The sequence below is a fragment of the Prosopis cineraria genome, unplaced genomic scaffold, assembly GCF_029017545.1.
Source record: "Prosopis cineraria cultivar Desert tree isolate PC_DT_omini unplaced genomic scaffold, ASM2901754v1 PC3, whole genome shotgun sequence".
NCBI lineage: Eukaryota > Viridiplantae > Streptophyta > Magnoliopsida > Fabales > Fabaceae > Prosopis > Prosopis cineraria.
Window position 1 is genome coordinate 25,475,879 of NW_026555334.1, and position 144,179 is coordinate 25,620,057.

The 144,179-nt window shown below is 32.1% G+C and overlaps 9 protein-coding genes and 1 pseudogene across 17 annotated transcripts; 6 read left to right on the top strand and 4 right to left on the bottom strand.

Annotated features, from left to right (window-relative positions):
• Positions 1 to 749: 749 nt before the first annotated feature.
• LOC129307407 (dynamin-related protein 4C-like) lies at positions 750 to 3,188 on the top strand. The gene is given in 2 exon segments (XM_054948350.1): positions 750 to 1,387; positions 1,390 to 3,188. Coding segments are annotated over 2 exon segments (2,004 nt in total). The 5' UTR covers positions 750 to 879; the 3' UTR covers positions 2,886 to 3,188.
• Positions 3,189 to 20,762: 17,574 nt separating this feature from the next.
• LOC129306641 (MACPF domain-containing protein CAD1) lies at positions 20,763 to 27,985 on the top strand. Its single transcript, XM_054947328.1, has 6 exons — positions 20,763 to 21,267; positions 23,514 to 23,752; positions 25,507 to 25,699; positions 25,917 to 26,100; positions 26,470 to 26,624; positions 27,076 to 27,985. The coding sequence occupies exons 1-6, from the start codon at positions 20,977 to 20,979 to the stop codon at positions 27,718 to 27,720; spliced, it is 1,707 nt and encodes a 568-aa protein (XP_054803303.1). The 5' UTR covers positions 20,763 to 20,976; the 3' UTR covers positions 27,721 to 27,985.
• Positions 27,986 to 33,326: 5,341 nt separating this feature from the next.
• LOC129307241 (protein NRT1/ PTR FAMILY 4.5-like) lies at positions 33,327 to 37,765 on the top strand. Of its 3 annotated transcripts, none has more exons than XM_054948142.1 (7): positions 33,327 to 33,445; positions 33,563 to 33,698; positions 33,836 to 34,053; positions 35,381 to 35,824; positions 36,346 to 36,473; positions 36,688 to 37,412; positions 37,510 to 37,765. In XM_054948142.1, exons 1-7 carry the CDS (start codon positions 33,365 to 33,367, stop codon positions 37,539 to 37,541), a joined length of 1,764 nt encoding a protein of 587 aa, XP_054804117.1. In that variant the 5' UTR covers positions 33,327 to 33,364; the 3' UTR covers positions 37,542 to 37,765. The 3 variants fall into 3 exon arrangements, with proteins under 3 accessions (XP_054804117.1, XP_054804116.1, XP_054804115.1); XM_054948141.1 differs by having other exon boundaries at positions 36,688 to 37,162; positions 37,259 to 37,765; XM_054948140.1 differs by having other exon boundaries at positions 36,688 to 37,765.
• Positions 37,766 to 38,200: 435 nt separating this feature from the next.
• Positions 38,201 to 64,337, top strand: LOC129305467 (protein NRT1/ PTR FAMILY 4.3-like). Its single transcript, XM_054945491.1, has 6 exons — positions 38,201 to 38,296; positions 38,727 to 38,865; positions 39,750 to 39,954; positions 62,834 to 62,939; positions 63,000 to 63,410; positions 64,134 to 64,337. The coding sequence occupies exons 1-6, from the start codon at positions 38,201 to 38,203 to the stop codon at positions 64,335 to 64,337; spliced, it is 1,161 nt and encodes a 386-aa protein (XP_054801466.1).
• Positions 64,338 to 69,317: 4,980 nt separating this feature from the next.
• On the top strand, positions 69,318 to 77,449 carry LOC129305994 (integrin-linked protein kinase 1). Its single transcript, XM_054946267.1, has 12 exons — positions 69,318 to 69,930; positions 71,147 to 71,221; positions 71,343 to 71,438; positions 71,753 to 71,838; positions 71,920 to 72,040; positions 72,148 to 72,227; positions 73,849 to 73,911; positions 74,060 to 74,166; positions 74,347 to 74,432; positions 75,690 to 75,811; positions 76,238 to 76,349; positions 77,057 to 77,449. Exons 1-12 carry the CDS (start codon positions 69,607 to 69,609, stop codon positions 77,162 to 77,164), a joined length of 1,380 nt encoding a protein of 459 aa, XP_054802242.1. The 5' UTR covers positions 69,318 to 69,606; the 3' UTR covers positions 77,165 to 77,449.
• A 15,609-nt stretch (positions 77,450 to 93,058) lies between these two features.
• Positions 93,059 to 118,148, top strand: LOC129304881 (floral homeotic protein AGAMOUS-like). Of its 4 annotated transcripts, none has more exons than XM_054944712.1 (9): positions 93,059 to 93,289; positions 93,988 to 94,241; positions 112,901 to 112,979; positions 113,107 to 113,168; positions 113,334 to 113,433; positions 113,574 to 113,615; positions 115,661 to 115,702; positions 115,836 to 116,011; positions 117,766 to 118,142. In XM_054944712.1, the coding sequence occupies exons 2-9, from the start codon at positions 94,012 to 94,014 to the stop codon at positions 117,767 to 117,769; spliced, it is 735 nt and encodes a 244-aa protein (XP_054800687.1). In that variant the 5' UTR covers positions 93,059 to 93,289; positions 93,988 to 94,011; the 3' UTR covers positions 117,770 to 118,142. The 4 variants fall into 4 exon arrangements, with proteins under 4 accessions (XP_054800687.1, XP_054800689.1, XP_054800686.1 ...); XM_054944714.1 differs by lacking the exon at positions 93,059 to 93,289 and adding an exon at positions 93,361 to 93,438; XM_054944711.1 differs by lacking the exon at positions 93,059 to 93,289 and adding an exon at positions 93,511 to 93,632 and having other exon boundaries at positions 117,766 to 118,141.
• Positions 118,149 to 118,151: 3 nt separating this feature from the next.
• Positions 118,152 to 119,833, bottom strand: LOC129304879 (GDSL esterase/lipase At1g29670-like). Of its 3 annotated transcripts, none has more exons than XM_054944710.1 (5): positions 119,568 to 119,833; positions 119,326 to 119,450; positions 118,925 to 119,170; positions 118,569 to 118,827; positions 118,152 to 118,476 (listed from the first exon to the last, which is right to left on the bottom strand). In XM_054944710.1, the coding sequence occupies exons 1-5, from the start codon at positions 119,827 to 119,829 to the stop codon at positions 118,259 to 118,261; spliced, it is 1,110 nt and encodes a 369-aa protein (XP_054800685.1). In that variant the 5' UTR covers positions 119,830 to 119,833; the 3' UTR covers positions 118,152 to 118,258. The 3 variants fall into 3 exon arrangements, with proteins under 3 accessions (XP_054800685.1, XP_054800684.1, XP_054800683.1); XM_054944709.1 differs by having other exon boundaries at positions 118,581 to 118,827; positions 119,544 to 119,833; XM_054944708.1 differs by having other exon boundaries at positions 119,544 to 119,833.
• Positions 119,834 to 121,172: 1,339 nt separating this feature from the next.
• On the bottom strand, positions 121,173 to 122,776 carry LOC129305468 (GDSL esterase/lipase At1g29670-like). The gene is made up of 6 exons (XM_054945492.1): positions 122,521 to 122,776; positions 122,214 to 122,335; positions 121,823 to 122,068; positions 121,665 to 121,722; positions 121,479 to 121,604; positions 121,173 to 121,396 (listed from the first exon to the last, which is right to left on the bottom strand). The coding sequence occupies exons 1-6, from the start codon at positions 122,774 to 122,776 to the stop codon at positions 121,173 to 121,175; spliced, it is 1,032 nt and encodes a 343-aa protein (XP_054801467.1).
• Positions 122,777 to 131,447: 8,671 nt separating this feature from the next.
• LOC129304520 (GDSL esterase/lipase At4g18970-like) lies at positions 131,448 to 134,093 on the bottom strand. 2 transcript variants are annotated; one of them, XM_054944207.1, is made up of 6 exons: positions 133,974 to 134,093; positions 133,136 to 133,393; positions 132,739 to 132,860; positions 132,342 to 132,587; positions 131,979 to 132,222; positions 131,448 to 131,886 (listed from the first exon to the last, which is right to left on the bottom strand). In XM_054944207.1, the coding sequence occupies exons 2-6, from the start codon at positions 133,389 to 133,391 to the stop codon at positions 131,663 to 131,665; spliced, it is 1,092 nt and encodes a 363-aa protein (XP_054800182.1). In that variant the 5' UTR covers positions 133,392 to 133,393; positions 133,974 to 134,093; the 3' UTR covers positions 131,448 to 131,662. The 2 variants fall into 2 exon arrangements, with proteins under 2 accessions (XP_054800182.1, XP_054800181.1); XM_054944206.1 differs by lacking the exon at positions 133,974 to 134,093 and having other exon boundaries at positions 133,136 to 133,441.
• Positions 134,094 to 140,231: 6,138 nt separating this feature from the next.
• LOC129305470 (uncharacterized) lies at positions 140,232 to 143,159 on the bottom strand (annotated as a pseudogene).
• Positions 143,160 to 144,179: the final 1,020 nt, after the last annotated feature.

Consider the following 144,179-nt stretch of genomic DNA (forward strand, 5'->3'; position numbering starts at 1 on the left):
ATATTATTATTTTTTATAATTTTTATTTTAATGAATATAATATAAAAATAATTTAAAATTAAAAGTAGCTATGGTTTGAGAAAAAAAATAAGGAATCCAAATCACCTATAAGACAATGAGCACGTGGTGCTAAATGCGGTTCCCATGGATTTGAATTCTAACTTTGGATTAAAATTACGGCTTAGTGTGTAAAAAACTAAAAATATCATAACTTAAAATTTTTAAATTAAATAATAGGACAAAATATTTATTAACTTTATAAAGAAAATTAATTAAATTTTTTCACTCTGTTAAAATAGTTTGATAATTCACAATTTTTTTATAAAGTTAATGAATATTTATACATTATAATTTATTAAAAGTTATTGAAAAAAAAAGTTTTTGAATATTTTTATATCTTAAACAATTAAATCAAAAAGTCCAAAGATTAATAGTCGTTCGTACCAGCACCTCTTCCATGCTAGGGAGTGGCGTCGCTCACAACTTTCTGATTCTGCCTTTTCATTTGGTTTTGACGCGCATCAAATTCGCATTGGGCGCCGCGTGGCAGACAGTGATGCCGCTCACTGCGTCTGCTCCTATCAGTCACCTCCTTCTCTCCCACTACTTCCATTTTCCCGCCACTCGCCCACTCACTCCTCCACCTCCTTTTGTTTTTAAATTTTTTTCGTGAAGCATTGGTGAATGGTGATATCCCCAGACTAAACCCCAGCAACTACGTCTCAAAGTGACGTCTTTTTAGACGGAACTCTTGTGTCTAACGTCAACCAATTCCTTTTACAAAGCCTTTCTTCGTTTCTACTCTTGCTTTGTGCCTCCTATTCTTTACTTGCATGCTTTGCATTCTTCCACTTCCTCATTTTCTTTCCAGAACCAGAAATGGTGACGCTAGGCCTCGCCTCTCCCACTGCTTCCTCCACCACCAACTCTCTCATTCTCCATCCCCAACCTCAAGCACTTCATGTCGCTCCCATCGCAACCTCTTACAACGAGTGGATTCGCCCTGTTCTTGATGCCATTGAGAGCCTCAGGCGCCTCAACATCTCCCAAGAAGGCGTCCACCTTCCCTCCATTGTTGTTGTTGGTGACCAGTCCTCTGGTAAGTCCAGTGTTCTTGAATCACTTGCCGGAATCAGCTTGCCTCGTGGCCAGGATATCGTCACCAGGGTCCCTCTAATCATGAGGCTCCAAAACCATCCTCTTCCGAAACCTCAACTGGTCTTGGAATATAATGGCAAATCTGTGCCTACAGATGAGGCCCATGTCTCCGACGCCATTAATGCTGCCACGAATGAGCTTGCAGGCAAGGGAAAAGGCATATCCAATGCGAGGTTAAGTTTGTTGGTGAAGAAGAATGGGGTTCCTGATCTCACAATGGTGGATCTTCCGGTATTACTCGGGTGCCTGTTCGTGACCAGCCTGAGGATATCTATGACCAGATCAAGGGAATTATCATGGAGTATATAAAGCCAGAAGAGAGCATTATTCTCAACGTTCTGGCAGCCACTGTTGACTTTCCTACCTGTGAATCCATCAGGATGTCACAGAGTGTGGACAAGTCAGGAGAGAGGACTCTGGCTGTGGTCACAAAGCCTGACTTGGCTCCACAAGGCCTGCTGGAGAAGATCACTGCTAATGATGTCAATATTGGTCTTGGGTATGTGTGTGTGAGAAATCGCATTGGGGATGAGTCCTACGATGAAGCTCGTGTGGAAGAAGCTAGACTCTTTGAGACCCACCCACTTCTCTCCAAAATAGACTCATCAATTGTGGGTGTTCCAGTTTTGGCACAGAAGCTGGTTAAACTTCAAGCACTTAGCATATCCAAAACACTTCCAGAGGTAGTCAAAAAGATTAATGACAAGTTCACGTTATATCTGTCCGAACTGGAGCGTCTACCCAAGAATCTCGCTTCAGTAGCGGAAGCTATGAGTCTTGTGATGCATAAAATCGGCTTAGCTGTAGAATCACTGAAGAAAATTCTGATCAGAGCAGAATTTGATGAGTACACAGATGAAAAGAGCATGCACTGCACGGCTCGCCTTGTTGATATGCTGAACCAGTACTCGAATGATCTCCACAAATGTCCTGCAAGTGATCCCGCCAAGAACTTCTTGATGGAGGAAATAAAGGTTCTTGAGGAAGCCAAATGCATTGGACTACCGAACTTCATGCCTCGCACTGCTTTCTTGACTGTCCTACAACATAAAGTGAGAGGGATTTCAAGCATCCCAGCTGGTTTTATCGATAAGGTATGGGACTATCTTGAAAGCGTGGTGCTTAATGTTCTGATGCGTCACACAGAACACTACGAGCTTCTCCAGAAGTGTACACGACGGGCGGGGCGGAATCTCATTGCTAAGATGAAGGAGCAATCTATCAACTACGTGATGAGCGTGGTGGAAATGGAAAAGCTGACTGATTTTACTTGCAATCCTGAGTACAGTTCTGAATACAACAAACTAATGGCTCAGAAAGATGTTTTCATGAAAGGTAAAAATCAAAAGCTAACTCAGATAAGCCTTCAAGATATTGGAGACGTTGAAATCGCTCATCTGGAACAGTACCAAGCACTTGACACTAACCAAGCATTTGACCTGAAGATGAGAATCACTGCATATTGGAAGGTAGTGGTGAGGAGGCTCATTGACAGTACTGCTCTTCATCTTCAGTTCAGCATCAACACCCTTGTGAGCAAGGATTTGGAGCAAGCGATTATTAATGATTTGATGGGTCCATGTGGGGGTGGTATTGAAAGCTTGCTGGTGGAACCTCCTTCAGTTTCTGGGAAGAGAGAGAGGATTAACAGGGGCCTTAAAGTTCTCAGAGAATGCAAGGAAGTTGTGGCCAATATCATGGATGAAATCTCAAGTTATAGGGTTTAGGATTTGGTGTCTGTTTGTTTATTTTGAAGTGCGTGTTATGGTTCTCATCTTAATCTTGCAACTAGCAAGGAATATTAACTAGAAGAAAGGAGTAACAAAGGATTTGGCTCCTGTTTGTTTATTTTGAAGTGTGTGTTATGGTTCTCATCTTAATCTTGCAACTAGCAAGGAATATTAACTAGAAGAAAGGAGTAACAAAGGGTCAGTTTCTGTTTATCGTGTTCTGATATTTTGAAAGCACTGTGATTGCAGCTTGATCTGTTTTACATCCCCTCATCATTTGTCTGCTTTATTTTCGTTAATCCTTGTATTCTGATTATCTCCCTAAGGTAAAATTTGTATTCAGATTTTTTAGCAACACAGTTGAAAGCACTTTTTTTTAATCTAAAAATGTTTAGGTGAGCTAATTTCAGGCTTAAAGAATACTTCAAGAGGCATTTATAATTGTCTATCAAATCCTTATTAGCAGGATTTGAACATAAAAAGTTGAGGATTATGGCTTATGGTCAAATCTTTAGTTGAAAGTGTATGTAACTGTTGTTTTGAATACCCTTAGATATAGTTGAATTTATTTTATTTTTAAATATTTTGATATTTTTATTGTTCTTAATCAATAAAATAAAATCATTGTTCTTTATTTTTTTCGTTACAAATGTTAAGGAAAAAATATAAATACTTTATTTGAAAAAGATAAAAATAAATAAATCAAATTTTCATTTATTTGACTCGAGAATTAGTTGAAAAGTGAAAATACCCTTTGACTCTGATGAAAATTATATGTTAAATGAAAAGATAGTAAATAAAAGAGAAAATTAGTCAAAAAAATCATGTTAAAATGGAAATTGGTCTCAAGGGCCAAAATTATTATTTTATACATTTAATTACTTCCTTATCTTACCAAAATTCCCTTGTGCCCTATCCACTTTTCATTGTTTTTGTGACATGTAGTATAGAAACCACCTTATTACAACCCATAATCCTTTATGTTGTGGCTAACCCAAAAATAATACATCCATTGTGGCTAAACGTACATTTGCCATGGCAAAAGCCTTGTATCAGAATAGATATATGTAGCATTAATTTTCCTAATCTCTATTGCACCTAATTAATAGTTCAGAGTCTTGATTAGTGTAGTTCAAGTGCCCACACGTAGCTAATTTACCAAATTATATATTGAATGGCTCATGTCTCACCTCAAATCGGTAATAAATGAAGATCCTAAAATAGTTAGTGCCACACAAGCTTTTGTTCCAAAGGTACCCCACTAAGCATCTCCATTCCATAAAGCCATTCACCAATGATATAAAATGCAAATATATATCAATCATATACAATCATGCATAACTCAATCTACTTAGATTTAAACATTTCTCCTCAGCATGCACACATTTGCATGGTTGCTTTCTCCTAAAAACTAAAGGCCAACAACAAAAAAATACCTAAGTTAAACAATAAGGCTACATTGAAATGATTGTAATCTAATTAATTAAAACTTTGTGTTGCAAATATATGCTTCATTATAACAAAAAGGCAACTAGAGCTATTATAATACAACCCTCTAATGCTTGGCCTCAAAGGTTTCTCCTTTTTTAATTATTCACCTTATCATCTCCTTGAAAACATTAATAAATGGGAGTGAGATTAAATAATTTTAGTAACCAAGCATTTTAACTAAAACATATTAAAGTATGGCATTTACATCAGGTGGACAGATAATATCACACAAGGCAAACTATACATTAATCACAATGCTACATATAATCATGATTTGCATGATCAATGCAATCATCTTATACCACTTCTTCTGTTTTTTGATCGAATCCATAAGCTAATGACTCATATAGTTCTAACTCATAGGCTAGGTTAGTCACGCTCTCCAATCATAAGGAGTTATTTAGCCAAAGGTTCTTATAATGTCTGTCTTGATATTATCAAACCATTTCCCACATAACACATAAATTATGTACAACGAAAGCATTTAGGAATACATAAATATCATACAGTAGAAAATAGGAGCAAAATAGTCATTTTATCTCACAATAGACCATATGTCGTGGTATGTGGTACAGAGAACAAAATCACACCTCTATGTCATATGCCATGGTGTACATGATAGATTTTGCTATCATAATAGTTTAACTGACATGAACTTTTAGCATGCGCTATTTCCACATATGATGTCTGATTTGAGTGATTTAAGCACCCATATAAAGCTTATTTTATAATATAACTAATCACACAAGTTTCACCTAAATTCGATATTTCTTTTAAAAATTAAACACCTGAATGCAAAATAATCATTTTATGTTATTTTCTCACACCCTAACCTTCCAAATTAATTCCTTGTGTCATTAATCATTACTAGGGCTTTGACCACATTCATTGGATAGTTTTCACTTAATTGAATAGTTATAACATAAAAAATGCAATTACATTTAATTTTGTCTACTCAAATTTCATACTTCACAATAAGGCTATTTATAGAATCACACACACACACACACACTCTCTCTCTCTCTCTCTCTCTTTCTCTCTCTCTCGGGCCAAATTTCACACACTTATAGGCCAAATTTCGCACATACAAAGTCACAAAACACATAATCTTGTATTTATACTAATATTTTAGCCCTCACTATCACAGTTCATACATTTTTACATTGTAGAGTTAAGATACTCATACATACTCATACAAGTGTAACAAAATTACATGTATGCATTCCTACGGCAACTTATAAACATTTATATTTACAACCAAACAAATTCATTACACAAGCTTGAGAAGGCTATGTAGCAAATCCACTACTCTTGACCTAAGTCTTTCCTTTTGCTCCTACTAGTGTCAGAACGTGTAAAATAGTACCATATGGTGAGACAAATGTCCTAGTAACCATAATAATCCAAAACTATCTGTTAATAATTAAAATTATAAACAAGTAAATAAAGCATAATTATTCCCAATCTCACACACACACCCCCATATTCATATACATGATCATCCTATCCAATCGAACCTTCATATACACCTCAACTAAATTCATAAGCTCCACTAGATCAATTTTATGTAAATAGATTTGAGCTCACCTTTTAAGGTAGAATCAGCTAGTCAAAAGTGTTTTGTCCCACTTTTGAACTATAGGTTCCCTCTATCACACACGCAATCGGTTGTCATTATTCTAGCATAGCATCGCACAAATGCTAAGAAGTAAAATCTCCAACACCACATCCACTTAAGTACTAAGGAGAGAAAATTCTCCAACACCATACTCCTTTCGAGCACTAAAGAGAATATATTACAATGTCATATGGACTTTCGCACTACTTCATCTAAGGTAACACTGGGAATTCAAGCTATGGGCTGGCCATTTTGCTGGTTAGTTTGGGTTAGCCCTCTAAAAAATAGGCTGAAAAATCTAACCTAATCGGTACATGTGCGGGTTAGTGGGTTGGGGGCCCAGCCCATAAAAAATTCTATTTAATTGTTTTTTAAATCACAATAATTCTTGCAAGTTCATCTAAAGTATAATCATTTTGGCCTTGCATCTGGTAATAAATTACAACACTTGCCTAAAAGACGAACAATACTTAAATTTTTTTTATAGGCATAGGTAAATCATACCACAATGTAAAAGAAGGGGAAGAATTCAAAATAATAACAATAGCAAATATCGGCACCTCCATGAAATTTTTGGGAATAGATAAGTAAAGAAAGGGATAAGAAGGTTGAGGATCTTACTTCACTTAGTGAGTACGAGGAGCCGAGGATGAGGAGAATGACAAATTAAATTGATCTATCAGTGATCATAAGAGTAGCTTAAGGATGAGAAAGTTGGTGGCAGCGAGCAAAAATCATTGACGAGAAGAGGAGGAAACTTGTAAATCTAGGCAAGTTGAGCCTGACAAAGAAAGAGGCCATGGTTGACGAGGTGCACTAGATTTGAGCATGAAGAAGAATTAAAGAAGAAGCTACAACAGTGATAGAGGTTGATGGTCGAGCTATAATAACAAGAATGGATGGACAATACAAGGGGTGACAACAGCATAATGAATAATGAAATCAATGAACTGCGGAAGCTAGATGAGAATGAAATTGCATTTTTAAGGTGAGTATTGGCTTAAGTGCTAAACTAAAATGAATAGGAGGGAGAAGTCAAACAAAAAATTCCAAGGGAAAGAGTGAATGGAAATAAAAGTGATACTGACAAGGGAGAAAGTTATACTCATATCACATGTACAGACCTCTCTAGCTTTTAGGACACATGACACATCAAGCAAGTCTAGGAAAATGGGATGGGAGTTATATGGGGGGATAAAAGGGTTTAACTTCAGACATAATTTTTTTTTTAAAAAAATGGGCCAACTTGTGGGTTAAGCAAGTTGGCCCGCCTAACCCGCGAGCTAAAGTGGGTTAGCCCATATAACTCGTTTTAAAAAATAGGTTCATTTTTGTGACCCAAACCATAAAAATTTACTAGGTAACAGGTTGGCCCAGTGAGCTCAACCCATATTCTTAGCTCTAATCTAGGGTGAACTCCCATCCTCTATTATAATCATATCTTTTCACTTAATGTACAATCATCTATCCACATATATACAAGATATTTTTCATACCATTCTATCTTTTAAAATAAATTCCTTTAACATGCATAGATTATTTTAAAACTTGTTTGGATTTACAAAATCATGCAAGTGTACTATTGTATATATGTTATGTTATAAACTTTACTTGTAAATAATCTAACTAGCCAATAAACAGTATGAATTATCTTATTATCTCAACCCTTCTGTTTCTGGAAAGGTTACCTATGGTACTTTTGCTTTCTTATCTAATACTTGCTCAAACTATACATGTGAGCCATGGTAATCTACACAACTAAGCATTATATGTCAATTATGAATTGACCATAAGTACTTATTAAAACAATTAAACAAAATTAAGTTTACTTAAACACCTAATCACTTTCATTTAGCAACCTTACATCCTAACCACCTTCCATAACCCTTCCACAATACTTGTTAGCTTCCATACAATCTATAGAATATTTTCCACTCTTTTAAACTTCTTAATTTTAGGTTAAATTGAGCCTATAATCTTAAAGATCAACTACTAACCACCAAACCAGTCACAAATTCTTAGTTTAACTCCCAAGAACTTTTTCATGCTAAAGGGTAAAAAAGCAATCCCTTACAACTCCCCAATTTAATTTATCTACATCCTAAATTAAGAGAAATTAAGGTAGAATTCGAGAGTAGGGAGACACAAAACCTACTAGACAAGTAATAGGTTGGAACTAACTCCTAGGTGGCTAAAATTGCTTGCCCTAACAGAGACAAACTCTTCCTCCTTCCCTTCTCACATCTTTCACCCCTTTCCTCTCTAATTCTCACGTCTAACCACACAATATTAATTAAATTTCTATACCGTGTGCCGCAGCATATCTTACATATGCCATAACACATAACACAATGAGAGAATTCTCACTATAGCTTATATGCTGCTTCTGATCACCATTCTCCCATTTGATCCTGATTATACAATCATCTAATAACCTAAAATGTCAATTATCATCCAAACCACTACTAACTTAATTAATCCACTTATTTATTAATTTACCCTTAATTGAAAATTATTTTATGAATTAAAAGTTTAAGATTTTATAGTTCCTATACTCACTCTTGGATCATGGATTCTCCCTACTCAAATTTTGGGATGTTATAATTGCTTAACCCATACTGACTCTGTAGAAATTGATTGTGCTAAGTATTGTGCCTGACCCATGCCATACTCAAAGGACTAATTGTAATATTCTCCTACTCTAACTTTAATTAACTCCAAATTTCAATTAATTAAGAGATTGGATTAAGATAAATAACATAATATCAAGTTTACAAATAGGTAGAAAACTTGGGATCCCAAGTTTTCAAAACTAAAACCATTCCCAATGATCTTTAAAGGAAACAAATTAGAGTTCACAAATTATGTGGAAGTATGGGACCATTTCAAGAATTAGTATATTAGCTAAGGAAGCAAAAAACAAAATAATTCTGCAGAAATTGGGGCATGCACTATGGCTCGTTAAACACGGCATATTCGCCTCACTGTGCACAATCCATGACAACAAACTTTGCTGTCAATTTGATAGCTTTTGAAGCAACTTTCAACGTGCCTCATTCCTCCGTCTGACATCTGATTGACTCGAATAAGGTGTTTACGAAAAGCTCTTTTCAAGCTCTAACTAATGACTTTAGTCTCATAACAAATTATCACACAATATAACCAAATCTTATTTGCATTAGTATTTTGGCCCTATTACAGATATCACATTCTTAAACTTACTCCTTATGGCCCAAAATACACTTACAACTCACAAAACACATAATGCAAGTAAGAGCCAAAAATGTACTATTTCTAGTTGGCAATTTCAATTGTCACATACACATAATGACTCAAAAATAAAGAGGCCTACTAAATAGGATCATAGTCTTTAGTTGCTTTCCACCATCCGACCCTCTTAAGCTATTTTTTGTAATATTAAAGATAATGGGATGAGTACAATCACTTAGTAACTAAGGTCCAAGTAAATTATACTAATGTATGTCAATTAATTTTAAGTACAAGTAGCAAGTACAATCAATTTTCCAAACTATGTAAAACGTTCAAGAGCATAAATTCACGTTTTTAGATATAATAGCACATACTGAGAAATAATGCCTTTTAACAACTTTCATATAGAAGAGAGTTTGTCACACAATCAAATGACATATACTTAAAAGGCATTAAGACTCAATTCATGATTTTCATTATTAGGGTCACAGTACAGACAACCATGTGCCCTTTCTCACTATATGGATGATCACACCTCTCTTATATTCTTCTTATTCCTCTATAAAATGAAACTAAGGGCTATAGCATAATAGGATAATCTATAATTCAGGACTTCCCTAACCTAAACACTTGTAAAGGATTACCCGGCCAAGGTTACCCAACTCACTTGTGAAATATGATTTCCCTCATTTTCTCACACTATAGGGTGACATTCTCCCTAACTAGCTTCCTCGTTAAACCAATAGATAGTTAGCTAGATTTGGGTATCTCATTGAACTAGTGGGACAATTCCTTATTGAACAAGTGGGACAATATATATATAAACAATCCGGGCAAGCCATCAACTCAGATGGAAGCCTTACCACATGGATTTAATTCTCTATTCCTCTTCTTAGGCGAACTCTTGCCTCTCATAATCATGCAATGTATAGATATGCACTATTACAAACAAGTATTTACTTATCATCGTACCTAATCATAAATAAGACAATCATATAATACACACCCAATCAATTCATTAAACTCCACTTATTTATTTCATTGAACTTTTTACTCATAAATTTATTGAACTCCTTAACCTCACATTTTCATTGAACTTCACAAATTTTGATTTCATTGTACCCTATATATCTCAAGTCATTGATCTCATATTTCTCAAATTCATTGAACTTCATATGTTTATAATCATTGTACCTCACCCATTAACAATCATTGAACTTTAAAGTTTTAAAATCATTGAACTACATTAAATCACCACTTCATAGTGGGCTCTTCAAACAAAATAAGCCACATTTGCATTTTAATCAATTTCATACAATTCAATTATCAAATATCAATCAAGAAATTAATTAACACACAAAAGTACAAGATAGAATTGCTCTAATTACCTCAAACTTTTAAAAGGTCAAAAGTTTTACCCCTCAAATACTCACTCCCAAAGCTTCCATAAAGCTTGAATGGTGCCAAAGATAGTCACTTTACAAGCATTTATAATTTAAATCATTAATATCTACATTTGAGCTAATTTTCACTAATAATTTAACACTTCTTAATGCTCAAGATTCATTCTTGACTCATATAAAAGTATCCATAAGATTTTTTAGCTTCTTTTAATCCTCATTAACATCATTGAGCTCTTTAATAGTCATTAATGAAACCACATTGTCCCAACTAGCATATTTATGGGAAATTTTTGGACATTCAATGCCCTTCAACCACCAATCATCACAACTCTATAAATGTCAGATTTCATTAGCTTAATCTACTCCTATTAACTCTATTTAAGTTAATGGGTTTAGACCCATAGTATAATTAGACTAAAAATCATCATTATCAACCAAACCCTAACTTCTACCATTAAGAAAATGGAAGAAGAGAGGAGAATTTAAGTGTAGGAAGCTTAATTTTGATTTTTATGAGCTCCAAAATACTCCTAATAGTCGAACTCTTCAAGCCCTATCATTTCTCTTTCTGTTTTTCTTCGCCCCTTCTTTATTTCTCTTCTCTATTGTATCAGTTTTGTGATCTTATTATAGTAGAAATATGACTATGTACTACGACAGATGCATAATGTGCCGTGGCACATGGCATAGAGAGCATCTCCTTAGTGTGTTACCATACATGTGCCACTGTGGCCTATCCACAAGCTATGGTGCGTGGCATAGAAACTCTCCTTTTAAAATTTCTTCCTCTTTCCATTTCCAGGTAGCTCGATTGTCCCTCGGACACACTTCTAAGGCTGGAAATCACATTTAAACATGCTCGTTAGGCCTCTCTGGCCATACACCTCACTAATGCTCTTAATTAACCTAATTCAAGTTTAATTAATTCGGTTTAAAATCAAGGATGTTACACTAATGGCAATACTAAGCACTTACATAATAAAATTTGCCAATGATTTTGTGCAAATTTAGTGGAGGCCACCACCATATAGCCCTTTACTAATCTAGGGTGAACTCCTACCTATCATGATCATGCAAGTTCATTCAATAAAAGCAAAATAGTTCTCATATGCATATCTCAGTAATTCAACATTTTCATAACTTCAAGAACTTGCATACTAATCACAACTCATCTGAATTATCTCATAATTTCATAATCATAAAAGCATCACACAACCAATCAAGGCTCTACAATTCACAATTCACCATATGATAATTATGCTTATCTAATCACCAAGCAAGACTTGTCACATAAAGACATGCTTCACAATACCAGTGTCAACTTCAAAGCAACATCATCATTATCATGCTCTCATTACTCATTCCAAGCCATCAATAAAAATATTATTATCACAATTTTGCAAACTTAATAATATAATACAATTAAATTCTTGATTACCTCCACTTTTGGAATACTACTCTAAGAGTCAAATTTGAATTTTTAGAGGGACCTTCCTCAAGCACAAGCTCCAAGCACAATTAGTTTGCAACAATAGTCCAAAGATAGCATTAATGACTAATAATCATTAATTAATTCTTAATCATGATTAAGGCCTAATCCTTTCATTAAACATGATTAAGCATAACTAGCCCCAAAACTTACTTCCATTAATTTATTTTACTTCCATTAAGGCTAATAGACATTGGTAGTTAGTCCCATTAACTAAAAATTAATTATTTAATATTAGGGTTAACTCTAAATCCCTAATTAATGGCAAAGTTGCTAATTGTAATGTTCACCTTGATATTACCAAAACAAACCATACATAATCACCCTCATGATAGGATTTAACTAACCTTAATCATAAAAGAGGTTTGAATTTAATCAAACTTAAATTGTTGAGCTTAACGCTTTAAAATTAAAGGATTGAGACACAGGCAAACATGCTAGGTAACTTATTTTTCCTAGCATGTTTGCCATGGTCAACTAAATTACATTGAATGCACCCTTAGCCACGACTAAGTGCCACAGTCCTATTCATTGCAACAAGCAACACCATCTACCGAGGCTAGTAAAGCTTTTCATGACAGCATGGCAATATTCAGAGGTGAACTTCTATTGCTCCGTTAGATGTCCCATTAGAATGATTTAAGCACCTACACAAAACTTATTTAATTATCTACCTAATAGTACGAGTTTTATCCCAAAATAACATTTCATTTAAAAACTAGACACCTGCATGCAAAATGGTCACTTTTCTAAAACAAAGTGCAATTCAAATGTTCCAAAATTCCAACCCTTTTCCATTAGCCATAAATAAAGCTTGAACCATGTCTAATGGACCAACAAACACCTAATTAAATAATTATACATACAATGGTACAATTTTAAACAAGTTTTAGCCATTTTAAACCCCTAATCATTGAAAATGGGGTCAAATGCTTGAGCCATTATACTGTACATATTGGCCATTTCATATCCAAACAAATCAATATGTACTTGCACCAACATTTTAACCTACCTATATAACCATATCTCAAAATACAAATCTAGACCGAAATGCAATCTCATCAACCATATCATGCAAGTATAATTAAAACTATATAAAATTCCTAGTTGGCAACGTACACACATATACATATACATATCATTTACACATTACACAATATCAAGGCAATGTAAGAAAAGTAGTATGAAACTACTCCTTACTTAGCTCTTCCCCTTGGCTCCTAACAATACTATCATCTATAAAATAGTAACCATAGGGTGAGACATGTAACATCCTAGAGATTTAAACTCAAGTAACTAAGCTTAATGAGGGTAATTAAGTAAAGTAATGTAGTGTGTGGCCAGATGGGTTCTAAATGGCATAAATGATGGTGATTCATCCCTAAATGCAGGTCTAAAGTGAATTCGGGCCATCCAAGCACAAAAGATGAGAAAGAATTAAAGAAGGGTTCTTTGTGTCACATGTCGCGGCACGAAGAATGTCTGCCACGACATACAGGGACAACCAATAAATGATGGGCCTCTTTGTGCCATATGCCCGGCATGGGTTGCGTGCATCGTGGCTCAAGGCCAAAAATATGGTTAAACTAGTTCGTGTTTTGTTTGAAAATCTAAAGAGAGGAGAAAAGAGAAAAAGAGAGAACACCTATTGTTTTGCTATGGCATAAATTTATAGACCATTTAAGACATTTTGGAGATTCCTAACTCATAAGGTATGTACATTATATCTTCCTCTTCCCTTTCCTTCCATCTTCATAAAGGTTCAAGTTAGGGTTTGAGTTAGGAGAGTTATTTTCAGTCTATATGAATTATGGGTTCAAACCTATTAACTAAAATGGATGTAATGGGGGTTATTTAGAGTATTTAAACCCTACATTGATAATTTTGAGAGTTGTTGATTGTTGAAGGCCATTAATGGTCAAAAATTTGTTTTTATTAGGGAGTTGGGAGTGTTTAGTGACCATTAATGGTGGTTTAATGGTTCATTAATGACAATATGAGTTGTTGCGATCTAGTAAACCCATTGGGTATGATTAGGAGTAAGTTTATGGCTTTGATGAAAGGGAGAATATAGAGTTTTAATGTTGGAAATTGCCCAAAAATGGGGTAATAATGTTATTCTTGTGATATGATTGTAGATTAACCCAATTGACACCATTTAAGCTTGAGAAAAAGCTTTGGAAGTTGGTATTTTGAGGGATAAATCTTTGATCTCTCAAAGGTTTGAGATAACTAGTGGAAATCTAGTTTGTGTAGTTATTTATTAATTAATTATTTGTTGAATTTAATTGTTTAAAGCTTGTATGATGTTTTGAAAACCCATTGATGAAAAATTTGGCACTGTTTGAAGTTGTGTTAAATTGTTGAAAGAAAAATATATATTTGTACATGTGTGATAAATGATGATGATTGAGAGTATGATATCGGTATATGGAGTATAGTGGAGAAAGAGAATTATAGAAAAATGTTATGATGGACTAATGTGTATTAAATGACGTACAACTTGTTATTTATTTGCATAGCATGATTATTGACAGGAGTTCCCCTAGGAAGAGGAGTAGGTTGGTAAATCCACATGGTACTGGTTGCTTACCGTTAGAATCAAAAGTTTTCCTTGGAAACGACCATTGAAATTGAGAGATAGCTTTTCTTTCATAGTTGATTCAGGATATCTTACTTATTCTTTGAGGGACTTGAACTTAATTAGTCTTCATCGGTTCGTGAGGAGGCTAGATTAGGGATATGACATTCCATTGTTGTTAGTATTAGGGAAAATCGCAATACAAAAATGAGTAAGTTAACCCTGACTCAGTAGCTCCTCACAAGTAAAAAGCTAGGTTAGTTTGAGTTACAAACATAGCCATTGATAGCCACTGGTTTTATATCGGAGGTAACAAGAGGATATAACGCTGGCATCGATCATGCATTTAGTTCTGACTACATGGTTATTATTATTATGGTTCGGCGTGTTTTAGGGGCATATGGTTGTTATTTTTACAACTCAAAGATGTATATATTTGTGACAAATCAAAAAATATGTGTTGTATGCTCGATCATATATTTGTTATTGTTGTAGCTGAAGCTAAAATTGCTATATGTATGTGATGTTTGAGTTTATTGTTATTTACATCTATAATTAATTGATATGCAATTGTATTGGCTATGTTGACTTTGGTAACTTAGTAGTTATACTCACCCCTTATTCTTCCATATTTTTAAGGCCTAGCTTATCGGATCAGGATTGGGAAAAATGATAGAAGACCTAGGATCATGCATAAATCCTAACAGTAAGCCTCTAGTTTTACTTTGATGTGTATTATGATAGCTAATTTGCCAATTAGGATTCTTCCATTATTTTAAGCTACTTGCATTATAAATGAAAATATTGTTTATTTCGTGCCTTGAGCTGTGGTCATGTGGTTGTAAGACTTACATAAGGCTGAAATATTAATGCAAGTAAGGAAAAGTATACTTTGGTTGTTTAGGATGAATATTGATGATTTTATGCAAAATTACTTTCCCCTTGTGTTTTTGTGAATTGAGGGTTGAATTTATAATTTATGCTTGTTGATTGGGTTGTGGTGTGTTGTATGAGTTTTAAATGGTCCATTGAGTGTGGTCTAAGAGTTAATATAGACTTTTGGCATATAGGTGAGACTTTGGACACCCTAGTTGTGAGTTTTTATGAAAAGGAGTGAAAATTGAAAAAGATGTCCAACTTTTGCTAGAAAAATTATTTAATTGTGAAACTTGTGCCATTAGCTAGAACTAGAAAAAAGCTCTCTATATGCATCTAGATCACCTCAATTTGACTTGGACGAAGAAATAGGACACGTTGAAAGTTCATCCCTAGTGCTGTAATTTGACACAGAATTTGCTATCAAAATCGTGCAATGGACTGCAATGCATGGCACAGAGGTAACACACCATGGCATAGAAGTGTTAAGCCACGGCACATGTGTTATTTTTTGCACAGTTTACTGTTTTAAATTATATTCAAATGTTTTGATTCTTTCTTTACTTTCTAGGCTTCCACGCATATTTTAAACTTTGGTTTGGATACATTGAAGTATATGGGAGTATTTTAAATATTGAAAAACTTGAGATCTTATTTGTAATTTGTTAAAATTTGTTTATCACATTGATGTTTTGGAGATTGGGGAGGATTAATAAGGGTAACCTTACTTGTGTAACCTAGAGTTTACAAAACAAACCTATAACGAAATAATCTAAATTATTTATCTACAAATCAAATTGTAAACAAGCATGGAAAGTGGGATCATTATATGTATTTGTAGTAAAGAAATAACAATTCAGTGCACATGCATGATTATATATCTAACCACCCTCCTCAACTACCTCTAACTGAATCCGTAACTAAATAATATACTAGACTAAGTTTATATGACTAAATTAGTCTGATCTCACATAATATGGAAGGCAACATGGCTAAAGGCACCATTACCATTTTCAGACTACAGATTTTCCTTTTTTGAATACTCAGGTTGTCGTAGTACTCCAACCCACATTCTTATAGGTGCTAATGGAGCTATCAATAATAACTGAACATCGAGGCCACCCATGATATCAATTATATCATATGGATTTCTAACTATACCCTTAGGGTGAACTCTCATCCTCTCATTAATCATATAGAATCATACAATAATGCATTCATATATAATCATCTATTCAATTCAAAGTTAACACTTTATGAGATTTCATAAATTAGATATGTGTGTGTGTGTGTGATACTATTTTTAAAATCTTGTTATCACTTCAAGTTTTCAAAACTATATTTATGTATACTTAAATCAACAATTTCACAAACTTATAAACAATTTAGTATGCAAATAAATATATTAAATTATCTGGTTACCTCAACCCTTTTGTCACCAAAAAGGTTACCCATGAAAATTATTGCTCTTCACATTTCCAATTTCTTAAAATGTGCTTGAGCCATGTCTACAAGATTAAGCATTATATGTCAATTTTCCAATTTAACATAAGAACTTAATAGCACAATTAAACTAACTTAAACTCTTAACTTTCATTACTGAACAATTCTAAGCCCTAATTAACCTCTCAAGCTTCATACAATTTCCACTAAACCAATTAGCACCAATATAGAGTTCTTACAGCTCCGAACCTTTCATTTTAGGTTAGTATTTGTTGAAAACCCCAAAGCTTAATTCATAAACACTAATCTTAAGTGCAAGGACTCAATTGAATTTCCAACAACTCTATACAAATCAATAGGCCAAATAAAAATCCTCCATTGACTTAGACTACATTTCCTCACATCCCAACCCAAGAGAAAAATTGGATCAATAGGGAGAGGAAGGAGAAACAAAGCTTACTTGGAAGATGATAGGTCACCTAACTCCCAAGCTTGAGATTTGAAGCCTTAGCAGAGCAATTCCTTCTCCTCCATGTTTTGTCCCTTTTCCCTTCTTTTTATCTCTGTCTCTCATGTCTAATATGTCTTATTTAACAAAATTTGGTACCGTTCGTCATGGCCAACAGATGCATTCGCCATGACAAATGGTACAAAATTATACTTCTTGATTCTCGCTTTCATTTAAGCCCGGTTGGCCCAATTACCATTATATCTCCATTCTAAAGTTATCTAAACACCCTAATAAGTCCGTTGGCAAATTTTGAAAGCATAATTACATTAAAATTATAGTTCACTAATTGTCTTTTATTAGTTCATAATTTTTTGGATTAAAAATTTGGAATGTTACACCAACCACCAAGACCTAAAGTATCATTAAATAACTCTAATAGACTTCCTTAAACTCATTAAAGTAGCTAGAAGTAGATCTTAGGTTCAAACCCTATCTTCACAACCCTAATGAGATGAAGAAAACGCATAAGAGTAATAAAAAAAGAATAAAAGAGGCTTACTCAATGATTTAGAGTTTCAAATTACTCAAAAATGCCTTCTATGCAAAACCTTAGTAGAGCACTACTCAAAACTCTAGGATTCTCACTTAGAAACTCTTCTCTTCTACCAACCCGAGCTACATTATTGGGATTTAAATTTTTCTCTCGTCAGTTGTGGCATACTACACCATATGCTGTGGTGAATGGCCCAAAATGGACAGCTTTACTTAAGCCTTATGGCTTAAGACGGCAAAATAACCATCTAAACCTCATTTTAAACCTCTTATAAAGTTCAATAGACTTGAATGACTATCCAAACTTTATAATTAACTTCTAATTATCTTAATTAATTAATTAATTAAATCACTCAATTAATTAATTTAGCCCTTGAATTAAATTTTAGGATGTTACAAAATTTACTTAACTACATGAACCAAAATAAAGCAACTGAAGACCATATAAGCGTAAATAATAGACCAAATATATAACAAAAAAATGATTGGAAAACCAGACAAAAGCTTGATGTTTTAGGTTTTAGGTCTTCTTCCTATTTTCTCTATTCAGAGCTAGCTTCCTTTGTACCCTCTTCTTATGTGCTTGAGTTGATAGAGTTGATGCTTGTGATGATGAAGCATAGTCCACTACATGTTGGCTAACCCCCTTGTGACTATACAAATCTTTTATTTAGTTTTTGAGATTGAGATCTATTTTACTTTTGCTCCTAGTCCACCTTTCACCTCATGGAGGTTGGTTGTTGCTAATCTTGCCCTAAATCCCATCATATAGGCCCTACTAAAATATCATTTGTTTATTTTTTAAAACTCACTATTGTCATTACTGATAGCAACCACATAGGTACTCCTCTTTTGAAATTAACAACATTCATGTAAAGGCTTAAAAATTAAATTTATAATATAGATTATTTTGCATTATACAACTAAAGAATATTGCAATATAAATACTTTGGTAAACTAAGGGCTCATTTGGATACATGACTTTTGGCTTTTGAGATGTACTTTTGCACTTTTGGGATGTAGGATGTTGTTTGAATATTTCTTGATTAAGCAAACTGACTTTTTGAATGCACATTGAGAAAGTTATTGAAAGTGAATCTAAAAACTTAATTTTTTTGGAGCTTTTCAAACTGACTTTTTAGTATTTAGTTTTTGAATTTACTATACTGCCTTTATTCTCTTATAGCACTTATTGCGTGTTCTGTTTTATTAGAATTTGAATTTAATGCAATAGCCACAAAGCTAAATAGATTATATGGGGAGGCAATTTGGAAAACCTTTTGTATATGAAAAAAAAAGAATTTTTTTAATCCTATCTATAAGGTATGCCATTCAATATTAATAATTGTTGAATTATTTATTACATTTTTTTTCAATATTAAACTTTACATTTTTTATTCTTATTATTTAACATATTAAATTTTATATTATTTTGAATTTTTTTTCACATTTTTAATATATTATATTTGTATAGCAAAAATTATAAATTATCATAAATCAATATCCTTTTTGGTCATTATATATTCAAAAGTGCATTTCAAAAGTATAAATAATCATTAATTTAAACAACTTTCAGTTTACTAAATTGACTTTTGAAAAAAATGTATCCAAATATAAATTTCATTAGAACAACTGACTTTTACTAAATTAACTTTTGCCAAATGAATTTTTACCAAATGAACTTTTGCCAAAGTGTGTTGTTTAGTTTTTAGTTTGTTAAAAGTTCATTTAGTGAAAGTTTATTTGATAAAAGTCATTAAAATAAAAGTCAGTTGTTGTGATAAAATTTGTGTTTGGATATATTTTTTCAAAGGTCAGTTTACACTGAAAGTTGTTTGGTTTATGATAGTGAGTGCTTTTGAATATACAATTATAAAAAAGAACATTGATTTATGATGATTTGTAATTTTTATTATACAAATGTAATATATTTAAAATTTAAAATATTTAAAAAATGTTATTGATATTTTAAATAACATAAAATTTGATCTATAATGTTACAAAATTTGATCTCTAGTTATTTGTACTCTTTTAATTTGTAATTTTAAAAATATGATAAAGATTTGTAATTTTTTATTATACATTAATGTTAAAAGTTAACATGATTAATTATTCAATTTATAATGCTAAAACTTGATACCTAATTATTATTATTAAAATAATAATTATATTTTTAATGAATTAACTATTTTTTAAATAAAAGAATAAGAGATTAAATTTGGAATAGTTTGGTCAAATAACATCATATTTTTCAAAAATTTTAAATAATTACATTTCAAAAATTCACTTTCAGCTACTATTTAAATTTATTTTCAGGATGTGCTTTCTTGTAAAATATTTTATCTAAATAATTTTTAATATTTTAAAAATAAAATTTTACTTTTTGAATATAAAATGCAAGAAAATTAAATAGGTGTTAAAGAGGTATGGATTCAAACTTCCTTTAGCTATCTTAAAAGAGTTGACTGAAGCTTTAATCACCTTAAAACAGTTGACTAAATTTGACCTTATAGTTAAGAGAGAAAAAAATAATGAACAACATTTTAACAATTAAACATTAAACTTTAATTTCGCTCAGGACCTAGGGCTGAAATGACATGTCGAAATTCTTTGAACCCTTTGGGATAATTAGCTGTTCATGTGGGATTGTCCTACATAGGAAAGGATTAAAAGAGTGTACCGTGTACGTGGTCCCTACAATACGAAAAAAACGCGTTTTTCAGACATAATGGTTATTCCAGTCAAACGCCTGCCTTTCAGAACAGAACAACAAGCAAAGCAAGGAAGAACAACAACGAAGCTCACCAACTACGGAGTCCCAACCCCTTCATATTCTCTTCCCTGAAAATAAAAACATTAAAAAAAAAATCTTATGCTGTGCAATACATAATATGCAATTCCGAACCAACCAGGGATTTTCCTGTTCATCTTCCTCTTCTTTCCTTCACTGAATCCAGAGGTTTCATACCAATTCATGGATAACCCAGCAACAGCCACTGCAGTAAGAGGCTGCAGCTCTGATTCTCTCGTTGCTACTCTTCGCGACTCAATCCAAGCTCTAGGTCGAGGCTTCGATGTTACCTCGGATATTCGTCTTCTCTACTGCAAAGGGGCTTCTGGGTCGAGGCTTGTTCGCCTCGACGAGGACCATATTAGGGATCTTGTTGTCTCCGATGGTGTCGTTATTCCTAGCGTCTCTGTTGACATTGATGTCTCGTCAGGGAAGAGTGGTATAAAGAAGACCCCGGTGTATAGTTTCCATGAGGTGATTATTTTGATCCATTTTGCTTATCGATTTTGATTTCTTGCCTTCCTCGTGGCAGTATTCCACGGATAGAAGACCGGAAAGAAATTAGAAAACTGGAAGCGCAGGAATTCTGATTTTTTTTTTTTGAGTGGATGATTTTTGTTTTGTTGTAATTGCGTTTCTTTGGTGGCGATTGGCTTGTAGACTCCGCTGTCAATTCGTACGTTTCCAATGCAGTGCCTGGCTCTATACATGGACCTTTCTTTTCCTTTCTTCATTTGGCCTCTGCAATGTATAGAAGTTGTGTTGATTTTAGAATAATTACACATGAAAGTTTGTTTTCCTTTTCTCCTATTGTTATCTGAGCGTGGTTAAAATTCTGACACATGCCTAATCACCTGACCTATCTCGATGGTTCAATTTGGTCCTTTGGCAGTTTAATTCATGTTGTTCCTAACCAATGTGATTTCTGTATGCTGTTCCTTTTTCAGATTTCACTTGTGTACTATATATTGCACTTGCCAATTTTGAAAGATTTAGTTTTACTTTGCAGAAGACAATCAACTTCTACTTTTGAGAAAGTACATTTCAGTGCTTGTAAAGTTTTCCTTGAGTCTCTTGTTTTGGAGGATAGGAACTATATAATCAAGTTGATATGTTCTTGTCCATTCTTCCCAAGGCTTTTGTGTTAGGCTAATGATGAGCAAGTAGTCAGATAATGTGCGTGCTCCAGATCTTATGAATGTATCGGCAAACATCTCATTTTAATAAATCAAAGGAAGATTCTGTGGTGCACATTAACTTATAAGTGCATTGGTGCAATGAACGATAAACTTTCATTGTGTTGGTCACAACATTCAAATGTGCTGGAAAATTTTTCTAATATGTTACTAACTGACACTTTTACTTGTGGCAACAAGAACATTGAGTGACCAGTAACCAGGACGATGAAAAGGCATTAGTAATTTAATTCCAAGGTGCTGATAACATGTTACCGTTAGTAGATGTTAGTTACCTGTAAATGAGCTAGATTTTACCAACACATTTGAAAATCTTTATTAGCATGATGAGAGGCCATTATTAATTTTGCACCAGTGCACCAAAGAGTGCACCTGAATTATCTGGGAGTTGATTAACATTGTATTTTTAAATTGATTAAACTATATTTTTAAATTGATTAAACTCTACTTTGATATTCCTTAAGAAGTTGGAACCATATAGCTGAAGTTCTGAACGCTTTTGAAGTATAATTATTTGCTTTTCTATATTCAATACGGTATTATGCTATGTTCTCTTTCAGGCTTTATAAGATTAAGCACTAATACCTTGATTATATTGAACAAATTAATCTTACTGCAGAAGTTCTTCCGGAGATTATTTAAGTGTAATATTATTATTTTTCTTCATAAGGCTTGAAATATAGTTTCTAAGCAGCTTATATGATAAAAAATCACATAGCAAATTCTTCCAAAAGATCCAGCATTGAAGCTGTGTTGGGTGGGCATGATTGTTCACAACCTTTCAATTTTTTAGAAATTATGAAGTAGTTGAGAAATGAAGAATAAAGCCAATAAATCATGGATATGCACTATATCTTTTAGAATCTACTTCTAGACAATTTCTTTAATAACCTTTGTAAGTTGGCTTTTTCCTATATTCTGAAACTCTTATCCAATAATATAACATGTGATTTGTGACTTCCCAGTTCTTCTGAGCACCTAGTCCATTGTTAGTCTTGACTTCCGGTGGAATTGATGATTGACCCTACATATTTTATATAGTTGTGAGTGCTGCCCTGATATCAAAGTATATTCTAGTGGATTGTGGAATTGCAATTTTTTGCGGTGGGAGAATCACCATGTGAGTCAGCACGGTTATGCTTCATTTATGTAAGGAATCCTTTCAAATGAATGGAACATTAGGAATTCATGATTCTTGACAACCTATCCCTTCACCAATCTGTCAATGATAGGTTTTCATTTCAGATAAAATAGATGAGTAGTCATCCTGATCGATTAGGATGTATATATGTAGACTCCGTTCATGGTTTTATTTTTGTGCATGCTGCAAGCTTTGAGATTTCTTCATGCAGAGCCACTATATTGTGAATGATATCTTGTCTTTGTTCTGTACATGAATATATTGATTGTTTTCCTTATGTTGCTTTTCTTACACATAATATTAATGGCTATCTCTCTGATGAGTGAGCAACATTTTCCATTCATTGAACAATGTTAGTGACCTTGTATTGTTTAATTTTCCAGATGGTAAAGCATTTTAATGAGATGTCAGGCATAACAGAACAAATTCCACTTGGAAGCTTCAACACAATGTTCAATTTTACTGGCTCCTGGATGGTTGATGCAGCAGCCACAAAGTCCCTTGCCATGGTTGGATATTTTTTCCCATTGTTCAGAGTCAAATTAAATAAACTAAATCTAGTCTTGCATGAAGATATCAAGCGAGCTGTTCCTTATTCTTGGGATCCAACAGCCTTGGCAAGGTAAACTATTTTTTATTAATAGCTGTGAATAATATTCAGGCAGTTCTTAAGTTCTTGTTAAAACGCACAGATTTTGGTTTAACATGTTGTAGCTGAGAACTTTGCAACTTCTTCATCTATTTGGAAAAAATTTTTGTTCCACGGGCTCCACTTCTAAATCTGAACTTCTCCTAGACTTAAAATTGAAAGGTCAAGAAGTTTTAGTTATCAGTATCACACTTTCAATTATAGTTGGTCTTATTTATGAGAGTATGATATACTTATTTATAAGCTTTTTATTGGAACGTGTCATTTTTCATTTTGATCGAAAATTGTCAAGTGATCTAGGCAAATATTTTTCCCAAAGCTTGTAGTGTTGTCAGAGCCAGACCAAACTGGCTGATTCAGTGAGGAACTGGCCTATGGTCCAATTTGGTCAACCCCAGAACTGGGGGAAAAGGTTGGTCATGAACTGGTCAAAATGGTGGAAAACTGGTCAGAACTGGTTTTCATTTTTTTCCCAAAAAAGAATCAATAGTCCAAAAATGTTATTTTGTGTTTTTATGTCCCGTGGTTGGGTTTTCTTTAGTTTTATATATATATATATATTTGATGATTAATCATAGGTGATTTTAGTTAATAATAGAAGCTTGTGTTTGTTTGGTTAGAAAATTAATGTTATATGATTATTTTTTTTCATTTGTAATGGACAATAAATGGTTTTATCATAATTTAGGTGCAATTGACTATAAATTTAACATCTATGATAAGGATATGGTTAAGTATTGTCTAAAATATTTTCATTTTTCATACATATTCTTTAAATTTTATTATTTTAATTGAGATTGGTTGAACTACAGTTTGATCATGGTTTAGTTAACTAGTTCCCTGACCTGTTCAATGCCTGGTCTGGTTCTGACAACATTGCAATTTGTATACTTTTAAACTCCTCATTTGACCCTTTTTTGGTACATAGCTGAAGTGAATCATTGCCACTTATTCTGAATCATTTTTTGCAAATTTTATTTATTTTCAAAAATGATATTCTCCTGGTTTTCTAGATTATTGTAGTCACTAACTTGTCATTTATAAAATAATTTGTTTAGAGATAAGAGAAGGACAAAGAAAGAGGATAACCCTCTAAAGAAACCATGAGTTGAAACCCTTGCCTATTGTAGATTCTTAGTCCTCAACTGAATTTGGACTGATATTCAATTTACCAAAGTAACTGTAAGATGTGGAACTAGATCTGAGGATATTACCAATGTACAGATAAAATAAGTGATTTGTTTTGTATTCTGTTTGTTTTGTTGTCCTATTTTGTATCTTCTTTTGTACATTTTGAGCATATACAAAAGTAGTGATATAAGAAAATAATACATCCTTATTATTTGTATTAGATATCATTTTCAATAACTAGCTTTAATTCCGATGCTAGATGTGGTTGCAGTGGTATAGTAGGGGGGAAAAAATCTGACAAAAGCATTCACCTTGTGATATTGAGTTTGATGGCTGTGATTGTTCAATGCTATCTTTATATATCAAATGTGATCGTAAATTAGAAGATGACAATTTTGAATTTTCTCAGCTGCAGAACTATGGTGGTAATGATTGCATGTAATCTATATTTATAACCTTTCTAAGTTCGATTCTTCAGAAGACTAATCCCCCTTCACCACAATAACCTCAAAATAAGAAATTGTTTGTTATAGTAATTAGATGGTATGGATGGTATTAAATTCTAATCAGAAACTTTCGCCCTTTCTTCTTCTCAGTTTTATTGAGAATTATGGTACCCACATTGTTACATCTGCAACAGTTGGTGGAAGAGATGTAGTTTATATCAGGCAGCACCAATCATCTAGTTTGTCAGCTTCAGACATTCAGAACTATGTAGAGGACATTGGAAATGATAGGTTTGGTGTTAAAAACCTGTCAAGTCCTGGTCCTTTAAGGTACAAGGAGAAGGTTAGCATCAAGAACTCCCCTTTCCCCCAACATTCAGTAAGCTGATAACTTGTTTGTCAATGTATATATTCATGCAACTTACTTTAGTCTGCAAATTCTTGCTCGATTTTTATTGCATAAGAAGATCCCATTCTTGCTATTGCATTCTATTTTCCACTCATCTAAGGCATAAATTATGGAAATATCAATCAAGTGACCTTTTGGTTTGTTGCTGCAGGACGTTACTGTCATTTTCAGAAGAAGAGGAGGGGATGATCTTGAGCAAAATCATATAAAATGGGTGGAGACTGTAAAATTGGCACCAGACGTTATTAACATGACATTTACACCCATTGTTTCTCTTCTTGAAGGACTGCCGGGTGTAAGACATTTGACTCGTGCAATTGACCTGTATTTGGAGTGTAAGTTCCTTACTAATACTTAGTGTGAAATATAAATTGATTACAACAATTATTCGAGGGAAAGTATACAATTTGCATATCAGGTGGTATAAATGCTTCCTTCAACTATAAACTTGTTTAACCTTAATTAATCCAATTTCATTCCATGTTCACCATACTAGTTCCTCAAACTTGAACTCGCTACTTGTGTGTGGTTAATGTCAACAGAACTTGGATAATTGAATAAAAATAATATTAAAATGAGCTGTAGTACTAAGATCACTTGAATTCTGATTTTAGGGCAAATTTGATCCGAAACTACTGTTAGATAGCTTTTAAGTTATCATGATTTTATTAATTCTATATAATTTGCCTGTGTTATGTTACCAGACAAACCGCCTATTGAAGACCTACAATATTTCTTGGATTTCCAAATAACTCGAGTTTGGGCGCCAGAGCAAAACAATCTACAAAGAAAGGAGCCTGTCTGTCCTTCCCTTCAGTTCAGCTTGATGGGACCAAAGCTTTACGTCAGTCCAGATCAGGTATGGTTTACTAAATCCTACTTGACTGATTATGGTGTTAAAAGCCAAGTCAAAACGGGCTTTTAATATAAAACAATGTTAACTTTAGTGTTAAAGCTGTTATTAGATTCAAAGCTAAGTACAGCTTTAGCATTAAATTTACTTTATTTTTTATTACGGTCTAGGGACTGGAGGATAGAGCTAAGCGGTAAAAGTGAAAATTTAAAAGGTTCACTCAATTGTAATTAGGTGGCGAAAGTTGGACTATTAGACAGGGCAGATGTTCTGGTTTTGCCAACTGGTATAACCGTGTATCATTTAGTAGAATTAAACAATTTATGAAGCATGAAATTTTTTAAAGACAGAGCCATATCTGTGTCCTACACTTGTTAAACATGATGGAGGCATGCCTTTGAGCATGCTTTTGTTGTTTCTTTTTTTATGCAAGTAACAAAATGACCTGGTGTTTCAGGTTACAGTGGGTCGCAAGCCTGTGACTGGGCTTAGACTTAGCCTAGAGGGAAGCAAACAGAATCGACTTGCAGTACATTTGCAGCATTTAGTTTCTCTTCCAAAGAACCTTCAACCTCACTGGGATGTGCACATGGCCATAGGAGCTCCCAAGTGGCAAGGTCCTGAGGAGCAAGATAGCCGCTGGTTTGAGCCAATCAAATGGAAAAACTTCTCCCATGTCAGCACTGCACCAATTGAGTACACAGAAACTAGCATTGGGGACCTTTCTGGCGTTCATATTGTTACAGGAGCTCAGCTTGGTGTTTGGGATTTTGGTGCCAAAAACGTGTTACACCTCAAGCTTCTGTTCTCCAAGGTACCCGGGTGCACAATAAGACGGTCAGTCTGGGATCACAACCCCTCCACTCCATCCGCTGCACCAAGATCAGATGGTGCATCTTCATCTTCAACAAAGAAAACCTCCGACGACAAAAGGGATGAAAGTTCAATCCACGCTGGAAAATTGGCAAAGATTGTGGACATTACGGAAATGTCTAAAGGGCCCCAAGATATTCCAGGTCATTGGTTAGTCACAGGGGCTAAGCTTGGAGTGGAAAAGGGAAAAATTGTACTGAGGATAAAGTATTCTCTGCTTAACTATTGATCGATCATCCCCTTTTACCTCTTTTTGGCAATATTTTGCTATGATTTCCCTTCTCATTAGAAACTTTAGTCGAGCATTCTTTGCACAGGTAGCCCTGGGTTCTTTTACAATGTAGATTTGTTCTAGTCATTTAAATGATAGTCATGCAATCATTGATTATACAAGTTCTTACAGTGCTGCAGATTCAATTTTGTTTGCTTAAAGGACACGATGGCATTGTTGAAAGATATCGACCTTTCCTCCTTTATAATGTCTTTACTCTTTAGTGCCTCTCTCTCTCTCTCTCTCTCACTATGTGTGTGTGTGCGTGTTTTTTTTTTTTTTTCCTTTTTTTGGGGGGGGGGGTGGTGTGTGTGTGGGTGGGGTGGTGGGGGCTTGGGGGTTATGAACGAGACCTCTCTGTCTTTGGCCTAATGATAAGCAAGTGGGTATTATTTTTATTTACTGATTAGCTTAGATATAAACCAAGCAACTGTTATGTTTATTTAATGGATCCTTTGAATGGTCATAGTTAGCTGGAAATATTATTCATGCGGTGGGCTCCCAGGATGAAGATGGGTAAGAGAACAGTGATTGGAATCGGAGTAATAAGCATTTACTTATTGTAACACTAAGAAATAAGAGTGACATCTGACTCATGAATGATAGATAACGCATGGTGATGGATGCAAATTTTAGTTTGTAATGGGCTCGGTACTTCAGACCCTGAGGACAACACGTATTCGCAGCACATCAAACATAATAAAAGTAGACAATTGCAAGGGCACCTATGCGCATCAGCTATAAAATAGGTTCGGCCCTGCTTATACAAGATGTTACTTTTTCAAGTATATATGAACTTTCATGTTGAAATAAATGTGTCTATGTTGTGTCAGTTTCTGAGAAAAATCAACCAATAAGGTGAACTTCTTCGGCCGCAATGGAATCATTCGGCCGGCTATTTGAGATGCTAAATATTGAAGACAATACACAGTGAATGTAGACTTTAAGAAAGCAACTAGTGGGGTTGTGCTACCTCACCTGACCAAATCATCAATACAGCGTCTTCCTGCAGTTTCTCTGTTTCCTGAATTTAGTATATTGTACATTCATTGACAGGTTCTAATAATTTAATTTACAATATAACAAACTCTTTTCTCTGTGACACTTTTGGTAGAAAACAATGGAATGTTGAGATTACTTGTTGCTTACCCCCAAAAAGATATTGTTTTCAGCAAAATTACATTTCTTAATCATTTATGCTGAGATCACGAGGGATGTAAGCCTACTTTTAGCCTAAAGCGACTGCTAATAATGACTGAAAGATCGTTTACAGTTGTGTCCAAGTGAGTCAAGTTATGTGTAAAATAGACCTTTTCAAGTTTCTGGGAGCTCGTGGATCATCCCAAAAGCTTTTTTCTCTTTGGACCGATGCATAGTTTCATGCACTAGAGTAAATGACCAGTTCAAATGACCAAAACACTTTCTATTTCTAGAGCATGATCTTTTCAATTCACTTAGCCCATGTAAAATATGACAGTTTCCCTGTAATTCACAAGTTACAAACACCAACATCACAGTTCAAGAAACTATTCTCTTAAAAGCATATATACATGTTTCATATGATGATCCCAATTAGTAACTGTGGGTCATAAGACCAACTACTAACTTGAAATCATGTACAGGCTGTTTATAAATTAAACTCTGCTTTTGTATTACATATATTCTTAACATCAGACTCAAGTTATATTCTATAATTGGTAATATATATTATAGTTGGCTAAAAGTCAATAAAAACTTCTCAGATAATTGACAGACTGTTAGATTAGGTACTTTTTAATCGACCTTTTTGGTCTTCCCCAACGTTACTCTCAAGATTTATACTTGATTTAATCTACTTAACCCACGGCCTCGATTATGACGGTGTTAGTGGGCATGCCAAACGGCTTAGTGAAGATTTCCTAGGAAAACATTGACAGCATCCAATTAATGTCTCATAACAAGCCTGTATCCGAATTTATATTACCTAGAAAATCTTGGGGGTGACAGTCATAATTAAGTTTTACAGTAGCGGAGTATAATTACAAGGGAAAATTTTAGTTAGTCCCTTTACCCACCTTAATTTCAGTCACCCTAAAAATTTAAAATTTCACTGCACAGAGAGATTGAAATGAAATTGAAAAGTTAACTTAAATGACCATATTATCCTTAGTAAAATGAACAAATGATATATAAAAAATGAACAAGCAACGTATATAAAATGAACTGATGGTGGTAAAATTTGCTACTCTCATTAATAACATAACATCATTATGGATATAAACAAGTAAAGTTACGCTTATAAATAATTCATGTAAAAAAAATGAACAACTAATTATGGTAAATGAACAATTGAAGTAGGTGAAATGAGAGTTGTAAATTTATAATGATGTTATGATGTTAATAAAGTTTGCAAATTTCACTTACGTCTATTGTTTATTTTTCATACATCAGTTATTTATTTTTCCTATATGAGTTGTTCACATACCTAATTTCACCAGGGATAATAACATCATTTGAGTCATGTCTTTAATTTCATTTTAGCCCTTCATATGTGCACAGTGAAATTTCATGGGGGTTATTGAAATTGAGTTGGGTTAAGGGGGCTAATTGAAATATTCCATAATTACAAATATGTACACACATACATATTGTAAATTTAATTTTATTATATTCTTTATAAGTAATTTCTTAAAAATAATTTATAACTTAAAAATATCATTAAATGATAATTATATATAGTTTTATTTCAAAATACAAAATTTCACCATATATCTAATATATTATTTTCAAGAAAAAATTTATACAGAATATATGTGTGCGCGAGTGAGTGTTTATATTTTCAATTAATTTTCATATGTTATTATAAATTAATGATTTAAAAAAATATAAGTGATCTTCAAATTTTATAAAATTATAAACCAATATACAAACATTAAAAGTAGGGTTAATGTATATTTTTATCCCTGAACTTTTTTTGAAGAATGTTAGGTACTCTATACTGATAAATTTGACAATTTTACCTCTAAAAAACCCTTTCTGTTAGCCAATCATTAATTTTTTTATTTTTTGCTAACGTGATATGTGCGTGGGGCTCTTGCAAAATGATATATAAAATTTTGACCATATTCTTTAGTGTTAATTTATCCTTAAAATCTTTTTCTAATAACACTGAACATCCAAAAGTCTTTTTTTAAAAGTGCTTAACATCTTAAAATCTTGTTGAAATAAAATTTAATAACTATTATTAAAATATTAAATATTTTAATATTTAATAATTTAAATATTATTATTTATAAATATTCATTCAAACTTTATAAATTATTTTTTAAATATTAACATTTTAAAGTAATTCTTTATAAATTTATGGATGACTTGTAATATTTTTATATATTGATCATATTTTTAATATTAATTGAGTTCTTTAAATTGTTTAGATCATTTTCTATAATTTTTTTGATCAACTAATCATTTTATTCCAAAACATTACACCATCCAATTTAATATTTATTATTTTTAATATTTTATAATTTTATATTAAAAATAAAGGGAATGAACCTCCAAATTAATGAAGGAACAACGTGCAAAAAGTATTAAATTTGAGTAGTATAATATTTTGGAGAAAGATTATTAGTTGACTAAAAAATTATAAAAAATGACCTAAAAATTTAAGGAGCTTAATCAATATTAAAAATATAAGTAAGTTTTGACATGCAAAAGGCATAATGATTTGAGCACTATTTCAAAGAGAAGATCAAAGATTGATATATAAAAAATTAAAAAGTCATCTATAAATTTATAAAATGATAATTTGAGTTGTTAATATTTGATAACTAATTTGTAAATTTTGAATGAATATTTATAAATAATAATTTTTAATTTATTAAATATGAAAATATTTTATGTTTTGGCAATATACATTCAATTTTATTTTAACAAGACTTCAAAATATTCAATGATCCTCAAAAAAAACTTTAGGGTGTCCAATATTTAAAAAAAAAAACTTTAGAAGCAAATTAGCATCAAATAACATGGTTAAAATTTTATCTATCATTGTGCGTGGACCTCATGTACATGCAACGTCAGTAGAAAATGACAAAGTTAATGATTAACTAACAGAAAGGGTTTTTTGCTCCTAAAAAAAATAGTTCAAAGAGAAAATTATCCCACTTATTAATATAAAGTGTGCATCACTCCTACAAAAAATAGTTGCTTAATCCTTAAAATTATATGTTAAACATAGCTAAACTACTTAAAAAATTCTTGCATAAATACAATGCACCACGTCATTATTCATATTTTATTCAATAAAATTGAATCAATTCAATCACGTAAAATCCTATGTTATTATTTTTGATAATTTCATTTTTGAAATAAAGTTTATATTTAATTTCTTATTTTTTATTTCTTTTTCATTGTCAATGTCAAAATCAATTTATATTTACATCTTATTAATATTAATTTTTAATTCAATAAAGAAATAGAATAAAAATTTAATGATATGATTTATAAATAAAAAAATAATTTTTTGTCTTATAAATAAAATAAGAGATAATATTACAAAAGAGTTTATGCTTTTGATGAGGCTAAATATTCTAAGACCAGTATACGAGAAGACGAAGGAAGTTGGGGGGTGCCCTCCTCACAATACACCTAGTACCGCCACTGATTACAATAAGAAATAGGAAATGGGAAATTTCCTTTTCAAAATTACGTATCATATGAGTCTGCTGCTATAGCCAGCAAAGTCCTTGTAGAGAAATATATGGACTTTAACATAGCTTGGAATATTCCTCTTCCGAAGTCGGCAGAATCACTACTGTAACGGCATTTTGCATATTTGAACAAGCTAAGACGCGTTCTTTTTGGAAAATAAAATAGGGAAAATTTCAATGGGGGACCCTTAACTAGAGAAAATAAATAAGAGGACCCCTGAATTTATGAAATTTTTCTGAAAGACCCGTATGGATTTTTGTTTGACTTTGTGACCAACATGATAAAATTACCCTCATTTAAATGAACAATATAAATGACTTTTTTGTTCTCATATTGTATGTTGTTTGTTTATTTACAAAATATTTTTTTTTCCTAACTTCACTTATTTATAACCTTAGTTTTACTTGATTTCATTCCAAGTGTTGGTTTCATGATAAGATAATTTGTTCATTCTCATACTGTTTATTGTTTATTTATTTATGGAATATTGTTTGTTTCCCTACTTCACTTTGTTTATAGCCCTTGAATGAAATTAAGTGAAAGCTAGACTATAAATAAGTAAAGTAAGAAAACGAATAACATTCCGTAAGTAAACAAACAACATATAGTATAGGAACGAATAAATCGTTTATGTAGTTCACTTAAATGAAGACAATTTTATCATTTTTATCACAAATTCAAACACAAATCTGTGCGGATTCTTCAGTAAAATTTTAAAAATTGAGGGGTTTTCTTTCTTATTATCTCTGACCAAGGGTCCCTTACTCAAATTTTCCCAATAAAACAACCAGCTATTGAATTTCTGCCAATAAAGAAAAGGTCACCAACCATCTCCATTGTCACCGTTGGAGTCATCTGATGCACGCACAAATATTTCTTTAATGCATTATGCTAAATCGAGTGTATATATATGGGGAAGAATTCGGTCTTGCTCGCTGCAACAGACTCATCTGCTAACCACAGTACTGAAGACCTCATCTGCAGAGCCATGGTACGTATAGTTCTCTGATCACTGTGCATGCAAGGCGTAGATCGAGTTAATAATTGATCCTTTCAGGCTTCCTATTAATTACGTACTGAATTATGACATTGATGTATTTGCATGCAGGAAAACCCCGAGAAAGTCAACAAGGGTCATCAGGAGGAGAAAGCAGCGCTGGTTGTGGCAGATAAAGTGGACTGGAAAGGAAGGAAAGCTCTCAAACATGAACATGGAGGGATGAAATCGTCCTTGCTCATATTAAGTATGTGAAATCTCTTGTCAGTATTATTCAGAGTCTTGAAAAAATTAGCAGCTATGAAATAAAAAACGAACAAGATTCTTAAAGACAAAGTTGGGATGCTTGATTATATATGTTATCTATCCGTTATGCATATGCAGCGACGTTTGGATTCGAGAACTTGGCAACGTTCTCGCTGGCAGTGAATTCGGTGGGATACTTCAATGGAATAATGCATTTCGATATTATCGATGCTGCTAATATGCTCACCAACTACATGGGCACTAGTTACTTGCTCGCCATCCTCGTCGCTGTCGTCGCCGACACTTGGTTTGGCAGATTCAAAGCTGTCATAGTCTCTGGTTGCTTTGAGTTTTTCGTATGTCCCTTCAAATAATATATTCATCATCATATATCCTCCTATATATATATATATATATATATCTTTAATCACTAAGACCATTATTCTCTAATTCTCTTGGATTGTCAGTGTCAGATCTTTTCATAAAACTTTCCCATAGACCATACATCTTTGTGAAAATTCCATGAGAAACTGGAAAGAAAGCCCAAGAGATAAATTTTACATATGAAATAGTGGGAAGGTGGCCCTAAAAATTATACACATATTTATATCCCACATTTTTTCCCTAAAAAGACTTTTAAATTCTGAAGCTAATTCATTATTCTTGTTTAAAATTACTCTCCCAGTCGAGACGTTGGTACTTTACCTTTTATTTTTTATTTTTTTGGGAAGCATTTTCATTCCTTTTAGTGGTAAGAATTAAGACTTGAGAGGCTGTCACAGCGTTCATTCTTCATAGATGATGTGTGTGTGGGTGCAAGCTTTTGTAAAATAAAATAACTGCACGGAAATGAGAAATCAGAAGTAACATATAAAGTTTGTTTACAGTACGTAATAGTGATTTATATATATATATATATATACTCACACACACATATACATATTGATGGTTAACATCCCAGTACGTGTATATATAAGTATTTACCGTTGAAAATTCGTTTCTGAAAGTAACGAGAATAGAGGCCTGAGTTTCAGTACCATGGTCCCCTCATTGATTTTTTTTTTTGGGTTTTAAATTTAATAGTTTATCACAGTGACACACGACCATTAAAAAAAAAAAATAGAGAAAATGATGCAACATAATTTTATTAATATTAAGTTGGTTTAAAATTGAGGAATATATAGAATAATGTAGGGGTAACGTAATGTTTTGAATTTTAAATAAACATAAAAATAATTGTACTATATAAATTTTAGAACATGTCCTCTGCTAATATTTGTTGCTAATTTTTGCTATTAAATACATATAATTGATCCATCAGATATGTGTTCTTATATTTTTTTAGTCCAATAATTCATTTTTGGATTTGTCGCGAAGAATAGCACACTAGCTCTCCATTGTTTGAGACAGACGGTCTTAAAAAGCATTATAAATGATCGCTTTTGTCTTAGTACTAACTTACGAGTTATATTGACTGTATTACTCTATTTTTATTGAGATTTGATAAAATATTAGAACTAATATGTAATCAATGATCTCTATGGAAAATCCTTTTGTTGCATATTCAATAGGAACTATACATATAAACAAACTAGTAAAGCTAGAATTTCAATGACTGCTACATGCAGCGTGAACGCCAATCAGTTAATCGTCTCAATTCTTCACTGATCCATGATGTTGCAGGGACTAGTGCTGCTAACAGTTCAAGCACACTACCCCCACCTGAAGCCACCACCTTGCGTCATGTTGGATCCACAATCTCACTGTGAGACACTCAGTGGCGGCCACAAGGCTCTGCTCTTCCTCGGTCTTTATCTCCTGGCTTTCGGCAGCTCTGGAATCAAAGCTGCGCTTCCCTCACATGGCGCCGATCAGTTTGACGACAAAGATCCCAAAGAAGCCTCCCAAATGTCAACCTTCTTCAACTATCTCTTGGTCGCCGTTTGCCTCGGGGGCGCCGTCAGCTTGACGCTCGTTGTCTACGTGCAGGACAACAAAGGATGGGACTGGGGTTTTGGGATCTCCGCCATCGCTATACTGTTGGCCCTCATAATCTTTGCCTCGGGATTGCCTCTCTATAGGCTTCAGATTGTTCAAGGAACTAGTGCTATCATTGAGATCATACAGGTACGTCATACATATGCTCGTTGCCAATTTTGTGAGTGGCTGAAATTTTGACCCTTAGATACTGCTTGATTATTAGAGAGAAATGAAATTAAATATATTAAAAAATTAAATCAAAACAAAAATAATTAAATTACCCTTCCTTCTATATTAAGTATGATAAAATTCATTAATATATATTATAAATATAAAAATTATTACATCTTTTAAAAATTTTATAAATTATGATTTACAATCTTATGAATTAAAATATCCTTCTCTCCTTTATGAATGGACCCACATATCTCTTTTAATCATTTTATTTTTATTTTTATAATTTTAATTCATTCCTTTCCATATTGTTTAGTAAGCAAACAGGACTTTAAGGTTTGCTTGTTCTTACCATTACCGATTAATCATAATATCTTGACTCTGTCTAGCTCTAGGTAGCCAGCACATTCAAATGAGGGCAACAACACCGATGACGCATGATACGTGCATTTGTATTTTCTGTTTATATTAATTTCTTGCCGTGTAATTTCCAGGTCTTTGTTGCCGCATTTCGGAATATAAATCTCCGCCTTCCTGCAGATCCTGCAGAACTCTACGAGATTGAACGTGACAAAGAACCTGCCTCCGAAATAGAATTTTTACCTCACAGAGACATTTACAGGTACAATGCATCCCTCATGTCTCTCGCACACCTTTGTATATTCCCATAAATTTCTTGTGTACCTCACATCTATGTACCCGTACATACAAGCACAGTCTGACATTTAGGCCTTGCCAATACACACACACACACACACACAAAAACACATGCTGATTAAATCTTTAACTAGCTACGTGTGTGCGCTCTGAAAAAATGTTCCTGTTCCCATTATCAGGTTTTTGGACAAAGCAGCCATCAAAACCAAACGCACAACGGAAGTTGAGAATTGTGAGACTCCAAATCCATGGAAACTGTGCAGGGTCACGCAAGTGGAGAATGCCAAGATCATCTTAGGCATGGTCCCAATATTCTGCTGCACGATCATTATGACCCTGTGCCTAGCTCAGCTCCAAACCTTCTCCATCCAGCAAGGCCGAACAATGGACAGCCATATTTCAAAATCTTTCAAAATTCCTCCAGCATCTCTCCCAATCATCCCAATCCTGTTCTTGATCATCATCGTCCCTGTCTATGACCTCATTTTTGTGCCTCTTCTTCGCAAAATCACGGGCATCCCCACTGGAATCACCAACTTGCAGCGTATAGGAGTTGGCCTCATTCTCTCTTGCATCTCCATGGCTCTGTCTGCAGTGATTGAAGTAAAAAGAAAACAAGTGGCAAGAGATCACAACATGCTCGATGCTATACCAGTACGTAATCCATTGCCCATGAGCACATTCTGGCTTTCCTTTCAGTACTTTGTGTTTGGCATTGCTGACCTGTTTACTTATGTGGGGCTGCTTGAGTTCTTCTACTCTGAGGCACCAAAATCGCTGAAATCTACATCAACCTGCTTCCTCTGGACCTCAATGGCTGTCGGATATTTTCTGAGTACCATAGTGGTGAAGAGTGTGAATAGTGCCACCAAGAATATCACCAGAAGTGGAGGATGGTTGGCTGGTAACAATATTAACAGAAACCATCTGAATCTATTTTACTTGTTCCTTTCCGTGGTGAGCTTTATCAACTTCTGTATCTATCTGATCGTTTCAAGCAGGTACAAGTATAGGACTCAAGTTCGGGAAGTAAAACAGGGGGGTTCCAACGATTGAATGTAGAGAACCAAAAAAGTAGAGTATGATGAAATGTATAATTAGTGAAAGTTAGAGTAGTTTGTACCGTTTATTTCATTTTCTCTTCGAGAAAATGATTGCGATTGGGTAAAAGTAAGATAGAGGTGTGATTATTTGTTTACTTCAGAAGTTGGAAGTTGTTAAGTTTAAACATATATGGAAGCTTTTTTTGTACTTGAACTTGATGTGAAAACGTGTATGATTTCATCCGAAAGAATTGCAAGAGGAGCTCATCCGCAGGAAGAAAACGAACAGTAATAATTATAATTATAAATTTTTCATCATTTACATTGTGGAATAGATAAATAGTGTTATTCTAATGATTATATCTTGCAAAAAGGATAAACCATATGGAAGTTAAATAATGAAGAGCTCTTGTGCCTTGTGTATATGATTATTCAAGTGATAAGAGCCAATATGGTTAATTAGATTGGCTTTCAAAGGACCTTCAAGTTCCCCTAAATGCATTCTGCATGCTGCTTGATTGATCCATGTAAAATAATATATAATACATTTCAAATGCAAAAACGTTGGATTTACTTTAGCAAAATTAATATATTCCAAAACGGATTCACCAAACACAACCAATCACAGCAGTCAAGTTTTCTGGGTGCTATGACTCTGAGCAGTCCCATGATGATTGTGATAGAATATCTTCCCAAGGTTTTCCGTCCTCAACATCAGTCTGCTGCTATACCCAGTAAAATCCTTGTAAAGAAATAGACTATAACGGTTTGGACTATTCCTCTTCTGATGTCGGCAGAATCAATGTAATGGCATCTTTATAACAAGAACCATATGCTTTCTTTAATTTAAAATCTAAATGACGAACAACTGCGTTTTTGAAATAAAGAAATGGTCACCAACTATTCATCGTCACCATTCGATTCGAGTCATCTGATGCACGCAGAGATATTTCTTTCATGCGTCTGCTGATATATATAGGGAAGAATTTGGTCTTGGGGTCACTACTTCCATCTCAGACCAGTTTTGCCCTTTTCATTTGAATTAACCACAGTGAAGGCCCCATCCATATGTAGAGCCATGGTACTTACAACTTTCTCTCTGCATGGAAGACGTAGGACCAGTTAATCCTTTTGAGCTTCTTGATAATTACATATGTTGATTTCTTCGCACGCAGGAAAATCCTGAGCAAGTTGATAATGGTCATAAGGAGAAAGAAGCACTGATTGTGGTAGACAAAGTGGACTGGAAAGGAAGGGGAAAAGCTCTCAAACATGAACATGGGGGAATGAATAAAACATCCTTCCTCATATTAAGTATGCAAAATCTCTTGTCAGTAACTCAGTGCAGGCTTTAAATAAAGTTAATAACTAGCATGTGTGAATGTGATTGAGTGAACAAACGAAAAACACACACTCTATACCTAAGACAGGTGCGATTCTGGGCATGAAAAAAATTGAAGGCTTATATGTATGTATGTATGTATTTACATATATGCAGCGATGTTTGGATTCGAGAACTTCGCAACGTTATCACTGGCAGTGAACTCGGTGATACACTCAACAGTTATTATGTGTGTCAAAAGAAGAAGTTACACATTACCTACATAAGAAGAGCTCCTGGAATATATATCTTAAGAAATGAAAATAAGATAGTTAATTGGTTTAAAGATGAAGTGGGCTTACAAGTCAAAGAGACAATAGGTATTTTTATCAAATTTGTTTTGCACAGGTTGTTAAATTAATTTTGTAAATGCCTTTAACCAGAACTGTGGTTTGCACGTTTCAAGTCTAAATTGATTATCCTTGGATTTGTTAATGTGCTTTAACTAGACATTATGTCCAATTAAAGCTTGAAATTGATTTTGCAGTTGTCTTCAAGTGGCAAATGTAAAAAATGCCAGAATCAATTGTCTTCATTACAACATTGTGTCATTACGTTTATGAAACTCTCAATTAAATCATGCCTTAAGGCTTCATCTAGACCGTGCCTATATATAGCAGAGGGAACATAGTGCATTCAAGGCTTAGCTTTGGAGTTCTTGAGCTCCTTCTCTGTGTTGTGTCGATTGAGTATTACTTTGCTAATCTTTGTTGTTCTGTGCCCTTGTTAATTTTGTAGAATGAGTCTGTTTAATTTTGAAAAGCTATCGCTCGATCAACTGATATGACAAAATAGCTCTTAAAGATAATGTCCTCAGACACGACTCAGACTACAATTTTACCTGCTGGTGCCAACACACACTTCAATGGAATAATGCATTTTGATGTGGTTGAGTTGGCTAAAATGCTCACCAACAACAAGGCATTGGCACTGGTTACTTGCTTATCACCCTCGCCATCGTCGACTATACTAGGTTTGGCAGATTCAAAACTATCATCATCTCTGGTTGCTTTGAATTTTTGGTATGTCCCATATGAAATCCCTTCAAAATTCAAATATTCATCATCATCTCCTACTGCTATAAATTCTAATTTTCACCTTATTATTTTGGCCAAAGGGCAAAAATATCTAAGAAATTATCAGTTAAGAGCATCAATAGCCTAAAGTGAAAAAAAAAAAAATGTACAACTGCTCATGAAGTTATTTTTCAATGCTTTCTATAACCAAACTGTTAAATTTTAAATTCAAAAGATAACAGTCAACATTTTTTTACTTTTAATGATATGGTCATAAATATATCAAAAAAAAAAATTTATGGGCATTTGTATATTTTCTTATTTTAGGCTAAAAAGAAAAATTTAAAGTAACAGTAGTATAATTATATATATATATATATATATATTGATGGTTCTTAAAATGTCTATAATTATATATATATATATATATATTGATCGTTCTTAAAATGTCAATAACTTGTGTATATTACAAAACATTTCTGAAAGTAACAAGAGGCCTGGTCCCCTCACTGATATATATATATATATATATATATAAATTTAAATATTGTTTAGCCCAATAACAATAATTGACAACTACAAGGAAACAAAGTACAGAAAATGATGTTAGGAGAAGAGGCTACAGGCCGACACTAGCTGCCTGTTCGGCTGCAACAAGAAGGATGACTCGATGCACTTATTACGGGACTGTATCAATGCAAAAGAACAGGTGGCTCTCAGTTCTTAAAGAGGGAACTCTAGAAGCCTTTTTTCTCACAACAGGGAGCGGATTGGGTTAAATGGAACTTAAAGCACAAAGCTAGGGTGGACTTCACAAGAAGAGTTCCTTGGGCAACTTTATTTGATTACATTTGTTGAGAAATTTGGGTTACTAGGTGTAATTTTGTTTTCGGTTCTGCTGTCGAGGACCCTAATCCTATGGGGATCTCTGGCTTGTTCATGGCCTCCCTAGATAGAGAGCTGATTAACAACTATTCAATTTTCAAGCCCCATGGTTATGAGATACCCTAAAAGCAGTCTACAAGTAGTGAGGTCACTAAACTACTCAACGTTGATGAGTTTGTGTGCGATGATGCTCGGAGGGGCTGTGGTGGCATCTTATGTGATCAATGCAAAAATTGGATATGTGGATTCAGCGCAAAACTCAGTTTGGTTCCTCTTGTAGTGGCTGAGCTGATAGGTATCATTCAAGATCTAAATATATGTTTGCAACTTGGGCTTTATCATGTTGATGTCCTTTTTGATTGTATAGAAGCCATTAATTTAATTGTTAGAGGCTGTGATAAACACTACCCATTTTTAGAAATTATTGAGGAGGTGAGAGCCTTTTTCCTTAGGGAAAAGGTAACGTTACTTTTAACCATGTATATCATGATTTGAGCAAACAGGCTGACTCCCTAGCTAGACATGCACATACTATGAACACTTGTTTTTCTTTGACTATCATCCACTTTCGATCATAGGAATGGAAGATGTTGAAAGAGAATAGGTTTTTTTTGTGCTTTTTCCATGTCTTTTGTACCTTTTCATCTGAATTAATGGATATTTAATTAGTTTTACTAAAAAAAAATGATGATACATAATTTCAGTAATATTAAGTTATTTGGAAATTTAGGATATATAGAATAATGTCGGGGATAGCGTAAGGTTTTAAATTTTGAATATACACAACAATAATTTGTACTGCATGCAATTTGAAATATGCTATACTAGTACTTTTCTTGTTAGTTTATGCTATTTAATGCATATAATTGATCAATCGGGTATGCATTTAAGATTGCTTTTGTTTTCAATAATCCATTTTGGATTTGTCACGAAGTACACCGGGAAGGCGGGCACCAGATCATGCAGGTAGATGTTTAACTTTACACAAGATTTTAATATTTGATTTTTTTAGTTTTACCAAAAAAAATTTTCAATCCTTTAATTTAATTCTTACATAGTTTATTAATAAAAATTCTTCCATCAAACTTTTCAATATTAATAAAACATTATCAAGATTGATATATTAATTTAATTTTTTAAATAATATTTATTTATACAAAACGTAATTATTTTTAACTGATGGCATTGGGTTTAGATGATTAAAAAGATTATTTATAAAATTAAGAGACCAAACCAATGTTTGAAATCAGGACTGGATGTTGAACTAGAAAGAACAACAGGTCGTGATTCTCCTGGTTCAACTAATTAGATAGGCAATTAAAACAATGACAAAAAAATTAAATAAAAAAATATTTGCGCGTGCACACACACAACATTAATTATTTGTCGATTGTGCTTGAAATTTTGATGCCAAAAGCTAGATGGTAGAGCTGGAAATAAAGGCATGTCGGCATGAGCTCACGACATCAAAATAAAATACTAGAGTTAGAGGCATGCCGTCTTGTCACAACTCATGAGTTTTGAATTTTGACATCAAAAGTTGGATCGTTAAAGTTGAAAGCAGAGGTTAGAGAAAACATTATAGATTAACCATGGGTTGTGGAGAAGATATCAAAGATTATAGAAGAGAAGACAAAAGAAAATTAGAAATTAGATAAGAGAAATCGTGAATCTAAGCAATTGAGAGTAAGTTTTTGTTTTATTTTTTAGGTTTTGTGGGGTTGACTCGCTTTGATTTCTAGGTCAAATCATGTTTGCTTAAAATCACCTTGTCCAAATGCCTAAGTGATCCAAATGGTTAAACTAAATTGTTTTGTTAAGCAATCAACTGTTGGACAGTGCAGTTCAATCCAAGTTTCAAATCACCAAACCAAATAAAAACCTTATATATAATTAGAAGATAAAAAGTACTATTACCAAAAAAAGAGCAGAAAAAGTATTATTACCAAAAGAAAAAAGAAAAAAAATACACTTGAACCATAAATAATTGTGTGCGTGTATTTGATTTTTATGATTGATTTCCTTTAATAATTTATTCTAAAATTTATAAACACTAGCATTCACGTACACACTTAGGTACTACTTTTCCGACTAGGAAGAGGAAGTATGAATTCTCTCATCTTCCTTTCCATCCTCTTCCATTCTTTTCTTTATCTCCTATAAAATTATTATTAAAATATTAAATTATAAAAAAATAAATAATAAAATGCAAATGACTAAAATTTAATACGAACTATTTAAAAATATAGTAAAAATAAAATGAAATGAAATTTTTAAAGGAGATCGAACGTGGATTATTCAAAACTTTGATCTAATAGTTAGAAATTAAATAGAGGATAGGAAGATGATGGAAAGGAGGATGAGAGAATCCTCTCTGAGTGAAACACGGATCTAGCTTCTCTCCTTTGAGACTTTCGTACACTACCCCTCCTTTGCACCACCATGGTAAATTTTGAACTGTTCAGATTAAATATGAACAGCTCAAATTTAAGATTTTTTATTTTTATTTTATATTTATTTGTAACATCTTAAATTTCAAGGTGTGACCAGCATATGATATGTATAAAATTCATATTCCTAAAACCTTAATAAATAGGAAATATTTGATTTTAACCATAACCCATTTATCATACAAAATAGAATTCTTTCAACACACGTATATTTTAAACAAAATCATAAAACTTTCTTAAAAATTTAAACAGAACCTCTTATGAAAATAGGACTTCCTAACAGAACAATATAACAATTGAGAGCTCTAAACCAATATAAGTAATCAAATGAGGATACTAACTATAGTATGTGAAACATCTAAAATAGAATTTACAAAATACAAAGTATAACATATAAATTCAAGTTTTGCAATGATTAGAAATTTGATCGAAATAATGCTTCAACTTTAATTTAGAAGTATACCCCTCATTAATCATCTAAAAGTCCAAAGCCTTCTACACTATTTAAGATCAAAAATATTTTGTAGTGAATAATGTCTCAACATTTATGAAATTTAAAAGGATGAAATGAATAAATACAATAATTATAAAATATTTCATAAACTTTGAAATTTAAAAATTCTATATAGCCTTAAATAAAATCTTAACTATTAAATTTATAATGTCAAATATCCTTATCACTTGATGTCAAAAAGACAAATAAATAGAATAAATAAACATAGTAACATTCACTAATTAAACCAATTGAGTATGTAATCACCAAATAATTTAAAAATTATGTTTCGATGGACTTATCAGAATAATTAACAAATATAGATACGCAGTCCATGAGAGTAAATAACCAAACGCAACTTATGTCATGAAGACAAATATGGACATACAGTCCACGATGGTAAGTAATCAAATATAGCTTGAATTACGAAATAAATATGGACACACAACCATAAAAGTAATACCAATCAAACACAACTTGAAACTACGAAATCAAATGTAGGTGTTAGACCTACAAATAACAGACATGAGAACAAAGCTCAGAAAAATTAAAATGGCCAATCATTAATCATGGGCTAATCGAGACTACTGTTACTCGTTAACAACCAATGTTTTATATAAAGTCCCTTTTAAATTTATTTTAAACATGTAAGAAAATTATCACTTTCAAAATACATTTTTCATTTTCAAATTCAAACTCGTATGAATAGTATTGTGTATTAAAAACTTGCTAAAATAAAATTTCATAACTAATACCCATATTTGGCATTTATTAAGTAACTCAAAAATTATTAGAGTTGATAAAAATAATCTTATCAATTTTCAAAGTATCCTTTATAAGGAAAAGCACATACACTCGCTACAATTCAAATATTCTTCAACATATCTTTATAATTTTCCAAAACAAAAATAATTTAATTAACAAAGCATTAAATACTTAATATAATTGTTACTAGTTGTGATAGGGACGCGGAAGCAGAATCGTGCTAGTTTAGGGACAGAACCCTGAAACAACAAAAACACAAGAACAAAAAAGAAAGGGACGAAATTTATGACGGAAATAAAGAAAGGTATGAAGTAAACAATAGGATAATGATCAAGGAGAAGATCCTCTAGAGCACCTGCCTCTAGGAACCTCAACCTTCGAAGACACCACAAGAGTTGATCACGCTCTTGATCACGTCGGTTTCTCACACGGGATACCACCACAAAGCACTAAGGCTCACAAGAGTTATAAACTCTAAAATGAATAATTTCATTCAACTTCTGTGTGTTTACAATAGGGAGCATGCCTAATTTATATAGGCTTATAGAAAAAATATTTCCTAAAATTAAAACCCTAATTTCCTAATACTAAAAGGAGAAATAATGATAAAATATTTAGCCACATAATTTAGGAGATGTGATCCTAAAATTATGGGATTACAAAATTTAGAAATTAATATTATAATTAATTCTAACCTTTGACTAGACTCAAAATGAAAAATCAAATCAAAGGACCATTAAAATAGGAAATAATTTAGGAGACAATCAAGGGATCATAAAGGATTTGAAATCACGCCACTCTTGACTTCTTTACTAGGGTTTCATGTCTCCTTGCATGCAAGAGGCTCAACTTGTAGTCTTCCTTGCATTGGGCTAAGGTCTGCATCTCTTGGGCTTGACTCTTCATGAGTTTGGATCTTAAATACATTATACACATATAGATGCTCTCCTTTGGACTTGAGGGGAGTGCCCCAATGCTCTCCAAGCTCTTGAACTTCTTGCACAAGACTGAACAAGGCTTGCTTCATAGCTTTGGTTCGGGCTCTTGTCATTGGACCTCCAATATGTTGCAATGGGTCTTTAGGTACGTTGGATTGGAAGTATTGGGCTCCTTCTATGTCACCATGCTCATGATTACCATCCTCAGGCTTCGTTGCCATTAATATTATGTCACCTGTGCCATGGGGCCCATCATTCCCTCCCAGTTGGAAAGGATTCGTCCTCGAATCTGCAGAATCATATAAAGATAAATCAGAAACATTAAATGTGGCACTAACATTGCCATAAGAGCTAGGCAAATCAATCTTGTAAGCATTATCATTAATTCTTTCCAAAACTTGAAAAGGTCCATCTCCTCGAGCTTGAAGTTTGGACTTCCTTTGATTAGGAAATCTCTCTTTCCTTAAATGTAACCAAACCCAATCTCCAGGCTCAAAGATCACACATCTCCTGCCTTTATTAGCTTGCTTGGCATATTGCTCATTCTTTCGCTCTATATTTGCTTTAACCTTAGCATGTAAGTCCTGCACAAACTTAGCTTTTTCCTTGCCATCAGTGTTAGCATGCTCAAAGAAAGGCAAAGGTAAAATATCAATAGGAGATAATGGATTGAAACCATAAACAATTTCAAATGGAGAATAAGAAGTAGAAGAATGAACAGCCCTGTTGTAAGCAAATTCAATATGAGGTAAACAATTCACCCAATTCTTCAAATTCTTCTGAATTATTGCTCTTAATAATGTAGTCATAGTTCTGTTAACTACCTCAGTTTGACCATCAGTTTGTGGATGGGCAGTAGTGGAAAAAAGTAACTTAGTCCCTAATTTATGCCATAGGGTACGCCAGAAATGACTAAGAAACTTCACATCTCTGTCACTCACAATAGTCTTAGGTAAACCATGCAAACGAACAATCTCTTTAAAGAATAAGTCAGCAATGTTAACAGCATCATTAGTCTTAGCACAAGCAATAAAGTGTGCCATCTTAGAGAACCTATCAACAACAACAAATATGGAATCTTTGCCTGCAGAAGATTTAGGCAATCCAATTACAAAATCCATAGAGATATGTTCCCAAGGGTGAGAGGGGACGGGTAAAGGAGAGTAAAGTCCATGAGGTTGGATCTTAGATTTTGCCTGTCTACATTTAATGCATTTATCACAAACAGATATGACATCTTTCCGCATGTGAGGCCAAAAGAAATGATCAGACAAAATAGCCAAAGTTTTATCTACACCAAAGTGTCCCATCAAACCACCACTATGTGCTTCCTTAGTAAGCAACTCACGCATAGAACAAATAGGAATGCATAATTTATTTTTCTTAAAAAGAAATCCATCAAATTTAAAGAAATCACCAGATCCATGATTTTCACAAGATTTCCAAATATTTTCAAAATCAGGATCAGTTTTATAAAGATCTTTTAGAATCTCAAAACCAAGCAATTGAGCATGCACATAGGAAAGTAATGTATACCTTCGAGATAAGGCATCAGCAACGATATTTTCTTTACCTTGCTTATGCTTAATCACATAAGGAAAGGTTTCAATAAATTCCATCCAGCGAGCATGTCTCTTGTTTAACTTACCTTGAGACTTGAGAAATTTTAAACTTTCATGATCAGAATGAATGATGAATTCCTTGGGCCATAAATAATGTTGCCATGTTTCTAAGGCCCTCTTTAGAGCATAAAGCTCTTGTCATAGGTGGAATAATTCAAAGCTGCGCCGTGAAGCTTTTCACTGAAGTAAGCTATGGGCTTAGAATCCTGCATTAAAACAGCACCTATACCAATACCAGAAGCATCACATTGAATTTCAAATGCTTTAGAGAAATTAGGCAAAACAAGTAAAGGGGCATTAGTCAATTTATCCTTTAGGGTTTGGAAGGCCCTTTCTTGTGTTTTATCCCATTTAAAGGTCGCATTCTTCTTAACAAGTTCATTAAGAGGGGCAGCAATGCTAGAGAAATCCCTAACAAATCTCCTATAGAAGCTTGCTAAGCCATGGAAGCTTCTCACTTCACTTGCATTCTTAGGGGTTGGCCATTCACGAATAGCCTTAACTTTCTCCTCATCTACACGAATTCCCTGTGATCCAACAACAAATCCCAAAAAGATAACAGAGTCCATACAAAAGAAACACTTTTGAAAATTAGCATATAATTTATATTCCCTCAAGATGTCAAACACATTTTTAAGATGATTCATATGATCAGTCAAAGATTTACTATAAATCAAAATATCATCAAAGTAAACCACAACAAACTTGCCTATAAACTTTCTAAAAACATGATTCATTAATGCCATAAAAGTGCTAGGAGCATTAGTCAAACCAAAAGGCATAACTAACCATTCGTATAATCCAAATTTAGTTTTAAAGGCAGTTTTCCATTCATCACCCTCTTTCATACGAATTTGATGATAACCACTTCTAAGATCAATTTTAGAAAAGATAGAAGCACCATGTAATTCATCAAGCATATCATCAAGTCTAGGGATAGGGTAACGATACTTTACAGTGATTTTGTTGATTGCTCTACAATCAACACACATCCTCCAAGATCCGTCTTTTTTTGGCACCAAGATGACAGGGACAGCACAAGGGCTAAGGCTCTCACGCACAAAGCCTTTCATCATCAATTCCTCTACTTGGCGCTGGATCTCCTTAGTCTCTTAAGGTTAGCCCTATAAGCAGGCTTGTTTGGAATAGCAGCTCCAGGCAAGAAATCTATCCTATGCTCAATTCCTCTTAAGGGAGGAAGTCCATCAGGAATTTCATCAGGGAATAGATCTCTATAATCCTGCAACAAAGAGACAACACTAGAAGGCAAAGTGGGGTCAAAAGTATTAGTAGAAAAATAAATATTCTTGGGAATTACAATAAGAGCTTGCTCACTCATCAAAGCCTCTTGAATCTTACTTTTCCCACACAATAATATTTTTTTTTCACTATTTTCCTTCACTCCCACCATTCTATTTTTTTCTTTTCTCACCTTCTCACCACTCTTTTTCCTCTCTTTTGATTGATTTTCAAGTAAAGTAATACTCTCTTTCTTTTCTCTCTCACTCATGCCACAATCAAGGAGATCTCTCCTTTGCTTGTAATCTTGAGTAATCTTTAGTTGATCTTCATAGGCTTGGATGGGTCTAAGAGGATTTAATACAACAGTCTTGCCTTTAAAAGGCACCTTGTAACAATTTCTAAAACCATCATGAGTAGCCTTACTATCAAACTGCCAAGGCCTACCTAATAACAAGTGTCCAGCAAGCATAGGGGCTACATCACATAATACATCACAAGTATAAACTCCAACAGAGAAAGTAATCAACACTTGCTTAGAAACCCTAATTTCAGCAAAATCATTCAACCATTGCAATTTGTAGGGCTTAGGGTGTGGAATTAAAGGTAAAGATAATTTATCTACAAGTAAAGTGCTAGCGACGTTAGTGCAACTACCACCATCAATTACCATGCTACACACTTTCTCTTTGATGAAGCATCTAGTGTGAAAAATATGCTCGCGTTGCTCATGTTCATCATCCTCCTTTGGTTGAATATTGAGAGCTCTTCTTGCCACCAAGATAGAGTCAACTACACCATTGCATTCAAGCTCATCATTTGATTCATGGGAGGTAGAATCATCATCAACATTATCAGCATCATCTTTATCACTTTCATGCACACTATCATAGCCACCATCATCTCTCAAGATCATAACCCTTTTATTGCTACAATCTCTCGCCATGTGGCCCACACCATGACATTTGAAACACTTAATAGGAGAAGTGTTAGATGAATAAGAAGAAGGTTTAGGGTTAGAAGTTTTACCCTCATACTTGGTCTTTATTTCTTCCTTGGCCTGGGATGTATCTTTGGCTTTGGAATCCTTCCATTTAGGAGTTGTCTTGGAGTCTTTCCAAGAGGACTTGGAACGTTTGTTCTTATTTCTCTGCTCCAACTTTATAGCCTTGTGTATGAGCTCTTCCTTGTCCACAAAAGTGTACAAGTCAAGCTTATCTCTCAACTCTGGCCTCAAGCCATCCATAATTCTTGACATTGCTTCACGTTCATTTTCTTGAATGTTTGCACGAAACTTCAAGATATTCAACTCATGCACATACTCCTCCACTGTCATAGATCCTTGAGAAAACATTCTCAATTTTCTATTCAGCTCTGTATAGTAGTAGCTGGGGACATAAGCCTTTCTCAAGTACCTTTTAAGCTTCTCCCACGTTTTAATAGGCTTTTTCCCAAGTTGGCTTCTTTTGTACTGTAAATCTTGCCACCAATAAACAGCATAGTCAGTGAAATTCAAAGAAGCAGTTTTTACCTTCCTTGACTCAGACAAATCAAGAGTCATGAAGATTTGGTCCATCTTCATTTCCCAATCAAGGTATTTTTCTGGATTGTTACTACCCTTGAATGAAGGATACTTTACTTTTTGGTCCGGTAAGTCAACACCACGCTTTGAGGATTTCTTTCCCTTAGGAGAAGGGGGTTCTTCATACTCCTCATCATCGCTGGGGATCTTATGCTTCTTTCCTTTAGAAGAGGAAGTCTCCGGCTCATCTTTATCCTCTTTATGGAACCTATGATCAAGTTCCAAGCGAAACTGCTGCAACTGTGTTTTGATAAGTTCTAAAACAGAGTTCATATCAATACTAGGGGATTCATCCTTGTTACTCATGTTCACAGAAGCACTAGAAACCATATAAGATAAAAATAGGTCCTCACACACACAAACTCACGTGTTTACTCTCAAGATAAAGTCACTCGTGATTCACAAAAAAAAAAGTAATGGCTTTCTTTTTTTTTTTTTTAATAATGAAAAACACACTTGCCTTTTACCACTCACTAAGCTTGTGGATAGAATCCAATGGTGAAACCCACAAATCAAGAAACTAAGGAACAATCAAGTGAATATCTTCTAAATTAAGGAAACTAGAAAACAAGCACAAGGTGAAAAGAGGATTTTTTTTTTTTGCAATTTTGAAACAAATAGGAAAGCAAAATTTTCAAATAAAATTAAGCTTGTTAAAGGAAAAACCACACGTGACAACAAAAAATAAGAAAGAAAGAAATAAAAGTCAAAGAGTCAAATACTCAAAGACAAAAATAAAAAAAAAACTAAATAAAATAAGAGAGTAGCACAAATAGCAAATAAGAGAGTAGAGAATTTGAAAAGTGCTACCAAAAATAAAAATAAGAAAGTGATCAACGTAAAAGACTTTCTTATCACCCAAGTTGACTTTTCTCTTTAAGTAACCTCTTGGTGACTTGGAGTTCAAGAATAGCCTTTTTCTACAGTCATAACTCACAGCAATATATTTTTTTGTAATTTTTTTTTTGAATTTTCGGATTTTTTTTTCTCTTTTTTTTTCTCAACACACTAACACTTTTTTTTGCCTTTTTTTTGCACGAATTTCTAGGTATTTTTTTTTTAGAGGCTAATAAAATGAAAACTCACATAAGATAAAAAGTCACAAAGATGAAGAAGAGAAAAACCAAAAGATAGAAGTAGATGGGGTAGATAAGAGATGATCACAAAAAGAAATAACTCAAGATGAAAAAGAAGAAGGAAGGACAAGAATTTAAACCAAAACTAGCAACCAAAGCTCTGATGCCAATCTGATAGGGACGCGGAAGCAGAATCGTGCTAGTTTAGGGACAGAACCCTGAAACAACAAAAACACAAGAACAAAAAAAGAAAGGGACGAAATTTATGACGGAAATAAAGAAAGGTATGAAGTAAACAATAGGATAATGATCAAGGAGAAGATCCTCTAGAGCACCTGCCTCTAGGAACCTCAACCTTCGAAGACACCACAAGAGTTGATCACGCTCTTGATCACGTCGGTTTCTCACACGGGATACCACCACAAAGCACTAAGGCTCACAAGAGTTATAAACTCTAAAATGAATAATTTCATTCAACTTCTGTGTGTTTACAATAGGGAGCATGCCTAATTTATATAGGCTTATAGAAAAAATATTTCCTAAAATTAAAACCCTAATTTCCTAATACTAAAAGGAGAAATAATGATAAAATATTTAGCCACATAATTTAGGAGATGTGATCCTAAAATTATGGGATTACAAAATTTAGAAATTAATATTATAATTAATTCTAACCTTTGACTAGACTCAAAATGAAAAATCAAATCAAAGGACCATTAAAATAGGAAATAATTTAGGAGACAATCAAGGGATCATAAAGGATTTGAAATCACGCCACTCTTGACTTCTTTACTAGGGTTTCATGTCTCCTTGCATGCAAGAGGCTCAACTTGTAGTCTTCCTTGCATTGGGCTAAGGTCTGCATCTCTTGGGCTTGACTCTTCATGAGTTTGGATCTTAAATACATTATACACATATAGATGCTCTCCTTTGGACTTGAGGGGAGTGCCCCAATGCTCTCCAAGCTCTTGAACTTCTTGCACAAGACTGAACAAGGCTTGCTTCATAGCTTTGGTTCGGGCTCTTGTCATTGGACCTCCAATATGTTGCAATGGGTCTTTAGGTACGTTGGATTGGAAGTATTGGGCTCCTTCTATGTCACCATGCTCATGATTACCATCCTCAGGCTTCGTTGCCATTAATATTATGTCACCTGTGCCATGGGGCCCATCAAGTTGATCTATGTGAAAAAATATTTTGGTAAAAGAATTTCATTAATAAATTAGGTAGAATGCTGTTCATTTATCTGTAATGTTTCCAACTACAAAATTCACTCTTTAACACTACAATCAGTTCTTCCTTCCTCTAAACATCCTATGCAATATAATTTAATGACATTTGTTCAAATGTATTAAACTGTTTTGCAATATTAATAATTCCATAATCAACTAAGTTCTTAAATCAATATAATTTATATCTCAGTTCCTACAATACCTACTATGCTTTATATGAATACTTTCTTGACCAACACTATAATCATACATAAAATTATGTTCTTGACTCTTTTCACTATTAGAAAAATGAAATTTAGTGAGGGATATGCCATTTTCCCTAGTTAAATTGCATTTTAGCAATAAATTTGTCCCTCACTAAATTCATAACTAAAAAAAGACTTGCTAATTAATGAAGGATTAAATCCCTCACTAATATTATTCAAAATTTAATAATTTTAAGGCCAATCTCTCACTAAATATGCTTATATTTAGAAATAATATATTTATTACCTTATGAGAAATTAAATATATATTATTTAACTACATAAATATATAAAATAATATATTATAAAACTACGACATATATGCATATTAAATTTTATTTAAATTATTTTTTATATTATATTTTTAATAAAATATTATTTTATTAATGAAAATTAACTTAAAATAAATAAAATATTAAATAATTTTATTATAAATATTTTAGTTAATTTTTAAATTAAATTTTTATTTTTAAATAAAAATAATTAAATATATAATTTAAAGTCATTGTCAAAAGTTAAATTTTTTTACAGTAATTAGCTAGAAATAAAATCCTTCACTAAATATTTTACTAATTATTTTATTTTAAAGAGAGATTAACAATCTCTTATTATTATTTTTGCTAATTGTCTTATTTTAAAGAGAAATTGACAATCTCTCATTATTTTTCTCACTAATTTTAAGTCAAACTATGCAATCAACTCTCTTCACTAATTTTCTCACTAATTTGATATTTAAAGAGGAATAGATGATCCCTCACTAATTTACATTTTTCTAATAGTATTTCTAACATATACAATCAGATCTTTTTCACAATTTAACTCTTGACCATAGTTCTTTAGGGCTATAAAGAAATAACTTCACTTCCTAATTAAAATATAAATCTAATAAATTTATACTAAAACTTTTCTAACAAACTTTTATCGAACACTTTATATACATTCAAAATATAACCCATAAAGCAACAACTTAGTTGATAAACTACTAATCATGCACCTCCATTCATCTATACAGTCATTCAAAGTTTTTGCAATGAATTTTCTTAACATTTTTTCTAGAGTAATAGCAAACTAGAATTTTGTATCTTATCACAAGGAGATAACTATAAAGAAATAACTCAATCAAAATAAATATCCCAATCTAATATTTTTCAAGCAAATAACATGCTAATTCCTCACTCTCATTATATCGCCCAAGCACGAAATTGTTTCTTTATCCTATCTACTTATCTAAAATTATTATTGTTGTTGTTGTCAATCACTTTATTTATATTAACAGCTCCCGGGAAAGAATTGCAAGTTAGGGAGCAGGTTATGGGTATACATGCATCTTCTTATATTAAATGTGACTATGAGTTTGCAGTGCATTATTAAGAAAGTAGCAGCGGCCATATATAGAAATGTTCTCTTAAACTTCAATCATTAGTTTGCTCAAAACTTCTTCTCAACACATTCATTCATGACAGCTAAAAAGCGAAGAAAAATCAAAATCTTTAACCTCCTAAACTCTCACAGACGTTAACTGATGCAGAGAGGAAGAGAGGTGAGGTTCAACTCACCAATGAAGCAAATAAGGAATGAAGGAAGAAGATTGGTGCTTCCCACAGACACACAAGCATGGCATCGACACAAATCAAGGGAATGAAGCAAGTCGACAGTGACGCAAGGGAAGAGAAAGAAGAACATCGATGGAATCGTCACGGCAGCGGCGGATCTCGACCTACACTCACTGACGATGAACATGACAGCGAAGGAAGGAGGAGAAGGCGATGATGAAAGAAAAACCCTCTCTCTCTCTCTCTCACTTGGGTTCCGGAATGATCGAGAATGAGGATGAAATAGGAATGAAAATTGAAAACAGAGCTTTAGGCTATTGAGCTTCTGACTCTGGGCCTGTTTAGCAACATATTTAAAAAAAAAATTATTTTTTAAAATAAAAAATAAAAAAAATTATTTAATAGTGTGTTTTTAAAAAATAAAAAAATAAAGTATTTTTTAAAAAATAAAAAATAAAAACATCTTTTTAAATGTTATAGAATTATTGTTTTAAAAAATAAGGAAGAATAAAAAAATTATTTTTTTAATTCTTAAAATATGTTATACAACACACCAATTCTTAAAATAAAAAAAACAATTTCAAATAGGATCTCTCTATTATATATTTTTTGAAGCACCTAAAATAAACTGTTTGAATAATTTTTATTGGACCAACATTCCTTCTTGATATATTTAATCAAAAAAATAATAGAGTATTTTTAAAATATCTTATCATAAATTATAATTTTTTTAAATTTTTTGGGTTATTACATTATTAAAATAAAAAATTACATTATAGTAATTATAAAATTTTTTATAATTTTGTTCATCATTGATATGGGCTGATTATCTAAATATATTTTAAATAGTATAAATTTAATATTAAATTTAGATCATCCTCATTATATCTGAATTATCAGATTAATAATCTAGTAAATTTATTAAAATTTATTATAAATTTTATAAATTTTTATTTTAACAAATATACAATAAAAAAATTAAATTTAGACCATTTAAATTAAATTTAAACGGTCTAAATCTTGACATGCTACAAATAGTAGATAGTGGAAGGAAGGCTCAAAAGAGAGAAGCCGCCTCTGTGAAACACACACGCCCAATATTTCATTATATAAAATATAGAAATCACAACTTTTTTAAAAGCATTTAGGGTGTCATTAAAAAAAGAATCAAGAAGTGTTTATATTAGAAAAAAGATATAACCTAAGTTAATAATAATATAACTAATTAACTAATTAATATATCATAATTCCATAATAAAAGTAGAATTCAATTTATCACCAAACACTTGATTTAATTTGTACTCCCTCTTTTTTTATTTATAGGAAAAAATATTATTTTTTACTTGTTTTTTTACATAAGTAAAATAACATATTTCAATAAGCATTTATTACACACTTTCTAAATTACTCCTCATAATTTATATTAACGAGAAATAATTAATGCGTACTTACATTGATTAACATAAGGCATTTTAGCCTAATTTTTTATTTTCAAACATAATTACAATTGTGAACACTGTATTTTGTCCGGGCTTTCAATTGTAAGTTGAAAATTAATAAAAATAAAATGAATAAAATAAATAAAAATAAAGGAATAAAAAGGGTTTTTCTGATTTAAAAAAAATAATATTTCTTTTTTAACCTAAGTTAATAATGATATAACTATTTAATATATCATAATTCCATAATAAAAGTAGAATTCAATTTATCACCAAACACTTGGTTTAATTTGCACTCCCTCTTTTTTTATTTATAGGAAAAAATATTATTTTTTACTTGTTTTTTTACATAAGTAAAATAACATATTTTAATGAGCATTTATTACACGCTTTCTAAATTACTCCTCATAATTTATATTAACGAGAAATAATTAATGCGTACTTATATTGATTAACATAAGGCATTTTAGCCTAATTTTTTATTTTCAAACATAATTACAATTGTGAACACTGTATTTTGTTCGGGCTTCCAATTGTAAGTTGAAAATTAATAAAAATAAAATGAATAAAATAAATAAAAATAAAGGAATAAAAAAGGCTTTTCTGATTTAAAAAACAATAATATTTCTTTTTTGATTAACCCAAAATCCCCTCAATTATGTTCCCATTAAATTTGACTTAGTTAAAGAAAAATCAAAAAATTTGGCAAGTAAAATCTTTTGCTGTGAGTTTGTCCTAAAATGGCATGGCACCTAAACTCTTATAATCATTAATTTATATATGAGAAGATGTTGTAAGCTAACTTGATGTTGATTCTTCCTTTTTCTTTTTTCTTTTTACTTTTTTTTTGTTTATTAAGAGTTGTGAGAATAATGTTATTACAATTTATTACATAGTTTTCTTGATAAAATATTCTTCTAATCTTCTTTTTTCCCTTAAAAAATGGGATGATCATGAGTGATATCAAATCATTGTGGGTATTTGATACATTGATGAAGTGGGTAATACTAAATCACCCCGAATATCAAGTGTCAAAAATTTTAAAAAATATTAAATTTTTATTGGCATGTTTTTTTAGGATTCACGAGTGACACTAAATTACCATGGATCAATAAAAATATCAAATAAGATATCGTAAATGATACTAAATCATTGCAGGTTTTAATTTTTAGACTAAAAGTTTATAATTAAATTATTTTATAAAGAACTCATTTTGAAAATTCCTTTAAAGTTTTCCATGAGTGATAGTAAATCACCGTGTGTACTTAGAGTGTTAATTGGTAGACTGTGAATAATACTAAATCATCACAAAATCTAGTAACGGTTGGCAACCCTTTCAAAGCCTTGCAAGAGCAGGCACCCCAAAGCCTAATAACAGCTGGCACCCCTTTTAAAGGCCTGCAATGGTAGGCACTAGAAGCCCAGTAACGGTTGGCACCCCTTTCAAAGCCCTGCAACGATAGGCACCCCGAAAGCCATTAATAATTGGCACCTCTTTCAAAGCCTTGTAACAACAGGTAACCCGAAGTCCAGTAACAACTGGCACCCCTTTCAAAGCCCTATAATAGCAGGCACCCTGAAGTCCAGTAATGGCTAGCACCCCTTTCAAAGAAAGCCCTATAATAGCAAGCACCTCAAAGCTCATTAACAACTGGTACTCTTTTCAAAGCTCTATAACGGTAGGCACCTCAAAGGTCGATAATAACTAGTACCCCTTTGAGAGCCCAGTACTAGCTGGCGCCATTCTTTTCAAAGTCTAACAACGATTGGCACCATTCTTCTTAAAGTCTAGCAACTACTGGAAGCATTCTTTTCAAAGTCCAACAACCATTGGCACCATTCTTCTTAAAGCTTAGTAATAGTTGGCATCATTTTTTCCTAATAATCACTAGCACTATTCTTTTAAATGCTCTATATCGTCAAATGCATTATCTCCATCAAAGCCCTATAAAAATGGCACATCACTTCCACATGTTGTTGCCAATGGCACTCAAGTCCTAAATAATAGTAGGCATATTTTTTTTTCAATCTTCTTTCATTCTCCTATCTTCGACTTTCTCCCCTAAGAACCAAGTAAAGAGGGGCATGGACACTACATTTTGTCTAGACCTCTTTTAATTCCTATGATAGCATTAGGGGCTCATGTTTTTATTTATGGTAGTTGGATGTTTGACTGAACAAAATATGTGTTCTTATATTTACTTGCTTCTTAGGCAAGAATATTAGAGAAAAACATTCATTACTCTCACCTATGAAACAAGTAAAGAGGGGCAGTTATTAACATCATATTTTGTCTATACTTCCAATTGTAAATCAAAAATTAATAAAAATAAAATAAATAAAAATGAAGGAATAAAAAGGGCTTTCATGATTTAAAAAAAATAATAATATTTCTTTTTTTATTAACCCTGAATTCCCTGAATTATGTTCCCATTGAATTTGACTTAGTTAAAAAAAATTAAAAAAATTTGGCAAGTCAAATTAAGTAAATTCTAATTTGAGGTAATTATGTCTTGATTGGAATTTGTTTTAATTAAGGAAAAAAATTGAAATATGAAATGATGAAGAAAAGCCAAAAAAAATTGCCTTATTTTGCTTGAATCTGTCGTTAAGTAAGAAAACCTTAGTTAGTGCCTATATAAGAGATAGAAAAAGAAAGAAAGGGACACAAATTGAGGAGAAGAAATTGAGAGAGGAAGTCTGGGAGAAGATGGCAAAAAACATTGGCAAAGTATTGAAGGTGAGTATTTCTTTTTTGTTATTCCTTTAGCTTTGCGTGTTGAATGGGGAAAAAAATTAAACCTTCTTGAGTCAACATCTAAGCCCTATTGAAACCTTTCTAATGATTTGTGTATGTCTTATTCTCAATTTGCTTTTTACCAAGTATTAACATCTAGTATTGTGAAGCCTAAGTTCCCTATACACGTTCTTGGTTTTGTTTCAAAATGACTCTTCATTGTTTATTTATTTTTCTTTTCTTTTCTTTTATTTGTTTCTTAATTTAAATTACTGTGGATCTTTTGCTGTGAGTTTGTCCTAAAATGGCATGGCATCTAGACTCTTATAATCATCAATTTATATATGAGAAGATGTTGTAAACTTATTTGACATTGATTCTTCCTTTTTCTTTTTTCTTTTTTTACTTTTTTTTTGTTTGTTAAGAGTTGTGAGAATAATGTTATTACAATTTATTATATAGTCTTTTTGATAAAATATTCTTCTAATCTTCTTTTTTTCCTCCCTTAAAAAATGGGGTGACCACAAGTGATACTAAATCATTGTAGGTATTTGATACATTGATGAAATGAGTGATACTAAATCACTGCAAATATCAAGTGTCAAAAATTTTAAAAAATATTAAAATTTTATTGGCATGTTTTTTTAGGATCCACGAGTGATATTAAATCATCATGAATCAATAGAAATATCAAATAAGATATCGTGTGTGACACTAAATCATTGTAGGTTTTAATTTTTAGACTAAAAGTTCATAATTAAATTATTTTATAGAGAACTCAGTTTGAAAATTCCTTTAAAGTTTGCTATGAGTAATACTAAATCATTGTATACACTTAGAGTGTCAATTGGTGGACTGTGAGTGATATTAAATCACCATAGGTTCCAATACTAGTTAATTTTCCCTTCTCTTGTGCATTAATAAAAAAATAATAAAAATAATAAAGCTCTTAGTATGTTTTAGATTATGTCATGAGTGATATTAAATCACCTTCGATCGTTAAAAATATCAAAAGAAGATATTGTGAATGATACTAAATCATCGCAAGTATCAAATTTTGTTCTAAAATTTAATAATTAAACTATTTCATAGAAATTTTACTTAGAAATTTCCTAAGGGTTTGCCATGCATAAGTGATACTAAATCACCATGTGTATTTAAAGTATCAACCAACGGACTATGAGTGATATTAAATCATTGTAGGTTTTAATACTAGTTATTTTCCTTTAACACAAAGATATTCCTTATGACACTTTTTTATTTAAAAATAAATATAATTATATAACACAAAATAACATTTTCTTCATAAAATAAATTAATGAAAAATTAAAAGAAAACCTAAATAATAATTTTTTGAACTATGTGAACTTTGATCCCCGTCAGGGTACTTTTGATCCTAGATCAAGTCCTCTTATGTAAATAAATAATTTATTTTTTTTCTATATTTTTCATGAGGAATAAAGGATAATTAGAATATTATTAAAAAGCTAATATTGATTTTACACAATTAACTTAATGTAACTGTTCTTATGAATAGGTGTCGTAGGGTGACTAATACCTTCCTCATGCACTGACTCTTGAGTCTTATTTTGATTATTGTAGACTATTTTATTTTTTTAAAAAGGTTTTTAAAATTATCCTTTCAAATTTTCGTGGCGATTCTCATTTTTCTTACTTTTATTGACCTTCCTTCTTTGGGAAAGACATGATCTGGGTGCGACAATTATGGTTAACCAATTTTTTTAAATTATGTGATATAACTTTTTTTTCTGTTATATATAAAAACGGAGGGAGTAGAGGATTAATGGTACTATTTTACAAGAGGTTTATTGAGTTGGGAGCTCTTTTATTTTGTTTTGTTTTTTTCAAAATACATGCAATCTAATTTAAATTTGGATGCTCACCGTACATGTTATAAATTTTTACACACATATGGAGAATTATATATAGATCTTAGATTAAAAAAATTAATTACTTACAAGTCTTGTATATTTGCAAGTACTAAAATTTCACTAGAAGTTTGACTTATAAATTGACTGAAAAAATAATTAATTTTATTATTTGGTAATTTATTGTAATTCTCTTTTATATATATATAAGTAATATTATTACTTATGTATTATGATAATGATACTTTTGCATGCTTGCTAAATATCGTTTGCCCATTGCATGGAGATATAATGCTAATAGCCAGTCGAAGTCAGATCGTTGGCGGGCGAGCTCGCAGGGGCTGGCGCTGATAACAGTGCAAACACACTACCCACACCATACCTGAAGCCACCACCGCGCGTCACGTTGGATCGCCGACTCAGTGCCACACTCTCACTGGCAGGGACGAATGCAAAAATTCTTGTATGGGGCCATAACTGAAATTTTATTTAAAAGTGGGCCGTTAAAAGTGATTTTAGCCTTTGTCATCACAACTATCGCTGCTATTGAGATCATACACGTAAATTTATTCCAGCTTTTTTTTATGGGCTTTGCTGTCATTTCTTACCATTGCTCACAAATTTTAATTCCTAGCCAGTCTATCCACCTCTAGCTAGCTAGTACATTCAAATGATCTAATCGTGATGTTACCAATGAAGTTAGAATTATCAGTTAACATCAATCCGATTTTAAAAAGTTAATCCTTAAAGGATCAGGATTTAAACAGGTTGGTTTTAATAAGTTTGATTATATTTTAAAATTTTTTTTTACAAGGTCAAGTTTTAGCCCTCAGGGTTGAAGGACCAACCCTCAAGACCTTGGCCCTTTTTTATTTTTTACTTTTTTCAATTTAAAATTTTAAAAAATATATTTAAAATCAAAAAAAATTATTATACATAAAATTAAGTTTAAAAAAATAAATTTAAATTAATTTATACCATAATAAATAAAAAAATTAAACATTGAGGTCTAATATCAAATAACAATATCAAAATTAATACCAATAAAAATTAAACTTAACTAACATTATTAACTAAATCTTAATGAATGAATGAAGGAGGGATGAATGAGTCTAATATGTTCATTTTTTTAGTTATATATTTAATCTTCTATTTTTTTATATTATAATTTTTTAAAAAACTAAAAAGTTTAAAAGGATCAGCCCTTTTCATTTTTTCTTTTAAAGTAGAGGCCTAATCTTAATTATTTTTAAATTTAAAAGGACTGGTTTGATAGAATCGACCTTAATTAATAGTTTTAAATGAAGCGTGATATGTGCATGCAATTTCCAGGTCTTTGTTGCCGCATTTCGGAACATAAATCTTCAACTTCCTGAAGACCCTGCAGAACTCTACGAGCTCGCACGTGACTAGGAAGCTGCCTCAGAAACAGAATTTTTACCTCACGGATATTTCACGGAAATCTCGAGTAAATCACATCTGCATGTACATACGACAAGAAGTCCGTGGGAGTCTGAGGCAATTAAGAGTTAAGACAATTGCCTGAGGTCTTGAAAAAAATCATTAATATATATTCCTAATATGAACGGAAATGTATTTGTATAATTTTATAATAAATGTTAAATAAAAAAATAAAGCCCAGTTCTTCTCCCCATTGAAGAATGAAAACATTTCTACATTCTCAAAATAATATTTAATTATTAGGTTAGTCTTAATTTAGTCATTAATCATTATTTATTCTCTTTTTATAGATTACAATTCTCTATATTTTGTAAGATTCTTCAGTTCATAGACATGCATATAGATGTTGCTATAAATTATTTGAAAGGCTTTATTACTTATTTAAAGAATAATACAGAAAATGGTTTTGCATCTACTTTGAAATTTACAAAAAAAGATATAGCTACTGGAATGAACATGAATCATAATTATTGTGAAAAATGTAAAATCATAGGAAAAAAACATTTTAATAAAAATATTAGTGATGAGATCACACATTCAGCTAAAGATTCTTTTCATATTGAATATTTTTTATACATGTTAGATCAATCAGTTTCTTCTATTCAATTTGAATAATTTTTAGAATATGAAATCACTTTTGGTTTTTTATTGGAATCCAAAAAATATTTAAAACTTTGGATGATGATGAATTGAAAAAATTTTGTATTGATATTGTTCTTAAGTTTTAATGACAATTATTATATTGATGGTTTTGATTTATTTTCATAATGAAAATTTTTGAGAGAAATATTAACTGAAGAAATTAACACACCAGTTGAAATATTAAACTATGTCAAAAGATTAAATACTTCTTTAAATGTATGTATTGCTTATAGAATATTATTAATAATACATGTAACAGTTATTACTATCTAAAGAAGTTTTTTAAAATTAAAGTTGCTCAAATCTTATTTAAAATCAAATATGTTACAAGATTAATTGAAGTGGACCAGCCTTATTATATATTAAGAGTAAAATGTTAGAATTACTTGATTATAAAACTTTATTATATGATTTTGCAACTCAAAAAACTAAAAAAAATAATATAAGGATCAATAATTTATTATATGCCAGGCCTCTATTTATTTTGCTTTAGGTCTTAAAATCCCTTGACTCGGCCTTGGACAACAACATGACCCTTATTTCGTCTACGCAATCTGACATTTATGCTGGTTAAATCTTTAACTTTATAGCTACCTAGCAAGAATTGGTTCGAATATGAAGTTTCTGTTTTCATCAGGTTCCTTGACAAAGCTGATATCAAAACCAGACCCACAACAGAAGTTGACAATTCTGCTCCAAACCCATGGAAACTTTGCAGGGTCACCCAGGCAAAGAATGCCAAGGTCATCTTAGGAATAATGGTCCCAATATTTGCCGCACAATTATTATGACTCTCTGCTTAGCTCAGCTCCAAACCTTCTGCATACAACACAATAGACAGTCAAATCTCAAGATCTTTCAAAATCCCTCAAGCATCTCTCCCAATCATCCCAGTCGCGTTCTTGATCATCGTCGTCCCCGTCTATGGCCACATCATTGTGCCTGTTCTTCACAAAATCACCGGCAACCCTACCGGAATCACCCACTTGCAGCGTATAAGAGTCGGCCTCATTCTCTCATGCATCTTCATGGCCATCTCTGCTGTAATTGAAGTGAAAAGAAAGCAAATCGCTAGAGATCACAGCATGCTCGATGCTGAACCGACACGAAACCCATTGCCCATGACCATATTCTTACTTTTCTTTCAGTACTTTGTGTTTGGCATTGCTGACCTGTTTACCTATGCGGGGCTGCTTGAAATCTTCTACTCAGAGGTACCCAAATCGCTTAAATCTACATCAACATGTTTCCTCCGGACCTCAATGGTTCTTGGATATTTTCTAAGTACGATAGTGGGAGATCAAATTATACCTCAAGTGGAAAAATTTAAATATTTGAGAGCCATTATTCAAAATGATGGCGAAATCAGTAAAGATATTTCACATAGAATTCAAGCTGGATGATTTAATTGGAGAAAAATTAAAGGAGTTGTTTGCGACCGTAAGGTGCCTAATAAACTTAAAGGAAAGTTTTATCGCACTGCTATCAGACCGACAATGTTATATAGTAGTGAATGCTAGGCTCTAACGGGACAGCAAGAGCATAAATTTGAAGTAGCAGAGATGAGAATGTTATGATGGATGTGCGGACATACACGTAAAGATAAAATTCGAAATGAGCACGTACGCGAAAAAGTGAGGGTGGCACCTATTGAGAAAAAAATGGTAGAAAATCGGTTGAGATGGTTTGGGCATGTACAAAGAAGACCAAGGGAGGCACCAGTAAGAAGAGTGGAACATACAACTTTGAGTCCGATTAAGAGAGGTAGAGGAAGGCTTAAGAGAACACTCTTGGAAGTTATTGAACGCGATCTCTTAATTAATAATATTCCTAAAAGCTTGATAAATGATAGAGCACAATGACGTCTTGCAATCCATGTAGCCAACCTCACCTAGTGGGATAAAGGCTTGTTGTTGTTGTTGTTGATAGTGGTGCAGAGTGTGAATAGTGCCACCAAGAATATCAAGAACAGCGGACGATGGTTGGCTGGGAACAATATCAACAGGAACCATCTGAATCTCTTTTACTTGTTCCTTGCTGTGATGAGCTTGATCAACTTCTATATCTATCAGATCACTTCAAGCAGGTACAAGAATAGGCCTCAAGTTTCGGAAGTAGAGCAAGGGGATTCCAAGTATTGAATGCAGAGAAGAGGTCATAAGTCGAACGATAAATGAAAGTTGAAGTTTAATTTGTTCCTCATTGTATTGCTTTTTTTTTGTTATTTGAAAAAAATGATTGTGATGGGATTGAATTGAGGCTTGGACATTTGATTTCTTCACAATTTGGAAGGGGGGAATCACGTTTAGGTTCCAAAATACTAAATTAATATTAATTAAGTTTGTGACAATGTTTTTTTTAAAATAACACTACAAAAAAAACAGCGGATTAGTGACGGAATAAATTTCCATCACTAATTAAGTTGCTAAATTAGCGATAGAATTTGTCGATGGAATGTTTTGTCACTGAAATTTTATCATTATTTTGTCACCAATCTGTTAAAAATAATTTATTGATAAAAAATTTTGTTACTAATGATTAGGATATCTTATTTGAATTTAATAACAGAATTTGTGAAGGAAAATTCTATCACAAAGATTTTTGTCATAACTCCATCACTAATTCCATCATAAATTATTTTTAATTTAATTTAATTATTTAAAATATACATTTATAAATAATTTATTATTATGATATAAATAAATAATTTAAAAATCATAATTTAAAATAATTTAATATTTTAAATTATTTGTATATTAATAATAATAATTTAAATTGTATACTTAATTACTCTTATTTAATAATAAAATAAAATAATTGTAAAATAAAAATTTTAAATATTATATATTATATAGATGCAAATTATAATATAATATATAATAATTATAAAATATTTTTCAATTTAATATTAAATTTATTAACAAAAATAATTTTTTAAATAAAATATAATAGGAATAATTATTATATATAAATTAATTTTTTTACATTAATAAATAAATATAATGTTAAAAAAAGTAAATTTAAATACTATATTTAATAATAATTTGAATAATATATTTATTAATATATGTATGTGTGGTTAAGTATTATATATTTAATTTAACAATTAAAACTGAAAATTCCCTTCAATTCAACTAGCAACAAAATGGACATAAAGGCACATAGAAATATGAGGTTACAAGTTCGAACCTAGTCAAGGCACAATTAAAGGTAATAATATTTAATATGGCAATGACAAATAACATGACAGTGATGTAGCAGTGAAGTAGCACTAGTCCACTGGGTGACTAGGACGTAACGATGATATGGCAGTGAGGTGGCACTAATCTACTATGTGACTAGGTGGTGGCCGATGAGGTGGCAGTGGTCCATTAGGTGACGTGTCGCTATTCTGTTGAAAATTAACGACGGAATTATATTTCATCGCTAATGAATAAGTGACAGTGTGTTTGTTTACCGACGAAAATATTCCATCACTACTCCATTTAGCGATGGAATTTTCACTAATTAGCGACGAAATTTTTCGTCGCTAATTAGCTTTTTTTTGTAGTGTAAGTTAAAAATATTAATCAAGATTATTATAATTCCATGAGTTTTAGTTATTACTAACCATTTAAATATTAAATATAATTTTTGGATTATAATAAAAAATTTTATTTGTAACTATTTGAATTCATATTTATAATTCATTTTATAAAAATTTTTGTCGAGAACCTAACTATCGTTAGAATCTATTTGATTTTGTTACTTTTAATATTTAGAAAGTACTTTTCTACTTTTCAAAAGTTAAATGTTGTTTGATTTTCAGTATTTTTAAAAAAATTCATTTAAAAAGTTCTTTTTGGATATTGTTGAATGTGTTTTTAACCTACTTAAAATATCGAAATTTTTAAAAAGTGAATTTGAGAAGTAAGATGTTATATAACCATATTATTCTAAATTTAATCTCTTATTCTTTTATTTAAAAAATAATTAATTCATTAAAAATAAAATAATCATTTCAATAATAATAACAATTAGGTATCAAGTTTTTAGTATTATAAATTGAATAATTAATCATGTTAATTTTTTAACATTAATGTATAATACAAATTACAAATCTTTATCTCATTTTTAAAAATTACAAATTAAAAAAGTATAAATGACTAGAGATTAAATTTTTAGCATTATAGATTAAATATTATGTTATTTAAAATCTTTATCACAATTTTTAAATATTATAAATATATTACATTTATATAATAAAAATTACAAACTATTATAAATTAATATCTTTTTTAATACTTGTACATTCAAAAGTATATTTTACTATCATAATCCAAACAACTTTTAGTATATAAAACTAAATTTTAAAAAATATATCCGAATATAAATTTTACAATAACAACTGATTTTTATTAAATGAATTTTTATTAAATAAATTTTTAATAAATTAAAAATCAACTACACGTTCATTCCTCTAAAACCAAACTGTCATTCTTCCATTTGGAAATTGTCAAGTTCATCATTGGCCGAAGTTTTTAACTTTGTTTGGCCTTGGAAAAAAAGAAAAAACCCCATGATTTATTTTTAATTTTATTTTCAGCCGTCCAATAATGAAGTGGGCATGACTGGGCGTGAGATATTTTAATGTCAACCATATTGCTTCATTAATTCCGACCCAAATAGAAATACAGAATATTCCAGCATCTATAGCAATTGAGGATAAGTTTTAAGGAACTAGTGGTGTTTTGCTTGGATGGTTCTCCGTCGCTTTTTTTTTTTTTTCCGGCCTGAATTCTCCTTCTTTTGAATGAAGTTAAGTAGTATATATATATTATTTATAAATCACCTTTAATATGAAAATAAAACGTTAAACTTTTATTAATTTTATTTTAAAATTTAATAAGTTTTTACTTTTATTTTTAATAAATATTATTAAATTTTATTACTGATATTTTTATTTAAAACATTTAATAAAAAATATTAAAAAGTGACAAGTACTAAAGGATTAATTTTTTTTCTATAGTTCCAGAGAAAGATTACTCTATTTGATTAATGTCACTCCTTTTTCATTACAAAATCAAGAATGAGAATGTTGCTTATTAAAAAAGAAATAAAAAAAGAAGTAAAGAATCACAGAGAGAGAGAGAGAGAGAGAGAGAGATTAAGAAAACGAGAGCGCCGAAGCTTCCTTTGCGGCTCTGCCCTCAAAATATCTGGCTCAGTCAATATAATATCCCGTGTTTGCTTGGGGTACAATCCGAATTGTCGTATGATATCTATATCTGATATTTTAAATGATTATTTTAAAGTCAAAATATCCTCTCAGATAATTCTATTCTCAAAAGTATATTTAAACTATTCTATTTTAAATTTATTTTTGTCATATTTAATAAGTAATTGGATTTTTCAAGAAGTTGAATTATCTTTATCCCCCTCCTATTTGACGATTTCGTTTCTGAATTATCCTCTTCTTTTTTCCTTGCCTAGATTAGATCTCTTCTGTATGATAAATAAACACGGAACATGTAAATTGGAAGATCATATGTAAATTGAATGAAAAATATATAAGTAAATGCCCCCACATGGTTACACTCCACATATTTATTTATGTAAAAAATCGATACAGTTAATGGTATATACTTAAGTTAAATTGATCAATAACAAATTTTTATTGTTAATATTATTAATATATTAGAATTTTTGTTGATTTAATTAAATAAAATTATATTACGTCCTGCTTTTTATTTATTTAATTTTTTTGGTTTTCCTCACAAATTTATTTTTGAATTTAACAGGTACGTTTGTTAATGAAAAGTTAAAAGTAAAAATAGAGAAATTCAACTCAACAGTTTTTTTTTTGGTCATTACTTTCATTCTATTTATTTTAGAACGTGTACAATATTATTTATAATAATAAGTTAATAACACGAGTCAGTACTAGAAATGATTAGGTTCTTTTTATTGATAAGTATCTTTAGAATTCATTGATTATTAAAAAAATAAAGCAAAAATCGAGAAATGAAATCAACTCTGTCTAGGTATTTATCCATCTTTTTTTCTTTTTTTGTGCCTTCACTGCACAGTCTTTTTATTGATGAGCCTAAATTTTTAGGTCTCATTTAATTATTATAAAAAATAAAATAGAATGAATTAAAAAATTAAAATAAAAATAAATTAAATCATCATTTTTTTATAATAAGTATGACAAAATTTATTAATATATATTATGAATATGAGAATCATTACATCTTTTAAAAATATTATGAATTATGATTTCTAATTTTATGAACTAAATTACTTCTTTCTTTATAAATGTGTTTATATATCTTTTTTATCATCTTATTTTCACTTTTTTTTTTCAATTCATTTTATTCTAGTAGACAAACATAATTAAAAAAATAAGAGATAATAACATAGAGGTTCCAAAAATATCACTTAATTTAAGTTAGATTTCAAAAAGTTGCAATTCAATCTCTCAATTTTATAATTTTGTTGTGATGAATTTGTAACTTGTATTTTAAATTTTAACGGAAAAAATAATTTTTTTATTCTTTGATCATGTTAAAATTTTAAAAATAAGTTGTAAATTTATCACAATGCAATTGTAAAATTAGGAGATTGAATTATAAATTTTTGAAGTTTGATACTTGAGACCTAACTTAAGTTAATTAATTCTTTTAAGACTTTTTTATTATTTAAAAAAAATAAAAAAGAAAGCAAAGATCAAGAAATGAAATCAACTCTATCTAGGTATTTATCCATCCATCCATCTATTTATTCATTTATTTACTCTTTTTATTTTTTGTGCCTTTGCCCAATTTTGATCAGAGACGAGGAATACGAGACGACATATCCAAAATCCCGTTTCCCCCTTATTGCACGAAAATGATCGACAGGTACCAGCTCCGACAAGTACAAGAGGTACGAGTATATAGGAATTCTACAATGTTATCTTTATTCAGCATTTATGACCGTCCATCTATGCTAATCGACAAAACCAACGGTTTATATCATCCTAAGCCTCCGTAACTTACAGCTTTCTTCAATTACTATAAAGTATACGCATTTTTCGCCGTATTTACAACGGTGTAACGTAGTCAACTATTCAAACTAATCAACTCTATCCTCCCGTGCGTCTCAGTCATTTTGCGCTGGCATTCTCCTGCAGGCGCGTAATGATCGCGTCAGCTCACCTCCTCCCTCACGGCTGTCCAAACCTGTCAAGGTTTCTAACTAGAGAATTGTCCGTCTCAACTTCCAAATAAGCACATAACTCACGAACTTTCCTCCTCATAAAGCCCCTTGTTTTCCCATTTTCCCTCGCTAGGGGTTTTGTAGTGCCTTTGTCGCATTTCCATATAAATTTCTCAAATCATTTCGCTGACATTGTGTTTTCAGAGTGAATTTATTAAGGTGTGGTGTTTAATGGAATCGAAAATCCCAGCCAGGTTTACACTGGGGAAGCAGTCATCGATGGCCCCGGAAAGGCATAGCGGCGAATCCGAGCTGCATCAAGAGGGCGACGGCCTGGGAGGTATTGATCCGGGATTTAGGCTGATGTGTTTGGCCAATGAAGGCGATCTGGATGGTATTCGTGAGCTATTAAATACGGGGGTTACTGTGAATTACAGAGATATTGACAATCGCACTCCTCTTCATGTGGCGGCCTGTCAGGGATTGACTGATGTGGTTGCTCTGTTGCTCGAAAAAGGGGCTGTGGTTGACCCACAAGATCGCTGGGGGAGTACGGTAAATACAAAGCTCTATCTCTTCTCCCCCTGTTATTACACGTTCTGAGTTGATTTACTAGGCTAATTGGGTTGTGTTGTTTGTGTTTCTGTTGCTATTGTTGTTTGGCGATGTTCACGTTAACCAATTGGGCATGCAAATTTTTAGTTTAAAGACATGATCAATCATGAAAACCCTATTCACCAAGTTCAGAACTCGCGTTGAGCATACCAGGGTAACCATATGATTGCATGTAGGTGAAGTTAGAGGCACTGTATGAACATATATACTAGGAATTATTAATTATTTGTTCAATACAGTTGTTTTGACTTAGTTAGAAATCCCTAAACTTTTGCCTCAATGCAACCCTATATTGTTTTGATTCAGTTAAAATTCAGTCCATAAACTTTTTCCTCAATGCAGCTCAATTCCTATAGTTTTGACTTGATTAAAACTTAGTTCCTTCAGTGCAACTAGTTTCTATGGTTTTAACCATTCAAAATGCCAGTCCCTACATGTCAGAAAATAAAACTATAAGGACTAAAGTTAAGGGATCAATGCTTCAAATGATTATGATTTCTAGTTGCACTCAATGAAAGTCCGGGGGCTGAGTTTTAAATAAGATTGAGTTGCACCCAGTCAAAATTCAGTTTTAACTGAGTCACATTTATAGGGACCAAATTATTAATTTTCCCTATGTACTAATAGTAAACAGCTTAGTCTTTGTTTGTTAGATGTGTAATGGGAGACTTTTTCTCTAAAAGAAATTGTGTTAAGCCCTCTATGTACTTTACGAGCTGCTGCTAGATTGGGTAACTTGTATGTTTATCTGTCTGAATCTTAATGTAGGACAGGTTGCTCATATTGGGCATTCATTGAGCAGAATAATTTCATTCATGTGATTTTCAAATACAAGTGCATTTGTAACTTCACGTTTTCTCACCTAAAGACATGTATATTGAGTAAAAAGAGCAAGTGCATGTGATCAATTTACCACCATGAGAGCTTAGTTACTACACCTCCTGCAAATCACTCAAGATCTTTTTTCTTTTCATCCATCTTCATTTGCAATTTCTTCACCAAACAGCTTCAGCTTAGTTTACCACACCCTTGTCTTTGCTTTCTCTAAAAAGTTCTTCTTGGTCTTCTATGTGATCTCCATTTTACCAAAAACTACTGTAATTATTAAATAGTTAATTACTGGAGATTCAATAAAAATATCATGCCTCTTATTCAGCCTCTTGCAGATGCTATACATTATAAAAACAACGATGTGATCAAATTATTGGAGAAGCATGGAGCAAAGTCTCTGGTATGTGTGATTTGAGAATTGTGAAACTTTGAAGTTGTAGCACTTATTTATTTTGCCATTTGAGCATTAGCTTGTACCATTCAACTGGTCTTTGCCGACTCTTGTAATTATACCATGTCAGATGGCCCCTATGCATGTTAACCATGCACGGGAAGTACCGGAATATGAAATTGATCCTAAGGAGCTTGATTTTACCAACAGCGTGGAGATAACTAAGGTAAACATGTACTCATGATTTTAATTTACTTTATTTTCTGGTAGTTAATTTGATCCATCTTCCAAATATCTTTGAGAGCTTTAGCAACAGATAGGAGAAACTCACTAAATTGTGGCTATTTATTTGGATCCCATGGAATGTGACTATTTTTTAGTATTTAGATGCAGCTTGCATTTGTCACGTGCCAACAAATATTGGATACTGATGTCTACATACAAGAGTCATCTGTTAATCCAGGCACAGAAAATGCTTGTGAGACTACTACTTTTGATTATATATTTTTTTATGTCTGAAATTATTCAACTATTGGTCAGGGAACTTTCTGTAGCGCTTTGTGGCGTGGAACAGAGGTTGCTGTGAAAAAGCTTGGGGATGATGTCATTACTAATGAGGAGAAAGTGTGGGTTACTTATAAGCTTTGTCATTACTAATGAATGTGCTGTCATTATTAATATTAATGTAAGTACTTGGCATCTGACAGGAAGGCCTTTAGAGATGAGCTTGCATTGTTTCAGAAGATTCGGCATCCTAATGTAGTTCAGTTTCTGGGTGCTGTGACTCAGAGCAGCCCAATGATGATTGTTATAGAATATCTTCCCAAGGTTTTCTGTTCTGAATTGCATGGAATCTGATTCTTAAGGATGTTCTCGAGAAATTTTTCATCTGATATAAAATTTTTCTTTGTCTAATTTTACCATTAATGATGCAGGGAGATCTTCGTGCATTCTTGAAAAGAAAAGGAGCTTTGAGACCAACAACAGCAGTGCGATTTGCTCTTGATATTGCCAGGTCAGTGACACATTAATCTTTTAGAACTCTTTTCCTTTAAAAGTTTTCTTATTATGTCATGCTCAAGTTTTGTTCTTTTTGTTCGACACATTGAATCCATTGCATAGATTTAATTATTGTTTTTTTAAGTTTTTTGGTAAATGTTAAATACATTGCAGATTTGGTGTTGATAGGAGATTGTTACCATTTGTGTAGAAACTAAGGGCCAGTTTGTTGTCTGTTTTTAAAAACTTTTTTTTTGAAGACAGAAAAATTTAAAAGCTTGTTTGGATAAGTGTTTTTGATTTAATCGTTTTCAAAACTGCTTTCATTTTTTGTTTTTAAAAACAAAAAATAGAAACAACTTCAAGTTGTTTTTGTTTTATTTTTCCTATTTTCAAGATACAATACATTTGATTGTTAGAAATTATAGTTATTTTGACTAATTTTTATCATAAATTCCCACCATTAATTGCCTATAACCATTACTATCATTCTATTTTTTTAATTCTAAAATTGTTTTTAAATTAACATAACCAAACGGATTCTTATTTTATTTTGTTTTGAAAAACGATTCTGAAAACTGTATTACAAAACAGTTTTTAAAAATAAAAAATGGGAATAGAAACCAAACAGGCCCTAAGTCATATTTTTTGTTTTGTTATTCTTCTTTGGTTTAGCCTTCGAATGAGAACTAAGACCAGTTAAAGGTTTTTCTGTAGTTTGGAATTTGGATAATGGGTACAATTAAGCACAATACATGCATCTTTTAAATTTTCATCATATATAGTAGTTTGCCATCTCTTTGTCTGTATTACTGATATATCCTATTCAAAATCATGAAAAGAAATAGTATCTTGCATTGACTCTATTGATAAAGTTGTAGGACAACCTTTATAAATTTGAATTTGCAATACATCTCTAATACAGTTCTTGATCAATTATCTGTGTGAAAGCTTAGTGATTAAATGCATACCTGAAATTTCCTTGAAAGTTGCATTAGCATTTTGCAAAGAGCTGTAGAACCACGTTTTGATCCGAAGGTTGATTTATCTTTGCCCTTTTACTTTTGGGACTTTGATGTAACTTTGACGGGCTTGCTGGTCTAAGTGTTAATCCAGCCTAAAAGACTTACTCCAGGAAAGTGAACTTAAGACAGAAAAGGGAACCGGTAAAGAAGCAGCTGACTGATACTAGTGGAATTTGTGGGAGAGTGGTGGCTGAGAGAGCAAGTTATAACAGGGGAGTTATGAAGAGCCCAAGCAGTGAGAGTAGTGTGAAGAATCATTTTGATGGGTTTTCCTTGGGAGAGACTCTAGGCTCTCAATTGCTAGAGATTATCAGTCTTTATCCTTGACTTTCCATTCTTTATTATGTTCTGTTGCCGCACTCTTGTATTAATCTGTAGTAATGAAGGTTGATAGTCCTGTAGCTTGATGTTATGTTTGCTTTACTTTCTGGTGTGATTTTGGTTTTCTTTTATTCTCTGTATCAAGTTCCATCAAAAGACTCTTATTGGTAAATTATAATATCTTTCTTTCCATGTCTTTTGTCCTGTATGAGCGCAATGTTACTTGATGGATGACACCAATTTTGCTTGTTTATTCTTCGTTGTACTTACACTGTTCTGGAAACTATGCAGGGGAATGAACTATCTGCATGAAAATAAGCCATCACCAATAATTCATCGTGATCTTGAGCCATCGTAAGTTTAATTTCTCAATTAGTTTTTACCTTAAAAAATTAAAGTAAAATCCATGCCATGATTAGTGTTTTCAATAAGATTTATCTGCTTTAATATCCTGATGTGGTCTGCACTTTTTAATCTATATCTTTTATGAGTAAGCTAACAGTAATATATTGCGGGATGATTCGGGCCACCTAAAAGTTGCAGACCTTGGGGTCAGCAAATTGCTGTCAGTCAAAGAAGAGAGACCTTTAACCTGCCAAGAGACTTCTTGTAAGTGATTCTATCTTTTGGAATGTAACACGTATATGATTGTCTGAATGCTTGAAATGTTTAGACATCTGCAGTGCCATTCAGTGGAGAATACTGTGATGTTTTATGAAGCTGAATTTGAGATGCCACTTGAGGGATTAGATTTTTAAAACTCAGACATTCATTTTTGTTTATTCATAGGCCGCTATGTGGCTCCAGAGGTTTTTAATCAAGAAGAGTATGACACCAAGGTGGATGTATTCTCATTTGCTTTAATTTTGCAAGAGGTAATGGTTTATCATGTTTTCTTCTTTAATTGATGAAAGTTTTAAAAACTTGCTATTGGGTTATATGCCTTTATGAACATAGTCTGTTGTTTGATAATTATTGATGAAAGTGGAATATCAAAATCTTGCCAACAGTTTTGGCACTAGGATTTTCACTTGACTTGTGTTGTGGATATCTCTGAAGGATAACTATGCCAGTTGTTATGGTGCCTTTGTTTGAATTCTAGGTTGTTTAAAGTATGAATAAGAACATTGCCATGTTTCTCCTTAATTTTCCCCCTAAATTTTGAATTTGTTGTAAATTCCTGCTCCTGCTAGCAAATACTCCTAAATGTAAAAAAAAAGTGAATTAAGGATCCGGACAAGCCACTGTCACTGTTGGAATTTTTCAACTACTGGTGAGTTGCATTCTGAGGGCAGTTTAGTGGTCATGGAACAGTTCCACCTTCAAAATTTGAAGCTTGAAGTTGATTACACAGAGTTTTTATTCATTGTAGTGATTGTTCCTAAAAATAGAAGGCGGCCAGACATTTGGTGTGGTTTGTTTCTGATGGAGAGCTTAACAAGCGTGGGGAATCCACCCTTCAAAACCAGATTGTGAGAAGAGTCATGACATTTAAGTACCTAAAGAATTACTTGTGGCTACCCATTGTAAGATTCTGTTATCTTGATAGAGATCACAGCAAACAGGAGGAATCCACCCTTTTGTTTGTACGTGGGAAGAACATGCCACTTGAGTATTAAAAGAATTACTTGTAGCTTGCCCAATGTGCTATTCCACTAGTTTCTAATGAGATCAACAAAATGAGTGCCATAAGAAAACAATAGGATGTCACATGTCAATATCGACTTCTATAAATATAACATTAGATGTCATTTTTTGTTCGATGTCAAATTGTGAGTATTATAAACAATATATTCCCTTTCCTTTTATTTGGAAATAAATGCAGGAAAAGCATTTTCGACTAGTTTTTACCTTTTGAACTGGCCTCACATTTGAAACTTCAAACTTTCTTCCCATATATATCAATATAAACTGCTTATGTTTTTTAAGTTAGTTTAAGTTGCTAACGTTATGGCATTTTATAAGGATACTGATAGTAAGCATTTTAATTAGATCTATATGAAGCACCCCCCGCTACAACCCCATCTCCAACATCCCCCCCCCCCCAAAAAAAAAGAAAAAAGAAAAAAGAAAAAAAGACAGTGAATTCTGCGCAGCCTTAGTGATGATATCTGATATTTCTTGTGTTTCAGATGATAGAGGGCTGTCCCCCATTTTTTACGAAGCAAGAAGATCAGGTTCCTAAGGTATATGCTGCAAAAGAGCGTCCTCCTTTCAGAGCTCCAACCAAGCGTTATGCCCATGGACTGAGAGAGTAAGTTCCCCATCTATGTCAAATGGCATTTCCAGTCTACATTTTTTTTTTCCCCGTTTCCTTTATTTTCTGGGTTTTAAAGTTCCAGGATGTTAACAACTTCTTCGTACTTTAACTGCCAGTCTATTGCTGTTAATTCTGATCTCAAATTTAGCCTGTTTGACAGTCTCACTCTTCATTTTTGCACTTTCCGCTTCAAAACTATCATCTGAACGCAATAGCCTAATTGGCAATTGATAATGCGTTCTATCTCAATGATTCTCCGCTATTACAGAAAAATTGGAAACCAAACTATTATGGACTGAAGAGTTGCATGATTCCCAGCAAAACTCTGGGCATGTTCACCTTGCAAAATGCTTAAAAACATCATGTACACACACACACACACATTTTTACTCATGTTTCATAGGGTATCTCCACTTACAGATTGATTGAAGAGTGCTGGAATGAGAATCCAGCAAAGAGGCCAACGTTTAGGCAAATAATAACAAGGCTTGAATCCATGTACAACACACTTACTCATAAAAGACGATGGAAGGTTCTTTCTCTTTCTCTTTCACCTTCAGCTTGATGCACTTGAATTGACATGCTCTTCCTATGATCTATGCAAGTTTCATATGCATGCAAACCCTTACCCACTTTCTTGCCATTGAATTCTGTCATGGGCCCTTATTCTATGAGGGATCTTCAGATAGATTCACCCTTTTGCCATGGGTTCCAAGTTCCATTATCTTTCGTGGGTTGAGTCTTTTTTTTCTTTTTTTTTAAATCTTATTTCATGATGGACTCAAGGCTGTTACAATAATTGGTGAGTTGTCCAAAAAGGGGCCAAACCTAGGGCTTCATTACCATCACAGGGGACATCCATGAGGTGAAGGGAAGAGTTGAGGGTGGTACAGGATGGGTGAGGTAAGAAATTGGCGAGTGAATGTGCGGTAGAGCCCAGCATTCTCAAATTGCCAGCAATCAGAGTGATTGTGTGTTGTCTCATAGTTTCTCATATTTTCTCTGTAGTTATCTGGTTAGGCTTGCACTATACCAGTTTTTTGCTAACATGAATAAAATTTGGAGCTTGAGTTCCATTGGATCATGACTCAGTTTGACGTAAGTTGTTACTGCTCAAATAGCAGTGAACAACATGATATTGATTTATCTTATTCATAAAAGGCCTTTGGTGGGTGTAGAAGCAGTTTCTGGAATTTTGTGACTGGCATGACATCAGTGATTGCTTGCTATGTGTTTCAGGTTAGGCCACTGAAATGCTTCCAGAATCTGGAAGCCATGTTGAAGAGAGACCACTCAAATCTAAGCAGTCCTGGCGGTTCATCTCGTTCTACAGCCAGCAGTTTATGATTGAAGCAGAACCTTTATTGTTTCCTTACTTCATTTTTCAGATTGGGACTGGAATTGGACTTTCATTGAGGCATGCTTTCAGATTGGTCTCGTCTGTGTATTGGCATATGTCTAATTAGCTTTCCAGGATTCCACGAGCTCCTAAGCTGAGCATTACATGTTATAGGAATATAAATATTGCTTTTTTTTTTTTTTTAATTCTCCCCCGCCCCCACCAAACACCTTACTATGTACGTGTTGTAACTTGTATGTGTGATGTAGTAAGAAATTGATGTCTTCAACAAACTAATGTTCCGTCTGTGGAACCAACACCCTCACTGTGAGCGTGTGGTGGTTTTTCCCCACACACACACACACACATCTTGTAGGGTTCCTTTAGTTAACCATATCGTAGGCTAGACAAATGTTTTTTTTCCCCTTATATACAAAAAAAAAATATTTTTTATTTTTATCTATAAGTTATTTTTAACAAGTTTTATTAAAGTTAAGAAAAATTTTAAAGCTCATTAACTTTTGAAAAATTTAATAAATTTTTAAATTTTCTTTCAAATATGCATGATATAATAATTTTTTTCATCAATATTTGATAGAGATTAAAAAAAAAAAAGAAAAGAAACTTGCGATAAAAGTTAACAAGTTTTATAAGTAGTATTTAAATTTTTTTTCTGTATTTTATAAATAGGAAGGGACTATATAATATTTCGAGCAGGCGGCATGCTAATTAAGCTCGCTATAATAATTGAACTAAGAAAATATGAGAAGCATGATTGGTGAACAGTCAAAACGAAGCGTCAACTAGGATGGGATTTGCTATGATGAAGTAATAATTATTTTTAGTGATAATTACTTAAGTGAACAGCAAATAAATGTGATATTATCTTGTGTGCATTGATTCATTGACTTAGCGTAATCAAGTGGGGTTAATTTCATTTCTTGTTCAGTTTACATGAAAATCCATGTCTTCTACACACAAACACAGTAGATAAAAATAAAAAGTTCATGAAATAAACAAAATGATTATATACAAATATGTACCGTGCACTTGCAAGCTTCACAGCCTGTTTTCCTGTCATAGAACAAGACCACAAAATTGCCGTATGAAGCAAGTTTAAGACGTTCCTTTCGAGAGCAAAACCAAATCGATGAAGTGATTGGGAATCAAAACCTGAAAGATTAAAAGAGACACCATTTTTGTGAACGCACACAGCGAATTTTCTCACAAGGGTTGGCCTTTTTTGTTTCCTCATTTGGAGAATTTGAAAGACACAAGCTAACGTGTGTGGTGGCTTTACTTGAGAAATTAAAGGACCGTGTGCCCTATGGCAAAGGGCACTACCACAAAGATGAAAGGACCTGTGATCCCTCTAACACTACTAATAGAGATAAGAATCTAATTAACATGATCTTTTCCATTACTGGGAAACCCTAGAAACCTTACACCCTACTCAACCTTGTTGTTTCCAGAAATACTTGCACGTAATTCACTAGTAAGCCTTCTTTTCTCCCACCAGAGTTTGGTTTCAGCATCTTTATTTGATTTATCATACTGTAGGGTTGGTGAAAAGAAGTTAGCCTAATTATTAAGATACAGATACATGGTTTTATCTTTTATTTATAATTGGATTCTTCTTTTCCTGAAAGAACTTGAAGATTGAAATTCCAAATGCACAAGTATAACTTAAAAATTAAAGAGCATTTTTTAATACAATCATTATGACGAGTCAGATTTAAACACTATTATATTGGATCTGACTAGGGTACTTTTTTTGACACAATTTTTTTCGTGTATAGAGTTTTGAAACCTCTTCGATCATTCTATTCATAAGCTAATTATAGTTAGTTATTAAAGAGAATTTCTACTATTGTCTAAGAATAGAATATGTAGTCCGGAAAAATTCTAAGATAAAGGATATTATATTCTGGCAAAAATACCATCTTGATCATAACTTTGAAACCATATAAGGATCAAGTCAGTGAATCACTATCGTTTTGTAGTGAGGCATGAATAATCTAGCATGAGGTATTCATTAATTATGAAAAATCCTCCATTGTTCCATCTTGTGCATTGATGAAACAATGTTATGTTCCATTATATTGAACCGACCAAAAAAAAAAAAAAAACAATCAAGTGATCAATCGCTTAATTGCAGTATTTTCCTTCCGTCCCCTCAAGGCCTCAACTAAACTGATCATTTCACTTGGTTTGCCTTAAACTTGTGATGAGGGCAATCTCAGTACTGCTAGCGACATTAATCTACCATAGAAAAGGTACAAGGATGCTCGTACGAAGAATCAAACCATAAGGTAAAAAACTCTTTTGTTTATATGTGTCAGCATTGAGGTTGTTTTTATATCTTCTACGGAAAGATGATGACTTTCAGACTGTAACCCGGTGACCATTATTTACCTTACCCATCCAACTCCAGTAATCCAGTTCACTTTTTGGCGTTCTCTGTGTCATGAAATTATTGGCAGCTGGCACCACATGGCAGACTTATTGCTCCAATGTCCTCTACTTCTTCACGAGCCATGTGACCTTGTACCTTCATAACAGGTCGCTATTGTCTCATGCTCTTCATGCAAAATATATTACCTTAGTAGTTTGAGTTTCAATATGGCAAAGCTTGTTCAATTTAAGACAGCCTAAATCATGTTAGGCACTGTTACGTTAGCTGACCATGTAATTAAGACGATCAAATGGCTAGCCCAGAAGGCTTCTCACAGCAATATTAACGGCTCATGCAAGTTCATTAATTCCATGCATATGTGCAGTATAAACAATTTTCCTTGAATCTTCTGATCTTAGCTTAGATTGGGTTGATAAATTTGTTTAAGATAACCTGAACACGACTGCAATACCATAAGAAAATGGACATGACCAGGAATATACATAGAATATAGATCATACATGGATATGCATGATGGTTTTGTGCAATATTATATTTTTCATTAAACATATAACACATGGGGTTGAAGGAGAGGGAGGGGTGTCCTGCTGAAGGTAGGAATGCTGTTTGTAACAAAACTAACTTCCAACTAACATGTGCTGTTGAAAGGGCATGATTAGCCTTTAAAATGGGAAGCAAAAGAAGAGAGGAAGATCATATAAATAACAAAAAATATATTCAGCTCCGATCCATGTGACCACCAAGCCCAAAGTAGGCTCATATCAAAAAGGAGAGGGTGAAGCATTAGAATGAGTGTTTTTTGTGAATGGGAAGGTGAAATCCTTTAGCAAAAAGGAGGACTTTATGCATTCCAAATCCGAAAGAATGTCTAATATTTTTCAAGCAAGCATCACTCACTTTTTTACAGTTTCCTTCCACTGAAGTTGATGACATCATGGAGGGCTACTCATACTCCATGATATGTATAACTGCAGTAAGTTTCTGCAATTAAAGCTTGGTACCACTTGGGACGCTTTGGAGAAAAGCATCACAGCTAAATATCACATTAGCATATTATGGTATAAACTTTTTGTTCATAGGAAGAAGTACAAAATTTTTTCCACTTCCGCTTGATGACCTATAGTTAGAGTGGTGGCAGCAGTGGACCCTCTATTTTTATCCTCATCGTCTCTTTTAGGTCATTGAATTAGGACCCATCAACTGAAACTTACAGGGCTTAGAGAGCACAAGGCCAAAGGTAAGTAAGAAACAAGAGACATAAAATTTATGGATAGTAGAATTATGCTGTGATTGGAAATTACAAGCTTTTATAGATCTACCCCAATTACCATTGTGGGTTCTCTTTAGCAAAAGGGAGGGTTGGGACCAAACATCAGTGAGCCTAAAGTAGAGTGAGATGAGAATATATATATATATATATATAGAAAATATCACCTGATATCAATTGAGGATCTGTGTCCATCTTCAATATTCTTAAGTTTTGATGAAAAGGAAAAAGAGACTGTGACTTTTAAGTAGGGCCAAGGAACACTGATGCATACTTTTGCTCATGAGTGGTATTTTTCAACACAGTTCCAATAGGTTCCAACACAGACTAATTCTTGTTTCCAATATAATTTAACTAACCCCCCTCAGTAATTTATTGCTATCTAACAAACTATTCCTGAGAACCATCTAGAATTGGAAGATGAGACTGATATCATGAGTTAAGATATTTTCTTTTAACAAAAAAGAGAGTTAACTGAGTAAAAAAGAACACAGACTTAAGTTGGACAGAGATGAAGCTTAACACTATTAATCACTCAACTATCTAATGGAAATAACATAATTAAATTCTCAAACACTCAACTAAGGCTTGGTTAATATGCTGAAGTGAATGAAAATCTTGATCTGAAACTCTGAAACTTTTTGAGCAGGACTAGGGTGGATAAGCCAAGTTAAATTCTCAAACAGAATGAACTAGCTCAAAATCGTATACGGCAAGTATATTAGGTGGCATTAATTCTACCTTATAATGCACACAATGACTTGCTAGGTTCGTTAGTTCAAGCATTGGCTTCTGATATGGAGTCGCCTAATCAACAGCAAGTTTCTTGCAGTCTCCATTCTTGAAGTTGAATCTATTTCCCGTTTGAGCTAAGCTTTGTCATGAAGAACGTGGAAGCATAAATAGGACTTGGGAATAATATGAAATCGTAGACTAACTTGAGGACAAGGAAGGTGAGATTGTAACAACCTCTATGTGTAACGCATTTATGAGATTAGGTCTTGCATTGAAGAATAGAAAATCGTGTAGTTGCTTTGTGGTCCCATGTGAAAAGAATGTTAGTCTTCGTGGAAAATACAGCTTTGTACTTTGCTTCTCTATCAACCTCACAGAATAAGGTAACAACTTCTCTTCAACACTGACATGTCATCATCAAATAAACTTTTCACTGCATAATATTATTTAACAAAAGTTCATATACATTCTTGTTTAGACCAGAACCAAAAATTGATTGGACGGAGGAAGAAAGAGGCACGTGGCATCAGAGTAAGCCTCAAAGTGGTCCTGAAGGTAGATATGGGCAAGATTTTCTTGTTGTGGAACACGGTGAGATTGACCCTGGAGAACATAGGGGTGATATGTAAAAGAAGAATTACAATTCAAGCTGTTGGAATTTACCGATCCGTCTTTGATGGGAATTAGAATCGAGCCATTATGTTAGGAACAATCAGTGGATCTGACATATTCCAAATCAAGAATTAATGGTGGATTAATTTCTGATTAATTTTAAAATAAGAAATGATTCCTCCACAATTAATATGATTATTCCAATAAATTTATTCTCTCAATTATGAGGCAAATTAATGATCATTGGATTTTTTTTAACAGTAACCTCCCCACAATATAAGTAGGGGTGAGTGATTGAAAAAAAAAACTCATCATAGGACGAATACTTCTCTCTTTGGATGTTCGTTCTTCCCATTCCTCTTTTTCTACTTTTAGTGTATCTGTTGTGCACTTTAAATAGAACTCTAAAATCCAATCTCGTATGGATAGTCAGGTAGATTCTGCTATATCCAGATTCAATAAGACCTTGATTCGACTTTGTTTTTCTAGCATATCTTTTATTTATAATATTCTTTCAGAAGCCATGAGTGGAATAGGAAGGCTTAGAAAAAGTCCAAGATGTTTAAAACAGAGGACGACCGAGAAAGAAAAAATATGAAACAATAAAAGAAGTTGTTCAGTTCTGCTGAGATTTTGTACATCACAGGCCGCTGATGCTGATGTTTTGTTAGAGATTGATATATTTCTATGAAAAAATTAATACACATGTGTTTTGATGTCACTTTGGTACCTTCCATGGCATCTGCAAGTAAACATTCTTTATATATATATATATATATATACATGCATGCATGAATGCATGTATGTGTGTATACATAGCTTCTGTAAACAAACATCCTTCAAATAGCCGCGCAAATGAGTTTCTCACGCACAAAGGGGGAAACAAAGATGAGGCACGAATGTTCCAACATTTATACTTCAAGGATGCTAAATCATGCTAACTTTTTTCTAATATTGATTACTTTTTTAAGTAGTGTGGGTATTTAAACTTTAATCCATTATGTTATAAGGGGGTAGTTCTTTTCACTAAACTCAACTTCTATAGGTTAAACTAGTTTTTAAACTATGCAATATTTGTCAACGGTATTATTGAGAGAGAGAGAGAGAGGGAGAGATCACCCAAAGAAAAAAAAAAAAAAAGGTTGACTGACATATGTCCCTCCTTGACACAAACAGAAAGGGCGTTTAGGTTTCCAGCAAATACCTTCAATGATGTTAATATAGAACAAAGCATAACGACTAGGGAATAATGTTGTGTTAAGTACCTTCTTAAACTAATGTGAAACATAGATCTTAACAACTTCCATGTTAATCATTAATTTATGTACTTCAATCTTCATAGCTGGCCTGCCAGGGCAAGCCTAATTCAACTTTTAATTTTCAAAGACTATGTTAGAAATTATTTTATCACTAGATTGCAAGGTGTGGAAAATTGAATAAGATGCTTAATCTATCTTTCAAAATATTTTAAATTGAAAACGCGTTCTTTTTATTTTTTTTCCATCCAGCAAATTTAAAACGTGTTTTCAAAATTATAATTTTATACACACATATAAATATTAGAGAAAAAATATATTGTTAAAGAATGTGTATTTAATAGGATTAAAATTAAAAAAATTTAAATTTTTAGAAAAATTTAATGAATTTTAAATTTTTTTATTTCAATAAAATATGTTAGAAATAATTTATAAATAAAATCAAAGAAATAATATTCTCCTTCATCTCTCAATAAAAACACTAATACTATAAATATAAATTTAAAGTAGAATTCATGCCAAAGATTACTCAGTTGAGTAGGAGAATTTTTTAAATTTATAATAAAATTTCATTTTAAGATTTCTCGACATAAAATTTATAATACTAACATGTATATATATGTGTGTGCCGAGGGCCTATTGCCCCAGTGGCACCAAAATATCTTTTCACAAAGAAAGGTTGTGATTTTGAGCTCTAGATGAGCAAATAATGAGTGTTTGTGGGGCGACGTATGTCTTTCTCTTTTAATGAAAAGTAGATAGTTTAAGAGTAAAATTTGGAGAGAGAAAAAGTTCGTGTGTATGCTCACTTTTTTAAAAAGTGTCAATCATTTTTTAAAAAATTAAATATTAAAAAATATAAAATATTTTTAATATTTTAAAGTATAATTGATGTGTGTGTTTTTTTTAAAATACCTATGATAAATAAATCACTTTACACACACATATTTTAAAGTGAAATAATATATTAAATAAGGATAAATATAAAAAGATGGTGTTAGATAGAAACAATTAACTATTTTATTGAGATAAAATTTAGCAAAAAAATACCTTATATGTTTTAATGAAAAAAAGTATATTATATACTCCATCCGTTTAAAAATGTAAAGTATTTTCTTATGAGTTAGATATTAAAAAATGTAAGACGTTTTTAATTTTTTAAGGTATAATCATTGCATTTTTTTCAAAAGTGCCCTTATTAATAATGACTTTATATTTATTGTAGGTTATTTAATAAGGGTAAATATGAAAAGATAGGATTAGTTTGAATGTAAGTAATTACTTTATTAGAGGTGAGATTAGATTAAAAATATTTTATATTTTTAAATAGAGAGAATATATATATATATATATATATATGATAGGCTAACACAGCTGCAACTTTACTGGAAAATGCTTTCTACCGTTATATTTTTTGCCGTGAAAGTATAATGATAGGTGGCAACTCGGAAAAGTTTTCTCAATCTTTTTTTTTTATGCAATTTATTTCTTTCCAAAAAAATTTTGGCCAACAACATTTTCTTTCCAAATTGAAGAAGGGGAGCAAAACCACTCATTCTTACAATTATTGTAGCTGAGGAATAGATGATTTATTTATTTATTTATCACATATTTACAATTTTTTTATTTAATATTTACAAATTTTAATCATGTACTCTTAGGACAAAGCTTCATCCATAAAATTATGTGCAACTTTTTCAAAAAATAAGAATGCATTCATTAATTTTTTTAATACAAGTAGACTAACAAAGCCATGAGGAATTACAAAAGTTAGGTTAAATCAAAATCTCGAATGGATTTGCAAGGTATAGATGAATCGTTATAAACAACAAAATTATAATTTTTATGAGAGGTTTGATGTTCGAGTAGATCAATATATTTATTTACTTTTTTAAAATTATAATGAAATATAATTGAACGGTCTTTCATAATGCATTCATTAATTTATGTGTGCATATACACGCACACACGTATGTCACAAAGGATCCATATATACATGTGAGTGTGTTTTTTTTAATTATTATTGTTAAGTAAATACGAAATAAATTATTTATAATAAATACATATATTCGGATAGCTTAAAGCGTGGAATTTAATATTTTGTGAAGCCGTCTTGAAAATAAAAGAAGTTTTGGCTAAAAAAAAAAAAGGAATACCTCACGTGATGTTAATTATGTGATTGGGGTGACCGTGACACACATGGTCAGCTCACAGCACGCGTAGGGAATTTGACTGGGCGAGAATCCTAATTAAATCTTTAATAATAATAATAATAATAATAATAATAATAATAATAATAATAATATTTTTAATATAAAAATTATAAAAAAATAAGTGGTAAATATCAACTATTCAAGAAAAAATTTAAATATTATAATTAAGTTGCCATATTATAATTATATTTCAAACTTAAATATTTTTTAACAATTAAAATTTCTAAATTTACAATTTTTTGAATTAATAATTTTAAACTCATTCTTAAAAAAAGGTTAGAAATTTAATTTTTCAAGACCTAATTGTAATTATTGAATTTTTATCATCTTGGTCAAATGAAAAATAAAAGTATACTCTCATAGTTTAAAAATATAAAATATTTTTAATGAAATCTCACCTCTTAATAAAATAGTTATATATTTTTAAATTAATCATATCTTTTTATATTTATTTTTATTAAACACCCTATGATAAATATTAAAGCATTTATCAATAGAGAAATTTTTGAAAACAAAGGCAATGATTATATTTCGAAAGATTTAAAATACTTTATATTTTTTAACATCCAAAAATACTTTACATTTTTTAGCATCAATTACTCAAAAAATGCCTTATATTTTTTAATAAATTGATTATTTTTTTCTAATTTTAAATCCAAAAAATTATTTACAAATTCAAATAAATCATCACAGCCAAAATCATGCATGTAATATAGCCGACCAAAATATCACGTGGCGTAGGCTTTAACATACGTTATGTGTTGACGTTTATATGCCAATTTACTGTAATTAGATTGGTCTTAGTTAATATAAAAGTAATCACATGAATTTCTCCTATTAAACATATTAAAAATTCTTTGCAGTTGTTGAGTTGTTGTAAATTCTAGTATCATCAATTGATAAAAATACAGCAATAAGAAACCGTTTACCTTTTTTTTTTTTTTGGATTTGATATCATCAACTAATTTGAATTCAATCTCAGTTCGAGGGTAGGCTCTTTAAACATAATATTTGTCAACAACAACAAGATCACGACTTAATTTATCAAATGGGTTCAGTTACATGAATTGTATGATATTATTGTGCTCTTTTAAATATAATAATTTTCATTAACAAATAAAAATTAAACGCAAGATCTTACTTGACCGGTGTGATTAGTTGTAGAAGTGAACATTGGTTAGTTTGGATGGATTTGGTGTCAAAATGTGTAATTTAACAATACTAAAAATATGAATCAAATCAAACAGAATAAGCTAAGGTAATCGAACTAAACAAGAATCGAATCAAAATTTGACAATTTGATTTGAAAAGTTAATTTAGTTTTAAACTTCATGCTGAATTGTTTGGACTTTGATCAATTTTGTTATTTTTTTCTACTAAAATAGACAAAGTTTATATATAAAATTTGTAAAGTGATAGTAGCCCATTTTATTGAGTAGTTAGGGTTTCAATTTATCAGATTATATATTTACCTTTATTTAAATATAAAATTTAAAAGAATAAAATAAAGTAAAGTAATTAATAAACTAAATATAATTTATAATTTATAAATTAATATATATATAATAATTTAGTTGGTTTGATTATTTAATTTTAAATTTTACTAACTAAATCAAATCAATCAAATATCAACCAAAATATTTCTTTTAAAAAAACTGAATCAAACTAAAAGACAGAATTAATCAAATCAAATAATAAAAAATTGATTAAATTTGATTCAATTTTAAATTTTAATTTAATTTAATTTTGCTCACCCTAATTAGTTGATTAATTATCAAAATCGTTATATATATTAGTCTGATGTAAGTAGAATCCAGCAGAGAGAACTCTCTGGATCCAATTCACGTCAATTTTTGTCTATAAAAAAAAAAAAAAGCATCCAACTGAGAGAACAAGAAGATCTTGTTCCCAAACAAACAAGGCTGCGATGTGAATGAATGATGATACGTACATGTATGGCAGATTAAGTGAGCAAATTTAAAGATATGGCAAAGGAGGTCAACCCAAAAAGGCATAAACTAAAATCAAGAAATTATTAAAAAGCTAATGATAATGACCACAAAACATTGTGTACAAGGTCTGGATCCATGCTCTCTCTCTTGTCTGTGTTAAATTTTAATTAAAAATGTAGCAATCAATTAAAAAGGTTTACATCTCATAATTAATATTTGGCTCCGATTATCAAAAAGAAATTTACTCCCTCCATTTAAAAATATAAAATATTTTTTAAAGAATTAAATGTTAAAAAATATAAGACATTTTTAATCTTTTAAGGTATAATTATTATCTTTTTTTAAAAGTGCCCTATTGATAATAATTTTATAGTTATCGTAGGGTATTTAATAAAGATAAATATAAAAAAATAGAGTTAGTTTAAAAGTAAATACTTATTTTATTGGAGGGTGAAATTATATTAAAAATATTTTATATTTTTGAACAGATGGAGTATTTTTTTTCAAATTTGTTTCAATTATTAATTTTATTTTTCCAAATTTAAATTTTGTCAATTAAATTTTTAAAAGGTTTATAACAGTTCACGATCAATTCTTTTAATCTTAAAAATAACATCATCAGATTAAATTTCAATAACAAAATCGGTGATTGAAATAAATTTAAAGAATTAAAAATTTTGTTGTAGTTAAAAAAATATGCCAAACTTGATGACACCTGGTTATTCAGTAATGCACAAGCACAATGCATGAAAGCAACAATTCCCTATTCGTAGGTACAATCAATCTCCATAGTCTCTTCCACAAGCCTCAGTCCCACTTTGCAAGATTCCACATGCCCTCGCATGCTTCCCTGTTTATATATAATTATTTACATAAACATCACCCAAACTAGGTTTTTTCATATAGATATTATACACAGTAAAAAAAATCAAAATACTATGCTGTGAGAATTATTTTCCAAAATATTACACCTAAAATTTTTTCTTACATTGAATGATTTATAAAATTCATTAAATCAAGAATGATTTCTTCAATATATAATCTCGAATGCATCCAAATTTGTTCTTGGCAAGAACAATTTCTCAACATCATCTACCCCTCTCATATCAAATGATTTGTCTAATAATTTAGTAACCATTTAAATGAAAACAATGAGTAAATAATTGTTACTAAGATGATTGAGGAATTATTATAAGGTGTATTAAATTAAAAATTATTAATAATAAATAAATAATTATTATGTCTTATGAAAATTAATAATGAATGATTAAGTTACATGAACGAAAAATAAAAATTAATTTACCTTAAAAATCATTACTTTTGGTATTATATCTTGTTCTCCTTCTCATATATTATGGCCATTTGTTGTTATTGTATGGTCCTCTCTTCTTGAGATTTTAGTGTTTCATTTATCTATGTAGTCAGCATATTTAAATCAAACTAAGATAATTCAACAAAAGAAATTGACTATCAAGTGGTGGCATATGTTTTATTTGATGTTCCACTATGTTTAAAGTAGAAGTGTTGTATTTAATTGAAAATTATACATGATCATCAAGTAAAGACATGAACTATCCAAATTGAGTATGAGTGGGTGAATTGAAAAGGGATGATGATAAAGGTGGCATGTAATGAGACTCAAATTGAATGAAATTGAAAGAGGTGAAAGGAGGTGATAATAATGATGAGGTTGGCATGTAATGAGATTAACTAAAATTTTAATGCCCTTATTCCCCTATATATTTAATTTTCAATCGATGGTTGGGTAAATAAGTAGCCACCACATTGCTTGCTCAGTCTATCTTAAAAAATTTATGGACGAGGCAACTCAATTTTTAGTGGAGCATGTTGAGGGTCCTTGGAAAATCATTGTTTTTGGATGAGGATTTGACAAATCATTCACACGTGAGAAAGTAGAAATTCTCCAATAAAATGTCACGTTAATAAAAAAATTTAAAATCATTTATCTTGTGAATGACTTTACTTTTCATTCAATAAAAAAATAATTTTTAATTCTAAAATTGTTTTTTTGCTTGAACTAGTTGTTCACAATCTCAAACTTATTCCCAATCTAAATGATTTTTTGTGTAGTATTTTAATAAATACTTTTCATGTTGCAACATTTAGATAATTTCTTTTAGTGTTTACATTATATTGGTAAAAAAAGCCCACAAACTAATTAGAAAAATTAACAAAAAAAATTTTCATGAAATTTGTAAATAATAACGAGGTCAAGTGAAATATTATAATTTTTTTAAGTTCCTAAGAACTTTTTTGATATTAATATTTTTTTTGAAATGATTAAGATATCCTCAATTTAAAATAAAAAATGTAAATATTAGTAGTAACTACTTTAATTTAAATAATAATTATTTGTCTTCTAATAATAGCCAGAATAAAACATGCAATTACAATTTTATTTGTGTAAATTTTTTGATTCATTGAAATTTAAGTGTCATAAATATTCATGATTATTTTAGTTTTGGTAATAATTACTTTTTTTTTGCAATGATTAAAATAGAATAAGTAATTACAATTTCTCCTATAAAAATTTTTTATTCACTAAAGTTGTATTTTGCACAAAGAAAAGTTATAATTGCTTGTTCTATTTTAATTATTATTAGAAAAAGTAATCACTACTTCAAATAAAGTAATTACCAATATTTACTTTTATTTTAAATTGATAGTATTTTAATTATTTCACCAAAAATTATTAAAGTTAGAAAGGTCCTAAAGAACTTAAATTTTTTTTGACATTTCTCATGATTTCATTATCATTTACACATTTTGGAATGATTTTTCTGTTATTTTCCTAACTAATTAACCGTACGTACACATTGATATTTTTGTAGGGATAAACTCAATCAATAACATACGAATGGTAGCAACCAGTGTGTATATATGTAGCGTAATATCATTATTAATTTACTCCAGAATTCAAGTGTTATTCTTTATTCATGAAATTATTTTTTTATAGTAGTCGATCGTTGGATGTCATGGTCCCAATGAAATCAAAATCTTAATGGAAGACTTGCCAGAACACCTAATTAAATATTGTATTTTTTCTTTATTTCATTTTATTGTGCGAGCCAAGAATCCCAGTAACACTAAGTTGCAAGAGAAAATCAGAAACAAGTCAATATGTTCAAGAGAATGGTTTATAGTTCGATAGTTGCACCACATATAGTCAAATCTTGGTTAGACCTATCATAAATGAGTTTGTGTATTTTTTAAATAGCACATGTTTGAAATGAAAAATAAAAAATAATATATAATAATGAGAATAAATATTTAAATCTAAATAAAAGTAATACTCCCTCCGAAGTGATCCGGTCTCATATGTATAAGCAATGATATATTTTTTTTTTTCCAGCATATAAGCAATAATATTTAACCATCAAATTTTTTGGTTTTAAAAATAAACAAACGCGTTTTCAAGTGGCAATAAATGATCATCGTCAAGGTAGGAACATAGTCTAAACATTAATAATAGGGGTATTTTAGGAATATAATTCAACATCAGACATAATTAAAAAAAATAACGAACTTTTTCAAACCTGAAATACAATTATTTTTCCTTATATATTAGTATGAAGGAAATACTCTATCTATTTCTATTTGTAAAAGAAAAAATTATATCACATAATTTAAAAAAATCAGTTAACTATATTAATTTTGTGTAAAAGTAAAAGAATAAGACTACAATATCCTTTATTAATTGTGTTAATTAAACCTTTATTGATTATTTCTTATGACTATGAATGATAAAATTAAGAGGGATAATTTAGTATGTTTGCAATAAATACTTATTAAAAAATGTGATTTTATTTATATAAAAAATAAATTAAAAGGGATAGTTTTTCTTGTAAATAAAAACAGAGAGAGAGTATATGGTAAATTAAAAAAAAGTTGGTATCCATACAATAAAACTCATCCAAAATATTTTTTAATATATGTACTAGTGAATAATAATAATTTTTATTAACATATACTAGATATACTATTATTATACACCTGCAAGTGCATACATATTTATAAATTTACCATGCAAAAAGTGAATTACTATATCCATTTAAAATTATAAGATACTTCTAAAAGAAATTTGATTTCTTAAAATATAAAATATATTAAAAAATAAAATTTTATTAATAATACTTTTTTAATATTACTTTTTTCATTATATTCTTTCTCTTTTTAATATTTTTTCACAAATGAAATAGTAAATAAATGGCATTTTTAGAAATTTTTATTTTTATTTTTAAAAAATAAAATTGTATAATATATTTAATGAGCTTTATTGATATATATAATTTTATTTAAAAATATTTTATAAATTAAGGCAAAGTGAGTAATTTACAACAAGGAGAAGTTGTCACACGACAGTCATGTGTGTGAGTGTATATACAGTGGACACACAAGTATAATTAGAAAAAAATTAAATATAAGCTTCATAGTGTTGTTTTATTTATAAATAAGTCTTACAAAATTTAAAAACTATAACTAGGTCCTTTGAAACATGAGTGTAATTTAAAATTTAGATAAAAAGACAATAATGTCCCTATTAAATATATATATATATATATATTACATTAGTCAAATAATTTATAACTATTTTATCAGTAATTTACAACAAAAAACTCAACTTTTTATAACTATAACTTTATATATCCAATAATTTAACTATTGACTATATAAAGTTATAGTTATAAAAAGTTATAATTATAAATTAATGATGAAGTAGTTGTAAACAATTAATGTTAAACTTTGTTTATAACACATAATTGTTAAACTATTGGATATGTGAAATTAAAGTTATAAAATATTAAAATTATAATTATAAATTGCTGATGAATTAATTGTAAATTAATTGTTTAATTGATGTAATATATATTTAATAGGGGCAGCATAATTTCAAATTATACTTAGGTCTCAATGAACTTGGCTGTAATTTCTGAATTTCATGAAACTTATTTATGAATAAATCTTCTCTACAAGACTTACATGTAATTTTTCCTTTTAATTACATACAATGAATGATGCAAGAAGCTAGTCCCCACACACAAGCGTATAAGAATTATGGGGATATAATACCCTCTCAAAACAGAAAAATTCAGTGCCCAGATTTGACCACTTAATGTGAACTCTTCATGGAGATGCCGTGATGATCAAACATATATGACTAAAAATCATTAAAACGGTCTCTTTTGTGAATATATTAATCTTGTTCAAGCATTTATGATTAAAAATTGTCACTTTGTTACACAAAAGCTAATCCAAATACTGAGCTAAAAGCAAATGGTTTCAAGAGATTTGTACATTACCCTAAACGGAACAATCTTCAACTCCATTTGAGTCTTCGTCAATGGCTCAGATAGATCAGAAACCTTCATGATCCTGTCGTCGAAAAAAAAAAATCTATATAATAGGACTCTGGAAGACTCACAGATAGAAATATATATGTGTGGGCTGAAACAAACAAAGAGGGTTCGTCTGATTTGTGTGGTGGAACAACCAAATGGTTCAAAGTTTGGAACTTAGCCCAACGTCCTTTTCACCACATTAATAGTCGTTTTCTGAACTTCCTCTGCTCTCTCTCTCTCTATCGATTTTTCATTTTTTTCACTGATCACTAAGGTCCTTCATCGTTCCTCTGAGTCTGAGAAATTAAAATTTATTGATAAGGTTTGTTTTAAAGGTTCTTAATCCCAGCTTTGCATTTCATTATATTCATATGAAAAAAATAAAGTGATAACATATTGAGAAAGAGAGAGAGAGAGATGGCAGATGAATGTAGAGTTTGTGATGAATAAACTATTATATATGGATGAAAGGTCCTTCTTCACTTTTATAAATACCCACCCCTTTGGCTGCTATGCTTTCATTTTCTGATATATATATATATATATATATATATATCTTCTGTGGTTCTGATATCTGTAAAAGAAGAAGCGAACCAAAATTCAAGCCAGAAATCTCTGTTTGCTGCCCCTAATTTATATTCTCTGTTCTGTTTCCTCACCCCCAGGTTTGTGAGCAAATTCATACTGCAACATGATTTCAAATCCATCTTAGGTGTTTCACCTCTTTTGGGTCATTCAATCTTTTCCACCACCTCAAATCCCAGATTTGGGAACTCATAGCCTCTGCTACATATAGATTGCACAAGATTGCACAAAACTATTACACCAACAAAATGGGAAAAAACTTTCCGGAGATGACTAAGGATATACAAGTGAATGCCAAGAGAAGATATATATATATATATATATATGGCTTTGTTTGAGAGATTCCAATTTTTCCCTGTGCCGATAGAAGCACCCAGAATCCACTTTTTTGTTTCTTGAAATATTAATTGCTGATGTGGCTCACTTGATTTTCAGGTTGAAATTAATTAAGTCGGAGCGATGGATTTCCAAAGCCAGCAATCCATGTCAGTTTCACCCCAGAGGAAGACGGGAAGGGGGAAGATTGAGATCAAGAGGATTGAGAACACTACAAATCGCCAAGTCACCTTCTGCAAACGCAGAAATGGACTGCTCAAGAAGGCTTATGAACTATCTGTGCTCTGTGATGCAGAAGTTGCTCTAATCGTCTTCTCTAGCCGAGGTCGTCTCTATGAATATGCTAATAACAGGTACTTCTTTCTCTTCTTTGTAGACACTCAAAACTTATTTTTTTTTCTCTCTCTCTCTCTGCTAACTACTGGGAACTCTTGAGATTTTATTTACTTCCAACTCCTTGTAATTTTGGGAGTTTATGCTTTTCTTCCTACAAATAGATCCTTCAAAAGGGTTTATTTTGAGAACAAAGAACACGATCCTTTTGAAATACAGTTATGTATGTATGTATATGATACAGTTTCTTTTCCTATTTTTATCTCTGTTTTGCTACAACCCAGCTTCTCTTATCTTTCTTTTATTTTATTTTGGCTTTTTTCTCGTATGACCTCATTTTCTGTTTATAATAGTTTTTCTAGTTCTTGATTTGGTGGATAGAAATAGAAGCACCATGGGGTTGTAGCCAACAATGTAGGTGAAACATTTTGAGGAAGTTATTGTGTGCAAGATTGTGAGATCAACCCCCCCCCCCAACACACACACAAACGTTGATCTCCATTGTTGTTATATTCTCTATTTCCTTTTTCTTCTTCCATTACTTTCCTCCATTTCTCTCTCTATCTCTAGTAAGGCTAAGCTAAGAAAGCTATCATATGCTCCCATTAGCTAGCCCTATGTTTCATTTTTGACATTTCCTTAATAACACGTCAGTTTACTTAGACATCAAGAAAGCTTAAGATATAATATGATATCAAGAAATTGTTTGTTTTTCAACACGTACATTTTGAAAATATGAGTATTAATTAACATTCATTAATAAATAACTACTTGAATAAATGAGAAAAAGAGATCTTTAAGGATTGTAAAAGCATTAACCCCAGGTTCTCCCAAATGCTTGGGTCCTTCACAATGGAGATTGATTTAGACACTCTCATCTAAATAAAGATTTTTCCCTTCAAACTCAATCCAAAAATTTTCCCGAATCTCACTTGCACTCATGTGCAAGATCTAGACATGGGTCAAACAAAACCCAAAGAATAGTTCTTTTTCTTCCCTTAATTATTAGCGACTAATGTAATATCCACTATGACATTACTAGAACATACCATACAAATTATCACAATAGTCATTAGGGAACCATTAATTCTAATGACTCACAATAGAAGGGGTTTACATAATTTTAAAAATAGTCAAGAACTGGGATCCTGGCAAAACTCTTTTAAAAATAATGGTTGAGCTCAACATGTGATTAAAAATTAGAGTTTAACATAACAGGGAAGCACAAGGACTAAAACAAAAAGAAATACTTAAAGCTAGGGTAAAACTATAATTTCTCCATCTCTAGATCAACTATAGTTGCCAACATGTCATTCATCATGGTAGATGACATAGAAGGAGTAAGTTGCAGGGAAAACACTATTAGTCATGGCCAATTGCCATGTTATAACGTGCCGCAGTGCATAACACTTTTTGTCACAGTGCACATTGCATTTCATGATAGCACACGTGCTGTCATGGCAACATTAAAGGCAAATATTCTAACATGCGCTATCAATTCATCTAACATTCAATCTGAGCAATTCAAACACCTATATAAAGCTTACACAATAATCTAGCTAATGGCATATGTTTCACATCAAAAATATAAATCATTTGAAAGTCGAACACCTAGATGCCAAAAGACTACATTTTCAAGCTTAAAACTCATCCAAATGCTCTAAACCTAAATTGTATTCCATTAGCCTTCGCGGAGGTTTGAATCAAGTACAATGAACTGATAAACACTAACATTTATACACAATATGACCATTTATTCCCCACTTCACAAAAAGGGCAATCTCCACATATATAGCATTTGTCCAATCAACAACATGCAATCATCAAAATAACAAGATGAGCATAATTTATCATGCAATTGCATGAGTAATTTGGCCTCATATCATAGTCTTACTAAGAAATACACTCCCTAGCCAATTTACCATAATAACGGTCACATAATACATGTAAGTACACTCAGTTGGCGATGTAAACATATATATTCAATTACACATATTGTTAATCAAAACTCAATGGGCAAGTTACAAGAAGTAGAGCCCATATACTCTTTGCCTTGATTGGCTTCCCCTTTGCCCCTACTAATGCTTACGCTATCATTTATAAAATTATAACCATAGAGTGAGGCAAAGTTTAAACTATCAAATAAGCTACACTACCTATTAATAAGTCAAAACATAAATGAGCATGGAAAGTGGAATAACAAATAAATCATATGATCATAGCCTAACACAGAACCATATATATATATATATATATATATTACAAGTCACAATCCATGATTCATATATTCCCACCAACATCTTGAACTGTGGCGACTAAATCCATAGGCTATTAACACAATTGGGTTAAATCTATATGACTAGACTAACCCAAACTCATCAACTCAGTAGCTCTGTGCTGTGGCATTTGGCAAGAGCCACATGTTCTCATTTTGTGACATGATGTGCATGCTACAGCGCAAGTATCAGATTTTGCTATCAAATAACACTTTTAATATGAACTTTTGACGTGCATTGTTTTCTCATCTAATGTTTCATTAGGATGGTTCAAGCACCCACACAAAGATTATTTTAAAATCTAGTTAATAACATTGATTTTATTTAAATATGATATTTTGTTTGAAAATTAGACACCCAAATATAAAATGATTATTTTAAGTCATTTTCACCGAACATCTAAATTTCCAAACCAAGTGTCATTGGCCATTTCTTGGGCCTTGACCATAACCTATAAACTAATAGGAATAACCATATACCAGTAAACAAAATCATTGTAATATTCACAAATACTAATTATATATGTAAATATGTATTTATAGTCACTTTTCATAAAAACTACACATGCTAGCATGATTATTTATCCATCGATCCTCTAAGGTCCTCGACCAAAATCATAGATTCTATTAGACTAATCACGTATTGATTTGAGCACACCATTGGTGGTCAAAACACTCGACCAAAGGTATTTTATCTAACTTTTGGACTATGATTTTTCCTTTTCACACACACATGATAGAGGTGTCATTAATTTCTAACCGTACCCTCATAAGCATTAGGAAGTTGCCAAATTGCTAGAATGTCTCATAGTAATTGTCTTAAATTATTAGATAAACTGGCATCCAAAAGGAGGGTAAATTAGGTGACACTTAACAATTTTTGAAAACTTAAAAGAGTGAAAGACTAGAGTGAGAAGGAAAGAGATGAAACACACAAGATTTATTCTGATTCAGCCTAAGCTTGGCCTATATTCAATCCTTAAAATTATATTTGAGATTTTTAACTAAAATCACGAGCTTTAATGGATGCTTACCACCACAGTACAACTTACAAAACTTAACTTGTCCTGATTCAACAACAATCTTTGTTATAATTTAGCAAGTTATTACAAACACTTGAAAAATTTATTTTCAAGATTTCATATGAGTAAGAAAAACTTTCATAAAAAACTCTCTTAAAGAGTAGATAGATTATAAATGAAAGCTTATAAACTTATGAGAGCTTTTCCACAAAATTTTTCAAGAATGATCACATGAATGCTAAATGTTTAAAAACAAATTGAAAGCTTTATAGAATGCTCAAATAATGAAAAGTTCACTCAAGAGTCATAATCTTTGTTCTAGACTTGAATTGTATGACATATATAGTTTTAGCGATTGACAAGCCGTTGGAATAGTGTTACTAGCTGTTGGTGACATTTGTTGTGTGCATCTTAACATATTATGCATGAAATGGCTTGTATCAAAGTTTTAGACATGTATATGTGACAATTCAAGCATGAACTTTAATGTGTCTCACGCGTGTTTTGGAGTATATAAATATGCAACTTATTTTGTGTGACAAAACTCACGTGTGACCCTCATGCTCTCACGTGTGGTTTGGTTAACAGAATCCATTAATATTCAACTATATAAACTAGGTTTCTCTTACTTACCTTAAGCTTTTGAGAGGTTAAAGGACACCCTTCAATTACAACTTGCTTTTGAAGCTAAATTCAAGCTCACTGGTGCTTTGTGAGGTTAGTCTATAATTACATTAACACCTATCACTGTTAATCATTAAAATCACTACTTCTAACATCTAATTTTATACTTTAATAATCAAATTCCTCAACTATAAAATCAACCTCACATCCAATGAGTTTCTTAACTCCCATTAATTTCATTTAGCTCTCAACAACTTAAATAATCATTAATATATAATCTAACAACCAAAATCATCATCAATGTCATAAATTACTAACTTTTAACTCTCAAATTTCAACACTTTAATAACCCAAAGCTTTTATATATTGAGTTAAATCACCATATTAGGTTTATTAGCTCTTATTAGCTCTAACTAATACTAATACAATCTTTAATCAACATCAATGGCAGCTATCTACCTCAAGCACCTCCATTTATGGCACTTTAGAGCATTATTTTGTCCATAATTGAGAGCCTACTCTCATGGATGAAAAAACCACTATATCTATGCTTAAATAACTTAAACAAATCCTATTAGTCTTATTTAGACTAATGGATTCGGACCTATAGTCTTAGGTCCAAAAATCATCATCTCCTTATCTCAAATTTCACTCCCAAAACATGTAGAGAGAAAAAAGAAGAGATAAGGAAGACATACCTAAGTAAAATCAAGCTTCAATTACCTTCAACATGCCTAAGATTAATGCCTTAATAGAGGAACAACTCTCTTCATCACCCTCCTTCTATTTCAAAGACATTTCCCTTATTTCAGACTTTTTTTTCTTTTTTTTTAAATTGATTTTGTAATTTATGCTACAGCATAATGCACTAGGCCAAAAATTTGATTTCTTTTTTCTTCAATTTGAGCTCGGGTGAATCAATTCACTTCTGAACCTAATTCAAAAGCTAAAACCAAACCCGATAGCTATTTCTAACTATTTTCAAATTCATTTATATTTAAATTTATAAATTTACCCTTTATTAGCTTAATTAATCAAAAGGATAATTTTTGAGATATTACAGCCTGACCATATGAATTTATTTACACACATATCTCCACCACACACACACATAGAGGGTGAGCTCCCACCTACCATCATGATCATGCAATTATCACACGTATATAATCACTCTTACTTTCCACACTTATAAACATACATGTACTCAATTTTCTTTTAAAACCATTAATAACCAATTAAACAATGTTAAATAACTTTGAATGTTAAAACATGCACATTGCCAAAACACACTAAATCAAAAACCATTAAATCATATTTTCACATTCACTTATACATAGTTATACTAGCTAGTAAACATAACAAATTATTTGGTTACCTCAACCTTTCTGTTTTTAAGAAATGTTACTCGTGGCACAAATCTCCTTACTCGGATTCCTTTCACTTAGTCAGTGCACAATTTCATAGTAATCTACTTAAATTGGCATTACAAGTCAGTTACCAAATTGACTAAAAATACTAATTATCACAATTAAATATCTACGCACTTCCATTCACCCTTATTAAGTTCTTATCACCCTATTTAGTTCTCTTATCACTTCTACTACTTTAATACTCTTCTTATCAGACTTTTACCCATTTTAACCTATTAAATTAGGTCAAATTAAGCTTATAACTTTAAAGCTTAGCCATTGACTTTCAAACCAGTTGCAAAACTTTGAATTAACTCTAAAAAGCCTTTTTATTTCAAAACGGTAAGAAAACAACCCCTTAAAACCCTCTAATTCAATTTCTCTATAACTTAACCTAAGAGAAATTAATGTAGAATCAGAAGGTAGGGTGGTACAAAACTTACCAAATAAGTAATAAGTCAGAAATATTTTCTAAGGCCTCAAACTTCTTTACCCTTATAGAAGCTCCCTTATTCTCCTCTCTTGCATGCTTCTTTCCCTTCCTTACTTTGTTTCTCTCTCTCTCACTAATTGATCCACATATTTAGAGTCAGAATTCTATGCCATGTGCTGTGGTGTATGCAGCATATGTTGTGACATGTGGCATGGTGAGAAAAATTTTTTTCGTGCTCACATGCTTCACTTAGTAATGTCGTTCTTATGCTCGATCCTATCTATTCAGCAACTTAAGGAGTCAAAACCTCAATTAACTACCCACAATCCTGATTATCTAATTAATCTACTAAATTACTAATTTAATCTTTAATTAGTAGTCAATTTCTTAGATTAAAATTTTATGATATTACATTATATATTTTTATAAAACCTCATATACAGTCTAACAAGTCAACAAGTAAGATAAATTATTCAATTACCTTAAACCTTGCTATTGAAAAGAGTGCCATGGAATTCAACACTTTTTAAGACTCCTCAAGCTCAAATAAGCTCCAAACAACTAGAATCTACATAATCAAATACTAATAATCAATTATTAGCCTTAATATAAGTATTATCTAGCCTAAATAAGCTATCAACAACCTTTAACTTTTATTGTTAGCTAAATCAACACTCTAACAATGTTCCATTAACTTCATTTGGCTTTCATGAAGCGAAACAACACTAATTTAGAGCCCACATTTTCCCTAGAATGCAAATTTGAGGTTAGGGTTCATCCAAACCCTAAAGCCCAACTCTAAAACTTTATAAATTCAATAACCATAAGTATTTAAACTTAAATTAACTCCTAATGGCTTCATCTAAGCTAATGGGTTTACATAAAACATACCTACAATAGAAATCAACCTCATAACAACCCAAGCTCTAGCTAAAAAATACATAGGAGCGATAGATGAGATATAGAGGAAGCTTACCTAATTTGAATCCAGCTTAAAATACTTCTAAAGTAGTGTAGAACACAAGCTATAGTAGAGAAATTCTCCTCCGCCTTTGCCTTCATGTTTCCTCTTCTTTTCTCTCCTATCACGAGTAACTCGTGAATGATTTAATGAATTTGTCATCATCTGTTGTGGTGTAAAGGGACTTCCACCATGGCGGATCATTCAATTTAGCTCAAACTTGAATTGGGCCTTCACTTAAGGCCTAATTGGCCCATCAACCATCTTAGCCCATCTAGAATATGTCCAAATGATCCATTAGGTTTAATAGTAACTCATAAACTTAATTATTTCATTAATTTACTAATTTACCGTCATATATTTTAATTAATCCTATATTGAAAATTTGAGATGTTACAACTAGTTTGGATAAAACTTAATCAAGTAAAAAAGAAACCTTTTTTCACTCTAGAGCTTATTAAGATTCAAAACTGGGTAGACAATCAAAAGTGTATTTAAAAGTTGAAGTTGTTTTAGGGATAATTTGATTTTTCCTCATTTTGGGTAACGGAGGGGGAATTGGGTCTTCTAGTTAGGGTTTAAGAATAGGAGAAATTAAGGATTTTTCATTCAAAATTGAAAGAAAGGTCACATCATGCACCATTTTTAGTTCTTAACCCCTTTGACAAAATAGAGTTTATGTCATGATTCTGATTACTGTGTGGTTTCTCTATAATTTCCTCATCCATTTAAATCTTAATTTTTTTGCCTACTCTATTACAACCACCTCTCACTAAGGAAATATATATCTCTTTCTCTACTTCCCATTTTTAAAGAGCAAAAAAAACCTTAGGTTAAATAGCAATTTGAAATCTAAACTATAGGTCTAGGGGTAATTTAAATCTTAAAATTATCTTTGATACATTTTGAATCCTAAAAAAAAAAATTAAACTTATGAAAATTTGGCCCTAACTATTAAAATGGTACAAACGTCCTTTACTTTAAGTGTAGGCCTAAATAGGGAGCATTGGATTTTCTCTTTCTCTCTGCATCTCTACCTCTTTACATTCCCTTGTGGCATTTCCCTCCTCTCTCTATTTGTGAGACCCTTTTATAGGAATTTCTCCCCCACAACAACCTTATGGATGAACCTCTATCAACAATCCTAATTCATACTCCTTTAAACACTTTTAAATGTACGAGTTTAAGGTTTTTTTGTGTCATTATCATTGGAACAACATCACTTTAATCATGATCAATAAACCTTGTTCTTTAAACTCCTTGCCTAGGTCGATAATGGTTAACTTGTCCAAAGCATTCAAGAGGCTAGATGGGGAAGATTTTATGTGAGTAATCATATTAGTTGGCTCGAGTTAAGTGTTTTGTTTAGGCATAGACCTGACTGTGACGGAACATGTCTTTAAAGGTGATATTAAAAGGTTTGCCATGATGGCTGGATTCAAGATTGTATTAGCTGGTGACATTTTGAATGCTTCGAAAGGAGCCAAGTTCATAGATACCCATGTGAGATTTATTTATAATTCATTTTCTTTTAATTTAGAAAATTAGAGATTAATTTCTAATATAGGTGATTTGGATTCATATGTGTTTGTGTTGATTTAATTTAATTTGTTGTGGAGCCCAATTAATGATTAAAAATCATATATATACACTTCTACCCAACCTTATGGATTTCACAATTTGCCATTAGCTATCAACAAGAAGTATGTGTTAAAAATATAAAGCAAGGGAAGAAGCAGACAAGGCAAAAATAGTGTTAGAAATAAAGAGGCATGGGCCCCACTATGCTTAAAGCAAATAGATGTTAATTTTAAATTAACGATGGGTGTGAGATTACTCCAAATTTAATTATTGAGGATTCAAAATATATTAAAAATGAGTTCATGATTGAAATTGCCACTAAGCCTATAGTTTAGGGTCTAAATTTTTAGTTAACCCAAAAACCTTTTAAGAATCTTGTGAAATAAAATGATGAGCTAATGAGAGTGTTTGAACTTACTCATAATCATAATTTCACCACTGTTGGTATTGTATCCTAGGCTATACATTTGTTAAAGATCTTGTATAGTTATATTTATGCAAGCCATACATTGACAAAGGAAAAGACTATTCCTTTCATGACTTATAGACACATCGTATGATGATAATGTAAGAGAACTGATGGGAGTATTCTAAACATTAAGATTTATATAACTATTGCTATAGAGAAATTGATGGCTATGGTGTCCACACAAACTTTCAAACCAAAAAGATTGAAAAATATAATTTGAGTTAACAAAATGGTATTTTTTTTAATGTTCAATTGGGTTTGTCGAGGCAATTAAAAAGATTATTTTTTTGTTATCATCCTTTGTGGAATGGGTTTTGACCATTTGGCAAAGATAAAAGACCCTAGAAATGGTTGAAGCAATCATATTGTGGGAGCCTGTGCTGATATGGTTAGAGCAACACTCACTAGGTCAAGGAAATTAAGGTATCAATATTCTATGTAGAGTAAGTTCAAAAAAAGCTCACACACACACACACACACATATATATATATAATCAATTATTTTATTTTAGCATTTTATTTGCATCACTTTAAATTAGATTGAGACTAAATGAGAGAAAGACAGAGCAAATAAGGTGCTTTATAAAAGTATTGTTTTACGTTTAAAATTTAGATAATTGCGAATAGGATGATTTAATCATCAACATGAAGTGGGAGACTTCCAAATTATATTATTATGTTCTTTTTTTTTTGCCAATTGCTATATTATTATATTCAATTCAATGAACTAGTCATCATTAAATTCAAAATCAAATACTTTATAAAGCACAATGAACCATTATCTTCTCTCTTAGTTAACCATCTCTTTTAATATATCTCCAAAACAAGAAACAAAATCTGGATTATTTTCCACCTACCAACTAAAAGGTGGTCTATGTATAATGCATAGTTACTGTACTACAAATTTTTTCTCGACTCTATTACAGTCCTATCATATGAAGTTTAAGAAACCATGAGTTAAATTTAATATATCTCACCTATAAGCTATTGTGGTATATTCATTACTTTCCTCTATGAATAACTTTTTTCTTTTAGGAAATCTTGAGATTTTATTTGTTCCCTATTCATTGTAAGTTTGGGGGTTTGTACTTCTCTTCTTACAAATAGATCTTCGAAGTGGGTTTATTTTGAGCAGAAAGAACACAATCCTTTTTAGGATGCATTTATACGAGATAGTTGCTTTCCTTATTTCTATTTCTATTTTATTGCAACCCAGCTTCTGTTGTCTTTCTTTCTTTTGTTTTGGCTTTTTCCTTGTATGAATCTATTTTCTATTTATGATAGTTTTTGTAGTTCTTGATTTTTTGGATACATAGATCTAATGCAATAGATAGAAATAGAAACACTATGGGGTTGTGAGAAGCAATATGGGTGAAAGATTTTGAGGAAGTTATTATGTGTAGGACTATGAGATCAACCTCTCTCTCTCTCTCTCTCTCTCTCTCTCTCTCACACACACACACAAATGCTAATCTCCATTCTTGTTAAATTCTTTGTTTCCTTTTTCTTATTTCATCTTGCATTCCTTTCCCTTCCTTTCAAACTCAAACAAAAAATTTTCTCGAATCTGACTTGTACTCATGGGCATGATCTTGAAATGGGTCAAACAAAACCTAAAAAATTAGTTATTCTTTTTTTTCTTTAATTATTACTGACTAGTTGCCCACATAATTTGGTAAAAAAGAAACCTTTTTTTGCACTTTGGAGCTAATAAAGATTCAAGGCTTGGAATACAATCAAGAGGGTATTGAATAGTTGAAGTTTTTTTTTTGGTTGATTTCATTTTGCATCCTTTTGAAAGTAGGAGGGTAACTGGTGTATTCTTGTTAGGGTTTAAACAATAAGGGAAAGTAGGGATTTTTTATTCAAAATCGAAGGAAAGAATCTTTGGTCACATCACACACTATTTTTCTATTTTTAACTCCTATGACAAAAGAGAGTTTATGTTAATGATTCCAATTACTGTAGGGTTTCTCTATAATTTCATCATCCATCAAAACCTAAATTTTTACCTTCTTTACTACAACCACTATTTATTGGAAAAATATATATCCCTTTCTTTACTTCTTGGTTTTAAAGAGTAAAAGCCCTTTTACAAAGTTAGTGAAAGAGGGTGATGAGCCAATGAGAGTGCCTGAACTTGGCTTATCATCATAATTTCACCATTAATGATACCATAGACTAGGCTTTGCATTTGCTTAAGATCTTGCATAGATATATTTATGCAACTCATACACACAAAGAAAAAGGCTCTTCCTTTCCTTCCAAAGAGAGAGAGAATTAAATTTGGGCAGAGATAATGTACAATGGTGATATGAGAGAACCATTGAGAGTATTCTGAGCATTAAGATGTGTGCAACTATTATTGTAGAGAAAATTATAGCCATAATGTCCACACAGACTTTTAGACTAAAAAGACTAGAAAATATAATTTGAATTGGGATTATTTTAAAATAAAGTGGGTTTGTTGCTGTGGCTAAAAAGATTTTTTTTTTGTTTTTGTCCTTCATGCAATGGTTTTCACCACCTAGCAGAGAGAAAAGACCTTAGAAATGGTCAAACCAATCATATTGTAGGAACCTGTGTCCACATAGTAGGAGTAACGAATCACTAGGTCGAGAAAATCAAGATATCAACATTTTATGCAGAGTAAGTTTTAAAAACATTTTTCAAAAAATATATGTAATCAATTTTTTTTATTTTAGCATTTTGTTTGCATCGCTTCAAATTAGATTGAGATTGACTAAAAGACAGAGGGAGCAAATGCAGTGCTTCATAAAAGTATTATATTACGTGTAAGGTTTAGATAATTAAGAGAGTTGGATGATTTGACCACCAACATAATGTGGGTAGCTTTCAAGTTATATTATTATCTTCTTTTTTTACCAATAATTATATTATTTTTATTATTGTTATCTTTAATTCAATGAACCAATCATCATTAAATTTAAAATCAAATACTTTATAAAGCACAGTGAACCCTTACCTTCTCTCCTTGTTAACCATCTCTTTTAATTTATTTCCAAAACAAGAAAAAAATGCAAATTAGTTTTCATCCACCAACTATGTATAATTCATAATTGTTAACCATCTCCTTGTTAGCCATCTATGTATAATTCATAATTACTATACTATACATTTATGATATAATATTTTCTTGACTCTATCATAATCCTATCATATGAAGTTTAAGAAACCACAAGGAAGTTCAAATTTAATATATCTCTTAGCTAGCTATTATGGCATATTCATTACTTTGTTCTTTATAACTTTTCTTTTTTGAAAAACCTTGAGATTTTATTGGTTTCAATTTCCTTGTAAGTTTAAGGGTCTATGCTTTTCTTCCTAAAAATAGATCTTCTAAAAAGATTTATTTTGAGCACAAAGAACACAATCCTTTTGGGATGCAATATATGTATATGAGATAGTTTCTTTTTCTATTGCTATATCTGTTTTGCTTCAACTTAGCTTCTCTTCTCTTTCTTTTTTCTCTTTTGGCTTTTTTCTTGTATGACCTTATTTTCTGTTTATGATAGTTTTTCTTATGCTTGGTTTGGTGGATACATAAATTTGATACCAATCTTTCACATCCTAAAAATTTAACGTGACTGCCATGGGATATATGCACAAACATACATCTCTAGAGCCTAGGTTAAGAAAAGTTTTGAATTAATACATTTGACACACTTTCAGCATAATTATATGAATCTAATTTTACTTTTCACATAAATCAAAATTTCAAACTTTTTGTAAAAATTTTGGGAACACCTTCCTTAAAAGTAAAAGCTCCTGAAATATCTACAATAGAAATTTTACATTATACATCTAGCAATACGGATCTCTACTCCTCAACAACAGATAGACAATATAACCAAAGAGAATTAGGACTCTAACTATAATTAATATGAAGCACCCTAAATAATTTCCAAAACATACTACATAAGTCTTAGAATTTACATAAAAATGAAGATATTCTCAAATTGATCTTCTAGTCAACTCAGCAATAAACCCATCAAAGGTCAATAGGAGGTACCACATTAGCTATGTTATCTCAGACCAAACAAAAATACTTTTTAGTGAATAACATTTTGCATAATTAAAATGAATAAAATACAATAGTTACATAAATTAAATGAGAAAGCAATTCAATGTAAATAAATTTGTAAACTTGGAAATAAAATTTCTACATAGCTTTAATAATAAGAACATTTAAATCTATAAAGACAAAGTAGCTATGACATTTAATCTTGACAAGTCAAAATGATTAAATAAATAAATAATAATAACAGTATTTAATAAATTAAAACTATTATGTATGAAATCACTAATTAATTAAAAATTTATATATTTTTTAGGGATTGATCAAAACAATTTACAAACATGAATACACAGTTCATGAAGGTAAATAACCAAACGCAGCTTATGCCACGAAGACAAACGAAGACACATGGTCTATGAGGGTAAATAACCAAACCTAACTTGAGATATGAAACAAATGTGAACACACAGTCTATAAGGATAATACTAACCAAATGTAGCTCAAAGCTATGAAATCAAGTGTAGGTATTAAACTCATGAATAACAAACATGAGGATAGAGTTCACAAGAATCAAACTAGCTAGTCATTAACAATAGCGTACTAAGGACTAATGAGATTGTCGTTAGCAACTATTGTCTTGTATAAAACTTCTTTCAAATCCATTTTCAAACATACGAGAAAATCGTCATTATAAAATACAATTCTTATTTCAAAGTCAAACTCAGATGAAGCATTAAAACCTTACTAAAATAAAATTTCATAATCGAAGTTCGTGTTTGGCATTTATTGCTTAACCTAAAATAACTAGAGTTGATAAAAATAATCTCATCAATTTTGAAAGTATTCTTCATAAGAAAAAACACATACACATGCCATTATCCAAATACCTTCCATCATCTCTTTATAATTTCCCAAGATAGAAATAATTTAATAAAGGATTAAATACATAATATAATTGTTATTAAATGTTCTATGTTAAAAAAAATTCACAAGAGAATTTTATTGATAAATTAGTTAGAATGCTATTCACTTACTTATAGTGTTCTCCAAACCTAAAATTTACCCTTTAGAGCTTTAATCATATTTTCTTCCTCTAAATACCCTAACCAATGAAAAGAAAATTTATTGGCATTTATTCAAGTTTAATAATCTCTATACCAATATTAACAACACTATAATGAACTAAGTTCTTAAATCAATTCAATTTATATCTTTAATCCTTCAATTGTGTGTACACACACACACACTCTCTCTCTCCCCCCCTCTCTACATAGAACTTTATTCATAACAATCTGTCTTTCCAATTCTTCTCAAGCACATGTATCTAAGTTTGATTCAAAGATGTATGCATATATCACAATTTACAATTCAAAATCTACAGTCCAAATAAGCATAGAGTAGAATGGATAAATCTTAGCTCCAACATACCTCAAATGTTGCATCAAATATTCCATATATATTATATATATTAGAGACCAATACATATTTTGGTACTTAAGTTACCAATAAAAATCCCTTCAAAATTCTCTTTTTTCAATTCCAGCTTCCTTATAGACAATAATAACCTTCTATAACAACTTAATTATCAAAAATACAATTATCACATATATTTCCCTATATATACTAAAGATCTTCCTATCAAGTATTTTATCAAACATCTTGCATGCATCAAAGTTCAAACCAATACCAAGCTTCTTCCTCCTCAATATTATTACTATTACTATTATTTTTTCAAAATTTTCCAATAACAATATTTAGATTAATCAGGATTCTCAAATTTCATCCTTTTGCATAGAAAAAATTTGGTTTTAACCTCAAAGGAAAACCACATCTGTATTCATCCCCACTGATAGCAACACAAATCAACTATATCAAAAATTACTTGGTGGAATGTTTTCTTAAACTTTAAATTTCAGTTTTACTTAAATCCCCTCTAACCAAAATCACAAACAATAATTAACAAGGAAAGAAAATTCCATTCTTCAACACCAAATACACCCGTGAAAATAGCAATAGAGAAGAGACTCTAAGATTCTTACCTTAACAATGATAGAAGCAAGAAGGAGGAGGTTTTGAACATACAAACAAGAAGGACGAAGAACACGAACACTTATTGTAACGTCATCTCTAACATTACTAAGCACATAGAACACCAAACATAGAACAACATTATGATAACCAAGATTAATCCCATAAATGGTTATTATAACCTAAGGGTTAAAAACATTTAAGCAAAATGAGATCCCAAGAAAATCCTGTTTACAAGATCATTTGAGCTTAAACTATAGTTTAAAACCAAGTAAATAAGACAACAAAAGCCTAAGAAATCAATCCTGCCATAAAATAAGCAATATAGGTATAGTGCTCCGTGGTGGATTGCACAGAAGGAAACACGCTCTCTCTGTGCCTCGTGCCGCAGTACGATCACTGTCATGACAACAAATTATTATCATGATAGCTTTTTGAACTAACTTTTGGAGCATGCCATTTTACCATCCGATGTCCAATTCAAGCGAATCAAGCATCCATATGTAGCTCTTAGAGCCATCTAGCTATTGGCATTGGTTCCACACTTAAACATTAAGTCAAATGAGATTTAGACACCCGAACCCAAATGGCTCATTTTTTTTCAAAAACACTACCAAGGTGCCCCAAACTCCTAAACCAAATGCCCATAGCCGTGAAACTATTTGACCCAACTCAAATAGACTATGAACAACCTATTCAAACATTTAAATCATAATCACAATAGTCCAGATAAGAATTGGCCACTAAAACCCCATTTTTAACATAAATTTTACAAGGGGTAACAATTTCTTATAAACAATCCAATAGCTAATCAAACATATAAACCAATACAAAACTAACACTTGTAATAGTATCTCAACCTCCTATAACTATTACAATATAGATACACAGAACCTAAGCCAAGATACCCACAGTCACAACAGAAATCATGCAAGTGCATCTTAAAACTATATATATGTCTTAAGTTGGTATATGCATATAATATTCATTACAAACCCAAAATAAGTGAAATGACTATACAACTAAGAGCTAGTCCCTTTGATGCTCGGCTATACCTTCCTTTTCCTTACCCTTATTAGAGTTTTCACCTATAAAATATAGCTATGAGGTGAGTCCAGAACTCAGTAACCAAATAGTTTAATCAACTACTCATATGTGAGAATAGTTTATACGTATGTGAAGTGGCATAGTAAATCATATAATATGTCTCATAAATCCACACATATGATTATAGAATGATATGCATGATCAACACACTACCTTATACCCTCCTTATATCTTCCAATTGAATTTGTAGGCTAACAATTTGATAGGACCAAATTCATGTGACTAGACTTCCCCAAGCTTACCATTAGTAGAAGGCACCCCGGCCAAGAGTGCCTTCACCCATTATGGACCATAGATTCTCCCTATCTACAATTACTAAGGGTATTGATGCCCAATCTATCATTTATAGTACTAAGACTTCTAAACAATATAATACTGAGCACCGAGGCCTCTATGGTGTTAGTGTACCATATGAATTTCCAAACAATATCCCAACAAAACACTAGGATGAACTCTCACCTCTCACAATGATCATGCCAAATATACTTAATGCATCTAACACATATCTATAACATATCATTTATCACAATTTCTCATTTTCGCTTAAACCATAGAATTTTGCAAGTAATTATACATAAAAGAGCATTTAGCTTTCCAAATACTAAAACTTTAAAACAACTTTTCATTCCACTTCACATCACTTCAAAATCATAATTTCATATTATTACTAGACTATTATCAAACCAAAATGTTACTTTTAAAACTACACATTACTATCCAAACACACAAAAAGGGAGATTAGACAATCTAATTACCTCAATCATTTTCTCATTAAAAGGGTTACCGTAGTCTATCAATGGCTCCACATGTGTCTACTAGCACTACAATGCTCAATCCAAGGTTAATCTACATAATTAAATCGTTAATTGTCAAATTTTCTCACTAATCACCCCATTTAATAGTACAACTAGGGGTACCCATTTTGCTGAAAACCTCAATTTAACCTCAACAATCCTTCTAACACACTACATTAACTCTATTTAACATCCCAACATATAAACAACATCATTACTTTACCCACATTGCTTTTAATCATCTAATGTCTATATAGGGTTTGTCCAAACCCTAACCAACAACTCCAAATCTTTATAAAATCCATAAATATAGGTTTAAAGGCTTAATTTAACTCCTCAAGACCTTAAACAAAGCAATGGATTTAGCCATTACCTAAGAAAACATGAAATCAAAACCCTAAAATACCTAACTCATCAAAAAAACTCGTATAAAGGGAGAGGGAGAAGTGAAAGAAGCTTACCCAAAACTAAATCTTGTTCCAAATGCTTCCAATATGGTTCAATAGTTGAGCCTTAGTGCCCACCCATCATCTCTCATCATCTCTTCGCATCCTCTCTATCCTATTTCTCATTTTTTATCTAATTTCATGATCTAATAAATGCAAAAATTTATACATGCACCGCGATGCATGACACAGAGAACTCCATACTTGTTTTGAATCTCTCTCCATGCTATAGCCCGCTCAAACTTTAATTTAGCCCTCTTTTAAGGCTATCCAAAGATCCATTAGCTACAATCTCCTTAAAACATTATTAACCAAAAATCCACTTAATTTGACTAAAATACCCTTATAAATAGTGGCAATTGCCAAAGTTAAAGTCCAAGATGTTACACTTATCCTAATCATAGACCCAGGTAACGATAGAAATAAAGGGAAATGTTTTAGCTCCTCTATCTCTCAAAAGCAAGCATCAACTTAAAGAAGAAGAAGAAGAAGAAGGAAGGGAAAGGGAAATGGAAAAGGGGAGATTCGATAGTGACACAATGAGAGGCAAAAGGCAAAGTCAACGGTGACCTCTAAAGGCATAAAATACAAGAGGAAGAAAGGGTCGAGTTATGCAAAATAGCAACAGTGCCCACCCACGTCGGTGATAGTAGCAAAACTAAATGGTGAAGAGATCAAAGATTAAAGAATAGGCAAGGCTTCTAGATGATACCTCTCTCACTCTCTTAACTAAATGTAGAATGCAAATTAAATTAGGGGAGGGGGAAAATCTAATTGTGACAAGGGCATAATGATAATTTCACTAAAGATAAAATAAAAAAATAAAGCTCCTCTCTTCCCTTTGTAGGATTTGAACATAGGACTTGATGCATAAGTGTTAGCACCATTTCCACTAGGCTAACGTTCCATCTTGAGATATATATATATATATATACACACTCTAGAATTAATAAAAATTCAACCAAAATACCTTAGTTATAATAAGATTTATTTTTACCAAAAATTATTGGGTTATTACATAAATCAACAACCATTAACCCAAAGGAAGTCAAAAACTAGGTGAAATCAACTCCCATTTTCAGACTACTATATTAATAGTCCCAAGACTTCAAGGAAACAAACTAGAGAGGAGTAAAAAGGAGCAAAGAGACTTACTCAAACAATTGAAAGCCCTAAAGCACTCTAAACATATGCCAAGATAAAGCCCTAGTAGAGCCCCTTCGTCCCTCTCTTGAACTCTCTCTCAATCTCTCTATTTTCTATATGTTTATTGAGTTTAGAATTTAAAATCTTGATGCGTCCATCGTCGCACATATGCTATTCGTCATAGCAGATGACATAGACACAAAACCCTAATACCAGCCCATTAATTTAGGCTAAGGTAGCCTAGTAGTGTCTAAGGTTTAATTCTAAGTCCCGTATAAGGTCCATTCGATCAAATGGTCATGTGTACCCTACAACTAATTTGGACATTTTCTTTAATTTGTGTAGTGTTAAAGCAACTATTGAGAGGTACTGGAAAGCTTGTTCAGATTCTACTAGTGGATCTACTTTTGAGGTTAATGCTCAGGTACTTATATTATATTTTTCTTTTTCTTTCTTCACCTATGAGATATATTTAATACATCAATTTAAACATTATCATTCATTTCAAGGGACTAACACTTTAGCTATAACTACATTCATATTAATCTCAGTACTACCAACAAGAATCTGCCAAACTGCGTGCCCAAATCAGTAACCTGCAAAATCACAACAGGTAATTAATTTGAATTAATCTCAATACCCAGATAATTCAAAAAAAGGAATTAAGAAATGGGTAGGAAATATTCTTATACTTTTATTTATAGTTTTTGGAAATATTGAGTAGTATTTTTTTTCAGTATATATATCCCAGCTATTTGAATCATCATTAAATTTGTAGGCAAATGATGGGAGAGGGTTTAGGCAATCTAAACTCCAAGGATCTCAAAAACCTGGAGGGTAGGTTAGAAAGAGGGATCAGCAGAATCCGTTCCAAAAAGGTGATTAAAAAAATGCTTTGCATTAGTTAATTCTAAAAAAAAGGAATAGAGATTTGGTCATTAATTTTCTGATGGCTCTTGCATTTGACTGACTAGTTTTCCTTTGTTACCTTGTCCCACTTTCTTGTTATCCATGCCAGAATGAGCTTCTATTTGCAGAAATTGAATACATGCAGAAGAGGGTAAAATACTTCCCCATGATTCATTCTTTTTTCTTAAAATTTTTCAGTTAATATTTTAGCATTCATATGTTTCTGTTAGCATGTTGAGTCAATGTGGTTTTAAAAGGTTAATGATATATACCATTTAGCGGGTGCGAGATTGTCTTCTGTTTGACCTTTTATAGATTTCCATTTAAGTGGTTCTGAATTGATGATTTGTGGTTTCCCTCAAGTCTGGCAAATGCAAGCATTGAGCTAATATAGTTTAATTTGAAACTTTTTTTTCTTTTTCTGCTTTAGAAAATGGTTTCATGTAGAAAATTCTGTTTCAGAATTGAGACGTAGTTTGGATACACTGAAGATCAGATCCAATATATTAGAGATATTTGTAAGAATTTTAGACACTTTTGGTACACATCGTTTAGTTTCTAAGGAATTAGAACCTATCTCAAATAAAGGGAGTGGGATTCCTCCACTTGTGGGCTTTCCCTCAAATGGAAGAGCTCCGTGATGACGCAAAAAATACTATTGATAAAATTATAAATATAAATAATAGTTTTAATGATTATTTATTAATTTTTATAATATTTATTAAGTGTCATTTCTCTTAAAAAGATTAGCGTCGTTATATTTTATATTGAAATAGTGTCGATGCACATGTTAACCTGTATTTGAAAACTCAAATTGGATATCTTTGCAAGGGGTATTTAACTATTTAACACTAAGCTTTCAATTGGGGCAATTCTTGATTTCTTCTTAGCTACCAGTCACATTTTTAGCCCAAAAACAGTTTTTCCATGGAAGCTGTCCCTCATCCTCTCCCTTTCATTTTCTTTAAAAAATGATTCCATCCTATCACGGCCTTAAGATTAAGTTCTCTCTCATTCTCCTTTTCTTAAAAATCTTTTTATGCATATCAAATAAGACCAAGCTAGTTTCATTATTTTAGTCAAGTACTTGATGTCAAAATTAAAATCTTATTCTCAGTTTCATTACCTGAAAAAATACATAGTTCTCAAAAAAAATCAAAATTTTAAATTCATCCATAAAGATTTTTATTATTGTTATGATTAATTTAATGGTCATACCATCAGGTTATGTAAAACAGAAATCTACAAAAAGAAACTAATCACATCGAGAACAAAATAACACCTAATAATACAGTTGCCATTGCCTTTTACAAAATATTAACGTCGAAACTCAAACATTTGGACTGAAAGCTGTGCTGAAATGATTTTGAAATCGATTCCATTCATAAATAATATACACACAGTCACACAGTGCACGGACAATGATATATACCCGTTTGTGTGTGTGTGTGTGTGTGTGTGTGTGTGTGTGTGTGTAAGATTTTTGGGTCTTATGTACGTACTGTTTGTGTCATGGGCAAGTAGAGCGTAGATTTCCATATAGTTTGTCTGTGGATTTCACATTAGCTAAAAATGATACTGCGAGGTTTATTTGAGACACACACATAGATATGGTAGAGTAATTATAACTTAATTATGACTTCTATGTTGATAAATGAACGGAAGAGTATGACTTTAACCGTATATACGTAAATGGCAGAGCTAGCTAGGAGAGCATAGCTGGGATGATAACTTCTTCACGAACTTGAGTACAAAAACTTATGTCAAGTTTGTGCTATACATGCTTAGCTGGGCTAGCTAGGATGATACATTAAGCTTTGCGAAGAAAAAAGGAAAAGAAAGAAGAACCAAAAAGAGAAAGGAGTGATAGGTTGAAAGACGAGTTTCCCTCCCTTGATTTATTGGATGGTCAAAATTCATATTCAAAATAAATGTAATACAAATTAAACCCTAATTCCATCAAAGAAGCTAAGTAGGTTATGCATATGATGAAACCTTTTCATCCTGGCTCTAATTTTTCTCCTCCAATTGATCCCCATCGAAGAATACTGTTAGTCAGACCACTATAACACTCACATATTGACTATATCGTTGTTTATTTCATTTACTTTCGAAGAATTAGACAACTACTTTTTCCCAACTAAAAAACCAAAAAAAGAAAAAAAAGGAATATAACTAAAGTGTACAATAATGCAGGAAATAGACTTGCATAACAACAACCAGATTCTTCGAGCTAAGGTCTGTCATCACCTCTCTTCACATACATATACTCCTCCTGTGTTCCCTGCTATTAATAATTGGACTTGGCATATAAACTTGTAATAACTGTCATATATATTATTTATATTCATTTATTTGTTGATGGGGTTAGATAGCTGAAAGTGAGGGGAACCAGCAGCAAGACATGAATGTAATGGGAGCAGGAGGGTCCGACTATGAATGTATGCAATCTCAGCAGCAATTTGACAATCGAGGTTACTTCCAAGTCACTGCGTTACAACCCGATCATCAGCATCCACGCCAGGATCACATGGCCCTTCAATTGGTGTATGTTTTCTTGATTACTTCTTTTACACACACACACACACACACACACACACACACATGAAGTCTACTTTTTCTATATGCAAACAATTCAAACCTAACTAAGTTGATCTAATTAAGGAAAGAAATTTGTGTATGTTCCTAATTTTTATTTTTGTACATATCAAGGGTTTAAACCCTTGACATCTACCTAAATCACACTCCAACCTTGCCACGTGAACTAGCCGTATGTGGCTAAGTTTTGTTTTCCTTAGGTAGGTGGAATGATTTGTTTTCAATGGGTGCGTGGTTCATGAATAATTATGGCTTGTAAAACCAACAAAAAAATGGAAGAGTGACAATTAATCAATTAATGAAAAACTAAAAAAAAAGAATATTTTCTCTATTCCAAATTATAAGATACTTTTAGGAAAGATTTATCATTTCAAAATATAAAACACTTTAATAAATATAAAGTTTTATTAATGATACTTTTTTAATATTATTTTTCTCATATATTATCTCTCTTTAATATTTTTACATTATGTGGCATTTTTTCATAAAAGAAACACCATCTAAGTCAATTTTATTAAAAAAAAAAGAAAAGGTACCAAAGAGGTGACATTTCTAGGTGAATGAAACGCCACCTCAAAAAATAAAATTACAGAGGTAGCGTTTATAGATTTTAGAAATGCCACCTCTGCAAGATTTTTAATTTTTTAAAATTTTGTTGTAAAGTTGAAATTTGTTTTTATTGAAAACGCCGCCTCTGTTGAGGACAAAAGTAACATTTTAAGAGTTGGCTTTTTAATATAGAGTAAATGTCACCTCTCTTAAATTTAAAAAAAAAAAATAAATTCAAAGAGGTGGCATTTGCGAAAGGAAACACCCTCACTCTATCACAAATGTTGTAGCATTTAATAATTAATAAAACGCTATATGATACCTATTATAGCATTAGATTTTATAGCATTTAATAAATATCATGAAATTAAAATTTTAAATACAACCAAAGTCCATTTTTTTTATAAGTAAAATTTTATCTAAAAATATTTTGTAATTTAAGACAAAAGAAGTAGAACATGACACTAAACTGCATTAAAGTCTTTATGTCCTTTATTCATATTCAATCATTTGCAAATGAAGTTAAAAAAATAGTTTGAATGTTGACCGAAGTTGTTAAAAAAACTTGTTTTTTTTATAAAAATAAAGTTATTAAACAGTAAGCATGGATTCTGACATGTGAGAGTTATAAAGATTCCTAAAACAAAAGAAGAAATAAATGCAAAATAGTGAACATTGCCTAATACACTCCCTATAATTTTTATTGTAGGACATTTTTAATCATTTCACACATCTTAAAAAATATTTTTTTTTAATATCATAAAAAAATGATTTGTACTTTTATTGTATCTTTAGTTGTAAATAACGATATAACTATATTAAATATTTTGATACCAATCAAAAAATATTAAAATTAAAAAAAATAATTTAATTATTACAATGTGTTTTACATCTTGAATAAAAAATTACTTTTAAAAAATACCCTACAAATAATACCCGAGGAAGTATCTCATTAAAATGAGACATAGTATCTATCTTTCATTTTACTTTAGGTGGAGTCACTTTAAGGCATCCTGTTTATTATTAGTTAATGTTTGTCGGCATTAAAAAGTTGACAAGCCGCAAGCGGCTCACATTGTATGAGCATGTATCTATGCATGTTTATATTCCAGCACACCAATTAGCCTGAAAAGTGGTCTGAATACTCTGTGCAGTTGATGAGAATGGGCAAGCAAGACTTGAATTTCTTCTTCTGCAGTTGTATTTTGGAGTTTAATGCTGAAGGTGACTTAAGCATAACTAGGAAGAGGGGATTTCGTCGGTACAAGTTCTCTCCATATATATATATATATATATGTAGTAGCTTTTTATATATACTTTCCCTTAAACTATTTAACATTGTGAAAGGCTCCGTTCTGTCCATGTTTACCTACTATTAAAGGGTCACAAAAAGACACCTGTGATTCCTTGTGTGTCATCCGTTATTTCCACGTTTCCTCTGTACGATATAAGCCTGCATGTCCATTCTATCTACAACTTGTGATTGTATATATATAACAATATAAACACTAACCATGAAGATCATAATGAACACAGAAAATACAAAACCCCAAAGCTCAATAATATGATTACACAGTAACATGGTAAGACTGATATCAATGCAAATGACATACATGTGTGTGAGTGTACAGTGTTGGTAATAAGGGTTTACAAGCGAACGAGATGACTGATGTCCATTGGGTAAGCGAAGATTGGAAAGAGAGATTTATATGCCAAAGTTGCCAAGAAGTGATTGGCAGCCTCAGTTGGATGAAATGAATCAAAGAACATCTTCAGGCTCCTCTCTGCACATGGTGATTTATTAGGATCACACATCCCGTCTGCTCTTACTTGGCAGCAACCAGATTTTCCAATGCTCCTTAAACCTGTATTCAACACTTGTCAGACATACATACATACATACATACATATATATATAGTTATGGTAATAATAAGCGAAATATATAAAAAAGAATACATATATCTACACCATCTAAAAGTGGGCTTTTGGATGAGATTAGTGCACTGTTGACGTAGATGAATTTGGCATCAGAAAACTCTTCATTGAGCTGATCCACCAGTCCTCTGAGCTTGTCATTGAACATGAGGACTGCTCTATTCTCCTCCTTAACACATAATAAAGACCCATCCCCATGATTTGTGAGTTCATTTGGAACGCAGCCTAGAAGGAACAGCCCAAACAATGCAAACTTCCTTGATCCAAGTTCATACAAAGCCTGCGCACATCAAAAACAGATTCATACAAATCCCGAGGCCTAGGCAGATGAGTTTTTGTGAAATAGAAGCAGAGACCAAGAGCACATATTTGGGTACCCTTAAATGCTGTGAATATTCCTGAATAAGAGCTTCAGAGAACTGCTCAGGGTTATAGATGCTGCTCGTTGGGAAGCATTGGGGCAAGAAGTAATTTTGAAGGTAATCATTGCTTCCTATATTCACATAGTACAAGCATTTCTTTAAGTATTGGCGACCTTTTCCATCACCTCCGAGTCTGCTGGCAATTTGAGAAGCTATGGCTCTATGATTCGCTATCTGTAACCCCAAGCTGATTTTTGCACCCTGCTTATGCATATTGCCAAAGTTAATAATTTGCGTGCACACAAATGAAACAATTAGTTCATCATCAAACCATGCGTGCTCCAATCAAAAGAGCTGTTCGATGTTAGCTTCAAGAGAATGAATCCCTTAAAGAAAGAGAAAAGACTACAGCATACCAGATGCGAGCCAGTGTCATTGCGAATTCCAGATGCGCCAGATGCATAGTTCACACCCTTGAGTATATCTGAGGCACTGATATTTGCAAAGGGCGGTATCAAGTTCTCAAACCCCAAACGTTGAGCTGTCAAATTTATATTAAACAACTTGAGCCTTAATAACAGAAATAAACAGGAGATTAATAATGAAGAAGAAGAAGAATAGAAATGAATAGTACTGATGAAGTCAGCAGCAGTTCGACCGTTGGTGAACCTTCCAGTTGGGCCAGAGGGGAAGTCGATGCCATAAGGGATGTAATTAGCTTTGGAAGACGTTAAGAGTTGGTTGTTGTTTCCACTATCAGATAGAGAGTCTCCAAATATGAAAATGCATGGCACTTGAGGCTTCCCTGAAACCCCACAATCATGCTGATGAAGAAGGAGGATAAGCATCAACCATGATCTATTAAGTATTATAGCCATGAGGAACTGTGGCAGAAGGCTAATGCTTCCGCTTCTATACATTACAAAGGAGTCAACCACGAGACAGAGAGAGATAATTTCGACCATATTTATACCTTGTTATAATTCTTAACTAAAGGCGTATAATTCTTAAGCTAGAAGATTAATTATAGTACCTGAAAGTACTCGTCTTTGAGAAACTTCCTGCAGCTTGTAAACATCTTAGTTAAGTAACAAGTACTGCACATATCAATTTCTTAATTCTTAAACTTAAAAAGCTTTCTTCTTCTAATTTCTCCCATTTTGGCGCACTTACTAACCCATTTTATTGTCTAATCTTCGCTGTCAAAAGAGGATCCCGGCGGTACAATGTATCTTTGAGGGACTGGTGCTTGCTTCATTTCACACGCAACCAAAATATCAATACACGCAATAAAAAGTAGTGGTGGACCTTTATAGGACCGTAAAGCGTAAACCGGGGACAACACAGATCTTCCATTACCCATACAAATCTTAGCTGTCAATTAGATAGATTTTCCTCGATCAATGTCAAAGTATTTCAAACTACGATTGACACTTGGCATTCAGTCAAGTGTCTACTTTTCATTTTATTTTTTTAATATAACTGGATATTGCATGGTTTCAATTTTAAACTTAATCCTTTAATAAAAAAACGGAGGACAACATGTAATTTTCTTTAAAAAAATGCATCATTAAACATGTAAATATTAAAATTGATATATGTATAAAAGTTACCCACACAGTTAATTAAATAAATCACATATTTTATTTTATATATTTACATGAAGACAGTAACGAATCTAGAAATACATATATGGGGGGCCAAAATTAAAATCACCTAAAATATGGGGGGCTAAAGCAAATTTTTCATTTTTTACAAATAAAATAAAAAAATCAAGGAGCAGTGAAATTATGGGGGGCCAAGGAGTTACTGCATGAAGATGTTTGCTTCTAACTTCTATACTTGGATAATTAATTTAATCGGAAAATTTACAGCTTCCATTTTAACAACGTACAGTAAGGAATACATGCAATTAATTCGATAATAGAAAAAAAATGACGAGTATCGTGAAGTAGAAATTTTAATTTGTACAGATGCATAATATTTATATGTATACATGATAAAAATGAAACAACAATTCTTGCTTCGAACTCAACATATAATTGATTAAATAAGGAATTTTCTATTTTTTGGTTCAGAAAATTGAGTGGAAATTGGAAGAAAATTGCAGTAGAGTATGAAATAAAGACTCGAGGACTAATGAAATCAGAAGCCGAATGGTAATAATATTGGTCATTATTATTATTATTATTGATGAACTATCAAACCCATTCATACATTTTATTCTGGGGACATGTACAAGAAGCGAGACAGTTGGTGGTTTTCACGGGGAGGAAGAAAGTAAAGTGTTGATATTCTTAGGGTAAGCGTATGCTGTATTCGAAGCGTTATATGCTGACATGGCGAATATTGCATCCACGGCCTCCGTGGGATGGAAGCCATCGAAGAACACGTAGTCCTTCCTGTTCTCGCATGGCGGCGAGTTCGCTAAACACAGCCCCGTCGTCAACACAGTTAGGCAACAACTCTTGTCTCGAACCTTAAATCCTGTACCACAGCCAAACCATGCTCTTCATTGTCTGCAATACTACACATTATACAAATAAAATGAACGAAAATAAAGGAATACCTTGGAACTCTGGGTTCAGAGAGAAGATCGCAGTTGAGTTTACCATAATGAAGGAGGCACCCCCAGAGAACTCTGAATTCAGCTGATCAACCATTACTTTCTGCTTTTCATTGAAAATGGAGGATGCTCTGTTCCCCTCTTCCAGGCACACATTTGATGCATTCAATGCAATCACGGCTGGAGGACATCCCAAGAGCCCCAGACCCACTAACGCCAACTTTCTGGCTCCTGCTTCATGCAATGCCTTCACGTACGCACACATAATTAATCACACATTCATAGAAACATACACAACTCATCACTTGTTATATATTATTAAATCTCTGTACGTACTCCGAACATACCCTTAATTGCTGAGAATATTGACCGATAAGAAGGTCAGCAAATTGGGTTAAGTTATACATTTGGCTTGATGAGTAGAACGCGGGCAAGAAGTAGTTGTTTAAGTAATCGTTGCTCCCAATATTGACGTAATATAAGCACTTGTTTAAGTAACTCTGGGCTGCTTCAACACTCCCAAGCCTGCTAGTAATAGCAGCAACCGTGACTCCGTGATTTTGTATCTGTGCGCCCAGGCTGATATCAGCACCCTAATATGAAAATTAAATCAATGATGAATTCATAATTCCATATATAAATGAACCTCATGCACCAAACGAAAATACAATAGAAAACACGAATTATTAATTAATGAATATATATATATATATATATATATATATGAACGCCCATTACCAATCTGGTGCCAGTCTCAACGAGAATTCCAGCAGAACTAGAAGCGTAATTGACCCCGTTGAGAATGTCTGAACCGATGGTATTTGCAAAGGGTGGAATCAACGGCAACCCCAAAAATTCAGCTGCAATCACCTCCACTAGTCAGAAATTCATACACGACACTATATACATGTTTATTAGTGTCATATGGTCATATTGAAGACGCCAAAAGCTCAACATCAATCAGGAAGCATGTTAATAAGAAAAATATGTTAATAAGAAAAATATAGATGCAGGGCATGAATGATATAGAGAAAAGGGGCGTTACAGAGGAAGTCCGGGGCGTGGCGGCCGTTGGTGGGTCTTCCGGTGGGACCGGAGGGGAAGTCGATACCGTAGGGAAGGTAATTGAATTTGGCCAACGTCGGAAGGTTGTTGTTATTTCCACTGTCAGACAGAGAGTCCCCGAAGATGAAGAAACAAGGCACTTGGGGCTCACCCTCAACACAAGTGTGCATGAAACATGTTGCAGCCACTAGAAGATGCAACATCCAGACTAGCTTATTCATCTGACTTGAGCCCATCTCTCCGATGAAATGAAACCACGTTGTAAATATTGATTATTGGACACAGTGTAAGTAAAATACGATTTGATGGGCTTTGGGTGTGAGATAAGCACATCTATTTATAGAGGAGTTCGAGAGGAATCAAATCTTTGTGCATTCTTATCTTAGTTTTGAATAATTAATAATTGATTGAGATGATACGTTCCATAAAGTGAAATAAATGATGGGGAAGTTGGGAGGCTAGCAGTAGCAACTGCCTATGTTTCCATAATCTATCTATATATGTCATTAAGTGTGTTCTATTTCTATTTCTAGTTCATAAAAAGTCTGTTTATCAAAAAATTATTTATCAAAATTCATTTTAACAAATGTTAATTAGTTATTGCAATGGATATATTTAAAAAAAATCAGTTTATCAGTCAAAAATAAAAATTATTTAGAGAGTATATAAATCAGTTTTACCATCGAAAATTAACCGAATTACGTTATTTACGAAGTTAAAGTAATTTTTGAACCGTAATTCAAATTAGCTCTTGAAAGCTATCCCAAAAGTCCTTTAGATTCTCCAACCAGCCTTTATCACAAAAGGATTTTTAGTTTCCCCAAATTAGAAGTTTTTTTTTTTTTGGCCTGAAAATTAAAAGTTCCCCTATTAATTTTATTATATAATAATATCTAAATTTAAGTGGCAAAGGCTTAAATATTAAATGGAAAACTTGAATGACAAACAATTTGCAGTATATATGCTCAACATTCATGATTTACATCAACAATTGTGTGTGTGTGTGTGTGTGTGTGTGTGTGTGAAGCGATGATTGGCGTTCACGGTGAGTAAGATTGTGAGAAAGTGACATGGCTGATTATCCAAAGGGTAAGTGAAGGCTGGATTTGAAGCGTTATATGATGATAGTGCAGGAAATACGTAGCGTTCGCTGTCTTGGCATGGCGTCTCGTTTCTAACACAGCCCCTCAAACGACACCGTTCGGAGTCAAGCAGCCTTTTGAACCTTCCATCATGAAATAAATAAATATAGAAAAAAGAATTAATTTACTAGTTGGGTATTTTATTTTTTATCATTCACGTAAACTGAAGGGAGGAAGAAAAATGGAAACCCAGAAAGTGAGGGTTGAGGTTGCTGATGGCGGTGGTATTGACATTAAGGAAGCAACTCTGAATTGCCAATTTACAATTGTTAATATACACTTGTAAATCCGAACATACATACGCACACATATAATTTAAATCATCTGATTTTTTTTAAAAAAAAAAGACTTGTTACTTTTTATAAACTTAAAGTGTGTTTCTCTAAAATACTTAAATAATATTTAATTTAAACATGCATTAATAATTGTTGTAACCGTACTTCACCGTATCTTTATTGCTAAGAAGCTAAGGGGATATATCTGTCTGGCTATATTTAATTTAAGACTTTCCATTATTTCTTCGTTTGTATGATATATATGGTTCCCAAAAACCCCTTGTTATTTATAAAATCGTTCGTCTTCAATCCTGTTCTCCTCCCAGTCCAACATTAATAAATAATGCAAAGCCAAATCTAATGCCCACCAAAAACTTAGAAATCATACTATGTAGAAAAATTAAAAAAAAACAAAACAAAACAAAAACAGGAAAAAAAGAAGAAGAAGAAGAAGAAGAAGAAGAAGAGAGAGAGAGAGAGAGAGAGAGAGAGAGAGAACGTACAAATATTATAAATAAAGGTTATATAAGAGTGTGTGTGTGTGTGTCGTTAATTGCAGAGAAAATTGACGAAAAATAAGAACATATCATAATCAATATACGGATGATACTGGGCTTGAATATTGACACATGGTAGAAGCACTGCTCGTCCAAGTATTGCCGGGCTGCTTCAACGTTCCCACCAACCAAGTCTGCAAGTAATAGCAGCAACAATGAGGTGGTGATTTGGAATTCATCAATGTATATTTCCCATTATTATAATAGGCGTACACATCAAAATCCAGAAAAACCAAAATGAAGCTTCATGTTCATGAATATAATAGCCCCTTTAAGAATGTCTGAACCACTTGTATTTGCAAAGCGTGCAATCAGAGGATTGATCCCCACAAAGTTAGCTGAAATCACCTAAATTGTCAAGTCTCGAAAATGACATATGAAATGAAATGAGTACAACTTAAAGGCATAAAGCTATGCACATGCACAAAAGAAACATATTTTGTCAGTAGAAGAAATATATGTTCAATAAATTGTTGCTATATAGAGAAACAAAGGGGGAAGGATGGAAAATTACTGAGGTAGTCGGGGTGAGGTTATCGGTGAACTTTCCGGTGGCTCTGCCGGGGAAGTCAATGTCGGAGGGAAACTGGGAAAGTAATTACATTTGGCGGTGGCGGGAGGTGGTTGTTGTTGCCGGTGTCGGAGAGAGTCCCCAAAAATGAAGAAGCAAGGAAATTGGGCTCTGCACCAATTAGGAATAATAAGAGTGATTGATTCTTATTCCTTAACACAGGCTAATATTAGTTTTTTTTTTGGGCACATAAGTCATGGAATTATCAGCTACATAAGCATGAATTTGAAGAGAACTATAGTTTTGTGGATTATTAGATGAACATATTACAATAGAAACATTTCATGTAGATGATTGCATCTACTAGTCTTAGTGCATGACTGCATAAGAAATTAATAGCCTGTTTGGTTTTTTGTTTCCATTTTTTATTTTTAAAAATTATTTTATAATATAATTTCTATAATTATTTTTAAAAAAATAAAATAAAAATATATTTGATTATGTTCATTTAAAAAAATTCTAAAAGTAAAAATAAGCTGATAGTAATACTTTTGGGTGATTATTGGCGATGATTTAGGATAGATTTTGGTTAAATTAATTTTATTTTTCAATAATCAAATGTAGTATGTTTTAAAAGCAAGCAAAATAAAATGAAAAACAATTGACTCTATGATGTTTCCATTTTCTCAAAAAAAAATGACAATAATTCTAAAAAAACTAAATCCAAAATACTTCACTACTTTAAAAAAAGTTATATATATAGTTATTGAAAAAATTGCTTTATAGTTAAGACGAGACTCAAGAAAAGATAATATATAATGGTTATTTTTTAGACTATATACCACTACATCTCTCTCTTTTTTTTTATAATTTTTTAAAAAAAAACTATATAGCAATTCTTTTTAAATAACTGCAGTTATTTAAAATAATCGCTATATAATCTCTTTTTTAATTTTTTTAGAGATTATATAGCAATTTTTTTAAATAACTATTATATAGTCTTAAAATAATATAGCAATCATTTCAAAGAACCACTATATAATAATCTCTTTTGTTTTTAAATTTTTTTAGAAACTATATAATAATTTTTTTTAAATAACTACAATATAGTCACTAACTATATATCAGTTATTTAAAAAGAATTGCTATATAATTTTCTAACTCCAAAAACATTTAAAATATACACACATTTTATATTACACAGATTAAAAATATTATTATATATAAACCGTTGAATATTTTTTTATCCAATAGCACACTTAATCTTCCTCTCTTTTATTGTCATTTTCCATATTCCATCTCCCTCCTTCTCTCTTACGCAATGTAATATTTTAATTTAAATTTTTAGAATTAATAGAAATTAGGAAGAATAGTTGAAGGTAAATAAATTAATTAAAAAATATATTTTTAGTTTAATACTAGGACAAAATTTCAAGTTAAGATTTTTGAAAATGAAATCAGTAGTAGCAGTAGAAATAAAAATGATATGTATATATATATAAGAATAAATAAATAATAATAATAGGAAAAGAAAAAAGGAAGAATTATAAATCTCATATAAAAAAATTAATTACTACGAAATTTATTAACAATTGACATAAGGCCATTTGCAACCCATTTTATTGTAAATGACTTTATATTAATTGTTAACAGACCTCACAATAATTAATTTTTTTATGAAAACGTATGTAATTTTCTCAAGGAAAAAAGAAAGGACTGGCTGAAGAGGTTTGAGGAGGGAGAAAATTAAGTGGGATATATATATATATATATAAGGGGGTGGCGTGGGACCAGCCAATACATATCTCCCATTCAATTTCCTTTTTTTTTTCGTTCTTCTTAAGCAAGTCAGGGCAGTAAAGAGGAAAGGAGAGAAGTGCAACGGTCGTGGGTGGGCTTTAGGAAATTTTGAGATTAATTTGTTATTGTAACTATAGAGTTTCCTACACGTTTGAGTTAATTATAGTTTGAAAAAAAATGAGCAATCAGGTTGAGCTGTAAGGAGAGCAAGGAGAAGTGAGTTTGGATATATTTTTCCCAGCTTATTACGTGATTTTTTATTATTTTTTAATCATAATTGCTAATAATTTAAAAACTTTATATAATATTTTCCTTTGTTGTAGGTTATTTGTCTGGAATGGTTTAATCCTATTATTTGAACTAGATGACTTTTGAGTACGCTGATTTAGACTGTGTTTTTCTGTTCAACTGAGACCATTTACTTTAGATTGTATATACTAATGATATTATATAGGAAAAAAATGTGTTTGGTAGAATTGATGATATTTATAAACTGTAGTTGAATTTAGCTTGTTGCAAATTGTTTATGAGGCTTTATCTACCCTAAACCTAGTGGTGGTTATTTTTTGTTGGTGGCTTTATCTACTCTTATTTCTATTCAATTACTTGATGATTCTATTGTTTAGGCTCATCATTTTGAAATCATTCATCCTTCCTTTGATTTTGATGTTACTAATATTTTGTTTATTTTTCAGATTAACTGTCATTTGAATTTTTTTTTTTTTTATAATCTTACTTTTCACCTTCATTGTTTCTTAATCTCAATGCAACTCATTGTTTTATTCAAGCCCTAGATTCTTGAAAGATGACTAGTATAGTTGAGGTTTAGAACAATATCTATATTCTTCAAGGTTATGTAAGCAGGTTCTCGCCTTCTTTAGTGTTTCTTGTAACATTACAATCTAAATTTATACTTTCTTTTGATTTGTGACATCTTAAGTTAGGACACGCCTCTTCTATTATGATTAGTATTTTAGGTCAGAAATCATTGTCAATTACTTATAAATTGACCTTAAATAAAAGTTATGATATTTGTCATTTTGTCAAATAAAGAAAATTATTATTTCTTATATTAGAATTTTTCACACAACAAGTCTTTTTGAACTTTTACATATTGATAGTTGGATTCATTTAATAGCGCTTTTGTTCATGACCATCATTACTTAGGTCATTTTGGTTAAATTAAAATCTAAAACACAACTAATTTGGAGCACCTCAATCTATTTATGAAAAATTGATTTTTTTATTATAAAAATCTAATATCATCCTATATTATTCCGGCCCAACATATAGGTAGGATGGGTTTTTCTATGCGTAGCTTGCACTGTAGTTTTATTAGTATTATTAGAGTATGTTGTAAATATGATTGGCATGTTTGGTGCGTTTGATTTATTTCTTATTCATTAGTATGTTAAGTAAGATTTTTGGAGTTGTTATATTTTGGAAAAATTATATTTAAATTTCATGGAGCAGACTTGCCTATAAATAAATCTTGTAAAATTTAAAAACTATAACCAAGTTCATTGAAACTTGAATGTAATTTAAAATTAGAATACAACCCTTACATATTAGGTTAGAATGACAAGACCCTCTCCCTCAATTAAACATTAGTATGTGAAATTATAATTATAAAATATTAAAGTGATAATTGTAAATTATTGATAAAGTAGTTGTAAATAATTAGTGTTAGACTTTCTTAATACTACATGATCAATATAACTATTTGATATGTAAAGTTATATATAATTGTAAAAAATTAAAAGAATAGTTGTAAATTATTAATGAAGTGGCTATAAATTATGTAATTGATGTAAAGTATTTTTAGTAGGGGAATTATTATCTTTGCATCTACTTTCAAATTACACTCAAGTTTGCAGAAACTTAACTATAGTTTTTGAATTTTGCAAGACTTATATACAAATAAATCAGCTTCACAAGACTTATATATAATTTTTCCTTATATTTTCTTGATATAAATAGAGTTGTCAATTAGGATCAAGCCCGTCAAGATAGTCCTTTTAAGCCTAAAATAATTCAAGGACAAGCTATTACTTTAAAGCTCTGAAATAAAAGAGCTAACCTTTTAGAATTAGGTCCGACCCTTTAAAACCCTTTTATAATTTTTTAAAATTTTAATAGTAAAAAAATTAGATGCTATACTAATTCTAAAACCCTAGTTTCATTTTATAAGGATGAAGTGGAAATATATGAAAAGCTCAATATCTTTACCATTGATAAGGCTCTATAATGAGAAGGATAAAATTATATTAATGTGAATGACAATAAAAATATCAAGATTTAACTGATGAAATTAACAAAATCTAATTATTATTGATATTAATTTTGTGATATTATTTTTTATTAGACTTAAATTTATTATTGTGTGTATTGACAAAAATTTATTTTTCAAACTTAATATTATATGTAATAACCCTTTTAGGATTTTAAATATACTTTTTTAAATTTTTAAATTAAAAAATAAAAAAATATAGGGCTGAGGTTTTGAGAGTTAGGGCTAGATTGATCAAAATAAAAATTTAAAATATAATTAGACTTAACAAAATCAACTTATTTAAATCATAACTTTTTAAGGTCAAGCCAATCTTAATTAGTAACTCTAGACATAGATGTTTGGTGTTTAATGCATGCATGTCTTGAAGTGACGTCGCATATATGCACATGGACGCCGTGCTTACTAGCTTCTTGAGCACCTCCTATTAGGTTACAAATTATAGACAATACAGTAGTTAAAGCTCCACTGTTTTTACCAGAAATTGTTAAATAGATTGTATACATCATATTATTTATTATCTATTTAATTAAAATATTTTAAATAATTTAAATAAAATTTTATATAATATTTTTAAATTAATTTTATTTTTATAATAGAATGTACATTTAATTTATTGTATTCTTTCTTTTAGTGTTATTAATATTAAAATCAATATATATATATATATATGTTTAATATCATTTAAATGTCACATTTTTATTGTGTAAATCACAAATAATGTGGTGCACCTAATCTATCTAATTACTTCTCCTATTGTTACCTAATTACATCGGCGCTGCAAGCACTAAATTTTCAAATATCACTCTTACTCTTCGTTGAGTTCTGCCAAGGACCTAACAATTCTTTTCCCATACAAGTATATAATGGCGGGTCTAGGTGATGGCGGCCAATTATCCCTGTCACTTGGATAAAATTGCAAGTTAAGGTTGTAATAAAAATTGATTCAATTAGTGAGGATTTAATTAATAATTTATGAAGTTATAAATTCAAATCTTACTATTGATATAATTACTTTATTGATAGACAATTTATAAATGCTCTTTCAACTTGGAGCAATATAATATTCATTTGAATATAAAAAAATTGCATCTCGATGTAGTGTAAAATTTCATATGTTGGCCCCATTTCAACTCACTAATGCCTATCTCAAACATAACTAGATTTATAGATTTCTTTTATATTTGATATTTTAACGTAAGCATCCAATAGGCTGAAATTTAAATTTTAAACCTATTAAACTTAATTTCTCACATAATTGAATTTATATTTTTTTTTTGTTTTTGATATTTTAACATAAACCCAATAAGTTCAAATTAAGAATTTGGACAATAAGCCCAAGATCATCACATAATTAACACAAATTAAAAACAAATTAACATTCCTCCAACTTAGAATTAAATTTTCTTCCAATTTTAAACTTCAAAGACAAAAGTATAATCAACAGGTTATCAAGCGATTACCAATTACAAGTAGAAAAAAAGTTAGAATATAAGAATAGAAGCTCTTATATTTCAATGGTATTAATCCCTTGAATATTTGCTAGGAAAAAAAAAATCCGTTGCATTAAGTTGTTTGTTTCCGAAGGCCCATTCTTTAAAGAAGTGGACCCTTGGTTGGTCAAAAAAACAAAGAAAGAAAAAAATGGAACCTCCCATGCTTTTAAGGCCTTATTTGTTTATTAAAAAAGAATGAAATGAAATTGATAAAAAATTAAGATAAAAATAAGATAGTCAAAGAAGATAGATTAGTACATTTATAAGAAAATGGGTAATTTAATTCATGAGATTGGGTATCATAATTCTTGAGATTTTTAAAAAGTGTGATGATTCTCACATTTGCAGCATATATTAATGAGTTTTATTATATTTATTATGAATACACTCCATTCTATTCTTTTCTAATAACCGGACAGGATCTAAATATATTTCTAGATTTCAAATAGAGAATGAAAAGACAATTAGTTAGTTACTTTTATCTAACTTAATATTAAACATATTTTAATATTTAAATAGTAAATTTCTAATTTTTGAATAAAAAATTGATGAAGATAATTTTGCCGCAGCACTCAAAAATCCCCATAATACGGCAATGCAAATAGGGTATAAAAAGATTTGAATCCAGTAACTATGTGGTCTAAATTCACTTATACTATAAGTGTTTCAAATAAAGTAATTATTTTTCATGAACACTTAAAAATTATTAAAATATATTTTTCTCAAAATTAAGAAAAATGACCATACGGTCAGAACATTCATCACATACATTGTATGCTCAAAAAAATTGAGTTTGGCTATTTTCTAAGTATCATATAATAAAATATCTCATAATCATTGCTATTGTACCACGTGGGATGCTCATTGAGTGTGTAAACTCACTGAATCCAAATGGAAGACGAACAGTAATACTGCTCATATATTATTTTAAATGAAGTATTAAACCCATACATATATAGCCGAAGCAATTGGGTGGGATAATATAAATTTTGGGTTATCATGACTTATGGGAATTAATTAAGATGCATGAATCTGATACCATTTGTGGCGTTCATGCGGAGGGAGAAAGCAAGGTGTTGATATCCAGAGGCTGAGCGAAAGCTGGATTTGAAGCGTTATATGCTGACTTGGCAAATATTCTATTGACTTCCTCTGTGGTATGGAAGGCATCATAAAACACGTAGTCCTTCCTGTTCTCGCATGGCGTCCCATTCGCAACACACAGCCCCGTAGACGACACCGTTTGGCAACAACTAGCGTTTTGAACCTTGAATCCTGCACCGTATATAACATTCTATTCATCATTAGTTAACTCATTATTGTCTGTAAATCATATAATCAAAATGAACCGAATGAGAAATATATACTGAGGAAGTCAGGGTTGAGAGAGAAGATCGCAGTGGCGTTGACGAGAGTAAAGGAGGCACGACCAAAGAACTCAGAATTGAGCTCATTAACCTTCACTCTCAGCTTTTCATTGAAAATGGAGGCTGCTCTGTTCACCTCTTCCACACACCCATTTGATCCATTCGCTGCAATCACGCCCGGTGCGCAACCCAAGAGCCCCAAGCTCACTAACGCAAACTTTCTCGCTCCTGCTCCATGCAATGCCTTCCCCAACACAATTACACACATAAAACTAATCACTCTCTTGCTCTCATTCTCCAGATAATATGTATCTCTATTGGTAAAAAAATAGACGTAGAATATTATAGAGGATATATGCATACCCTTAATTGCTGAGAATATTGACCGATAAGAAAATCGGCAAATTGGGTTAAGTTAAAGATGTGGCTCGATGCGTAATACTGGGGCATGAAGTAATTGTTTAAGTAATCGTTACTGCCAATGTTGACGTAGTACAAGCACTTGTTTAGGTAACTCTTGGCTGCTGCAGCACCCTTAAATCTCGGAGTAATAGTTGCAACTGTGACTTTGTGATTTATTATCTGTGCGTACATGCTGATATCAGCACCCTGATATCAAAATTAAATCAATTAATTCATATAATTCCATCAACCTTCCACGCCCACCAAATTTTCAAAATACAAACAAATGAAAAACTGAAAAAGAAACGTGAATTAACGAATACATACATATATATATATATAGATATACACTCAGTACCATTTTCGTGCCGGTCTCTACGAGAATTCCTGCAGCACCAGATGCATAATTAACCCCTTTGAGAATGTCTGAACCGCGTACATTTGCAAAGGGCGGAATCAACGGCAACCCCATGAATTCAGCTGCAATAATAATCACCTAAAACAAGTTACTATATAAGTACATGTTTTGGTTTCACGTGGAAGCAAGCAAACTATGATATCTTCCATTAAGGTCACGGTTTTGATCATTTTCAATATGAAACCAAACATGTTCAGCGTTAGCAATTCACAACACTGTATGTATGCAATAGTGTCTTCACATCGAAGACACCAAAAACTCTACAAAACTACATGAATGCATGAATCATATTACTAAGAAATATAGTTGAAGGATATGGGGGGAAAAAGGATGTTACAGAGGAAGTCGGGGACGTGGCGGCCGTTGGTGGCTCTTCCGGTGGGACCGTAAGGGAAGTCGATGCCATAAGGAGAGTAATTATATTTGGCCAACGTCGGAAGGTTGTTGTTATTTCCACTCTCAGACAGAGAGTCTCCAAAGATGAAGAAACAAGGCGCTTGGGGCTCTCCCTCAACACAAGTTTGCATGTAACAAGTTGCTGCCACCAGAAGGTGCAACATCCAAAAAAGCTTATTCCTCTCACTAGTGCCCATCTCTCTGATGAAACCACGTAATGGGAATATTGAGTATTGGACCACAATAAGCTAAGTACGTTAGCTTGGGTTTTGTGTGTGACAGTGTGAGATATGGCCATCTATTTATAGGGCATTTTGAGAGGAATAATCAAATCTGTTGATTCTTTTCTTGGTTTTGACTAACTGATTCGTGCCATAAATGAGCACAGGATCTATATATATTGTAGCCTTCAAATATTAAATGGAAAACTTGAATGAAGGAAGCAATTTGCATACTCAACTTGCATGATTTATATTACTTCTCAGCACTACCACACAATTTTTCTCTTTAATCTTACGTCAATCGCATAATCTTATAGATTAGCTCACGCACTAGCTATGGGAGAATCGTTGCTCCATATATACTTGCCTGGCTCTCCCTGCGCCACACCCCCCCCCTTTTTTTTTCCCAATTTGGTGCTAGCTCTACGCCACACCTTACTTCTTCAATACGCGACACTTTCGTTATTCTTTATTGCAAGTTCATATATTTTATGTACTGAAGGACTATTATAAAATAAATAATATATGCCAGAAAATTGAGTCGGGTGAGAGTCTTACCAAATTTGGGGCATAATATAATCTATTCAATTACCCACACGAGAGCAGACTACTTGAATCCTATCTAAGGTGCACATTAGATACACCAAAAAGAGAAAGAGACGGAGAGGAAGATCGAACATCAAAAGAGAAGAGTGTCGCACCCGTAAAAATGCAATGCGGACGGCGCGCGAGCGGAGGCCCCGGCCTTCGCAGCGGGAACTGGATCGAACGAGGAGTCGCCACCAAGATTTTGAGGTAAATCTCGGGAAACCGATTAAATGGAGGATAAGGATGATCTACGTAATCAGAGAATAGGTTCGGGAGTCGGTTGAGTGTGGGGAAGGTGTTAGGCACCCCACAACACCCGTTCGTCAGAACAGTTACCTGAAGTTTGTTGTGCTCTTTTAGTATGGTTTTATAATTATTTTAATTATCCCTCTTGTATTCATGTGTTTGATAAAAATGATAAGAATTATGTGAGAAATGTTTATTTATTTACGAGGGAGGACGGACTTGACTCAGAATTTGACTCTGAGGCCTACGTATCCTGTGATGGGGATCAAAGTCCACGTAGTTCGGGCTTAAAAGTTGTTGATATAAAAATATTTTTTTGAAGAGAAATTAATTATAAATAATTCACCATTTTGCAAATAAAACAATTTCTGAAATTTTGATATGTGTGTTTTAAATTGCAAAAGGTAATTTAATTTTAATTATTTTCTCCATTTTTAAATTTTTGGGATAAAGAAAGGAAAGGGTTTAAAATTACTTTTCTTTATATTTTATGATTCGAAATTTAATTGCAGTACCTGTAGAACCTTATTGATTCATACGGTAATGCAATTGCTCTAAGTATCTGCGAAGATTCTGAAATCTCACATGATAGAAGAGTTTGACAATTTAATTTATTTATTTATATTCTTATGTACATTTTAAGTATTAAAAATATATTTTAAGTATGTATATACATGTTTTGAAGAATTTTAATCATCATACCTGCAAAGTCTTATTGACTTATACGGTAATATGATTATCCTAAATATCTACGGAGATTCTAAAATCTCACACGATACAGGAATTAAATTTAATTAATTGATTTAATTAATTATATATGATATATGTATATATATTTTAAAAACTAAATCGTTATATCTGCAGAGTCTTATTGACTCACATGATAATACGATGATCTTAGAAGCCTACGGAGATTCAAAAATCTCACATGACTAAAAGATATAATTGGTAAATATGGTTATAATTTAAATATATTAATTTGGTTAATTAAGTTTCTTAAATTGTATACTGTATGATTATTTACAAAAATTATTTATTTATTATAAAAATGGATGATCACTATATCTGCGTGGATTTATTATCCCACACGATAATATGATTAATTTAAGTCCCTACAAAGATTCTCGTAATCTTACACGGAACTTAAATGGGTTATTTAGATTATAAAAAGACAGTTGGTTTTAACGGTTGGTCATTGAAACTATTAATTGTACATATAAATTGGATCTCTATACCTGCAAAATCTTATTGATTTACACGGTATAAGATCACTTTAAATGCCTGCGAAAATTCTTAAAATCTCACACGGCAAGTTAATAAAATACAAGAAACCTTCTCTTATTCATTTATTTTTTTTTAGATGAGAATTGAATTCTCTCCTCTTAATCTTTTATACAATTGTATATGTGGATAGAAAGTATCATACGGTATGAGTGTAACAATATTATTGACAAGTAAAGGACCTTAGAATTAAAAAAAATAATGCTCATATATGTTAATATACACATTTAAGGACCTCGCCTAATAATTACACTAATTCTGTATTTGAAATGAAATTGTGCCTAATAATCAAATTTAGCTTAGCTATGATAGGAAACAAAAATTATCATTTGCAATTTCTCTATTATTACTTTTTCAAACTCTCTTTTCTTAAAAAAAGATATGACAATTGCAATGAAATCACTTGGGAGCTGAAAAAATATGAGACAAAATATTTAAACATGAAATCCATTTTGGAATAGTAAACAGAAATTAAACACGTATATTTTGGATTCAGAAGCAAGAACCTGTGCGTATGGGACGTCCAGATCTGTCTCAGCCTCTTCTTTCTCCTCTCCGTTTCTGTTTCTTCTTTCTCCTCTCCGCCTCTTCTCTTCTTTTCCTTTCGTGCTCTGTTTTCTGTTTCTTCCGTACGTTTCTCCTTCCTTTCTCCAGCCAAAAAAAAACGCACTCCTCTTCTTCGTTTCCTCTACTTTGTTCCAGCTGGAATAGCCTTTCTCCCTCAGCCTTTGTTTCACCTCTCTCCGTCTCTATCCTTTTTCATTCAGCTTCTGGCCTCCCTCGTTTCCTTCTCAGCTTTTTCAAAAAGAAAAGCTCCTCCGCCACGTCCTCTCTCCTCCGTCTCAGCCTCTGTTTCACATCTTCTGGTCCTCTCTCTCCTCTGTATATTTTTTTTTACGTTGCTTCCCCCTTCCTTCTCGGTCACTCTTCTCTTCTCTTCTCCTTCGTTTTTATGCTCTGTTTTTGTTTCTTCTGTCTGCCTGTTTCTCTCTTCCTTTCTTTCAATCCAAAAAACCGTCCCTCCCTCTGTTTGTCATTCAGTCTTATATAGGGGATGGAAGAGGTGAATCATTGCTTTCCTGCTCTGCTTTTCCTTTCTACTGCGTTTTCTGTGTGCGCCGAAGTCTGCTCTGTTTTTCTACGTTTCTGTCTCTATTTTCTGTGCTGTCCCGTCTGCTTTCTCTGCTGTGCCATTTCCTTCATACATGCGTGCGTCCTTAGTTCTGTTTCTTTTCTCCTGCCAGCCGAAAGTATATGCGTACGTGTTCTGGTTGTTTACTGTTCTTTCTGCTCTGTTTTGCTTCTCCTGCATTTCGTGTCTGTTGCCTCTGGTTCTTTCAGCGTCTGCAGCTCATGTGTTCGTGCGTTCTGCTGTTTCTGTCCTTTTTCCTGCTGCATGGCCGAAAGTGTATGCTTATTTTTGTTTCTGCGCCTCTGTGCCTGTGTTTCTTCGCTGTTTCTGCATTTCTTTGCTGTTTTTGCATTTCGTGTTTGCTGTCTCTTTGCTTTTACTGCTGTCTGGCTGAGAGTGTATGCGTGTGTGTACGTGTGTTTCATGTGTCCTGATGATGCTGCATGTATCTGTTCCTTCTTCTTCTTTTTCTCTTTTTTTATTGTTTAATGCCCTTTTTTTTTATTAATTAGATTAAGGGGGAGAAAGAAAAGTTTAATTTTAAAACATATATTTTTAAATGAAAAACAAAAGATTTAAAAAATTTAAAAATAGTTGAGTCTCAAATATTGATTCCCAATATCTTTGAATTCTTTTTGAAAATATAATCCTAAAAAAAAGGATTAAATTTTATTTTTGTATTTATTATATGTTTTGATTATTATTATTAAAAAAGAGTCCGGACAAAATACGGTGTTCACAGTTGCCCCTCTTTAATTGTTTCTTATGTAAGTATATGGAAAAGTGTGTTTTTGAATTCTTACATAAATGACAAGTAAAGATAGAACATGTATTTTGGTCGGCCATGCAATACCTATAAAAAGACCTAATTGCCCCTAACACGACAAGATATGATTAAATGCAAGACTATTGTTTAACAAAACGATGACATGATTTTTTTTTAATAATATGATGAGATGATGTGATGCAAATGAAAATGATCAATTGACAAAGATTCAAACACAATGTAAGACTATTGGATAACAACACCGTAAAATGATGATTTTATTTTGAATTTTTGATTTTTTTTTCTTTTTAGTAATGTGATCAGAATGACTAAATGATGCAAGACTGTTGGATAACAAACACTATAGCGTAATAATAAATTTTTTGTTTTAGCAATGTGATGTGAATGAAAATAATCAAATGACAACGATCCAAACAAAATATATGTTGACTAGATGCCCCCTCTTCATTTGATTTCTAAGTAAGAATTTCATGAGATGATATTCTTATCTTAGAAATGAATTAAGAGAGAAACATGCATTTTGTTTGGAGGGGCAAGACTCTTAGGTATCTACAACCAAACAAAATAAAATAAAAGAAAGGGTTTAAAATGAAATGTGGTTTACGAACTAAACAAAACAAAACTTCAATGGAGATGAATTTCCTATGTTCCAAAGGACCTGGTGGATGCCTGCTTTTACAAGGCTAGGAGGATGCCTGCCGTGACAGGGCTTTAAAGAATTGTGCCAGCCGGTACTGGGCTTTGAGATGCCTGTCGTGACAAGGCTTTGGGGTGCCTGCCGTTACAGGGCTTTGGGGTGCCTGCCATTACATGGCTTTTAAAGAATCATGCCAGCCGGTACTGGGCTTTGGGATGCCTGCCTTGATAGGGCTTTGAGGTGTCTGCCGTTACAGGGTTTTGGGTGGCCTGTCATTACAGGGCTTCAAAGAATCATGCCAGCCGGTACTGGGCTTCGGGGTGCCTGTCGTAACAAGACTTTGGGGTGCCTGCCGTTACAGGGCTTTAAAGAATCATGCCAGCCGGTACTGGGCTTTAGGGTGCCTGCCGTAACAGGACTTTGGGGTGCCTGCCGTTACAGGGCTTTAAAGAACCATGCCAGCCGGTACTGGGCTTTAAGGTGCCTGCCGTGACAAGGCTTTGGAGTGCCTGCCGTTACAGGGCTTTAAATAATCGTGCCAGCCGATACTGGGCTTTAGGGTTGCCTGCCGTGACAGGGCTTTAGAGTGCCTGCCGTTACAGGGCTTTAAAGAATCATGCCAGCCGGTACTGGGCTTTAGGGTGCCTGCCGTGATAGGGCTTTGGGGTGCCTGCCGTTACAGGGCTTTAAGGAATCGTGCCAGCTAATACTGGGCTTTAGGGTTGCCTGCCGTGACTGGGCTTTGGAGTGCCTGCCGTTACAGGGCTTTAAAGAATCGTGCCAGCCGGTATTGGGCTTTGGGTTGCCTGCCATGACAGGGCTTTGGGGTGCCTGCCGTTATAAGGCTTTAAGAGTGTGAGAATAGGTTTCATCTCACGGGGAAAATATGAGAAGCTCAAAGGTGAGTTTTGTTAATTCTTCGCTTATTTCCTTAGGTTTTGCAAGTTTTTAGTTTGCCCTAATCTAAATGGGGCATACTCTCTGTAGCAATGCATGCAATGGGGTGATATGCAATGCATGATGATTTTTTTTATTTGCCCCAATCTAAGTGTGGCGTGTTTCTACGACAAGGCATGCAATGTGGTAATGTGCCATGTATGATGTTTATAGGCGCTAAAAACATGTACAATATACATTGGATGGATGATTTGCAATGTAAAGGGTAAGACGTGCTTATTTGCCCCAATGCAAATGTATGAATAATGCAAATGTATTGCAATAATTTTATTGGAAAGCTTAATGTTGAAAACTATCTTGGTATTTATCCTTTTTTTTTGAAAATTTTGTGCACATTGAATAAATCATTTAGAACATAAGGTAATACCTCCAAGTCTGTTATTTAACCTTTATTCATTAATAGGTGTAGTATCACAGTATGCCGTTGCCCCTCTTTAGAAAATTCCAATGACCAAATTCTCGTCACTTGATCTTGTCTTCAAATTAATGAGATTAACTATTATAACCAAACACTGATAGTAGACATGCTCTCATTATCATTTTACACCTACGTAATGATCTTAATACCTCAAGGGCGAAAGGCGAGAATAAAGATACCAGCATTCTACGTCAAGTAAATGCGTCAATAAATATTGTTCCTTGAATGCGAACCTGCTGTAATATAGGGGATATGAATTTGAATATGATAACACGAAACGAGAAGAAAGATGGTCTCAAAGGAGCAAGGGCGGAAAAAATTCATTCACTAATGCTAAAATTCATAGAGAAATGGGAATATCTTGGTTTATGAGTACAAATGGCCAAAGCGCGAATGGGATATATGGATTTACTTAATCACATCTCTTCCTTTAGCTTTTCAAAACCCCAACAGGTGTTTCACTGAGCTGCTATTGATATGCATAATATGAGAGACGATGGAGACAACTTTCCCAAACATAGATAATTAACTTTTGATGCCTTCCTTTTCTTCTCCTAAGACATCCTTTTGTCTTGGCAAACTCTTCTTCTTCTTATCATGGCTTTGCCCCCTTTTTTTTTAGCTCTAACTTTTGCTTAGATTACCTTTACGAGTTTTTTAACCTAACGAGCTATTCTTTCCTTTTCATTTTCTATTAGCTCTAACTTTTGCCTAGGTTGCCTTTACAGGTTTTCAACCTAACGAGTGCTTCATTCTTTTTCATTTTCTGTTTAAGCAAAGTAACGCTTGACAGCATCTGCATTAATGGGCTTTGCTAACTCTTGACCGTCCATGTCAGCTAGGATCAGTGCTCCTCCAGAAAAGGCATGTTTGACAACATAAGGTCCCTCATAGGTCGGAGCGCATTTGCCTCTATTATCTTCTTGGTTAGGCAATATTTTCTTGAGTACAAGATCCCCAGCACTGAATTCCCGTGGGCGAAGTTTTTTATCAAAAGCTCTTGCCATTCTCTTTTAGTACAATTGTCCATGACACATTGCAATGAGCCTTTTCTCTTCAATCATGTTAAGTTGCTCAAATCGGGTTCGTATCCATTCATTTTCTTCTAAATCTACCTCTGCCAATACTCTTAAAGATGGTATTTCTATCTCAATGGGTGTAACAGCTTCCATTCCATAAACAAGGGAGTATGGGGTCACCCCTATGGATGTGCGTGCAGTAGTACGATAACCATGTAAAGCATAGGGAAGCATCTCATGCCAATCCTTATAAGTTATTGTCATTTTTCCAATGATCTTCTTAATATTTTTATTGGCTGCTTCAACTGCTCTATTCATTTGAAGTCTATATGGGGCTGAATTATAATGCTTGATTTGGAACTTCTCGCAAAAGTTCCTGACTTCCGTTCCATTGAGATTGGGACCATTATCAGTAATGATCCTTTCAGGAATCCCATATCGGCATAAAATAATTGTCTTCATGAATTTAAGGAACGTCTTTTGCGTGATGCTAGCAAATGAATTTACTTCTACCCATTTTGTGAAATAGTTAATCGCGACAAGGATGAAGCGATGTCTATTCGAAGCTTTTGGGTTAATTGGGCCAATAATGTCAATGCCCTACATTGAGAATGGCCAGGGTGATATCAAATTATGTAATGGGATTGGAGGAGCATTTATCCTATTAGCATAGATCTGACATTTATGGCATTTCTTGACATGCTCAAAGCAATCTTTCTCTATTGTTAGCCAGAAGTAGCCATACCTTTGAATCTGTTTGGCCATAGTGTGACCATTCGCATGCGTGCCACATATGCCCTCATGTACCTCAACCATAATTTTATTTGCTTCTTCTGAACTCACATAGCGAAGTAAAGTACCATCATAACCCCTCTTGTACAGAACATCTTGACTGATAAAGAATGTCATAGCCAAACGACGAAGGGTTTTCTTTTCATTCTCAGTCATTCCAGCTGGGTATGATCTCTTAGTGATATAATCCTTAATATCCTGAAACCAAGGATATTCTTCTCGATCTTCTTCAACATTCAGACAGTACGCTGGAAAGCTTCTAGCTTCCACTTGGATGGGTTGGATATGGACTCCACAATCAAGTTGGATCATTGCTGCTAAAGTGGCTAAAGCATCAGCGAAACGGTTTTTATCTCTAGTCAAGTGATGAAAGCTAGCAACCTTAAATTGCTTAATCAAATCTGTTAGGAGTTCTTGATAGGGAATCAATTTTACATCCTTTGTTCTCCATTCTCCTGTTACTTGATGAATAATGAGAGCTGAATCACCAAATACCTTCAAACACCGTATACCAAGGGTAATAGCTGCTCGAAGACCATTAACACAAGCTTCATATTCTTCTATGTTGTTAGTACAATCAAATTCTAATTTGATGGCCACTGGAAATTGTTTTCCTTCTGGTGAAACGATCACCGCTCCTACCCCATTTCCATGCATGTTGGCGGCTCCATCAAAATACATTTCCCATTCTTGCTCTTCATTGTTTCCTTCACCACAACCTTCTTCTGTAGTGCATATGCCTTCATCAGAAAATTGAAAATCTAATGGCTGGTCATCCCCTAAAGGATTATCAGCCAAGTGATCTGCTATTGCACTACCTTTGACTGACTTTTGCATCACATGCTTTATATCATATTCTGATAGTACAACTTGCCATTTTAGTACTCTACCAGCAATGTGCGGGCTCTCAAAGATGCATTTAAGTGGGTCCACTCATGAGATTAGCCAGGTAGTGTAGTAAAGCATGTATTGCCTTAGCCTTCTAGTTGCCCATACTAGTCCACAACAAGTTCGCTCAATCACCGGATAACGAGCTTTACACTCATTAAACTTCTTCCTCAAGAAATAAATCGCTCTTTCCTTCTTTCCAGAATCATCAAGTTGACCTAGCATTGCTCCCATTGAGCAAGGTAAAGTTGTTAGGTAAAGGATTAGTGGACGATCTGGTGATGGAGGTACCAAAATCGGGGGATTTAATAAATAATCTTTAATTTTATCAAAGGCCTTTTGACAATCATCATCCCATGTCTCCTTGCAATTTTTCTTTAACAGCTTAAACATTGGTTCGCAAGTGGCTGTTAGATTGGCAATGAATCTAGCAATGTAATTCAATCGTCCCAAGAAACTTCTAACTTCTTTCTCTGTTTGGGGAGATGGCATTTCTCGAATTGCTCTCACTTTATCTGGATCTACTTCTATCCCTTTACGACTCACAATGAATCCCAATAACTTCCCAGAAAGAGCTCCAAAAATGCATTTGTTAGGATTCAATCTTAGCCGATATTCGCGTAATCTCCCAAATAGCTTTCTAAGGACTCCAACATGACTCTCATTCTCCGCTGATTTAGCTACCATATCATCTACATATACTTCAATTTCTTTATGCATCATGTCATGGAATAGTGCTACCATAGCTCGTTGATAAGTTGCCCCAGCATTTTTCAAACCAAAAGGCATTACCCGATAATAATAAGTTCCCCATTGGGTTGTAAAGGTTGTTTTCTCTTTATCCCTTTCATGCATAGGGATTTGATTGTACCCTGAATAACCATCCATAAAGGAATAGCGATAGCTTCGAGCAGTATTATCGACCAATACATCAATGTGGGGTAATGGAAAGTCATCTTTCAGACTCGCATTATTTAGATTACGATAATCAACACACATTCGAATCCGACCATCTTTTTTAGGAACAGGAACAATATTTGCCACCCATTGTGGGTAAGTTACTACCTCCAAAAATCCTGCTTCTAACTGCTTTATTACTTCTTCTTTTATTTGCAAGGACACCCCCGTGTTCATTCTCCTTAACTTCTGTTTCTTAGGCTCGACCTTGGGAAGTAATGGTATTTTATGAGAAGCAATGCTTGGGTCTAGCCCAGGCATGTCTTTATATGACCATGCAAACACATCTATGTATTCTTTGAACAACTCAATCATTTGTTCTCTTTCAGGATTATCTACTATTTTGAGCATTCTTTGATCCTCCTCGGTTCCCATATTAACCATCTCAATCACTTCTTCATGTGGGCATATTCCCTTATCACTCAATTCAAGCATCTTTGAAAAAGTTTGGATTATGTCTTCATCATCAGACTCACAATCATGCATATCAGTGGCAACGAATGAATCATCTTCACAGGGTTTATTAATCTCTGGGTGGGAGATGGAATCAGAAGAAACAAAATCCCTGGATAATGAATATGAACGAGATAAAATAAGGAACAGGAATGAAACGGAGAAAGATGTATTGAAGTAGATAGGGTGGAATAAAGAAATAGACATGAATGCAATTGAAATTCATTTTCATGAATTATGTGTATCAAAAGTTTGCATTAGTGAATACCCAAGATCTATTACCTAAACCTGGGCTCAAAAGTGGATAAAGTAGGAACAACATAATTGAAACAATTACTCTAAGCTAATGACATCATTGGCCTCTTCAAACTCCCAATTCGCCAGAACTTTGTTGGAATCATCGACTGCAATTGAGGCACTTGTTCTGCATGCTACATCTTCATTAAAAGAGATCACTGAGATAGTTGGTTTATATATCATCTCGGACGGGCCTGGGAAGGATTCTTTAATGTGTGGAATCTCCAATTTACTAGCCTTTTTGCCTTTTGCCAAGCTTGCTTTGTCTTTCATCTGGTCTTCTAGGGTAGGCTCATACCCTAACCCTTGGCG

Excerpts from the sequence above, each read along its gene's own strand:
- LOC129307241 (XM_054948140.1), top strand. The coding sequence starts at position 33,365 with ATGGGGAAGAATTCGGTCTTGCTCGCTGCAACAGACTCATCTGCTAAC. Across the intron at positions 33,446-33,562 it reads ACCTCATCTGCAGAGCCATG|GAAAACCCCGAGAAAGTCAA; the intron begins GTACGTATAGTT and ends ATTTGCATGCAG. Across the intron at positions 35,825-36,345 it reads CTATCATTGAGATCATACAG|GTCTTTGTTGCCGCATTTCG; the intron begins GTACGTCATACA and ends TGTAATTTCCAG.
- LOC129305994 (XM_054946267.1), top strand. The coding sequence starts at position 69,607 with ATGGAATCGAAAATCCCAGCCAGGTTTACACTGGGGAAGCAGTCATCG. Across the intron at positions 71,839-71,919 it reads ATTACTAATGAGGAGAAAGT|GAAGGCCTTTAGAGATGAGC; the intron begins GTGGGTTACTTA and ends GGCATCTGACAG. Across the intron at positions 72,041-72,147 it reads TTATAGAATATCTTCCCAAG|GGAGATCTTCGTGCATTCTT; the intron begins GTTTTCTGTTCT and ends TTAATGATGCAG.
- LOC129304879 (XM_054944708.1), bottom strand. The coding sequence starts at position 119,829 with ATGTATAGAAGCGGAAGCATTAGCCTTCTGCCACAGTTCCTCATGGCT. Across the intron at positions 119,451-119,543 it reads AACTGCTGCTGACTTCATCA|CTCAACGTTTGGGGTTTGAG; the intron begins GTACTATTCATT and ends TAAATTTGACAG. Across the intron at positions 118,828-118,924 it reads AATATTCACAGCATTTAAGG|GCTTTGTATGAACTTGGATC; the intron begins GTACCCAAATAT and ends TGATGTGCGCAG.
- LOC129304520 (XM_054944207.1), bottom strand. The coding sequence starts at position 133,391 with ATGGGCACTAGTGAGAGGAATAAGCTTTTTTGGATGTTGCACCTTCTG. Across the intron at positions 132,861-133,135 it reads CCACGTCCCCGACTTCCTCT|CTGAATTCATGGGGTTGCCG; the intron begins GTAACATCCTTT and ends TTATTATTGCAG. Across the intron at positions 131,887-131,978 it reads TCTCAACCCTGACTTCCTCA|GATTCAAGGTTCAAAACGCT; the intron begins GTATATATTTCT and ends TATACGGTGCAG.
- LOC129304881 (XM_054944712.1), top strand. The coding sequence starts at position 94,012 with ATGGATTTCCAAAGCCAGCAATCCATGTCAGTTTCACCCCAGAGGAAG. Across the intron at positions 113,169-113,333 it reads AACCTGCAAAATCACAACAG|GCAAATGATGGGAGAGGGTT; the intron begins GTAATTAATTTG and ends TTAAATTTGTAG. Across the intron at positions 113,616-115,660 it reads TTGAATACATGCAGAAGAGG|GAAATAGACTTGCATAACAA; the intron begins GTAAAATACTTC and ends ACAATAATGCAG.
- LOC129305467 (XM_054945491.1), top strand. The coding sequence starts at position 38,201 with ATGACTCTGAGCAGTCCCATGATGATTGTGATAGAATATCTTCCCAAG. Across the intron at positions 39,955-62,833 it reads CTGGTTGCTTTGAATTTTTG|GTTCCTTGACAAAGCTGATA; the intron begins GTATGTCCCATA and ends TGTTTTCATCAG. Across the intron at positions 62,940-62,999 it reads CCCAGGCAAAGAATGCCAAG|CTCAGCTCCAAACCTTCTGC; the intron begins GTCATCTTAGGA and ends CTCTCTGCTTAG.
- LOC129306641 (XM_054947328.1), top strand. The coding sequence starts at position 20,977 with ATGGATAACCCAGCAACAGCCACTGCAGTAAGAGGCTGCAGCTCTGAT. Across the intron at positions 25,700-25,916 it reads CTTTAAGGTACAAGGAGAAG|GACGTTACTGTCATTTTCAG; the intron begins GTTAGCATCAAG and ends TTGTTGCTGCAG. Across the intron at positions 26,101-26,469 it reads AATTGACCTGTATTTGGAGT|ACAAACCGCCTATTGAAGAC; the intron begins GTAAGTTCCTTA and ends TTATGTTACCAG.
- LOC129305468 (XM_054945492.1), bottom strand. The coding sequence starts at position 122,776 with ATGGGCTCAAGTCAGATGAATAAGCTAGTCTGGATGTTGCATCTTCTA. Across the intron at positions 122,069-122,213 it reads TTGAGACTGGCACCAGATTG|GGTGCTGATATCAGCCTGGG; the intron begins GTAATGGGCGTT and ends TTTTCATATTAG. Across the intron at positions 121,605-121,664 it reads GGGTCTGGGGCTCTTGGGAT|CATCCTCCATTTTCAATGAA; the intron begins GTCCTCCAGCCG and ends AGGGGAACAGAG.